Source organism: Corvus hawaiiensis, chromosome 7, assembly GCF_020740725.1.
Source record: "Corvus hawaiiensis isolate bCorHaw1 chromosome 7, bCorHaw1.pri.cur, whole genome shotgun sequence".
NCBI classification, from domain to species: Eukaryota; Metazoa; Chordata; class Aves; order Passeriformes; family Corvidae; genus Corvus; species Corvus hawaiiensis.
In genome coordinates this window covers 18,740,471-18,859,335 of record NC_063219.1, presented here as the reverse complement: position 1 = coordinate 18,859,335, position 118,865 = coordinate 18,740,471, and the positions used below count along the sequence as shown (strand labels likewise).

At 42.1% G+C, this 118,865-nt stretch overlaps 1 protein-coding gene and 1 long non-coding RNA gene across 3 annotated transcripts; one reads left to right on the top strand and one right to left on the bottom strand.

Annotated features, from left to right (window-relative positions):
* Positions 1–9,399: 9,399 nt before the first annotated feature.
* CHN1 (chimerin 1) lies at positions 9,400–112,779 on the bottom strand. 2 transcript variants are annotated; one of them, XM_048308826.1, is made up of 13 exons: positions 112,558–112,779; positions 90,929–90,967; positions 87,582–87,637; positions 80,175–80,206; positions 79,177–79,290; positions 65,438–65,726; positions 38,398–38,475; positions 25,558–25,642; positions 14,033–14,206; positions 13,251–13,328; positions 12,008–12,145; positions 10,903–11,008; positions 9,400–9,804 (listed from the first exon to the last, which is right to left on the bottom strand). In XM_048308826.1, exons 1-13 carry the CDS (start codon positions 112,676–112,678, stop codon positions 9,633–9,635), a joined length of 1,482 nt encoding a protein of 493 aa, XP_048164783.1. In that variant the 5' UTR covers positions 112,679–112,779; the 3' UTR covers positions 9,400–9,632. The 2 variants fall into 2 exon arrangements, with proteins under 2 accessions (XP_048164783.1, XP_048164784.1); XM_048308827.1 differs by lacking the exons at positions 87,582–87,637; positions 90,929–90,967; positions 112,558–112,779 and adding an exon at positions 79,953–80,059 and having other exon boundaries at positions 80,175–80,204.
* On the top strand, positions 64,382–68,602 carry LOC125328342. The gene is made up of 4 exons (XR_007204674.1): positions 64,382–64,492; positions 64,844–64,899; positions 67,846–67,971; positions 68,522–68,602. It is a non-coding gene; the product is annotated as an uncharacterized LOC125328342 (long non-coding RNA).
* Positions 112,780–118,865: the final 6,086 nt, after the last annotated feature.

Here is a 118,865-nt window from a genome sequence, read left to right as displayed (position 1 = left end):
TTCAGAGCTTTCCTATCATGGCAGAGACATGGTGCACAGTTACCTAGCCTGAAGGATGCTTCTGGAAAAAAGAAAGAATTTGAGTCTGGAAAGAAAGAGTAGAGCAAGGAAAAGGTCCCCAGTCAAACAGAGAAACCACAATCACAAAAGACATTGTTAGATCAGTAGCAGAAGTGTTAATCTAATGCAGGTGAGGAGACACTGCTCACCTTTAAACTGGCACTGGCCCTCATGGTCACACTTCTCAGACAGAAATGACACTGTTAGCAGAGACTCATTCTCCCACTCTGGGCAAGGCAGGCACAGCAGCAAGAATGGAGACAGGAATAATTGAAAACAGAATCAGGAGAGGTGACAGGCACAAGCTGAGCAGCCACAAAATGCCCAAGGAATCGGTAGGCAGGCTGCAGCTTCCCATTGCTTTTTGTTATGGACACGCCAGGAAACCAGTCCTGGAACTGAATAAAGCAGCTGAATAGAGCAGTGGCAAATTTAACTCCAGCTGACATCCCTGACATGGCTGCTTCTAGGGCTCCCATCCAAGTTCAAGGCTTATCTCTGGGGCCAAGGTGAGTCGTGCTGGAGAGCCAAACAAGAATCAGAAGAGGACAAGTCCATTAGCCATGAGGTTTGCTCTGCCCTGCTGCTGTGGGCCACCTTGTCAACACAGCAGCTTGTGTGAGCCATGCCAGAGTGGTGGGGACTGCAAAGGAGCAGCTTTGCTGGTCCATCCCCTCAGGAAGACCTTCCTGCAAAGCAGGACTCTTGAGCTACTCTGCTTCTGTGGTCAGGAAAATCTCATATTTCTCAGATGCAGCTAGGTGACACCTGTATTTATTAAAGGCTCTGCCCTTCCTCAGCAGCACAAGCTGAAAAATGCACTCATCTGGCACAGACCACTGCTGCTACCTGTTCTGAACTTTGTCTATAATCACCAGCCATGAGTTTTCTCTTTGCAGAGGAAAGAAACTCCACAAAACACAAAAGTCTGGCAGCTGATAGTAAAACTGGGCAGAAAGGGTGGGTGGTCTGGATCTCAAAGCTGGGAACGTGTTCTGCTGCCAGTTCTGCTGCATCCTGACGGTGGAGACATCCAAAGCAGTGTTTAAATGGTTGTTAGGTACCCAAGTGCTCTCCTAGGAGTGTCTGCCTCTGGATGTGACATTATTATATTTTAAGTGCATATTTAGATGCTATTTGTAAGTATATAATTGAGTTACTACCAGTGCAGAAAGTGGAGCTCAGCAGTACCTGGCTTCTGGAAATACATGTGTCATATCCCTACTGTATTCCATACAGTGGCTTTCATGAGTGGGCCCACAGGAGCATTTAGCCTGAAGTATTTGTCTGGATGCTCACATTTACCTGTTTAAATACTTCTATCTGTTTCTAAAGGCAGATGATTCTCCACTGGAGTAACTGCAGAGCAGACCGTTCAAGTTCAGCTTCACATAAAAGCTGCTTGTTCAGCTCCCATGAGGTCTGACATATTTTGGCCAGTATTCCATAGTTCACAGCTTTCCTGAAGGCATTTTGAGGGGGGCTCCACTAAACAGCCAGTGGAAAGAAGAGCTGGCAGTGCAGGGAGTATGTTTTAGTGCTTAAAGCTGCTGCACAGATTAACTGACACAGGCCCTTCTCTGACTGCTGCCACAGGGATATAATTGACTACAACCCTTCTGCAATGTCATCACTCCCAAATACAAAACAAATCCTGGAACACGGAGCACCTCATGGCACATTCCCCATATAACCCCAGCTATGGGATGAGAGCATAAATATCCATCTGGATGTCACCTGCTTCCCATGGGACTCCTGTGCTGTGGTGAACGGCAGACATGCTAAACCATCCCACGTCACATCTGCAGTGAGTGCAACTAAGATGAACTTTTGTGATCCTGAGAACACCTCTGTAACCCTGTGAGAGCCTCAGGGTGCAGGTTCTCTCATTGCTGGTATGATCTGGATAAATACATAGCAATAAGTTTGTTTAATTTTAAATTCTGCCAGTAGGCTGAGTGGCAAAGCCGTCTCCCTTCCCACATGGTGCTTCCCCTCCAAAAGCCCTCACTGATCCTAGAAAACACTTAGATATCTGCAAAGCATCCCTCTCACCTGGGGCTGCAGTGTTTGCCTTTAAAAAGTCAACATCTACCTCACTATGCTACCTGAGCCTTCAGAGTGTTTTAAAGCAGGAAATGTCACCCTCTAGCCATGCTGTCCATTAGCTCCCAGAGACAGATTTCTGCTCCTGCACATGACACACTTGGAATTGTTGATATGTGCTTTACCCGGGACTGACCTCATGCCAAATACTCACTTTTATTGCTTATGTTGGGATCTTTGCCAACACACACAGAATTTTCTTGGTAATTAGTGGAAAATACTGACTTCTGTGGCTCCTGGTGTGTAGCTCTCACCAGTCACACAAAGTTTATTTTGCCTCCTTGGCAGCCTGGAAGATCTTTGCCATGTTCCCCTTGTGTTGGACAACAGGGAACTTACAAACTTGTGTTGACAACTGATGGAACAGAAAATCAAAAATCTACCCTAAACTCCAGAAACACCTTCAGAGTGATAACTGGGTCCCTGCAGCAGGGTGGGGGCTGGCAGTGGCGAGGCACACATGGATGGGACACTGCACACTGGGCAGGAGTCAGAGGTGGCTCCCACTCCTCTGACAGCCCCACAGACTTTTACTCAGCATTTCACATGAAGCCAAATTCCAGATTTCCCTGCTCACCAATATTTGGGATCTGACAGGAGTTTAAAACACCATACTCAAGGCAGTTGGGGGAATATCTTGGTAAACACACTCCACAGCAAGGGGAGCAATGTGAGTGTAACCTAAGCTGTGCAGGAGCCAGAGAAGCAGCCTCAAAAGAGAAACTGGCACTGAAACAAAGAGTTCCAGTTTAATGATTCTTAACAAAGTCTAGTTTACAGATTAGCCTGATTGTGAAGTTCATCCTCCTAGCAAAGGCCACATCTACGCTGACTTGTCACACGGCCCTGGAGTTTGCACACAGCCTGTGTTCACACAGAAAAGGCTTCAGCACTGAAGTGCAGCACAGCAAGTGGCTTTGTGGTGTGAGCAGCTTAGCAGTGTCCAGATGATACACGTCATTCTGTGCACCATCCAGCCCAACCATACTGCCTTCACTAAAAAGAATATTCCATGTGACCAATTTCCTTGGTTACTTTTCCTGGCTACTTTAAGTAACCTGTTCTGAAAACTTTTTATCTTCCCTTTCTTCTCTTTCTGTGCCCCCTGCACTTATAGGTCACTGGTGGTGTACTGGGCTGGGTATGGGGAAGGCTGCTGTGCTGAGTGCTGGCTCTCCAGGAAGCCTATGGACAGCAGCAAGAGCCTCATCCTTAACTAACACCATCAGCAAACTGACCGTAGCTTAGGTGTGAGGCTAAACCTGACATCAGAGCTGCAGATGAAAAATGGAATATCAGCAGCAGTTTTCCTCCCACCCGTGCAAGAGAAAGAGAATGTCAGATCCCTCCTAATGCTGGGGGAGATTTCCAAACCAAGGATGGACACAGACCACTGAACAAGCCAGTCCACACTTTCCATGGCAGCACCTCTGACTCCTCCTTTAGCTTCCTCCTCTGCCAATACCCTCACCAGTCACTGCCAAGCTGCTTCTTTGCTGCAACTGCAGACCAACACTTCTTGATCTAGGCTGCAGAGAAAGAACTTCAGAGCAAGCTGTGGGCAGACCACAACTCTTCCTCCAGTGAGGGGGCATGAAGGAGCTGTAGAGACTCAGCATGGCACCGTATTTGAAATGATTGAGAAGAGTGAGCACTTGGATTGCTGAACATTGACTGCTGGGGTTTGGGATTTTTTTGAACAAAATTTAAACCCAGTGTATCCACTGTACTGTAACACCTTTGGAAATGATGCCTTTTCTCCAAATGACAAGGAGAAGTACTTCCAGGAGAAGCTCATCGTTTCCACGAGGAAGCGATTTGCAAATGTCAATGCAACTGACCTTGCAGCAGCTAGCAACAGATGTTCCACCTCCCCCACACGTATTTCATTATTGGCCTCAGCCTACTTTAAATAAAAGTGCTCAGTTGGATGTTAAACCTCCTTTTTTGTAAGGTATCTTGTCCTGCACCACACTGGTGGTGTCTAACTCACCTTGCAGCAATCTCAGTGTACCTGAATTCCAGTAGTTTACTGGAAGGTGTCATAGGAGAGTTACTACGTGGTATAAAAAACATATGTCCAGCATCATGATGCTGGAAAACATGAAAGGGGATAAAATAACAGATAACAAATTATAGAAATCTCTCCCCTTCCCTTTTTTGAGAGCAGAGCAGGTGTTGGAGATGAGCAGTGAGCAACAGCATCGTGCTAAATTCGTTTGAGTTTAGTGACTGATCCTTCAAGCAAGCTTTAGGATACACTACCTTATGAATATTATTCTACAAAATGAGTAATTTTAATAGTTTGTACAATCCTATTTGCATTAGTGATGCAGTTAGTAATGAGACATAGAAAAATAAGAGGCAAAGAGAAAAAGCTTAGCATTCAATCTTTAGGCTTGATAGCAAGAAAGAAAAATTACAGGCAACATAATGCTTGAAAATAAATCCTGGTTGGCTGCCAAATATGTATTTCAAAATAATGCCTAATTGCCTCAGGAAATACATTAATCAGAGGCTCCCAGAGGCCTATGAACCATTTGCTTCAATTGACCAAGGCAGAGTACTGATAAACACCTGAGTGATGTAAGGAGCTATACATGTCCTTGAGACAAAATACATGAGAAATAGAAAAGGACATCTAACTAAAAGCTCTTAAACAAGTTCCTTGAGCAGCTTACTGACATCACTCTTGGGGGAGATCAAAGTAAAATGTTGCTCTGACCATGAAATCAGCAACAGACATTAGACAATCACTGAATCACACTGTCCAAACTGAGATATAGAAGGAGGCATCAAGAAGAGTATCCCTGTGGTGTGGGCCAGATCATGGAGAGACACAATCAGGCCAGCATGAAGAAATGATCAGATTATGCAAGGGCTCTGGTGAGCATAGCTCCAATGTCCATGACCGAGGCACAGGAAGAATGTGCTGAAAAACTGAAGAAGAGCTGGACCCCTCAATGCACAGGTAAAACTTCCTCCTCTCAGTACATCAGCCTGGGATTCAGCTGGAGGCAGAGCTCAGGGTACCAACCAGTCCCATGCTGCAGGGAGGGCACCCTGGGGAAGTTTGCTGGAGGAGCAGTGGCAGCTCCAGCCCAGCTCCTCACACCCCACTGCCAGGCACAGGGCCCCTGCCCCTTGCTTGCAGTCCTGCCAGCACGTGGCCAGAGCACAAGGCTCTCTTCTTGCCTTACATGGTTTCTCAGCAATCCCTTTGATCCAGGACGGATGTCCTGGCCCTCCTCCTCGTGCATTACATAAGTTTTCTAGGGCTGAGGTGTAGTTGCTAAGCAGTAATTTTGCACGACTAAAAAAGAAACTCATGATTGCTAGGTTCACTAGATGTTTTTCTCCCCTATTGCAATATAATTATAGCTATAATAAAAACATCGCAGAACATTCACCAGCATGCAAAAATTAGGTCAGGAACAAAGTGAGTATATCATATATGCCTTTTAGAAGCCTTTTTTCCTTCCTTTACCATTGGAGGGGGAAGGACCAGAAAAGTTTGTTATTGCATCAAATCATAAATAACAGGTTTTTCCATCCTGTCAGCTAACCTGACATGAGCTTGTGTTCTTTTTTCAGAAGGCAGCTTGCTTCCCTCATGACAGAGCTCTCCTAAAGCCTCACCAGAGGTTTCCTGCCTACGGCCTCAGCACAGTGTTTTCCCTGAGCTCTGCAGCCTGAAATGGGGATGCCCACGCATCCCTCCAGTGGGGAGCTGCAGTTTAATCCCTTTTTTCCCATCCTTTTGTATGTCCAGCTGCCCTTTGATAAGGTGTTGCCAGTGTCTCTGCCGTGCTGTCCACGTGTACCCCACAGCACTGGAGACAACAAGATCAACTGAACTAGAGACAACACTTATGCCTCATGGAAATCAATTCCTTCAGAGAAGAAATCAACTTGGTTATAGCCCTTGCTTTTCATAGGCCTAGATTATTTATTCTATTGTCACTTAATACAAATATTAAAAATACCCACTTTCCATGTTTAATTTAAAAATTGAATAAATTAAACTTAAATCATGCAATTGCTTGTATGCCTATGCAAAACATCTTCCTGATTAGCAAAAAGAAGTATCAAATCCACTCCAAAGACATTTTTTCTGCACTACCTGTTTTAATGATTACCACTCAGGAAAGATAAGCATTTCATTACAATAGTAACAAAAGCAAGATTAAAATGGAGGCTTTTGCCTACACGCTTAATAAAAAATTGCAATTAGAGAGAATAAAGAAAAGTCACTGCATACAGATTCCTGGGATTCCAAGTCAAGAAAGCACTTCATCGACTGTTAGGGGCCTCCATCCCGCATTCCTGACCCTAATGCTACACGGGACCCACACACTTGAATCCAAGAGATATGCACTCTGTAGGGGCAGCTCTGTTCCCTGTAGGCTGAGCAGGGTGGCTAGCAGTCAGTGTCAGCCTTAATTAGTTGCATATCGGTATTATCTGGTGTTAAACACGTTCTGAAGCTGAATCATCCCTTGGCATGCAATTTCCTTCACAGCCCGTCAGAATGGGAGACTTGGGGAGAACAGTGTGTGTGAATGCCCGCAGGGCCGGGCTGGGCTGCCTGACCCCGAGCTCCTGTGCCTGCAGCTGCTGTCACTGCTCACTGGGGCAGTGGGCGTCAGGAAAAGCTGCGTTTCTCGACATGGCTTTTTGGGGGGTGGTTTTATTTACTTTCGGGTGTGTGGGGGTTGTAGAGCCTTTGCTTGCTCTGGTTTTGGGGTTTTGTATGTGTGTATGTTTGGGGTTTTTGTTTGGTTTTCTTTCAGCAGCCGGCCCCCATTTAGGTTTTTCTCGTTTCCTGCAGAAACTTTCATTACTACAATCACTTGTTAAACTCTGCCTGAGAGGGGGCATCTCCAGCAGGAGGCTGATGCTCACTAGTAGCTAACAAACCTTGTTTGCCCTGTGTGCATTGACCATCCGCAGAGCAAATTTAGGCTTACTATTTTTGGCGGTCTTCTCTCTCTGATCCACTTCTCAGTGGCCACCACTGCTTCCAAATGCAGCTGAAAGCACCTGTAGCAAAGCAAGGGGAGCAGCTGTGTCAGCAGCATCCGCCTGCTATTGCACCGAGACGGAGAAGCGGGATATTTCACACCGGAAGAAGATGTAATTATCCTAATTACTGCTATTTACTACGTCCTTCCTGCTGTAGGCTTTAGAAGGGGGAACTACAGCTTCCCGACTCACGTTTACTTGCACAGCGCTGGGGAACAACAGATGCCTTTTGCTCAGGTAAGCCGAGGGCTCCTCTGGCTCCCCAAGGCTGCCGAAGGACACGGGGTGCCACCGCCACAGCCCGGCCCTGTGTCACTCCCGCTGGGCGCTTTGGCAAGAGGATGCTGCTGCCACAGCCGCTGTGACGGCACCGGCTGCCAGGACAAGCACGGAACGGGCACTCAAACACCCCAGCAGCGCTACCTGGAAAAAACATCCCTTCTCCTGGCCACAGAGCCGGGGGCACTTGAGTGCTGCCACGGCAAGGGGCTGAGAGCTGAGCGCAGCCACAGGACACTGCCGAGGGCCAGCCACAGCAAGGGAGCCCGAAGGGAGGGCAGGAGTGAGGGATGGCCCGAGGAGCCATCCAAAACACGGGGCCGAGTGAGGAAACGCAGCACAAAGTGTCAGGGCAGCGGCAGGAGATACAGCACGTTTAGGAGTCAGCTTGGAGCAAGGTAGTGGTGAACACGTGCGGCTGCTGGAGCGCACGGCAGCTGTGACTGAGCAGCACATGGGCCACTCCTTTTGGGCTGGGGGGAGGCAAGGCTATGGTTGGAGACATAGAGCTTTCCATCTGTGGCAGTTCATTGCCATAAATAAAGTGACAATGTGCACTAATTAGTACAGGAGTTATAACAGCAAGCCACTTCTAGTACTACAGATGATTGAAAAAAACCTCAAACCAAACCATACTTCAGATTCTCTCAAAACTTCCCCCATTCTGCACCCCCCCAGCCCAGAGCACCACTCCCACACACTTACCAGTGTGCATCCCCAGCTTCACCCTTTCCTTCGTGGGATCCCTCAGTCCTCAGTTCAGGAGAGCTGCAGAAGAACCACCTTCTCACCTCTCCTCTCCTAGCCAGACAGGCAAGGCAGGGTGGGATGCAGGGAGGCACCTTACTGCTGACAGGAGTGAGCACAGCTGGTTGTGATCACTAGGGGATTATTCCTCCTTGTTCTCCTCCTGCTCCAGGTGGTGTTTGCAGGGCAGACCAAAGTGCTTGCACCAGAGCTGAACGTTTGAAGTGCAAAGCAAATGTTCTGGGATGTGTCTGCATTTGAAAGTCGGTGGTGTATCCACCTACTCTGGGCAGCTACAGTTGTGTGACTGTCAACTGCCATTCCAGTTCACATACAGGCCACTATAACAATAGATATATTTTATGAAGTAGTAGACGGCTTGACAACACTTTTCTTGGTTTATTTAAGAGTTCTGAAGCCTTCTTGAAAGGCATCTTGGACAAGGAAGAAAGGAATTTTCAAAGTAGACAGAAATTTGGGGGAACCTTAGCAAAGTGTCAGGACCCAAAATATTTAGATCAGAATGGTCTTGTCAAAACTGGTAAAACGAACTCACTTCTTTAAGTCAGAGGTTGTTCAGCGTTAAAGTGCCAATGTAAGAAACAAAACAAACAGTATTTTTGAAATAAGTTCCATACGTAAAAATAAAGAGCTTAATGTTAGAGTTCTAAAAGCAAAATTTAATAAATTAATATATGCATGCCAGATAAAAATACAAAATTACAATTGAAATAGCAATAATAATAAAGAAACACTGTTCAGTATTGCAGATTTCACTGCAACCACCATAAACATCATGGAGAATTACTTAAAGTAACATTTAAAGTACAATTTTGTTTCTGTTAAAAACAAATTACTATATGATGAAAAAATGGAAAGAAACCCAAGAAGAAATCAGCCCCAAAAGTGGAAGAGAATAATATGAAATGTCAATAAATGGCCAGAGGCTCCATTTCACATAAGTCTGCCTTCTTTTTAGTATCAGAAACCAATTACATAGAACAAAAAAGCAAATTCACAACAAGTTTACACGGAGAAACATGCTGAATTACAATCACAAACTATCCAGAACAAAGATGCTGCACCAGTTCAGTTGTTTTCTTCATGGAATGAGTCTCACCAGAACAGGGAGAACAGGGAGCAAATCATGCAATAGCTTTAGGCTTTTTGTTTTTTTTTTTGGACATGATAAACACCCAGGATTACTAGTACTGGAAAGTATGTGTTAACCTTTTTCAACATCAGCTGAATGGCACTACAGAAACGACAAAGAGTTCCTTCATTTTTATCCTGAATACATCAAAAGCTCTAGCAAATATGGAATTCAGTGACAAGAGCCATTAAATTACTTCAAAATATTCCTTCATCCATAGAACACTGTTGCTTCCTTTTTTATTACAAAACCCCCAAAATATTCAAAATAAAATGTCTTCATTTTTTATAAGCATCTCCACCACAAGTCTCTGATAGCGGATGTCGTTCAGTGCAGCCATCGCGTCCAGCTCCGGCGCTCTCATAAGAGTTGGTCCAAAAACTATGCCCAGGTTCTCTGCACTCATCAGGTTTTCCTTTTCATGGAGTGTTACTCTGTAAAGAAACCCCAGTGATTCTCACATTTCTTCTGTGCCAAACCATGCCCGTGTACGCTTGAAAATTAGGGAAAATGGACAGAAACGTGTTCCTTTCCCAAGGAGAGGCCACTGTTTCCAGCAGGTGACACGTGGGAGTGTCAGGTGAAACACTTGGGAGCAAGTGAAAGCAAATGCTGTGTGGGTTTGTGGTGAGTCAGTGTCTCTGTCCTCCTCAGAGCACACAGACTGTGCTCACTTGCACTGCATGAACAAGTCCTTTGATATACAAAAACTATGAACTCAAGATTTTTCTTCCACTTCTCTCTTTCTGCCTTAATTTTTATTTGAAAACAGGTCAGACTGATGTTACCAAGCTGCTGCGTCTCCAGTCTGTAAATATTCCAAATAAAGGAGCTGTGTCTGATTACCTGAATTCAGCAGTAAGACAACGGCCTGTTGAACAGCACAGCTCCTTCTAGTAAAAGTATTAAACAGAAGTTTAAAAATAGTGAATTTTGTCACCCTTCTACCTTATCATTCACCTATACCAGAAATACAATGTGCAAAAGCAACTTGCTAGGCAGAGCACCAACAGCTAATCTTGAACAGGGTGAGGGAAAATTCACTTCACACTTCACAAGCTGTAAGGTGGAATTTTTTGTTCCAATGTCTCTCATCCCTTTTTCCATTTTAAAACACCCACTAGAAATGTCACTGAAATAAAGGGACAAATCAGGCAGAAACTGTAGCTGAACTCTGCCTGAGGCACTCAGCAGTCAATGCAGTCCTCCTTGTAGAAGAACTACAAAATGAAAAAAGGCAGAAGAGAGCTTAAAATAAAGTATTTTTACTAAGGAAAGGGAATGATTCTTACATATTGACAGTAAACTTATGTTACTTGAGAAACTAAAATGGCCACCCTATCATGCCACCTTGGTTTTGCTTTGCAAGGAATAATCCAGTGTCTGAGTATTTGCTGTTGTGCACACTACCACTCCTGCCCCAGTCCCTCTCGAGATTTGGTGGGCCTTGACCAGACTTCTCTGGAGGTGCTAACATGGACTTTTGCTAAAAATGAGTGTGGCTGAGAGTTCTTTGCAGCTATTCCACCCACCTCTTCAGATGTGCCATGAGATACCGTAATGTTTCACAGTGTGCAGGTGGCAGCAGCTTCAGCGCCTCGTGGAGAATTTCCAGCTGTTCATCCGGATCCGTGGTTTCTGAAACACAGATGTTCAACTGTCGCCACACGGACAGCCAGAACTCACACACAGAAAGGCAACAACTGGTGGCCTGCACAGGAGGTGGGGTCTCACAGCTCTGCTGGATTGCTCATGGAGGATCTGTCTGTCCAAAGAGCTGCTCAGAGCAGCATAAGGACGTGACTGGTTTTGGACGAAGAAGACTCCCCAAAGCAAACTGCACTTCACTGAAAGATTCCCTGCAGCCTACTGAAACAATTCCTCTGGCAATCCTTGCTGACTGGACTAGTTTTACAAAAATAACCTACAGGTGCAACTCTGGGAGAGCAGAAGGTACTGGGAACTTTGCCATCAGTGCCTTTGGCTGTCTCCATATGACTTGGAAAAAGCCTTCTCCAGAGGAGTTGTAAGGCCAGCATGCAGTCCTTGTTTTCTACCCACAGCTACCTCACACCTTTCCAGGTGTGGCTGGTGTGAACACATCACAGAGATGCTTCAGGCAGCCAGGATGTTTGGGAGAGATGTTCCAGCTGGGCTTACTGTCGTGCTTGTAGACCCTCTTCGTGCAAGGCCAGCCCCAAAGGTGGCCTTAGGATGTTGAGTGGTTATCAGCTTATGAAAACACTCAAAATGGACAATTCCAGAAACAAACAACATCTTATTTCTAAACATTTCCATAAATCACCTTCTTTCTGGCAACATAAACCCAGCACACTTTAAATATCACTGTCAAGTACCCAGGACTCATGCAAGACACACAAGTGATGCAATCCATAATGTGAGATGAGAAGAAAACATTCCTGGTGACAAAGGCAAAGGAAAATGTGACCATGCTCACGTAGCATCACACGGTCAGGGCATAATGTGCACTGCATGTTTAGTCCTGCAATCCTTACTAAAATGGGCATGCAGGGTAAGAGCTGATGGGACAGCTGTAAAATGAATAGGACAGTCCTGCACAAAAAGAAGAAGAAAAGGCTAAGAATGAAAAGCAGATGAAAAATACGTTATACTTACTTGCAGACTCTATAAACTTTGGGTAGGCATCATACGTGATGAGTGGAATTGGCAAATCCCTGAAGTACAGTTTAAGTGCACCAGTGATAATATTGATATCTTCATACATATTCACAGAAATATCAGCTTTTTCCCCATCTGTGGAGAAGGCACTGACATTAAAGCCTTGGAAATGTAAACAGATGTAAAGCAGCATTCAAAAGAAAAATAATAACTTGCTTAAGCAAACATTATTGAAAAGGAAACAGCTACAGATTTTGGCTTTTGTAAGTAAAACAGAGTTACTGGACTGTGACATTCAAGGTTTCAGGGTGAAAACCTCAAGCATTTTATACATATCCTTTCTTTCAAATAATTACTAAAAAACACAGTTTGGGGTTTTTTTAAAACCTGCCTGCCTCACCTAGCAGTATCTGTCTTGTATTGATGTGTGGACGTTCAGTTATTTCTGAACACACTGGATTGCAAAACAACACATTCATCAGCACTGAATGAGAAATCAGGGAGTCTGGGAAAAAAGGAAAAGGCAGAAAAACCAGCTTTGTCCACAGCCCCTCTATTTTATAGGAAAAACATGTGTTCACCATTTAACTACAACATAGTACCTACTCTGAACTGCAGTGGACACAGATCCAGAACTTGGCTTCTCCAGCACATCCCCACCCTGCTAACACTGCAGATGTTGTCTGAACAGGTCCAGTCCTCCGGACAAACAGGAAAGAGAGTTTCCAGCACAGATTCTGGCCTTGATTTCTACTGGGATAGAGGGACTGCAGCTGGAAAGCCTTTAACTTTCCCACTGTCTTTTCTCAGAGAGAAGAGTTTGTTCTCAGTGACCTTCTTTTAGTCTGTAATAATTCAAACTTTGTTTGCACTAGTGCATTCATCTTATTATTTTGGAGCTTTCATCCAGAAAGATGGATTTAAGTTGCACAGCCTTCTTAAGGCACTTCACCACTTACCCTCTCTCCCTCCCCCACCCCTCCGAGCGTAGTTTGACTTGCAAACTAGGGCAGTAGTTCAGAAAGCTTTGTCCTTTCCAACACACATGGTTACTGGAGCAAAGTGAAGGCCAAAGTGAAGCTGATATGCTTTTCTGATGGGGAGTCTCCCCTCCTGCCAGCACAGCCGTCTGACTCCTTCAGACCACTGGTGCAGTGGAGCGTGAGACAGAAGCTCTGCAGAAAAACTGTGTATATTTAATACATCAGCACCAAGTTCCAGCATGCAGGAAAGACTGTACCTCTGTCAAATGCCATTTTGACATCTTCGATAAGATCGCTAAATCCTGAGACTCTGTACAGTCCCTCAGAATTAAGACCTGCAATGAACATTTTAACAAGATTAAAATTAGTCCTTATTTTTACAGTTGCCTTCCACCTGATTCTTCCCTTGGAAAGTTTTTAATTTAAGGCAGAAAAAGCAGACATGCTTTAAAAGCCTTATCAGGTTTTTCTTCCAGAATGAAACCTTATCCTGGGTTTTTAACCCTGACCATTGCAGCAGATGCCTTGTACTATCAGCACTGAACTGTATTTATGCAATGAGCTGAAAAAACATATTAAACCAATTACAACTCATTTAAAAATAACTCAGATTAACATACTTGATGATCAGTCAGTATTTCAGAATGAAAACAAATACCCTAATTCTAGAAAAGCATACTCAGTGTGGGCTAGGGGAACTAGCAAAAGTGAACACATTAGTATTAACCCCATTTGTTTTGCCACATTCACTTAATTTTTAAAATAAATATATTATTGGAAAGATAGGCACTAATATGTAACTACAAACCAGTAACTGCCCATTAAGCAATTTCTAGCAGAATCTATAAAAATTATAAATGGCATGAACCATGAAATAATGCAAAGTATAATACTAGCTGTGCAGGGTAATTGGCAGTCATAAAATGTCTTGTGCAAATCTGTTCTGAGCAACCATACATTCAACAGAAACCCAGATGACCCAGATCAATCTAAATGGATTATCAGTAAAGCAACAAAAAGTCCATTAATGATGCCTTACCTCTAGATTCAATTTCCCTAATGCACATATCTACTACCATTGGTCTCTTGGTGAAGTGTGCTTTTACGAGCGTGGTAAGGTCACAGCTGTACACTTTTTTGACATGCTTCAGGTCTGGCTTGCAGTCATTTGGGACCATCTTGGAACATTGCTTGTGCACATTTAAACCACAATCTGAGGGAAAAAATGAAAACACAATTAGGCTGGTGTTTGCTGAAAATGTATCCTGAGGTCAGTGCTGTGGAGTACAAATGGCTCCAGCAGGATCTGACCTCAGCTCACAACTGCTCCTTCTCTTGAGGGCCTTAACCATCAAATACCTGAGGTAGGGACAGCCCTGAAGTCAGAAGGATTTCCTACCCAAGACATTTCTGCTGTTTCTAGAAGGTCTAACATGGAGTGACAAGCTTTCCATATGTTTTTTGAATCAGGAGCTAAGAGTCAATTATGTTCCCAGAGTTCCAATTATGTTCACACTACTACATACACTGCTGTCACAATGTAGACTTTCCTCCCAAGTTATTGGGGATTTCCTAACACCACCATCTTCAGTGTACTCCTGGATATGGCACTTTAGATATTTCCCTAGGGGAGATAAAGGTAGGGACTGGGTTACAAGCAGCCTACGAGCCCTCTGCAGTGAGCTGGCAAGGCAGTGCCAAACTGAGCCACCATGGGGACCTCTAAGCTCTGGGCAGGTGTGGCAGCCCTGCCCTGCCTGGAGGGGAGCTCAGAAACAGACATGGTCACCAAGCTGGCTGGTGATTTCTTGCTACCAAGCAGCTGGCAAAAGACTTTGCTAAGTCAAAGTGACAGGCATTTTGATGCTATTTCACAGAGTGTTTCTGTAATAGTGTTGTAGGGCATCAAAAGGATTCTTTTTACTCTAAAATTACTTAGGAAAAGATTATATTTTTTTAAACAAAACCAAACAATTCCACAGCTTTATTGTAAAAACAGAGAACAAGATTTAGTTTAAGTGAAACTTAATTGAAATCAGTTCTGCCTAAAAACCACTAAGAACATAACATTCAGGGTTTGGGAAGGGAAAATCTGTGAAACCACCATTTATACAGAGATGGGAAGAGCAATACAGCACCCTTCAAGCTAAGCTGACACTGTGATCAGCACCATAAGGCAGCAGAGCTCTGGCGCTGAGCCCATGACTCTGCTTTCGGTGCCATCTCTCCTGTTCTGCCATGCAGACTCCCAGGTGCTTGTCAGGAAACAGCTGGACCCAGCAAGGACAGCACCACATCACAGTGAGGGCAGCTGCCACGCTCTGATGTGCACTTGGTACACCCAGGGACTCCTGTTCTGCAAGCATTTCTGCACCTTCCTGCACTGCCATCCAGAGAGCCCTAGACTGTCACAGGATTAAGGGATGTAGGAGCTTGAAGGATCAATGCCTTGATGAAAACCTGTACTTTCTTCTCTCACTGCAGGACTGGGAATCTATCTACTGAGAATCCCTTTGTATTTTGTTCCTGCTGATTTTGCCAATACTTGTACTTTCATTAAAGCTCCAAGTTATTTGACTTAGATAATTCCAAAACAGTAAACACCAGAATTCACGGCTAAGTTTCATTTTCACTAAGTCAGCTGCAGCCTGCTGCTAAAAGCACTTTGTTTATTTAAAAGGCCTATAAAGCAACCAGAATTGTCACTTAGGATCCTCTGGTAGCAATTAAAGTTTGGCATGTCACCTTCAATCAATCAAAACTTGCACAGATCCTGATCCAGATGAAATGGCTGATTGGAATTCTCTAGAGGTATTTCTGTGCAGGAGTGACCTCCCTTCCTCACAAGAGGTGGGGAATGCACGGGCAGGGAGCTGCAGATGCTGAGTTTCTCTCCTGGATGTGATTCTGTGCTGTGAACCCCACTGTGGGCAAAGCCACACAACCCAAAATGGTGCAAAGACACGCTGCCCCCGAGGGTCCTGGGGGCTGCTTTGCCCCCAGCCCTCCTGGGCTCTCCCCAGCAGCTGCCTGGTCACAGCTGGCTGTGCAGGACCCCGGGCAGGCACAGACCCCACTGCTGCCCCTCCCCTGTGGGGAAGTGGGGTTTGGTCACCCAGGTTCTTCAGTGTTTGCAAAGGCATCTTCTTCCTGACAGAGAGGGAGCAGTGACAGCCTTGCTTTCACCCGAGCACTTATTTCAATCCCACTTTTAGTCAAGCGCTCCAAGACCCCAAAGTGACCCCAAAGTGACCACATGCCCAGCATCTCCCTACCTGTAGTTTTTGGGCACAGAACAAAGAAACTCTGAGCTCGCCAGCCAGCACAGGCAAGGGGAGCTCCTCCTATGCTCTGAATATCTGTGTCCTGTGCCATACTTTGCCTGAACTTTGAAAAAGCCAGGTCTCTCTGTGCTTTAAACAGGGAACCCACATTCACTGAAACATGTGACCTGAGCCCTTTAGAGAGTCACTGCTTCAGCTGTAACATGGCAAGGAGAAGCTGTTCTTGCCTCCTCCGGGCCTTGTAGAAACCAATCAATAAATGTTTGTGGAAATGCAGAGGTAAAATTACTCTTCTTTGGTGTAAGGTTTGAATAGTGTGTTGTTAGTAAGACCAGCACTTTTAAAAACAAGAAGACAAAATACTGAATGGGTGCTATTACAGCAGGCTGCTATCAAAATAAAGACAAAATTGTGGAGTAAAAATAATAAATAGTCAAATAACTAGAGGCAACATCTTAACACACACACACAAGGGAAGCAAATTGAGACCACAGAGGAAATCTTAAGTCTTGACTTCCTTTATTTAGGAATAAACCGTAACATTGCAATAATAGTATTTACAAAAGCTAGTAAGATTATTGTACATACAATTCCTAAAACTGCCTCAAGAAGCACCTCTTCCAACAAGCAAGAAATATCTATCAAAAATGATGTCTACAAGACTGGAATGGCAGCACCTTACTCAGGAGAACTCATGAAGGATTCTGTGAGTGCAAATTAGCTGCTTCACACAGACAGCAACATAGCTCAGAGTTATGTTTCTGGAAACCCAAGGGTCATTAAGAATAAAATACACAAAAAATAGGAAAAAACCCCATACTCCCAAGTATCTTACACTTGACTTAAACCAATTATTGCCTTGACTGAGGTCATCTTAATTGTATTTATACACAAAAAAGTTTCAATTCATTAAAATCTCAACTTACAGAGATGTTTTCATTGTGAAAACCTTGCTTCTGACAGTAATTGTGTTATTGCTAATCCCATAGAGTTGGATGGGCTTTGAATCTGACCTCATTAATCCCAGAATAATAATTACAAACGCTGAAGTCAAATTTTCTCCTCTCTCTTTTGTTCTTCCTTTGCATTTGATTAGATTTTATGTACCAACCCACTGCTTAAGGGCTTATCAACACTCCTGAGAAACACTTAAAACCTTGAAATACTTCAGGTATTTCATGTTTAGAACATGTGTGAGCCTTATGTTCAGTACTACTGGGCTGTGTGGTGTCCTTCTAATAACTAAGGCTTCTTGCCTCTTGTGTAAGCACAGAAAATCACCTCACTTTAGCAATTTCGTATCAGTAAGTATATCAAGGTGATTTCAGTGAATTTGCATCAGAAAATGGTACTTTTTTCCAATCAAGAACCTGAAACTCATCATTGCTGTGCTTCCTGAACCAAGCAGGCTTCTAACCCCAGCTGACCCTCTAACCCTTCATAAAAGGCAGACCATCCATGTCTCAGTCACTCATCTCTGGTTCAGTTGGTAACGAAGGATGATGTCTCACTAACTCCAGCAAGGTAAGAAGCACCATGGCAGGAGGTCAGTCCTCCTCTCCACAGAGCACTGGGAATGTGCCGGTTTTGTACTTAACTATACTCCACTTACCTGTTAGTACTAAAGGACAGGAATTATACTGCTAACTGAATACTATAAAATAAATTTAAAAAAAAGCCCTTTGTTCTCATTGCAGATGCTTTGAAAGCTTCAAAAGCCATTATTTTAGAATCAAGTAGGCAAGAAGAGGAAAGCCAAGTCCTGAATGTCCCTGCATGCTGCTGCAGAGTGAAGTCTCAGGATTGCTTGCCTTGTTTGCACATGAGCTTCATAATTTGGCTGAATTCATTAAGACCAAGAGATTTACTTTCATTTCAAACTGAGGGTCTATTTACTTTTCATTATGTCAAAATAAATCCAGAATAGCAGCTTTACTCTGGATCTAAAGTAACCAGGAGCTTTATCTATTTCTTACAGAAATTCATCAGCACTTACCTGCTGGCTGGTGAGGAGCTTCAGAGAAATCCCCCTAAAGCTTTGTATCTGCTGAAAAATCCTATAATAATATAGGACAGATGTAAAAAATCCAGTCATGAGCTCTTGCAGGTCAATAGTAAAACTTCTGCTGACTGCAGTTAATCAGTTTCACCTTATAGAGATGATTTCTCTGAAGCAGAACTGTAAGTCACTCTTACTATTCCTTTTACAGCGCTATCAAACCGTGGCCACCTTTCAAATATACCACATGGACCAAAAACAATGCAGCCATAAATTCAAGAGTTTATAGGAAGTTTGGAAATTTAAGGAGGGTGGGCAGAAAGTAATTTTAGATGACAGGTTTGAAAGTCTGTGATAAGCTGCCCTGGCTTTAACAGCATATTGATCTAGGAGTTCAGATGGGCTGTGACATTACTTCTATGAGAAGTATTCAATTTAAAACCCGTCTGACAATAATTTCCTATGATGCCTAGAAGAAGGTTTGGCAATGTTATAGAAACAGCTAATACTGATGTTAGTCCACTGGGCTAAAAGAACAAATAACATGTTCATATTAAATGCATGAGCAGAGCCAAAAGATATATGTATGTTACTACTGCCCCATGAGCACACATAAATATTTGCAGAGACTAAAATATACTTAGTTGTCACTTTTTGTTGCACTGTTGATTTGACTTCAGTCAGTTTTAGATTTCCTTTGGTTTATGATTTACTGGCTAACATGGCTGCTGATCATGCTCCATCGGAACGATACCATGCGCTACATACATCACTCTAATTATATGTCCAAATTATGCCCCCCAAAATTGATGCATTCTATCACTCTGAAGAGCAGCTTTAAGAGCTAAAGGGTACATTTACATTATCTGAAGTCTTGAAGGACTCTTGGGAGGTTTGTGGTAAGTGCAGGACAATGGGAAGCGTGGAGCTGGAGTGCTGGCACCGAGCGTTGCCTTGGGCTGGTCCATTGCAGCACTGGCCAGACAGGGCAACACCCTCACACCTGAGCTGACACAGGAAGACAATGGCCTCTACACAAGCACCAAGTACTGGCATAGTTCCTTCTGCAAGGGTGAATAGGTTAGAAAGGAACTTGCTCTCATACATCACTCATGAGCTCGTAGCTTTTCTTTAAAAATTTAAATGCTCTTTCTGTAGCAGAGGGAGCAATGTTTTCTGTTTCGTGGGATGCAGCGTGTTCCAACAGGCAAGTGAAGGGAGCAGCCCCAGGGGCCCCACGTGCTGCACGCTGTGTTTCCGAGCACAATCCAGCGGGGTGCTGTGAATGTCTGCCCTCTTCCTCCTCCTCAGCTTGCAACTTGGGTGGTCACACTGGAGCCACCAGAGTGTCTCAAATATGTGCTATGTGTTCATGTGCAATGCACATCTGGAAGCAACCTTGGTCCCACCAGAGTCTTAAGCCACTTCACTAAGCAGTGCCATGGCAAAAATTGCTTCCAAATATGCGACTATGCTCCCTGAAACCTGCTTTCATCTGCAGCACTGTATCATGCACTACAGGATACATTACTTTAAGAAAGGAATTTCTAGAGGGTAGCTAGTTACTTGGCAACAAAATTACCTAATGCTACAGAAAAATTAGGGCTGATGAAAAAAACAGCCCATCAAACCAGCCAATATTCCCTCATCTCAAATCAAAAGAATACTTACATTTGTGCCTCCAAAATGCTTAGTGAGAATGGTTCAATTTTATGGAAGTTTTGAAAGATTAGACCAAGTCTGTTCAAGAACTTCCCTGGCTTTCTGCCATGATACCTGCCTACCTCCTCCACAGCTCCCTGGCTGGGCCATTGGCTTGCTCAAGGCTTCCAGGTCTGTGTGGGCTTGGAGATAAAGCTGCTTTTAGGACTTAGAGTTTCAAGAATATATAGCTCCAGAATAGCTTCCCCATGGGAACGGCTCTGAAGCAAGGCTCTGCTGACTGATTAGCATTTCAAAATTCTGGAGCTCATTCCTCACGGGAACACCACCAGATCCCGAGCTGGTGGAACAGCTTGTCAGGCAGCACACATCTCCAACAGCACAGCACCTGCTGCACTGGGCAGGGGCTGTTGTCCAGTCCCCTTCCCACAGCCCTGACCTCTGTAGCTTGGCTTTGCTCTTTGGATCTATACCGGGCTGACCGTCTGTGCCCTACACTGCGCAACCACCAGAATCTGGGTGCTCATCTCAGAAGGAGCTTGGATGTGTTTTTAAGGCACAGGCGTGGGCAGAAGGGAAGCTTTCCATGACTGAGACATGCAAAATACCTTGAGAGTGGGCAATGTGATGAGAACACCTTGCCTTTTCCTTTGCTGACTTTAGTCACAAGAGCATCAGCTGTTTTTCCAGGCAAGGAAAGTGTGAGCACTCTGCCTGCACAATTAATGCCTGAGGATGGACAGGCTCCTTTGTGCTCGCCTTCATCCTTACACACCAATGGAGCAACACAGGGCTGTCCAACACAAAGGATTTCATAGCAAGGCAAAACAAATAGCAAAGGAAACGGGGCAGCTGTACATCTTTCAATTGCTGGAGAAGGAAACAGATGACATGGGGAAATTAAATACTTAAGCAGCAATTCACAAAACAATCCTGCTTTGAGACTGTACTTCAGCTTTTTTGAAAATGAACTCCCAGGGCTTACTGTGGTCAGGGCTGGCAGCGATACTGCTTGGGCTCTGCCAGTGGCAGCTGGCTCTCTGCACACTGATAGTTCAACTGCAACTTAATTTCTATCAGTTCTTCAGAGAAGTTACCTGCTCCAAGGAATGCAGAAGATAGGAAGCACTACGTGGGTAGCAGGCTGAGATAGTCTGGAGCAAAACTGTGACAGGAGCAGAAATGCTGCTTCACATACAGCCTCAGAGGGTCATGCTGCCTGGTGTTCCTAGGAGCAGCCCAGAATACCATCAAAAGCATCCAGTGAAATAGATATATAAAAAATTATCTTCAAGATAAGCTAATTAATGCTTTGTAACCAGCCTGTTCCAAAAAAAATCTTCTGATTCAACTGCTTATTCATTAAGACACACAAGCAAAAGGGTACAGAGGAAGGAATTGGAGAGTTCTGATGGGCTGGATACATGTGGCAGCTTGACAAGTCTACTAATCTGCCTGTCCATCAGTCCACTTGGGCAGCACACAAACAGCATCATTAATGCTCTAGTCTCTGAAAACACACTATTCTCTTAATGCTACTGCTAGTTACGTGTTTGTATCATTCAAAAAAGAACTCTCTGGTGCATATCTGCAAATTTTCTTTTAATATTGTTACAGTTTCTCTTCTGAACACATTCTGGGCAGTGGGATGAGCCCTGTGAGCATGGGAGAGCTTTATACAGGAGGAATGTAACTAAGAATAAATTTTTCTAAGTTCATGCATTGAATTTTGATCTGGGTAAACTCACGTCTCCATTAACAACTTCTGAGCTTCAGTGTTTACACAAAGTGGTGGCATTATAATTTCAAATACCTCTTCAGTCATTTCTACTTATGGCAGAAGCCTGCAGGAAAGCATGCTAGAGATGGGGCATGCCATCAGAAAAGGCAGATTCCTTGCATACAGATGTGTCTTCATCTCAAAAAAATTTTAAGGGCCTGTGGCTTGGATGCAAAAGTTGGAAGTATGACCCTCTGAGGCAGTAGGGCAGATATTAATTACAAGGATTCACTCTAAGGAAGCAAATCTGTCTTTAAAGAAGCTGATGAAATAATGATGAAATTTGAAGGAATGACATTTAAGGAAAAAGAAACTATTTCTGCTTTGCTAGATACCTTAAGCGGAAGTCAGGCTACGTACTACGCCCACCAATTAATTTCCTACAGGATCCAAATCCCAGACACCACCCCAAGTTCTAATTTTGGAAGACAATGAAGTTCGTCTCATGTTTGGTCGTTTGTAACAATCCCCAAACCTCTGCAGTCCAGCTAACACCCAACATCTTATTTCAACCAACAACCATCCATCAGGTGTCCAATGTGGTGCCTATGTTTACCTCTCATCTTTAAGGAAGGAAAAGACATGGTCCTCCTTGTCTACCATAAAACCCAAACAAGGATAAGTTAGGGAGAATCCACCTTCCAGGGATAAATAATACAGGACTACACCTGACAAGATCCTGAATACACTCAAGTCTGTCTTTTGGCAGAGAGGGACACATTCAGCCATGCTGGACTGAAACAAAGCACAAATCAAGTTGAAGTTGCTAAGGCATCCTTGCTGGTTGCTATGGCATGTGTCCTGTTACAAATGTTTAGTTCTGGTTTATTATTTTTTAAAGGATTGGCTTAGTTTGTGTAGCATAAACTATCAGCCATTAGAAATAAGCTGTTTTTTCTACTGGCTCTTCCTCCTTTCTGAAATGGGTGACATTTATCTTTCCTGTCTGGTCTTGGACTGTCGCACTCTCCTCTTCTTGCATGTTTTTGTGCTTCTGCAGAGAGTAAGATTTTAAATGGTTGAGAGTAGCCCATGCAGTAATCCATTTCTATTTGTTAAACTTATCACTTCTGTACAGCAAATGAGTCCTCTTGAGATGTGTAACTGTCTGCTATAAAAAGCAAATGCTTTAAAAAGTGTAAATAGACGTATGATCCATGCAGTTTTGCTCATAGGTATTTTCAATAAAGTAATTGTACAGACCACCAAACAGATTTCCTGGATTTTCCTGGAGTGGCATTGAACCCCACTTGAATGCAAGTGGGCTGCATCCTGCTAAAAGTTGTAATTTTTTTTGAGTACAAACCCACTCTGAAAAGCAATGGCCTCATGTGGCTCCTGGTTTATTATGCCTCATTGTCTCCATATTAAAATGACTCAGTTCAGAAGCAAAATTATTACTTTTTTTTAAAAAAAAAGCACTGTAAGACCACATAAACTCAGCCAAACTTACAGCACTCAAGCCTGAGCTCCCCTACACTAGCACATTAACAGTGGCTATGCAGGCCCTGGTTCTGCATCTGTGCACCTCCAATGCTTCTCTGAAATGCCCAGATCTGTGCAGCTTCTGGCTTTGCTGGCTTGCACAGCCTCAGCTGTGGGAACAGGCTGACACTGCTGCAGGTGAGGCACAGACAAGGCAGAGTGGGGAACTGCTGAACCTGTCCTGCCGTCTCCACCTCCGGGGGGCTCTGCCCAGAATCCTTCTCCTCTGCCCAGCTGCTATTTCTATGAAAATTATGAGAATAAAACCCTCCAGGAAGCCCTGGGAAGCTATTGCTGAGGATGGCCAGTGGCTCAAAGCCAGCCCTGCAGTGAGGGGAGGACGAGCCAGGCGGGTGGGCTGCATCCCATGCCCCTGGGAAAGCCTGACCCTCCCGCTCCTCATCCGCAGGGGAGCCAGGCGGGACAGGGCACTCTGCAGCCACCCGAGCTGCCGGCCTGGGGAAGCACCCTGGGCAGCCCCGACCCCACACAGCTCCTCCTCACACCTCAGCTGATGGTGCTGCACATCAGCAGCTCAGCCAGCCTCACCCCAGCCCAAATCCTTGCCGACACTTCAACAAGCACAGTCGTACAACATGGGATTTTAAAACACAAATAAGATCATAGAAATTACTGGAAGCTACCAACACTGACGTGAAACCTCACACAAGACAGAAAGCCCTAATTATAGTTCCTGAACCTATGAAGTCATCTAATACACATATGTTCCTTACACTGCAAGGAGGAGAAAGGATACATGCAGTACTTACCACCATCCTCATAAGGAGGAAAGAAACAGATTTTCGAAGCTTTTGGAAACCCACAATTTAGAAAAATCTGCATAAATCCATAAAATCAGATCTACTTCAGTTAAAAAAAAAAAAAGGCAGTACAAAATAATAAGCACTTTGGGTTTATTTGTAAAAGCAATAATATTAATTCCACAGTGCCATGCAGCATTGCAAGCCTTCATACCATTTACTTTTATTGTTTTTCTGGATCAAAATTACCTAACATTGACCTGAAAAATACTTGATATCTCTCCTAAATGCCCAAACTGAGGAATCTAAAGAAAGGAATAAAGATGGTACACTTACTAATTCAAGTGTCATCAAAAACTTACTAATCAGAAAACGAAAATCAAGCTTTCTCTTCCTCTCCTAGCACTGTACACCCTGTGTAAAGTCAACAGCAATAAAAAGTACTAACAATCTTAATTCACAAGTGGAGGACATGGCTGCAATCCTATATTCTTAGCAGAGGCAAAATACTGAGAAAGGAAATGCCACTTCTACACAATCATGTCTTAAAACAGAGCTGCACTCTCTAATGCATCCTGGACAGTGCAGACTCTAATGGTAACAACAAAATACTGCATTCAAATAATTATGGGTGAAGAATTTAAAAAAATTTCAATCCTATGTGGCTAGAAATGACTTTACATTATTTTGCAGTTCTGTGATAAAAAGCCTTCTTATTGGCTTGAGACAAGACTTCAGAAAGCTTTAGACAGAGCAGATTTTCTTAAATTAGCTTGAAAATTCAGTTTCCAGGGCAACGTAAGCAGGTCTCCATACATCAACATCTCTTTGCACCATTTTTATAAATGCGGTTTGCTAGAATGTCATAAAACCCTTTTTAAATACAGCAAACTATTTTGATCACTTTGATCCTTTTCTTTGCCTTTGAAAGAAGGCCGACTGTCCTTTCCTTTCAGAAGAACCTTATCAATAAAACTGTCAAACTGTTTTCCTTTGGAGAGGCTTTATCCCAGAAACGCCTGCAGTGACACCAATGTGTGTAATACATTTCTACCAGCACCTGAATGTTTATGTAACATTTCAGTAGGCACCCCTTATTCATCATCCCTTTTCTTACTTTCCTTTCAGTTTGCAAGTATGAGACATGACTTAAGGTCTATGGCACTCTGGGAGTCTGCTGGTTTATATATAAAATTAACCTGAATGTCTGTTTCACAGAAACAACACGAAATTTGCTGATGCCCACCTTGCACATCAAGATCCTCAATGACTTTCTCACACCTACCAATACATGGAATGGTATAAAAGAAATGAAGCTAACTATGCATCTATTTTCTCCTCCCTTCCAAGAGGGTGGGAAAAAACAATCTCTTAATGATGATTATTGTCTCTTCTCTGTGAGCACTCGAGGGGGGCTCTGCAGTTACTGTTTCAGTGAGTTACTGAAACAGGTACCTGAAACCATCAGCAGCAGAGTGGCTATGCTTCCTCCTTCCATTGAACAAGGAGCAGACTGGCCCCGCGGCAGAGCAGGCTGCACATGAGTTACAACATGAGGACTGACTTAGGAAAAGAACACTGAATGACTGTTACCTGCACATTTTACTCCCTGAGCAATGAGGCCCCACATGAAGTTGGCACAGTATTCACACCAGTGAGGGCCCCTGAACGTGTGCACCTGGAAGACAGTAGCAGAAAGGAAAATTACAGAAAGTTACCCAACCATTTCACAGGCATCAGTATCACAGACATAAGTATCAATGCATTTAAACAGTGCAGAATTCCTCTTCTTTGAAGGTACCACGTGCAGTTTCTGGAAGCTTCCCTATACCATGGCAGGAAAGGAAGAAAGGAACTAAGTCAGATTTAATAACCTAGACTCTTGCAGACCTGTGGAAAACTGGAGTCCTCCATCCTGAGCCATCCAGAGCAGAAGAACTGGGTCTGTGGGGGTCTGCTCCAAGACCAGGTCAGGCAGAGAAGCAGGCACAGCCCTTCTCCCAATTCTTGGCATCCCTCTGTCTGGGCAGGATTCTGGCCACAAGGCAAGGCTTTTGCAGCAACTGTGCAAGAGTTGGCTTTTCAATTTCAAATGCCTTGTGCTATGGCCTTGCCTTCATAAAGCACTGTGTGAAATGGGTAGGGGACTGCAAGATTTCACCTCGCATGGAATGAGTCCTGCCAGGCAAAAATACCAGTGCCACACAGAAATACTGTAAATCTGCCTAGAGACTTTCCAGTTTAGAATAACTCCAAAAGGAAATTAATTTTCTTCAGACTAATGCTACATATTGAAAATCCAAAATCCAAAATAAAAAAAGAATCCACTGAACCAGGAAAAAATTCAAAGCTAAAGAAGAGAAAAACCCCAATGCCGCTTTCATTCCTGGCTCACATGCTTGTTACAAATCCTGCAGCCACCATTAACTGCTTTTGATTTTATTCTGATAAAGCTCCTGCTGTAGGAAACCACAGGATTCTTTACAGAAAAAATCACTACTTCCTTAGCCAGCGTAAAAGGCTTTGAGCTGCTATTTAGAATAGACAGGCTGAAAATAGAATCAGTAGCTGATGATCACAAAGAAATGAAATTTGCAGTGAAATATAGTAAAAATGCTTTAGGCTGAAGTCACTCTGTCCCTCAGAGGTGCTGAGCGGGTGTGGGAGCAGGCAGTAACCTCACGCGTGTGCAGCGCCCAGTCGGATCAGTGCTGAGCAGAAGAGAGGAGGAGCCGGTGGAAATGTGTGCTCCTGACATCTGCACAGAGCTCTGGCTATGAACACTGAAAGGCAAAGTGGCCTGACTGAGGTGGCAAGTGTCCCCCATGCCACTGATGTAAGAGGCATCTGGATTCAGCTGACACTGACCCCCACAAGTGGCAACCCAGAGCAGCACCCTGAAATTCAGACCACAGTTGTTCTGGCTAAACGAAGGTCTGCAACCTCCTGGGCTTGTGGTACCATCAGAGCAGCAGTGAGATAGATTGCTGAGACACTCTGGAAAGTTACTCTTGAACTCACCAAGTAATTCACATGCACATCTATGCTAAGGGAGACCCCTGACTGCCTGTGAGCACAGGCTGCCTGGCCCAGCCCTGCCTGCCCCCAGCATCCCCACCCATCCCACACGCCTTTGGAAGGTGAGATGTGCTCCACGAGGCCTCTTCTCCCTGCAGCTCTGGCTGACTTCCAGAAAGCAAACGATGACAAGGCTGTCAGCACCGGTACTCTCCATTTTCTTTTTTCCTCTCACCACAAAGAGATTTTTCACACCGTTTGTTCCATTACCCACCTGCACTACCCACATCCTTTTGGCTTTCTTCCTCAGCCTGGTGGTTTTTATCCAAGTTTTTGGCAGTGCTCCCTTCCCAGAATAAGAACATTCTAATATCCTCAAGCAAAGCACTATGCTTTAATGCCCGCAGGACTAACAGAACTTCTTCAGGGAAAAAGGAAGGCATCATTTCAGTCATCTTTTTTTTTTTAGGGGGGGTCAAATTCTCCCCAAAACATACTTCTTTAAAATACTTCTCAAAAAATTCTCTTGAGGAAAATTGAAACAAAAAATGAGATTTCAAAAGTCTGGACAATAAAGAATTTCTTTTCAAAATACTTTTCAGTTTTGTAAGTTGTTTTGTTTTTAGTATCTCTGATTGAAAAGGAGGGGGAATTTTGTTTTGTTCCTTAAAATGCTGACACATTATTAGTTCTTTCTAAATAAAAAGAATTATACTATCCTACCTTGTGTCTCTGTAGATGTTGATTTCAATTCATCAAACATCAAATCACCAAATGTGGTATTTGCTGAAGCATTTCTAATGCTGTCCTTAGGTGCTGGAGACCCAACTTAGCTTCTCCAGAGCTGTCCCCAATGCTGATACACACTAAACCTCAGATGTCCAATCTCTAACTGGCTGCTTTAGCAGTGAACATCTTTCCTTCTTGGGATCTTGCTCCCCACCATGGTCTGAATATTTTCATCTCCTCCTGAGTCTCCCTAGAAACTGTTCTGCAGGGTCTATCACATCCCAAATCTGCCGCTCCAACCTTTTGCCTCCATTTTTAATGTTATGAACTTTTTTTAGGAGCTCAGTTTCTCTTACGTGTGGTAACTATGATTAACCTGGATTCTACCACAGCCAGTTCCCCTGACATCACCCTGGCTCTCAGCTTGCCCCATCATCATGACTCATCATCAACCTAAAAATGACAAGGACAAGGTGGACTCTCTTCCTCCCTGCCAACACTGCATGTACTGGTCACCTTTCACAAGCCCAGGATTGAGTTTGTCCTTCAGAACCACTGTCTCAGCAGCACTGGCACTGTTGTCTCATCCCATGCAGCCAGGCTTCCTCCAAATACTGAAATGCCTTTCCATATCATCAGTTAGATTTACCCAGAGCCCGCTATGCTTTATGCTGCCTCATCCAAATTACTATTCCTTATCCATTATTCTGATTGCAAACTCAAAACAGATTAAAAGGTGAGCGTAGGTTTTTCTGTGTCCCATGATGCTCTGCCTTGCTTCATCCTTTATATGAGATGCAACGCGGAGAGTCTCTGGCAGTATTAATTAGGAGGCCCAAAGGTCATCATGTCCTTCCAGTCCTGCTGTATTTAACCCCACAAGATCACCTCTGAAGCCTCTGTTTCTGAGGGGTTTCTGAGCAGTGCTGTCTTTTCCCAGAGCTCAGTAGTGCCAGAGCATCAATCTTCCCGCTGCCGTGGAGTGGAACTGGACACCTAACCCTGCACTGGTCTGAGTACACACCCTCTCTGGGAATTAAATCAGACACAGTAAAAGATGCCAGAAAATACTGAAAAATTGGTCTTCTGAGGTAGGTCAGAACAGCCTCTAATCCTAGCTCATCCTGGAGGGTGGGGTCTGGCAGCTAAAAAGAAACACCTTAGCATCCCTTTGATACTTCAAGGGCCAGCACCTGCAAACAATACTGCATTTATTACATGACACTGTTTAATACAGCATTCTGATTTTTATATTTAATTCCCCATTCTAAAAATCTGCCAAGCAACTTTTTGTTTTCAAAACTGAAAAGATGCTTTCCAGAAAAATTTCTAAAAACACACCCAGCAGAGTCCCAGAGATCCTGACTTAAATTACAAGGGGTTTCTTTCCCCTTGTAAAAAGACCATCTGCCATATGCAGATTTTACTGTCTTATAAAATGTGAGAGAGCAGGATTGCCAACTGTGGTTTTATATCTCCCAATCCTTCCATTCTCATTCCCACCCAAAAATCTTCTTCTCTCTCTTTCCAAATGGGAGTAATTTTTTAAAATAGTCTGGAAAATGAGTAAGTGGGAGAAGAAATTAAATTCGTTTTAATTGTAATTTGTAAAATTCCGGGAGAAAAAAATAATTTTAAAAGAAAAGTCTAGATAATTTTCAAGGACAATAGCTTCAGAAACTATATAAAATACTATTAATCTAAGCTGTCCTGCAAGTCTGAAGTAAGAGGAGAGCCTCATGTTAGGTTTACACGCTAGGCATTTCTATTTTGAACTCTCCTGCACTATCAACAAAGTATAATAAACATTTAACTACTGTGATCTACGTAGGAGAACAGTTTTTTGCTCAGGCTTGAAAGGCATTTTCTTATACACAAGGAAAAAAAACTTAATTCTTGTGATTAACCACTCTGAGTGTTAGAAAATTTCACTTGTTTTTGTTTTGCATTTAATTAAAATTTTTTTAGAAAAGACAAATTTTTAGGAGAACCAAGTAAAAAATGACCCAGTGGCTCTGACAGCAGATTATACCACAAGCTGTGAACTCCTCAAGCAGATCTCTCCCCATTATTTCTCAGGCTCTATAAAGGTCACTGTTGAAGTTAGTTACCCGTGCATCTTGTAACTCCACTTATTTTTTATGCTTTTGGTTTTTCCGAGGCAGTTATTCAGCTACCCTTGATTGCTACCTGAAGACCAGGAATGAGCCAGCAGATAATTTGTATTCTTAACTGGGAGGCTTAGATTTTATCACTTGTCAAGGCAGGGAGGAAGAGAATGAGAAAATATCAGTGAAGTGCTGTGCAAATGTGATATGAGGGAAGATGGTGGATCAGCAGAGCTTTAGTGAAGCCACTGACAGGAAGAAGACAGGACTGGATTTGAAAAACTATGGTTATAGAAAACCAACACCAAGCACATAAACCAGAAGTGGTTTGGGACAGTATCCAAAAAAGGCTTCCTTTATTGAGAGGCTGCTTCAACAGTCTCAGTGAATGCTTGTTCCATCAGACCCCGCTCCCTACAGAGCACCTCTTCCACAGCCCTCCACACCAAACTGCTGGTCAGAGTAATGGGGTTTGGAAAATCCAGGCATTACCATCTGTTGTGGGGTGGGATACATGACCTTGAAAAAGGAAAAAAATACTGTTCATCTATACTCTTGGGCTACCGGAGCCCAACACTTCAGGCAGAAGTCTTGTTGGTACTCAGAGAGGAGACCAAGTCTGCCAGGGACTGAACACGTGGCACACCCCCAGCATTGGCACCACATGGTGCTCCAAAGGTTCAGGTCTGCTGGCTATACTGTTCTTCAAACAAATTCCCAAGGATGATGAGACACTGCTGGACGGAGACTGGCAGCTCAGTGGTCCTAGCTGATTTGCAATTCCATCGGCGGAATTCTGCCTGCTGGGACTTTACCAAGCTTTTAATTGAATACGGGAGACACTGTAAATCTCAATCAAACGATGAACTCAGCCCGTATTATTAACGTCTGTTTTCCCTGTCACAGTTGATTTTATCAGGCACTGAGCGCACCCATGCTAGCATCCAATAGGCATGTCCTTTTCATCCATCCCTGGTCCAGACAGACTGCCTGGATGTGAAGAGTAGACAAGAGATACAAGTGAGAAACTCAACCATCAGTTTGGGCAATGCTTCAATTTATCCCTGTATATATTATGATGATTAGATAGTGCCTCTAAAACAAGGGTCTCAAAGCACTCTGAATATTCCAGCACACAACAATTCTCCTGTGAGGAAAATATTGCTGCTGACAAGTAATCTGAGAAGCAAAGAGACTGCCACGACAACCCACACGGCAGAGCAGTATCTGCAAGATAATTGCTTTCATGTGAAGGTGTAACAGAAATGAACGTAACTGAGGCCAGTGGAACAGACCTTCTCCGGAAATAGAGCTGGCTCTGCCTAGCCCAGCTGGGGTGTTAACCATGGGGAGCCAGCCTGGGACCTCCCCAATGACTGTGCAGCAGCTCTGGAGAGGAGAGATGCTGTCAGAGCGCTGCCTTGCCCAGAGCGTGGAGTATAAATAGCATCGCTATCGCCGGTGGGGGCACGGAGAATGTGGAGCAGGACAACCTCCCTCCATGTCCTCACCCACTTGGAGCCAGAAGCGCTGTCAGATCTTGTTTACTCTCTGGTTTGCACTGACTGTGTCACCAGAGATGGGAACAACTGGAAATTGAGGTTAGTCTGTGCTCTACAAGAGCCAAGGCGGAAAATGAAAATTGCAGGTTGTTGGCTTTTTTGCTTGTAAATTGAGTGAAAATGGCCACCTTTCTTTCAGGATGGAACAGCAGATTTTCTTTAAACTGACAACTGGAAACGGGAACATTTTGCATTTTATTCCAGGTCCAACTTACTTGATACATGCCTCCATACAGAAAATTCTGAAACTAGAGGTGAAAATTGAATAAAATCCATAGAATTAAAATTGTATATACATACGTACTTTATGCGCTATATGTAATGATGTAAATAGAATACAAACCCCTGAGAGATTCCTAAATAAATGCTTTTGTCAAGATACTAAGGCTAATTTGGAGGAAAAGCTGTTGATGATGAGAGAGCATAACATGCACTACAAATTTCTAGAGGCAAAGTCCCAGTCCTCCCCAGAAGAGCGCTTCCTAGCCTTATCACAGAAACGAGCTGGTCTGGCTTTGGGCTGTGCACAAGGCAAACTCACAGGATCCACACATGGGGACTAATAAAACTGTTGGTGTGGTGGGAAGAAATTACAGACTAAATAGATTAAGGATCTTGAAAAAAGGCTTTCTCTCCCTTTCTTATTTTTTTTAACAGTGGCAAATCCTGAATTCAGGGACTAGCACTAGGAAACCAGAAACATTTAAGTAATATTGTGCTATTTGCAATCCGCTTTGGAAAAGCCCTGGCTTTCCTCAAAAAAGTAAAAAAAATGCAAGTAACATTAAATAAATACTTAGGAGACTAAAATCCATCCGTGGCTAAAAGCTTTTCTGGATTGAACTGTCTTACAATGTAAGTTTCAGAAGGAAGAACATAGAGCTGATGAAGTCTCCTCAGAAGTTTTGTGGAAGTTTTTTCCAGGTATGTTCTCCAGGTATTTTCCCTGCCTTTCAACAAATTTTTTCCCCTCAAGTCCTAGGAGTCTAATAGAAACATCAAATTTCCTGAGGTCTTCTTATCTGTGGGAACACAAACTGACTCTCCCCAGGGACTATACTAGAGGCACCCAGCTCTCTCTCTGAATATTCATATTACTGCAGTAGCTCAATTAAAGATATTTTGAAAATAAGTCCAGTGCCAGTTCTGCTCCCAATAAAAAATCCAGCATCCTCTTTTCAGTGGAACTAGATCAATTTACCCCAAATTGACATCTGCCCCAGTTTTTAGAACATCAGAAATAGAAATGAGTTCCTGTCAGAAATCAGAAAAATGGCTCTGCTTAATATAGTAAGAGTTTGTTATAGTTTCTGGTCTTTTTGCAGCACTTCTGCATTTTCCATCTCCCAGTTTCCCAGTGTTTAGGCATGGCTCTACTGAGCAGCTCTTGTTAGAATAACATGTGGCATGGAAGTAATTTGCTATGATTTTTTTACACTAGCAAAGCACCCAGCACAGATGCAATTACTCCAGTAAAATTTGGGCCTGTGCCAGGGCCAGGTGGGTTTATTTGTGTCTAAGATGTGGTCAAAGTTTCACTGCCAGAGTAACTCTTGTTAAAATCAGTAGTGTCTCCATTAAGGTGATGCTTGAGTCTGTCTATACTAGCAAAGTCTTTCCAGCAGGGACTGGTCCTCACCTGAGCCTTCACTCCTTGTGCATATTTAAGGTTATGTTCTACCTCCAGTTACTTCTGGACAAAGCATGCTGTCTCCTCTGGAGCTCCCCATGTGGCCTTTCAAGTGGGTCATCCTCAAAGACAAAGCCAGGATACTGCTTCAGTCGAGGAGGGAGATGAGGAATCTCAACAAACAAGGCTCATCATCATCTTGGCTGACTTAGTTTAAGCAACCGTGGAAAAACATCTCTCTGGAAGAAGTGTTGGCTTGAAAGGGAATTATGCTGTGAATATTGACTCATTTAGCAAGCTGCTATTTATTAAACTGTTATTTATTAAAATTAATTGACTGTGCCGGCAGCACTAGTAAGATAGTGACTAGGAAACAGCGTGACAGTACCATGCACTGCACAGAGAGATAGCAAAAAAAAAAGTCTTCTGGAGATAGATCTATTTTGTGAAGCTCAAGAGAGGAACAAGACAATATCCTGGGGAAAATAATGCATGGAAGCACAGGTTTCAGTCCAGCCCAGACAGGCACGGACAACTTCTTGCTTCAGTGAAGCACCATGGCACTAATCTAGGCAGAAGAGTGGGTTTGTGCCTTGGACTACTGAAAGTAAGAGAACACCTGCAGGGTGTTCTGTTGGCTCAGGTCATCAGGAGCCAGAGATGTCCGAAGGAATACCTGTAACCAACCAAGGGAGCTAAAACTGCCCCAGGGCCCATGAGTCAGAAAAGCTGGAGGGGAGTGAAGACCTTTAAGGTGTTTTGTCCAGGCTTATTTTAAATTTGCCAAGTGATGAGAAGGTGATTGCTCTGACTAACAAGCGTCACTACCCAGGAGATTTCTTGCTGTTAATCTCAGATTTTCACCTTCCTCTTCCTTCTAAGATATCACCCCATAAATCCCAGCTCCTCTTCCAAAACTGCCCTCCTTACCATGAACATTTTTCAAGCATAGTTTTATCTCCTTCCCCAGCCCCATGCAAACAGCAGGCAAAGGAGTGAGGTCAGTGCCCAAGTCCAAAAGCACAGCACCAGGTGGTGAGGAGATGCAGAAGATATTCCATGTCAAATAGGGTGGACTCACGGCAGAAAGTACCTCATTAGATGTATCTTTTTTATCAGCAAAAACTATGGGATGTAGACAGAAGTGGAGAGATGAGGAGATGAAGAATGGGAAAATGCAGAAGACCGAGCAAGGGGAATCCTATGTGTTCACCACCCCAATAAACTGCCTCACTAGAGAGGGAAGATGGAGAAAACCTTAAACCCAACTTGGATTACCCTGCTGTCTAACTCTTTTGGCCTAGAGCCCACTACACCTCCTAACCCAGAGCTTCTCCTGGTCCTCCTCTCATTTTCAATCCACATGGCACCTTGCCACAGGCCCCTTTTCACCTCAGATTTGTGGTTCCTCTATTTCCTCAAGCTCCTCCTTCATCTGCCTGCCCAGGAGGTGCCCAGCTGCTTCCTACCCTTAAACTTATTGAATAGATTAAATATCAGCTGGGTAAGAAATTTTATTTTAATTTATCACAGTTAATTGCCTTTTGGGGACAATATAAACAACTACGAGAATTGTAAGGGACAGTAAAAAGCATTCTTATTAGTAGGGTCCAGGGGTAGAATAAATTTATGGGAATGACTAGGTATGAACCTATTCTGTCCACTTCTATGAAGTTACTGAACTTTGTAGCTCTTCTGTTACAGAACTTTCCCCTATGATTAAGTTCTTTTCCTAAGAAAATAACACCACTGGCTTCAGCTATGCTCCTTGTCAGCACTTCAAAGAGCACAGGTCTCCCAGACCTTCCAAATAGAAGATGCTCTTGCTCATCTACACTGAGTGGAAGAATGAGCTTGATATCCATCACACACACACACACACCCCCCTGTCCATATGGATACGTTTGTGGGACACTGTGGGATTTATTCCCCATAATGGGTAAGCGAATGGAAAGAAAGAAAAAGCCTTTCTGTGAGAAAAGGTGGGGCTGAAACTTTGAGGATGGTGAAGTGACTGTCCTGATTTGGTCTAATGATTCATTTTACAAGAGATCTCATTCAGTGTGCTGGATTTCAAAAAAGCATGGTAAACAGAGGGAAAGCAAAAGTAATCCAAATATGCAAAAAGATAGACCCAATCAAGTCACACTCTCCTTCAAATTCATTATTCAATTAGAGCTAAATAAAATGCTGTATCAAACAATGTAAGTCTCTTTTGTCTGATATATTTGAATTACTAGAAAATGGATCTTTTGTATTAGATTTATAGAGAAGAACACAGAAATATTAATTTTTTTTTTATAAATTAGAAAAGGCAAAAATATACTTAAAATACTTCTCATACCTAGCTTTCATCCTGAAGGACATGCATTTAAAACTCAGTCAGAACTAACATTTATAAATAATCATCCCTTTCTTTACTTATGGAGATTAATTTAAGAGAATTCAGGCACTCTATATTTGCATTTGACATGTGCTCATGAGAGACCACACTTCCCCAAGCAGGAGAACATTACAGAGTTGGAGATCATTACCGACCAGCTCTGCTTGCAGAGCTCCCTGTCACCCTGGCTACACAGCCTGTTCCCTTCAGGCAGGAGACAACTCACATTCCAGGAGATTTAAGTAAGATTAAATCCCCTCAAAACCCCTGCCATGTCAGCACTCCTAGTAAAACTGTCTTTACATTCTTCTTTCAAACAACCCTTGGAGCAAAACATAGGTTAACGGATTTATTCAGGAGACCTCTTGATGATTTAAAAGCAGCTTTCATGTTCACTCGTCCCCACGGCACTGCACTCCTGTAATGACGATGTACTTACGCTGCTCCTCTGCCACCGCATTCCTCTACCTGAGCTTTGCTGCAGGCAACAGTCTGAGGGTTCAAACGGCACCTGTGTCCCCACCTACCCATCCCACAGAGACAGGAGGTGCAGGGGGGAGGGAGAACTGAGGTCCCCTAGCCTGGAGTCAAGTCTCTGGGATGTTTGCTAACCCCAGCCTGCCTCTGGAGTGGCTGCTGCTGACGCCTTCCCTTCTCCAAGAAAACATTGCTGCTTGTTGTGAATTTGCAATTCTCCATTTCTCCCCTCTCTGCTAGGATGCTGCAGCATTTGCAGTATAAAAGGATTTTTGAGACCCCTTCATTTCTGTGAGCAGTGATGTGACTGATCCAAGAAACAGCTGGGAGAGGGTTAGGGGTCCCTATCTGGTGCCTTGTGCCTGCAGCACAAAAAGCAGATTAGCCACAGAGGTACAAAGCAGCGGACACCCTCCTGTTTGCTGTGGAGCCTCTGGGGACAGCAGTCACTGTTGATTAGCTGAACTGGATAAATTTATTTAATTTCTAAGTTGTTTTTTCTTGTTTTGTCTCAAAAGTCTAGGTTGAAGACTCTGGACCTGACATTCCCTTCCTCTCCGCATGGGTGACAGATTTGCTACTTGGCAGGCAACCTGGGAGACTCGTGCAGACATTTTAAATTATGACATCTATACATGTGAGGAAAAAAATTTGACAGATGCAAAGAAATTATAAAGGAGAGAAGCACACGAGCTAATGATGGCCACCATTTTAAAGCCATAACACAGAAATTACTAAGAGCTTATGTTTTTGCTTTTTATTCTGATGGGAGAGTGGCCACATTTAGAGTTTATGAATGCCAGCAGCATTCCTTCAGTGGGAAGGTTGGTAGAAGCATGCCCTGTAAGGGGTTTGTCCCCTGCTAGTTTTTTATAGCAAAAATTATCTGGGCTGGGGTCGCCTTTCACAGTGACTTGAGAATAGAGTTACTTCTCAAGGTATATTTTTCTGGCAACAGTATGTATAAAGGAACTACAGTACAACTATTATAAAGAAAACAATCCATGTGGAAAGTCTGGGCCATGGCTATGACCTTGGAGCAGACACACAGTCTGTTTTTGGAAAAGACTGGAAAATTCACAGCTCCTAAGCTTTCCATAAACAGTTTATGGAAGAAAAAGATATAAACAAACCCAAATGAATGAAAATCAGGTTATCGGATTATTTTCAAAACAGATGTGTTTCAGGCTGTTAAAGAAAAGCAACTAGGGAACACAGATGTGCAAAATTAAATACTTATTATCCTACATACACTGTAGTACATGGAAAATCATGATCTGCTGGCATCTGCAGGAATTATCTTCAAACTCTAAGGAACAAATGAAAATTGCAAGACGTTGCAGATATTTAGGACACCTCAGGAGCCTGTGAAAAAATGCTCTGCATTGAACTGACAGCCAGCACAATTATGTTATGCCAAGCATTCATATGAAACACTTCTTACAAACCATTTTCTACATGGTTTTCAAATTCGTGCTTTATGGAAGAACTCAGATGAAACAAAACATCCTGGTCACATAACGTTTCCGCTTTTGGTGATTATCTGCACTCAAAAGCCAGAAAGTGGTTTAAATAAAATCAGATGGAGGACAGGTAAATTAATGTATGGGCATGCATATGGACATTCCCACATTCCAACATGTGTGTGTGTGTGATAGAAATCAAACCTGAAAATAGGAGACATTTAGCAGATGTTTATATTATCAGATGCCCATATTATATTAACAATCTCCCCTTCTCTTAAAAGAAATAAAAATTCAGACTGCCTATCATCAAATGTTTTGACCGCCAAAAGGTTACATGACTGAGTCCTTAGTGGACACTTATTACAAAACACGAATATGTTGTATTGACATGTATCTCTCTTACCAAAGAATACTGGTTATTTAAAGCAATTAATAATTAGAACCTACACAGAAGACACAGTAAATTTTATTAAAACACAAGGTAGCTGCCGATGCCAGCATGTCCAACAGCCCCATGGTATAAGCCATGCCGGTTTCACACTCAATTCATTGACACAGGAGAAAAGCCAGGAACTAAGGGAAATGCAGACCATCTGCTCAATCCAGATGCAGCAGAACACACTTCGTACCTCCAAAGCTATTTGCCAGCGACAAACTGAGATAAGATCAATTTAATATTCTAACTATAGATCTAAGACATTTTTTGGCATTAATAGTAAAACTGGACTACATTCATTTGAGTTGAAAGAAAACTTTACCTGTTTTTCTCACTTTTAGCATCTCAGTACAAACCGATTCTAAATAAGAGATAGCCTACATATGGCAAATATTATCAAAACAAATGTGTGCACACAAGCAGCCAACAACAAAATCCCAGTTCTGCCGTATGTTCTAACGCGCCTAATTGATGCAACCGGCAATCAGGTTTACTTGCAGCTTTTAAGTTCCTAGAAAGTCACAATCTGCATACATATCATTTCCTTGCAATACCTGACCCATTTCAAAACACGAGATAAAGTCCCTGCATCTAAAAACGAAAACAGGTAGGAAAACGCCTTACCTTGAAATTATGAACCTTCTCGTATTTTGGAACATGTTCATTTTCCTTCAGAGTTGCTCTTCGGACGAGCGACGTCAACTGCGAATAAGCAAAGAGTTTAAGAGGTTGCCAGATTGTCACAGACGCCTTGCGAGCGCCCAGTTTCATGCCCAAGGCTGCGAGCAGCAGATCGCGCTGCCGGCCCTCGTGCCCGGCGCGGTGCCCCGCGTTGCCGCCGCCTCGGTGCGCTGCCCAGGGCTCCCTGGCCGGCATGCTGCCGTGGAGGCGACGGCCCGCCCGCGCCCGGCTGTGTCACACTCAGGCTGGCGGGGCGGCGCGGACCATGCCGCAGCCTAGGCTGCTGGGGCGGGCGGCGCGGCCATGGAGGGCACGGGCTCGGCGGGGCGCGGGGCTCGGCGCTGCCGGCAGGCGGCCGGCGGGCCGGGGGCGGGCGGCAGCCAGCGGCGGGGACGCGCAGCCCGCGGCCGCCCCCTCCATCGGCGGCGGCCGGCTCGGGGGGCGCGGGGACGCGCACGCCTCGCACCCTGCTCCCGCCCGCTGCCCGGCGCGGGGGCGTCGCGGCCTCGCGCGGAGCGGAGCGGCCCCGCCCCGGGGCGGCCGCAGCCAATGGGGCCCCGGCGGGGCGGGCGGCGCGGCCCCTCCCGGCCCGGCCCGGCACCGCCCGGAGCGCCGCTCCCGGCACGGCCCCCGGCACGGCGGGCTCTGGGAGGGGCAGCCGCCGCACGAGCCACGCACCGCTAGAAAATGGCCCCGCTGCGCTCTGGGGGGTTGCCGCGGGAGGTGGGGCAGCGACCAGCAGCCCCAGGGCACGCGGCGGGAAGCGGCTCACCCCGAGCTCCCCGTCTGACATGGCCTGTCCACCAGGAGGTACGGCCAGGAGCGGGTGATGTGACCGCTGATAGGCACCACTCTTCCCTTAAAAGTACGGTTTTCAGTGCTTTTCGTGTGAAAACAAGCTCACCAGTCTAACATCTTGTACAGCTGTGAACACAAATGTCACCCCAAGTTCATTTCACCACTCCATCCAGCAAAGACCTGAACCCCGAACTGCTGGTGACGCCTCTCTTTAGGAATTTACAGATCCTAGCAGAAGGTGAATGACCACAGTCTCCCACTGAACCAAAACCTGAAGTTGGACGGATGCAATTGACGATGAAATGTGCACAGGGCAGTCGGGTCCTGGCCAGCCCTCACACAAACCAAAGGAAACTATTTCGCACAACCATAAAAGCCTTGAACTTACTGCCACAGGAGCCAAAATCAAGGGGCTCACAGAGGAGCAGGGCAGACTGTCACATCCACCCGGAGCTGCCCACCAGGGCAGCCCAGCTCAGGCGGCTCCCTCAGCTGAGCACTGACAGCCGGGAGGATTCACCTCGGTGGCCACTCGACTCTGCCCCTTTCCTTCTGGTGCTCTCCAAGCATGTGTGAACAGTCTTTGTCAGAGACAGCAAAAACGGACCCTTGATCTGACTACAGCAAAGCTTTACACCGTGGGGCTGACCACCCTGCTGAGATGTAGGGTGCCACAGGACCTTCCCTTGTGCACAGCCTGCCTGTGCAGGCAGCCAGCGCGCAGCCCTCCCTCCCCTGGCACAGGCTGCCGCACTGCAACCGCTCTCCCTGCTGCAGCAGAGGTATTTTTATCTCTCCTGAGTCAGAAACCAAAGAGAAGCACAGTTTGTCACAAGCTTCTGGGTGGAATTGGTATGTGCTTTGCAGCTGGATCACAGTGTTCCAATTTAGCTCAGTCCTGCCAATACAGCTGAGAACAGTGCTCACTGAGAGCCCCTCTTCTGTTCTCCAGTGTGGCCACCCGTACCTTCTCAACAGGTTTTAAAAATTTGCTGGGTTTTAGCATAGGGTCATGGTGCAGAGATTAAGGATCAAGGCTGGTGCTTCACCAAACACTAATGTGCAATAAAACTAATAATTGAAACACTGGCTACAGATTACACAGAATGATGTTGTCAGGCATTATTGGCTCATACAGGGGTCTGACTCAGTTCCCAGTTTCAATGCAGGCAGGGGGGTGCTTGATCAAGAAATACTTTTCCAATGACTACCTCAATCTGCCTATCTTGCTTTTAACCACTCCCTTCTGCTGCAGGTGAATGCTCCTTAAGCATTTTTCTGTCCATCCTTGCAAGTGTGTTAACTCTCCATGGCAATAGGAGATCAAGAAAACTGGATGATGACAAAAGAGATGACAAAAACTGACTACTTCATCTACATGAAGTGTGAAAATAGTATGGACTTGGGAGGAGGAAGCAGGCAGGCTTGAGCTCATTCTTTCCTTTCCTTCTAGCTAAAGTCACTTCACAATTTAATTCCCAAGAACTATATCACATGAAAGTCCTCATGGAACAAGGTGGACCTATACCTGCCCCAGAGGAGTCATCCTCTCCAAACAACTTTGAATGACAACAGGCTAGGAAGTAAGTAATGAATTCTAAAAAACATTTCATGACACTTTTCTCTGGAACCCAAAATCCCTCTTATTTTTTAAAGGGAAAAAATGCATCACCAAAACTTCATATTGGAAATAAAATCTTTGAAAATGGAATTTGTTGGAAATAAATAATGCAGTGATTTTCAACAATACGTTTACTATCAGAATCAACTCTTATTATTTTGTGTAATTCCACTTAAGAAGCAAGATAAAGCAGGCTGAATTTCCCTTTCAATTGCTAGTAGAGCACATATCTGGTTTTTGGCATACTTACTCCTTAATTGTCAGCTTCCTTTTTCCTAATTCTGAAGAACTGAGTTATTTTCAATGGCACTTTAGAGTCATGATAGTAGAAACAGATCTCTGGATCCTTGTTGGGGTTTTAGTTTAGTCTTAGGTTTTCCTGTTAAAGGAATTTTCTCCCATATGCATGTTGCTAGGGGACAAATAGCTGTACTTAAGAAAGACAAAAAGGGGAGTGGGGCGGGCCTGGCTACTCTTTTGTCTACACCTGGGTGTGGGGACAGTTCGCTCTGAGCGTCCGGAGAGAGAAGCTGCAGAGAAAGGAGCTGCTGCTGCTTTCTTTTTGGCCGTTCTTTCTTCCTGCTGGAAGCAACGCCGGGACCCCAAAAGCCGCTTTTCCCTGCCCTGCTGGAGACCGAGCTGTGGCTGCCCTGCCCCGCTGCTGCTTCGAGCTTTCGCTACGCTGTAGCCCTGCTCACCCTGCCTGCCTGGGCCTCCGTGGGTTTTTTCCCATCTGGATACATCTCGTCTGCCACCCGGGATTTGCGTTCGTCCCTGCCATTCCAGCCTGCTCTTCCTGAGAGCCCGGGATCAGCTGCCCAGGGGTTTGTGAAGCCTTTGTTCCATCCCTTCCCGGGATCCCAGGGCACCAGAGCCGCGGGTTTCCCGAGCTCGCTCCGGAGCGCCCCCTGCAGCCGCGGGGGAACCATCGCACCTGCCCTGCTCACCGGGAGCCGCCAGCGCCCCTGCCGGCTGCGAGCGGAACTGCACCCGAGGGGAAAGGGCCTGACAGCCGAGAGGGCTGGGACTGGGTTTGTGATTGCTGTTACTGCCATAGTTGTTGTTGTTTTGTTTGACTGGTTATATATATATATATATATATAGTAAAGAACTGTTATTCCTATTTCCCACATCTTCGCCTAAAGGCTCTTGATTTCAAAATATAATAACTTGGAGGGAAAAGGGGTTATATCTGCCACTTCAAGGGGGGCCTCTGCCTTCCTTAGCAGACACCTGTCTTTCAAAACCGAGACAGATCTTGGCGCCCAACGTGGGGCCTGAGGGCATTAAGAGATAGAGGTGAAAAAGGAATAACAGTTCCTCGATAACTTTATTTTGTGTGCTGGATATTGGAACCTTGTTAGGCAGCACTATGTGGTCTAGTTTACCCTGGTTTGGGTGGCATGTAGCCGTGGCTATATTCTTCCCCTTTGCAGCTCCTTACTTGAGTATGGGTCCTCTGACTAAGGCTACCATTGCTGTTATCCAGCTTGCGTTATGGGTCGAGAAGGTGAGGAATTCATGGGTTTTTAACTTCCTCCGGAATGTGGGCACATGGATAAACAGCTATCACACACTGAGCACATGTTTTTGGGGTTATGTTAACAATGGTACCTTCTGTGAGGAAATGACACCAGGGGAAGTTTTCTCCCAACCCCTCAACCAGTTCTTTGGGCCCACCCCATCAATTTTCGAAGGGTTTAAATTCCCTCTGAATACTAACCATCTGCTGCTGATAGGCCTACTCTATTTAGCATTCAAGGATAAGTTGAGATTGGCTTGGATATCTACCCGGACACCAGCCCCAGAGACTAGAGATCCTGCCCCAGAACCTGACATGGCCCCAGAGAGTAGAGTTCCTACCCCAGAGCCTGATCCTGCTCCAGAGCCTGACACGGCCCCAGACACTAGAGATCCTACCCCAGAACCTGACACGGCCCCAGACACTAGAGATCCTACCCCAGAGCCAGAGCCTGCCACAGCCCCAGACACTAGAGATCCCGCCCCACAGACTGATACTGCCCAACAGTCCACCTCAGAAATGGACTACCCAAACTGGGTGGGGGTACTGGCAAAAGGGATGCAGGAGATGTGCCAAGAGATGGGTCAGGTGCGCCAGGGGATATGCCAGGAGATGGGTCAGGTGCGCCAGGAGATATGCCAGGAGATGGGCCAGGTGCGCAAGGAGATGTGCCAGGAGATGGGCCAGGTGCGCCAGGAGATATGCCAATTGCTAAGGGAATACACCTCCTCAGCTAGTGAAAAACCCTCTCCCTGCCCCAAAGAGGGTGAGTCCGATGGTGCAGCAGTGGAACCCACGGATGTTACAACCGTCCAGGCTTCAGCTGAACCACAAGGACAACCACAGCCAGCAGCAGTCGCCCCTGTGCAAAGGAGGAAGTATAAGACCAAATCAGTACGACCAGTTAATGATGATGGGCAACCAGGGCCCTCACAACCAGCAGGAGAGCCAGAGCCAGAAATCATTACTGAGTCCCTGTCGCACGACAGTCTCCGTGCTATGCGAAACGACATTGTGCGAAGGGGGCGTGAGCCTTATACCACCTGGCTGCTTCGGGTTTGGGACCTTATGGGCACAAGTGTGCAACTGGATAGTGGTGAGGCAAGGTATCTGGGATCGTTGACCCAGGACCCAGGTGTGGACCAGATATTTGTGAGGGAGCCAGGGCCTCTCTCTCTCTGGGAGCGGCTCTTAATGAGTGTGAGAGAAAGGTTCATTCACAAAGAAAGACTGCAGGAGTATCATCATAGAATGCAGTGGAAGACACTCGAGCAAGGGATCCAACAGCTAAGAGAGGTGGCAATATTAGAGGTACTCTTTGGGAAGGATGGACAGCATGATAATGACCCCGATAAGGTCAGGTGCACAGGACAGATGATGTGGAACCTGGCAAGGCTAGGGCCATCGCAATACACCACCTTCATTGCAACGATTGATGCTGACAATACCCGAGAAACAGTGGGCTCTGTTGCCAACAGGCTCAGGCATTATGACAGCATGATCAATGGCCCGCTGAAAGCTCATGTCTCTGCTGTGGTCCAGGACCTCAAAGAGGAGATGAAGGAGAAGATGGAGGAGATGAGGGAGGAGATGAGGAGGGTCAGTGTGGCACCAGTGCGAGTCACAGGCCCCCAAGTCAGAGCCCGTCGTCCCCCTGCTAGAGAGAGAGGGTACACCCCACGAGCTGAGCTGTGGTTTTTCCTGTGTGAGCATGGGGAAGACATGAGAAGGTGGGATGGGAAACCCACCTCTGCCCTGGCAGCGCGGGTGCGTGAACTCAAGGAGGGAGGCACTAACCGAGGGGGTTCCGCTAAGGTGAAGGTAGCCTCAGCCTCCCGTGACCGAGCTGCCAGGCATTACAGAAGGGAGGATGATATGTCGGATCCCCTTGAAGGTACCTCGAGCATGTACGCCCAGGGAAAGAATGATAACCAGGGCTAGAGGGGCCCTGCCTCTAGCCAGGAAGAGGCACGGGAGAACCGAGTTTTCTGGACGGTGTGGATCCGATGGCCTGGCACATCAGAGCCACAAAAATATGATGCATTGGTTGATACTGGGGCACAGTGTACTTTAATGCCATCGGGACATGTGGGGGCAGAACCTGTATCCATCGCTGGGGTGACCGGGGGATCACAGCAGTTGACCCTTTTGGAAGCTGAGGTGAGCCTGACTGGGAAGGAGTGGCAAAAGCATCCGATTGTGACCGGCCCAGAGGCCCCGTGTATTCTGGGCATAGACTTCCTCCGGAATGGCTACTACAAAGACCCAAAAGGACTCAGGTGGGCATTTGGGATTGCTGCTGTGGAGGCAGAGGGCATTAGGCAATTGAACACCCTGCCTGGACTATCTGAGAATCCTTCTGCAGTTGGGCTCCTGAAAGTGGAAGAGCAACGAGTGCCAATTGCCACCTCGACAGTGCACCGCCGGCAGTATCGGACAAATCGAGATGCTGTGATCCCCATCCACAAGATGATCCGCGAGCTGGAGAGTCAAGGGGTGGTCAGCAAGACCCACTCACCCTTCAACAGCCCCATCTGGCCTGTGCGCAAGTCTGACGGGGAATGGAGATTGACTGTGGACTATCGTGCCCTGAATGAAGTGACTCCACCGCTGAGCGCTGCCGTGCCAGACATGTTGGAGCTCCAGTACGAGCTGGAGTCCAAAGCAGCAAAGTGGTACGCCACTATTGACATTGCCAATGCATTCTTCTCCATTCCTCTGGCAGCAGAGTGCAGGCCTCAGTTTGCCTTCACCTGGAGGGGCGTGCAGTACACCTGGAACCGACTGCCCCAGGGGTGGAAGCACAGTCCCACCATCTGTCATGGACTGATCCAGACTGCACTAGAAAAGAGTGAGGCTCCAGAACATCTGCAGTACATTGATGACATCATTGTGTGGGGGAACACCGCAACCGAAGTGTTTGAGAAAGGAGAGAGAATAATTCAAATTCTCCTGCAAGCTGGTTTTGCCATCAAGAAGAGCAAGGTCAAGGGACCTGCCCGAGAGATCCAGTTCCTGGGAGTAAAGTGGCAAGATGGACGACGTCAGATTCCCACTGAGGTCATCAATAAGATCACAGCAATGTCTCCGCCGACCAACAAGAAGGAAACACAAGCTTTCCTAGGTGCTATAGGTTTCTGGAGGATGCACATTCCCGAGTACAGCCAGATCGTGAGTCCTCTCTACCTGGTTACCCGCAAGAAGAATGATTTCCACTGGGGCCCTGAACAGCAGCAAGCCTTCACTCAGATCAAACAGGAAATTGCTCACGCCGTAGCCCTTGGCCCAGTCAGGACAGGACCAGAGGTGAAGAACGTGCTCTACTCTGCAGCCGGGAACAATGGTCTGTCCTGGAGCCTCTGGCAGAAGATGCCTGGTGAGACTCGGGGCCGACCACTGGGATTCTGGAGCCGAAGCTACAGAGGGTCTGAAGCCAACTACACTCCCACAGAGAAGGAAATCCTGGCAGCTTATGAAGGAGTCCAGGCTGCCTCAGAAGTAATCGGCACAGAGGCACAACTCCTCCTGGCACCCCGACTACCGGTGCTGGGGTGGATGTTCAAAGGAAAGGTTCCCTCCACGCATCACGCCACCGACGCTACTTGGAGCAAATGGATTGCCCTCATCACGCAGCGCGCCCGAATTGGAAACCCAAGTCGCCCTGGGATCTTGGAAATAATTACAAACTGGCCGGAAGGTGAGACTTTTGGGTTATCTTCTGAAGAAGAAGAGGAGCAGGTGACACGTGCCGAAGAAGCCCCACCATATAACGAGCTACCAGAGAGTGAAAGACAATACGCCCTCTTCACTGATGGTTCCTGCCGAATTGTAGGCGCTAGCCGGAAATGGAAAGCCGCTGTATGGAGCCCCACACGACAAGTTGCACAGGCCACTGAAGGAGAAGGTGGATCGAGCCAATTTGCTGAGCTCAAAGCTGTCCAATTAGCTCTGGACATAGCTGAAAGAGAGAAGTGGCCAAAGCTCTACCTCTACACTGATTCATGGATGGTAGCCAATGCTCTGTGGGGTTGGCTGGAAAGGTGGAATAAGGCAAACTGGCAGCGCAGAGGAAAACCAATCTGGGCTGCTGAAGAGTGGAAAGACATTGCCACTCGGGTAGAGAAGCTATCCGTGAAAGTCCGTCATGTAGATGCTCACATCCCCAAGAGCCGGGCTAATGAAGAACATCATAACAACAAACAGGTAGATCAGGCTGCGAAAATAGAGGTGTCCCAGATAGACTTGGATTGGCAACATAAAGGAGAACTGTTCCTAGCTCGATGGGCCCATGATGCCTCAGGCCATCAGGGCAGAGATGCCACCTATAAGTGGGCACGAGACCGAGGGGTGGATCTAACCATGGACAGTATCTCCCAGGTTATCCATGACTGTGAGACATGCGCTGCGATCAAGCAGGCCAAGCGGGTGAAGCCTCTGTGGTATGGCGGGCGATGGTCCAAATACAAGTATGGGGAGGCCTGGCAGATTGATTACATCACGCTGCCTCAAACCCGCCAAGGCAAGCGCTATGTGCTCACAATGGTAGAAGCCACCACTGGGTGGCTGGAGACCTACCCTGTGCCTCATGCTACTGCCCGGAACACCATCCTGGGCCTGGAAAAGCAAGTCCTTTGGAGGCATGGCACCCCTGAGAGAATCGAGTCTGACAATGGGACTCATTTCAAGAACAGCCTTATAAACACCTGGGCTAGAGAACATGGCATTGAGTGGGTGTACCACATCCCTTACCATGCACCAGCAGCTGGGAAGGTTGAGCGGTGTAATGGACTGCTTAAAACCACCTTGAAGGCACTGGGTGGGGGGACTTTCAAAAACTGGGAGATGCATTTAGCAAGAGCCACCTGGTTAGTTAACACTCGAGGTTCCACCAGCCGAGCAGGCCCTGCCCAATCCGAACCCCTACAAACAACAGACGGGGATAAGGTTCCAGTGGTGCACATGAGAGGTATGCTTGGAAAAACTGTTTGGGTAAAGTCTGCCTTGAGCAAAGACAAACCCATCCGTGGGGTTGTTTTTGCTCAGGGACCAGGCTGCACCTGGTGGGTGATGCAAAAGGATGGAGAGACCCGATGCTTACCTCAAGAGGACCTTGTTTTAGGGTGAACTACCCATGGCTCTGTATTTGTATCAGTATCAGCATGTATATTTGTATATAATTTGGGTAATGCATAGATTTATATGGTTAAAAAAAAAAAAAAGTTAAGTTTCATGTAACATGTTAGTATGGGAAAAAATTCGGGGTGGATAATGTTGGGGTTTTAGTTTAGTCTTAGGTTTTCCTGTTAAAGGAATTTTCTCCCATATGCATGTTGCTAGGGGACAAATAGCTGTACTTAAGAAAGACAAAAAGGGGAGTGGGGCGGGCCTGGCTACTCTTTTGTCTACACCTGGGTGTGGGGACAGTTCGCTCTGAGCGTCCGGAGAGAGAAGCTGCAGAGAAAGGAGCTGCTGCTGCTTTCTTTTTGGCCGTTCTTTCTTCCTGCTGGAAGCAACGCCGGGACCCCAAAAGCCGCTTTTCCCTGCCCTGCTGGAGACCGGGCTGTGGCTGCCCTGCCCCGCTGCTGCTTCGAGCTTTCGCTACGCTGTAGCCCTGCTCACCCTGCCTGCCTGGGCCTCCGTGGGTTTTTTCCCATCTGGATACATCTCGTCTGCCACCCGGGATTTGCGTTCGTCCCTGCCATTCCAGCCTGCTCTTCCTGAGAGCCCGGGATCAGCTGCCCAGGGGTTTGTGAAGCCTTTGTTCCATCCCTTCCCGGGATCCCAGGGCACCAGAGCCGCGGGTTTCCCGAGCTCGCTCCGGAGCGCCCCCTGCAGCCGCGGGGGAACCATCGCACCTGCCCTGCTCACCGGGAGCCGCCAGCGCCCCTGCCGGCTGCGAGCGGAACTGCACCCGAGGGGAAAGGGCCTGACAGCCGAGAGGGCTGGGACTGGGTTTGTGATTGCTGTTACTGCCATAGTTGTTGTTGTTTTGTTTGACTGGTTATATATATATATATATATATAGTAAAGAACTGTTATTCCTATTTCCCACATCTTCGCCTAAAGGCTCTTGATTTCAAAATATAATAACTTGGAGGGAAAAGGGGTTATATCTGCCACTTCAAGGGGGGCCTCTGCCTTCCTTAGCAGACACCTGTCTTTCAAAACCGAGACATCCTGGAAAATTAAATCTAAGAATACCAATAAAAAGGTAAGCAAAACTACCCAACAGGGAAAGGTCGTATCTCATGGTTGTAATTATGAAAACGTGTTATAATCTGGAAAGTAGTTATACAATTATGAATTTTAATTTTAACACTGCTTTGTGCTACAGTACTCTAACAGAGACCGCTTATTGGTTTCACATAAATCAGCTTCCCGTTGTTCAATGCAAAGCATTTTCTGCTGTTTACAAATAAAGGAGTACTGGGCTCACCACCTACCCTTACAGCCATTCACCTCGGCTATATGCTCTACACTACTGTACACCAGAAACAGAGATTGAAAGAAAGTTAAAGTCATAAAGCTAGCAACTGAAAAATTAAAATTTATACAACTGCTTTCAGATGACACAATTTTATAATGTGTATGCTCATTCTTCTGCCATTGCCTAACTTTGGGAGTTTGGCTTTGCAAAGTAATGCTCACAGACCAAATCCCTTCTTTTGAAAACCAAACTGAAGAATGAAAGTTCTGTTGTACACACCTTCCTGACAACAGTTTGGGTTATCAGCCAGGTCCAGATCTTTAACTTTTTCGTATGTGAGGTAATAAAGTAAGAGAGAGTAAGCCACTGTCCTCAGGTAGCCCTAGTCACTGCAGAGATGAGTCATCATCCCTGAAAGCAGAGAAGTGAAGTCACAGTCTAGGGGCTTAACTCAAATCCTGCAGGAAGCTCTCCACTCCCAAGACACTCTCCTGCTCCAGGCTCTCTGTGCTGTCTCTACTGCCTGTAGCCTGCAGGTCCTGCCCCTCTTCTTACACCCTTGGCTGGCTTTTGATTCAATGCCTGCTCTCCACCAGTGGCTCCTGCACTCCCACCCGCCAGCAAAGTCTCCTCTCCAGAGCCCTTTCATTTTCCAACAAATTATCTTTATAACTCGCTCTGCCTGAAGATGCTGCCTGAAGATACTGTCTGCTATATACTGGATGAAAAAGAGGTAGAAATCTGAAGAGGAAAGTAATTTCCTTTCCACTTTCCTAAGTCTTAATTTTATTTTTTTCTTTTAGTAATTGTTTGTGACAAACATTTGCAATCACAATTGCACATGCAGGGAGCAAATATGCTGTGCAGACTCCATGGGGAAGAAAACTGCAAGGCTGTCATTCTTAAATTTAATTTCAGGACGTGATTTCACAGGACTGAGGTGAACTGAAAATGGAATGACTGGAGCAACAGCCAAGCAACTTCCCAGCAGAGCATGCAACCAGGGCAGCTGCAGTCCTGTACATTTCAGTGATTTAAGCACTTAAAAACCAAACCCACAACAGCCTTTAAACCACGACATCTGTTTAGAGGTTCTACATTGTACATATGGACTGAAGGGGAAAAAAAAAAAAAGGGAAAAAAGACTGTACCATGCTATTTCAAATGTTCCCATTAGTTATAAAACCTCAACCATAAGAGTGGTTCAGTCGAGCTCCTACTGGGACTCCACTTTCCTCACTTGTCCCTGGAGCAGTCCTTCAGGGTGCAGGAAAAACAGCTGTTCTCTGGAGCACTATTTGCTCTCAGTGCTAGCTGGATAATGTATGCATGTTTTCTGGTACTAATCTCCCAATCAGTAGGTCTTATTATGAAGCCTTCACAGAATTGATTTAAAAGTCATCCGCGACTTGCAGTAAATTCCAATTAGTCACTCTCTGAAAGACACATTATGTAAGTTTAATCCAGTCACACAGTTCAGTCAACATCGTACAAATTATCTTTCTAAAAAGGGAAATCAATGCGTTCCCATTTGTTGAGTAATAAAGTAAAATTACTTCAGGAAAAAAAAACCCCAAACCAAACCCAAACCAAAACAGAAAAATTCAAGTCAGGTTAAGATCACAAGTCCTAGAATAACCAGATTAGAGTTGGTCAGTTGATCCTGAAGCCCATGTGCATTTCCAATACAATGGAATGTTTAGTTTTCTGAGCACCTGGCTCCACTCTCAAACACATTATCATGTTTTCTTCAGAATGCATCTGTAGCACACTGCAGGCTTTTCATTCTCAAATGGTATTTTCATGTTGTTATGACTAAATATGCCTTTATTGCTTCAGAATTTATATATAATATGATCCCTTCCCTGTATTTTAAGAATAACCAGCAGTTATATTGCATACATTTTTTTAAAACATCAGTGATGATGCCCTATTGTACATATATCAAGAAACAAGACATTTGGTTTACTATGCAGTGAACCACTGTACATTTTGAGGTATTCTATTTCACTGTATAGCTAACTTAGCCAAATGCATATGTTTAGAAAATCCTTGCTTGTATGAACACTTTATGAGCGTATTTTATGGCTCCAGTACATGATTTTCAAAAGCTAATCAGTCAGATTGTGAAACTGAGACAAATTTCCTCAATGCTGCTCTTAGTGGAAGTTTGTTCCATGCTAAATATAACTTTCCCAGTCATATCTTTCATAGGATTGTTCTGAAGGGGAAAGAGGAGCCCAAAATTTTACTTTTTAAGTAAAAGTGGTGATAAGCTGCTTTCAGTGAATTTTCTTCACTTGTAGAATGCTAATGCCAGGCATAGCCTCTGCCCACATGGTGTGAGCAGAGGGTAGGAATGCTATTAAAAGAAAAGTTCATCCTGAAAGTTGACATCTCAGAAGCTGGGTGGGAAGGACCATCCCACAGTCTCAGCCACCAGGGACTTCTCTTGCTGCCATTCCAACACAGCCGCATTTACCTGGCACGTGGACACCTTCAGGCTCCCACAGGGCTCAAGCAGAACGGGATCCTCTGGCCACACAGAGCTCCGCTTTCAGTCCACAGTTACCCACAGGGGAGTTGGGTTTAAGTCATGGTTAAATGATGAAATAGTACTGCTAAGAAAAGTTCTGGGTTTTATAACAAAATTTTCCTAATGGACTGAGTTCTAGTTAAATCAGACCTTCCCCACTCCCTCCTGTGAAATACTTATAGCAAAATCTAAAGAAATGGCTATTTATATTTTTGATAAAAGCATATATGATTTCTATAGCTGGTAACAAACATTTTTATATCTAGAATTTTAAAAGAAGATTTAAAAAAAAGTTTAATTGAAAATTTAATTAAACAAATTCAGCCAAAATGTTAGTTTGACTTAAAGTAAGGCTGTTAAATTAAAATAAATAAATAAATAATCTAATCCAAATATTAAATTATGGAAAAATTGTTGCCCGATATTGCTGCTAGAAATTACTGCATCAAAAGTGAGTTCCTTCAGTACTGTATTGTGCAATACAATTAGAGTGTATTGGCATTATTTGGGAAGATTGTATGTTCCCACTGGTGGGCTTACCATGTGGAGCATACTCATGAAAAAGCAGAGAGACCTTAAGGGAAGCCAACAGAGAAGTTTCTCTGTAGCTTTACTCCTGTAACCTCCTGGTCACTGCAGCTGATTGGGATCTGGATTTATTTTGTTCCTAGTGGCTGACGGGTTGTAGATTTGCTCCTGGCAGTTACTGATATGGCCCTTTGGAAATGACAATTCCAAACTGTGTGCCAGCAAAAACCACCCATGTGCCTATTCCTCTCTTTCAGTAACTGGCAAGATAAAACTAATGAACATTTACTTTTTTGGATAGTGGCACAAAAGCAAGGCACTTTTCAGTGGGAAATACAACCCATTCTTTTCCTTGGGGTGTGGGAGATGTATTTTGGTGTATAACTATGGATCTAGACATGGCAAAAATAAAATAAAAATTTCTCAGTACCTTCAGGAAAAGAAGTTCTGCTTTTGGTCTAGTTCTGGAGGACTTTGTTAATATCAAGCGACTTAGCTTTCAGGGAGGTCAGCAACTGGCCCGCCATGTACAGGTAATTCCAGGGATTTCCTCCCCACTCCATTGGTACAAATCCCACTGCAGGGGTGTATGTGGGCACATGGGAACATGCACAGGTAGGGGTGTGACATTGCAATCAATAATGGTGCTAACTGGTTTTATAAGCTATAGCTACAACTTCCTTTATGCAGCATAGTGATACGCCTCCTGACAGAGTTGCATTGTGGATGAGAAAGTGTAGTCCTGCCCTTATCCTGGGACAAGCAGGAGCCACAGGGCTCTTCCCTGCACACACCAGTGCAAGATGGCCCCATGGCCCCAGCTGTCTCTGTTAAAATAACCCACTGCTCCAGCCCTTTCCTTACAGAGACTACCAGCCTGCTTGCAAGAGGCAGGCAGGATGTGACTGCTTGACAAAAGGAGAGCTGCCACCAAGCTGTGTGATACTGAGGCAGGAGCTGCCAATCAAACACCATGATAAAAGCTAAGAACTGAGCTCCTAACTCTGACTGTGGTGAAGAAAGCAGTTCCCATGACTATGAGTTCAAGCTGAGGCATCAGCCTCAGTGTCTCTTTGCTTTGTAGCAGCTCCTTATCACAGTCCCACTCTTCTGCCTGAAAACAAATTGCTTTAAAAGGGGGCCAACCCCAACCAAACTTGGAAAAGTACAGGAGACCAAGAACTGGTAGAGGACAAGAAGGTACCACCTCCCTGCCTCAGGGGGCTAGCAGCATCACTGTTCCCCAGGCAAACCACTCAAGATGATTTGTGAAAAAGAAGAGAAGCATCATTAAACACTGGAATTTGTCTCCAGTAAATCCTCCAGACAAAGACTGTCCTTTACAATTTTGCTTTCTGTCCTTCCCATCCACCCCTCCATCCTTCATAGTTTTGGTTCATCCTATCTTCCTCCCCTCCTGCCAGGAGCCTGGGTGGAGGTGGTATGCTAAATAGTGAGTTAAAGCATACACCTTGGTCAGGTACTGCTCTCCCTGGGCAAGGCAGGAGCAGAGAGACTTGGAGGACTACTCACACAGTTTAAGTTAATTATTACACCATGACACATCGCTAAATCGGAGCTAGAGAGATCTGTCTTGCAGCTACAAGGCCTTCAGGAAGGCGAGCTGATGAAACAAGGAGCTCTGTCTTAAGGGAGCAACCCTCAACCTCGTCAGCCACACAGAGCCTGTTCCTCAGCAGCTTCTCCATCTTGCTCTCGTTGAGTCAGCATTTCCTAGTTCAGCTGCCAGTGTTGCATTTTCTTCCCATCCCTTTGTCTGGGATATGTTTCCCTGCTGGTCTGCAGGGTCTGAGGCACGACTGGCATTCATTGCAGTGAAGGGTCACTCCAGCAAAAGCCTCTTGACTCATGACATGTCAAGGCAGACTATATTCCAAAAAGACCTTAAAAGTAATTTATAAATGCCATTTGCTCTTTAGGAATGATAGCAGTTAAAATGTAATGCAAATCAGCAGTGGTATGAATGCTCCTCTTTTGGCAAATGCTCTTTATTACTGATACACTAAATTAAAGTATCGTAAGAGAAAACAGGCTATTAAGACTAATCTTTCGAAACCACAAGGGACTGGTGGTTTTATTCCTCATCTGACCCATACTGTTATAAGGATATCTTCAAATAAAAGGAAAAATAAAAATAAAAGAGAAGTTTAGCCATACCCTTTGATGAGGAAATATAAAAGTTACATTTCCTTTATAATATCCATTTAACAATCTTATTGATAAAAGCAGTTTTTACAATCAACCTCTGTTATCTTTTGTAACTGAAAATGTATATACACTTAGGGATAATGAAAAACGTGTAATCCACAAGGTCTTTCTCTTTCTATATTTACTAGGTGTTTTTAAATTTTTTCCTTGTGGAATAGGAGTTTTACTGGTATGACATGGAGTTTTTACTGGTATAACATGGACAAATGGTACGGAAATTTCTTTTTATGTCTCCTCGATATTTTCTTATCTGATGTATAATACTCATTTCACGTTATTCTTGACTGACAGTCTAATGTATTTAATATTAGCCTTTTTTTGTTCTACACGGTAATTCAATTTAGATTAATTCAATGTATGTTATAATTGAAAACTGCAGCTCATTAATTTCTAAACACTCTTTGTATTTCAGACTACACCTGCTCCTTTGGCACAGCCTCTATTTTGAATCCATCCACTTCTTCCTGAATAAGCTGTGTTGCTATGATACATGTGCTGTCACAGTTTCTTTCTTAATCATACTTTCACTCCATAATCATACTTATTTAGCATAAATAAGAGTAAGAATGCAAAGTCTCCTAATCCTTCCTGAATTACCATTTGATTTGAACTGAGTCAAGGTGAAAACAATGTTTAACCTGAAGGAATACTAGAGTTGTCAAATGGATATATGCAATGTGCTTGCAAAATTTATAATGGTGAAAACCCGCTTATGGACCACCTCACTGCAGAAAATTAAACAATGGGGTAACCCCCAGTGTTCACTAACACTCCTCATGGACCCTGATTACCAGTTTTGAAGGTCCATGTGTGTCCATGGGCATAGCTGCACCAGTGGGTCAGGGTCTGTTCACTTTATACAGTGCAATTAGGCACACTTGGAGAATCAGATGGGCTGATCATCCTTCAAATGAGTATCCTGTGGACTCCCTTGCATAAATCTCTATTTAAATCAAGACTGCTTTGAAACCTGCAATGAATGAAAAACCAGAGTGGAATAGGCAGTGGAATTAGTCTGCTCCCAAAGGCATACTATAAGTTATTAATGAATTATCAGTTTATTTCCACCCATAAAGTCCTCTAATCCCTGACCACATTCTCAGAAAAGGCTCATTTCACTTCTGTTGACCAGTGTTCCAATTTTCTTTTCTCTTCTTTTACACATATGGTTCATCTTTCCCATTCATTCCCTCTAAATTTCCTAATTAACATTTTAAAATGCTTCTGTCAGGAAAATTTTTCATAAAAGGGCAGTAAACATCCCATTTCCCTACAGAAAGCTATGACTGTTAAAAATTCTTGAGACAGGCACTCAAGAAATCATCATCTCAAATGGTCAAACACAGCATCTTTGAAACAAATTTAAATAACCACTTGATTTGAAAATGGAATGATTTTGAATGATTCAAAATGGGGCTGGCAATGCAACTCCCCATCATAAATCTTGGCTATACAGAATATTTACCTTTCAAGGGAGAAGCACTGGCACATGGACAGATCATACAACCTCTGTTACACAGGAGAGACTCTAGGGGTTTTTATTTTTTTGCCCCCAGCAAGTCAGTGGTTTCTTACAACATAACATTTAGCAGATGACTATTTTCAGTTGAAATACTCTAGTCCCAGGTCACAATCTACACCTGGGATTTCAGATGTGTATGGTCTTTGACCAATGGCTTTTATTTTGAGTACATGTCACATCAAAGCTAAAAGACTGTTTAGGGTATATTTGCATTACTTAAACTCAGTGGAAATGAACAAAATGTTAAACCACCACAACTTCTTCCTTCTTTCTTAGCATGCTTTTTATCTTATCTTACAGGGCAATTTTTCATTTGTACTGCCACCATCAACTGGCACTTTGAAAATGACACTGTTTGTAAAATTTCTAGCACTGAAGTTGTGTGAATTTTCAACAATAAAAACAGCCCAAGAGAATTAATCCATAAGGTCCATAAAAATCATCCAGTAAGCTCTCAGCAAGATCAGCTTACTGACCAGTGAGTCTGCCTTGAGAACTTCATTGTGGCAGAGGTTATTGGAAGTTCCCAGGCACCAGCTGTGACCAGCGCTAGCAAGGATTTGGATGGAAGCTGGAGGGAATGAGAAGCTGTCACTTAAGAGACTGAGCACTTGAAATTCTGTGAAACATAAGAACACAGGATATTTTCTGCAATTTTTGTACATTTGCATTAAACATATTGCTACTCTAATCATCATCCAATTCACAGAAACGCCTGAATGCAAATGTAATTCACTATCATATTAACTTTGGGAAATGGCTTCAAGACTTTTCCAGCAATGTAAAATCATCAGAAATCTTCTACCAATAAACTATTTGACACATGATATAAAGCGTAGAGCTTTTAAAATGTTCCACCATTACATGCAAAATGGAAATTGGGAACAGAGCCTTTTCATATTTCCACAGAATTCCTCCAATCCCCTCTCAGGAAGGGTAAAAGATGCTTGCCTTTAAGCAAGATTACTAAATGAGATTAGATAATTTATCTAATTCACAAGTTGGAAAACATGAAAAAATTTATTGAATCACATACACAGATGACTAAGGCTTAATAAAGGACATTATACTCTCTGATACTAGCTCTAAGGTTCCTTAGGCAACTTATTTCTAACTGCTTAAGCTCTAAGAAAATGCAATAATAATCCTCACTACACAGCAATATAATCAAAGTGCATTATGATATGAACTTCACTATTAGAAACATGTCATCCTGTACTTATCTTGGAAGTTGTATGGAAGTTGAAACTGAGGAATATCAATACTAACACGATGATGATTAGAGCAACAACTAAGAACTGAGAACCAGATTTTCCAGCAGGGTGATTCTTACCTTACTGAAACAGTAAGACTGTAGGAACACTAAATGCCAGAAGCAACAGTGTTTCTAACTGCTGATGCTATGCAGAAGAAAGGTTAAATATGGAAAAGTTTAATGTTCTAAAAGTTAATGATCAAAGGAAAACTTTGCAAAACTGTCAAGAGTTGCTGTCTTTGCTGATGACAAGTGTGACAGGTTTGAAATAATAGGAGCAAGTAGTTTGTTGAGCTTAGTAATAAAACTGCTCTCCTTACTTTGTTCAAAGTCAGAAAACATTCAGCTAGAGACTAAAATTAAGCATGAGAAGTTTTAGCTGAAAATATCTTTTTTCTTGTGAAAGATTAAAAAGAAAGAAGGACCAGAACAGATCAGCTTCTGTGGCATTAACCGCAGGAAAAACGTTTTTTCTTTCACAGTCTAATACTTGTTTTACGAACACCTAACTACTTCTTTTTCTGCTATCACCTCTAAAACAAGCATTTCACTCTCCATGGGTCTTAAGCATTTGGTAACCACTTACGAATGGGCAATTATTAGTGGAGCAGATGTGTCTGCCTATCAGGGCATTCTCTAACTGGATGGGGGTGACGCATCAGACCACCACAGCTCCACATCCTTTCCATCTCTGTACAGAAGCCAAAAGACATGTATTTGCAGTTAGAAGCATGTAAACAGTGATCAATGTAAAATGCCTTCCCTGCTCCCATCTAGACATACACAGAGCAAACAGTAAGGAGAGAAAGGAGTTTATCTGAACAAAGAGAGAGGTAACTGGAGAAAATCCCTGGTAGTCAGACTCCTAACACAGGTTTGAACTGGCTACACAGAGCTGCAGAAGGCATAAAATGCAAGATATTTCAGATATTAGTTCACAGCCAAAAGTGCTACCAACTGCACTACCCCAGCTTCTCCTTGGGCCTCTCACATTCTACGAGTGACCAGACCTGACCCTGCCCAGTTTATGAGATTGGACACAATAGTAGCCCAAGGTGATTATCACCAGCTATACAGTGTCACATTATAAAGTTTAAGTGAGGTAAGAAACTTGTAAATAACAAAATTATCCCTTTATAGGGCTCTTAATTCAACAGTCCAGTCTGTTTCCTGTAGAAGTGATTAGTAATAGAAAATAATTAGGAGCTGCCAGATGGGAGGAGGAGTTAAAAAAAAAAAGACCCCAAACTCACACAGCTAAGAAATGAGAACAACAAACGAGGGAGCTGCCAGCTAGCAACCCACTGCAGTCCCTCACCATCCAGAAAGCCCTTTGCACAAGCAATAAATCAGAATGACACACCTGCTTTAGAGGCTGCTCTGAGAGAGACCCACCCTTTCCCTTCTGTGGCCACTACATGGAGTGAGAAGGCATAAAAAGTCAAGAGTAGCCACAGGGGTTTTTAAAAAAAAAGGGGGAGAGAAGATTGTAATTTACTTATATGTGTCTCTATGGCTTCCCCAGTGTACATCTAGGTGGCCTGTTTGGAAGCCTCAAGTGTAAGGCCCTAGGGAAGGTCAGCAGCAGACTCCTATGGTGTGCTGGGACTGAAGTCACGACAGCTCTCCATTGCTCATCCAGGGTTGAGCTGGACCTCTGTATTTCTATGTCCCAACTACTAAAGTGCACTAGGATGGGAAAACTCATTCTCACCCTGGAGAAAGCCCGAAGAAAGCTATCCTCTTTGGCTCTTCAAGAGGACAGTCCTCCCTCACTCCCTGTGTGTCTTCTTGCACTAGCCTATTCCAGTTACAAAGAAAGGAAATTTCTGCCAGTACATGTGAGAGAGACTAGTGCTATACAGTACTTTTTGAAGGGCATTAAAAATGTAGCCAGATCCAAACCACCAAGCATTAGAAATCCTGAAAAGAACCGAGGTGAGGGCTTCACACTGACTGACCTCATAAAAACAAGAAACACAGGAAAAGAGTAACAGTTTATTCACTACTAATGGTTTCATTTTATCAGTAACAACACAAGCACTATTCTTTAGAATTAATTGCACAGCAACTGTACTTCTTTACAGCCTTTTTAACAGTTCTGCACACTATTCATCTTACAAAGGCTCAATCAGGCACAGGGCATATGCTGAGGGTAATTACTCATCCCACTTCTGCTGAGGGTCTGATGTGTGAGTCTAAAAGACTAGCCCCACTCGATTTCACATGGCACCTGCCTGTCTCAGTATAATTTGACACCAAACTTTCTGAAGACTATCTTTGTGTATACATCTCACATGTCAGATCATAAAAGAGCCACGCTTAGCTGAAAAAGCAGAAAGTAACTTGAAAGGTCATCTCAGCAAGCAGTGAGGTGACTTGTATGCATGGCAAAAGGCTGAAGCAGGATACTGATCCTCAACTGTGTTTACCTTCAGAATACAGGGAACACCTCTACAGGAGAAGCATAGCAATGGGAGGTGCAGTCTCTGCTTGAAATGCAGGCTGACCCAAGGCACTCCTCACTGTCTGCAGGCTGTGGAGCCTTATTTGTTCTGACCCTTGGTAATACTACATCAGCAACATGCAATCGGGCTACCAACACGAGCACACAGCTCTTACTTCACATTAATCCCCCACATTATCGTGTGACCATTACATTAATGTGCTCTGGAAGTGCAGACACATACACAGAGGCAGGCAGGCAAGTCCTGCAGGGCTCAGTGGAATCAGCCAGGAGGCCATTTGTAACCTGCAGGAATTAACAGAGCACAGCTGAGCATGAACCAGAGCTGGCATCAACAGAAGAAGAAAGAATTTGGCCTGGGAGAAACAGGAGAACTATGGGACAGTGTTCAGCACTGGAGGTCCAGTCAGAGACCCTTAAAAAACAAGTTTTGCTTCCTAATTTGTCTTTTATAAGCATGAGATACTGATAAGCATAAACTAGATATTCTGTGTGTGACCTGGGGTTTAAATTAGCAAAGCGCACGCTTCATTTGGAAGCTCTGAATCTTAAAACAAAATCAGTTTATACAAGCTTTTTTAGTGAATCAATTTTACTGCCATAATGAACACAAATAAGGGCTTGGGTTACTCTTGGTGATTATAAGTAGAAAAAGGACTCTGCAGTTTGGAGAAAAGGATTTTCTTTGTGCTGATGTCTGTACACTGGGTAACATATGCACTTAACTCTCTTGGGTATTAATAAACAGAGGGTTAAGTTAAAAACATATATATTTTTAAAAAGGCATTGTAACAATTTGCAATCTTAGCTTGAACTGTACTTGCCATATACAATATCATACATGACATTGGTTCCCCACCAGCATAACTGCTAATGCACAGAAAGGAAAGATGAGGAAGACTGAGGCTGGGGCAATCTCTTCTGAGCACGATGTTGCTGATATGCTGGAGCAGCTACCTAAAAAGTAGGCTTGTCTTTCATCCTGCTAAGAACTTTCTCGGTAATGACAAAATTGTCTGTGCTTTGAAGTCTCTGCTGAAAGATGGGCTAAACCCAGAAGAAATAAATAGAAGTTTCTGCCTTCCACAGAGTTATGTTTTATTTATAAATTACATTAAAGTTACAGAGTGATTGTCATGGACACCCGCGCAGGGACTGGAAAGGAACATTTGTGAGAAAAGAGTTGACAATCTCTTCAAGTTAACCCATGGGATTCTTCAGTGCTCAGTCTCCTGCATCTTTAAATGCACTTTAAGGTAAACATTCATTAGTTGCACTTTTAAAAACATTACTGCTTCATCATTACCCTTGTTACAGCTATGGCTTGTTTAGATACACCCTCTTTTCTTATAAGTTAATTCAAGTAAATGGAAGTATTTCAAACAACTTCCAGCATGAAGATTGCTTCACCTCTCAAAGCACACTTTCCTTCCAGTTATTAAGACCGTATCTTCTCTTTAGCCCCTATCAGTTCCAGAATTGGCATTACTGGGCACCCAACAGTGCCGTTCAAAGCTGTCTTCCTCCATCACAGACCTCGATAAGGGTGCCTGTGCTTCTCTGACAGCTACTGCAACTTCCTCGGCTACAGCTTCTCGTGTACTGTCACTGAAGATAAAATAAGCTGTGGTGAAGGAAAGGTTTAAGCAGATCTTACTAGCAGATTTGACTGAGAGCAAAAGTAGAAAAGTAGTGGTGTCATTAATGAAAATACCAGTGTCAGTTTAAGGTTGGAAAGTAAGACTGGTCCCTCTGCAAACACCAATAAGTATCACCCTTGATTTTGTGTGTGGAGTCTATTATGGATTCATTACAAATGTACACAGATCACACTTAACTTTGTGATCTGGATTATCTTCAAAGGCAGGTGTAAAAGCATGTTTCCTACTAAAATGATACAGATTTACATTTCCAGATCTCCTTGCACAGAGCTGCAGAAAATCAGCCTTCTTTACTATGGAGGAAAAAATGGTATCACCGGCTAAGGTAATTGAAAACAGAAAAAAAGATTGCTTTTGTTGAGTGACTCCTGCCACAAACCTTCTCTCAGTTCTTTCCATCTACAGGAATTGAATGGAATGTAGTACAGTCTAGAAGGGGTCTTCAATTGATTTGCAGCCACTAAAGTTTCTTGAGGAAATAGCACATACCACCAAAGTAAACATGAATAAATGTGGTTCAGTTGCTATCCTAACATTAACCCCAGCATCTAATTTTGAAAGACAGGGTAACTCGTAACTAATTATTTCATTTTCTCATAACAAATACTAAATCTTGAATCAATCACTCATACAACTTCTTACACATATTATACATATAAAGAAATCAAAAACATGTCAGAATAAAAAAAAATGTTTTGCAGGGCTTTAAAGAAGGACTTTGATATGTTTCTAGGTATTTACTAATTTCTGAGAGCTACCACTTTTATAAGGTGTTTAACTGAATCAAGTCATCTGCTCTAAGGCCATAATTGCCTTTCAGAGTAGAGAATGCTCAGAGACCCATCAGTGTTCAAGGCACAGGAGGAAAACTAAATCTTATGATACTGGGTATTATTTCCACTTTCACACTAGGTCAAACAGATTGAATCCACATGGGAAGCCCTCTTTTAAATCATTCTTAGCCCTCTCTTAACACACAGACTGTGATGGCCCCACAATTGAGTGCCGAACAATTTGCAGACTGTTTTGGGAAGCAGCATCACTTTTTCAGCGCAGCAGCTAAAACGTCTATTTGGGACATTCAAGCAGGACAAGCACTCTCCTGTTTTCAGTCTCTCCTCCTCCCATTATCTCTGACTATTTAGTAATTCCTTCATAAGTTACAAAAAAGCATTAAGCCATTAGTCAAGAATTTTGACTTTTAATATATACTTGTACGTGGTATGCAGTCATATTCTTTCTCATAATCATTGAAGCACACGCTGTGCAGGGGATTATATTCTCATGCTTTTCCCATTAAAAACTGCATCTTAAATCACGCCACAATACGGTCTCTTGCACAGCTCAGGAGTATTGCAATTTGTGTCTTACAATCCTTGTCTAATGATTGCATAATTTTTGACTTTTCATCTCTTATAGTCTTTAAATCTTTCCCCTTTACTAGGGCTCATTTTTAATATATTGCATATGAAAAGTGTCACCCAACATATACTCAATTCTTCCACCATATGTTAATTGCAGAAAAGAGCAAGGAACAAATAAAGTATTACAAGTGCCTGATGGGAGGCATCTAACACAAAATGCAGCGTTTCCTGCTACTGCCCCACGCCAAACTGGAGACTGGGTGAGTGCCCTTTAATATTTCATTCTTAAGCTTAGGGTGTATTCTCTAGCTGCCATGGCAGTTTCCATGGCAGAAAGTGAAACTCCATTCCCACCAGCTGTTCCACAGGCTCTGTGTCTTTGTGTCTCTTCTTTCCTTGTTCTGAAGGGCTTATATTCCATACACCACCCACACATGACTGGGCAACAGTCACAGGCACAAAATTTAGATTTGTATCTGAACAGCCTCAGAGTCTACAAATCTGGGTATGTATTTTGGCTCAGGATCACGTTAAAGACCTGGACTTCTTTCTGCCTTTACAGAGGAGGAAGCACACTGTGCAGGGAGAAGCTGTGTGACTACATTATAAAACTGATAAAGATGCATTAATTGCCAAATGCTGTACACACCAAGGAAATTTTCATCCTCACCATGGGGCTAATGGGCATACAGATCTTGCTGCTTGGATCATAAGACAATGTTTTTTTCATGTTGAACTCTGAACAATTTTCTTTGGTTCATTGCAATTCAATGATACTCTCTTTACATTGGACAACAGGAATCAATCTGCCACCCCTGCCCCCAAAAAGAAAAAAAAACTACTTGACCTATTTATAAATGGCTGCTTGTTCCAAATGCTGAGGTTGCTAGTGAGATCAGATGTTGGTCATGGGGCTGAATACCTTACTCTCCTTGGAGATTTGCTGGGTGAAGTGACATGCAGGAAAATCTGTGCCATCTTCCCACCAAAATTCTGAGAGGTGCAAAGACAGCCAAGATGTCACCTCTACACCACTCTATGGTGAGAAAGATCACACTGTATTGTCCCCATGCAGCCACAGATAGCAATCCCAACTGGATAATGACTCAAAAAGTAAATTGAAATCCCCACATTTAATTATCCTGCAATGTCTGTGTGCCTCAGTATGTTCACATCAATGCAGTTACAAGACAAAAGAAAGAAGAGTATTAAAACCTGGGCTTCAGGGCTGAAAACACCACTACTGTTGAACCGTTTTGTGGCTGAAGTCCCTCTAGTCGCTCATAAGCTCCAGATGAAGAGGGTGGGATGCTGAGATTACATGACTAACCTGTCTAAGGGTTTTCCACATAAAATTTCAATCTTCGAGAAATATTCAATAGTCCTTGAGCTATTTAATGAAAAATGTGTCAAAACAGTATGTATACCTTGTTGAAGGTGAGTGACATAACACAATGTAATACACGGAAAAAACAGCATTCTTCAATACTAATCACTGAAATCCCTCTACTATGAACAATTTTTCATCAATCTAAAAAATGTAACAGAACAGAGTTCTGCTGTCACTTGAAAGTTTCTAAATGCAGGAAAAGTTAATTCTGCCAAAGAAACTCAAAGTGGTGACTTTCAGTAGACTTAGAGATTTTTACCCAGGCTTAGCATTATAATAAACTGTCTATGATACTATGCAAAAAACCACCTTTTGAACAGCACGCTGGAAGTAGCGGCTGTCAGGAACTGTAAGTGATAACTCACCCCTCTACTACTGGTACCTAACAGGCAAGAAATTGGATATTAAACATGGTCAGCCAGCTTCAATATCCCAGCAGTATTTCTTTTGTCAAAATGATCTGATAACAGTGAAGATTCATACTTTAAGCTAAGTTGGGTGCTTCATCTCTCAACAAATTCAGTGCAGAATGACAGATTCTGCTGAAGGAGGATTTGCAGGACCTCCTATGAGCCTCTCTCTCTGTGGACTCTGTATGGAGCTTAGTTTCACTACAATAGTCATGTATGTTGGAAATCGTCAGTCAGACCTTTCCTCCACATCCACAAAAATGAAAATCACGTATTTCTGATTGGAGAGACAAAAGATCCCAACTAAGGTGAGCAGTTCTTCTACGCGCTATAAGCATATTAGATAGTCCTAATGGATATAATTCTGAAGTTTGTGAAATAGGGAAACATATCAGACTATTATACATGCATTAACACCTACATGTATGTAAAAATGACTTTTAAGAAGACTTTCATTTGTCAGATTTTCAATAAACAAAGTATTTCATTTAACACAACAGAATTTACATTATGCTTTCCTTTTATGTTTAGTCTCTGAAACACAAATGAAATTTCAGGCAGCTGCTTTGTCTGCCCAGTACATTCCCAGCCTCCTTTAATATTTTTATGTTCACTGGTTCTAAGATTTCTTTCTTCTTTGTTTTTCTTTTATAATCCAGGATGCAATTACTTCTCAGCTGATACTACAACTCTCTGAAGAGAGCAATCCTTCTTTGTAAGTCTGGCTGAGGCCAAAAATAGCTCTGTCAGCTTCTGACAGGCTGAACTTAGCCAAGTGAAATGTTTTAACATTTTATCAACTTAATGAACAGTCTTATTTATAACGTGGACAACTTTACTGTCATTATATGCAGACTGCTGAATAGATTATGGAATGAATTTGTTTAGGGAAAGTTGAATATATTAAGAAATAAAATACAATTGTCTTATATACTGTAAACAATTTTAAGATTAAATATTCTTTGCCCATTTGAAATAAAGGAGTGGCTTAATGGTAACATCTATACTGTAGAAACAGCTGAAGAATCACAATGACAAATAACTAACCTCCAAATCATGAAAATTTGCAATGTGCAAAATTTACCATTACAAAACTCTATAACCAGTTTAAATATTGTTAATGTAACACTGGAAATAAATAAGTAGACTAAATAGCTGCAGAGACCTTTAATATTTTATAGTAGAGGGGAAAGGTTAAAAGTACAAAATAAAAAGTCTAACAGAAAAAAAAGTGTGGGTTAACAATTGCTTACCCTCTTTTCTGCTACCTCATCCTCTCCTGTAGACTCTTTGCCATCATGTTCATCTCTCAGGGTTGGCATATGCTTTTTGTGTGCTGGCTCTCTGTTTAAAGTTGTATATCCTATGTGTTCATAAATTGGATTAATTGTCATCTTGGAAATGTATTCAGCTGCCTTCGTTTCAATATAAAGAGTAATCAATCCATCTGTCACCAGGTCATGGATGGACTCAAAACGTTTCTCCCCAACAAAGTGTTTTCCATCGTAGTAGAGTCTGAAGTTTCTGGTTTGACTTCCAAATCTGCCTCAATGAAACGGGAAAGTTTTTTTTTTTAAAGAACAGTAAGCAGAATAAATAAGAGTAAGCAAGCCTTTGCAAACAATCAGAAACACTTTATCACTTAAAGCTGTGCCTATGCTCTGTGTCTGGTCCAGCTGAGCTGGGGAACCACTACTTAGCACAGATAGGAAGAAGAGATCAACAACAACTGCAGATAGATAGCCAAAACAGTTAGTGTCCGAGAAGGAGCTGTTTGCTCTTATATTCTTTTAGCCTTTCCATTATCTATGGAAAAACTGAAAAATTAATTCACACTCTTTATGGCTTTTTTTAGTACTTCACTACTATATCACTATAGTCAATTTGCTTGGCTCTGATATGAAGAGTTCTCATAATAGAGTCCTCTATTACAGCCGATCAATACGGAGTTTTGATGCTGTCTCGGACCTCTGCTCCCCTGCTTGCTTGCAGGAAGAGGCCATTCAAGGTTCAGCTGAGCTCCAGTGCCAACAATTACACTGAAGCAGAACTGCTGCCAGAACTGGAGCAGCACAGGACAAAATGGCACAAGGGCAAGCATTCTTTATTCCTGGCCAAAGGCCCAGGACTAACTCTTCAAGCTTTGTACAAAAGTCCTTCTGTGTTATGCTTGTTAAGTCCCAAGCTTCAAGCAAATCTTTGTAACATACAGGATATATAACACGAAAGCGATCCAACACCAGCCATTTTGCATCAGGACAGAACAGCATTTTGATACAGGCTCTCAGCAACCATAGGAATGCTGAATTTACCTGAACAGTAGCATATTTTAAAAAACCGTACTTAGAATCTGCAACCATTTTGTGCCTCAAAGCAGTCTAAACATGTGAAAATACAGCAGTGTTTGCACTTGGCAACATTTCCTGCAGAGAAGATGGAGGCAAGAAGCTGCTTTCACAGCTCACTCCAGTGTTGTTCCTTGGTCAGACAGCAGCAAGGGTACTGGGCCCCCTTATGAGGTCAGATCTGCCAAATAAGTATTAAGAACTAAATTTGAAAGGATGGATTGGTTTCACTTTACAAGCAAATGCTTCATTGGAGATGTTAAGGAACACAGTAAATAATGATACTTTGCTGAAGTGGCTCCTCATCTCAGCAGGGCCTCACCAAACAGGGGGAAGCATAATTACAGACCTTGCTTCAGGTGAAATATTGCATTCTTCTTACAAATACAGGCAAAAATACATGGTTCTGGAGTCTGTATTATTTTCTCTGTTCTACATCAAAATGCAAAGCCTTCCCATCACCCTATCAATAGTCTCACAGTGACAGCAACTTCAGAAGCTCCTATTTCTACATAACACTCAAATGTGAGGGGCCCTCAAGAATCTGCATCCTGCTCAGTAAGGAAAGAGGACACAGTGTGTAGGAACTATATGGGCATTTTCCTGCAAATTAACTGGTACTTCCATGCACATTTTTATGCCACACAAACTAAAGGTTCATTGAATCAAACATGAGAAATTACAAAATGACAGAAAGAAATACATTTTTACCCAACACTAATTTCATCACAAGATGCAGATCTGAGTGAATACAAGTCATTCAGAAGGTAGAAAGATAATGTCCTAAGTCATAGCAGAAGGGGTGGATGTATTCAGACTTACTCTTCAGGGCACCTTTATATTCAACACAGTGTATGGCAAACAAGCTTTGACCATGAGACATCCTCCTTGTACACCCTTGACTGTCAGAGAAGTCAACATGAGCCAAGAGCGCTCAGCACTCTGCAGTGCCAAAGTGAGCAACCTTCACTGTCATCTCTTCAAGTCAGTGGGAATAATGCACATTGAGCACATACAAGCACCTTGATGGTTCTCACTTCATTGGGAGAACCAAATAAGTTTGAAGGTGAAGAATAATGGGCCTTAAATGACAATATACATTAGAATTACTTATATTAAGAGAGGCAGGTAAACTGCTACTCTAATCAGTGATATCTGCTTTGACTACTTAAAGCAGTTTCAAGCAGGCTGGAGAACACTTACTGCTCTTAGCTTTCTAGAAGAAAAAGTATTACACTAATTTTATCAAGAGAGGATAAGGCACAGAAAAGCATGGTAAGGCCTATTACTAAGTACACGTAATGTCTTGATTTTAGCAACGTCCCTCAAAGTCGAAAACCAGGTCTGAAGAACAAGATGACCAAATGCAGAAAGCAAACAGAACTTCTTAAAAGATCAGCTGTCTTTCCATCAGGGTCAGAAAGTGTATCCTCCTATCGCAGGTATGTTTTACTGAGCAGCCTCTATGCTGTACTCATCTGTTGAGACTGATGCACGTGAAGTGTGTCTTTGAGAAATACTACAAGGAACAGAGTTTCCAAGAGATGAATGGTTTGCCTTCATCTAAATTCCCATTTGTTCCAAATCAAATTTTTTTCTCTATTCCTTTCTAATTGGATATTTTGTGGAGAAATGTACTGGTTTTCAAATAGAATCCTACCAGTAACAAGGAGATAAACCCCCAAAATTCCCACAGAGCAATGAAACACCAATCTTTTACAAAGACTGTACCATCAACAATGTGTCTCAGAATCCTGTTTTATTTCTTTCAAACTCATTTAAATTTTTTCCTGACCACACGATGACACTATTTTTATCAAATTACAATATAAAAAGAAACACAGATTTTCAATTAAAAATTATTGATAAAGATACTAAAGATTAAACAAAGATTTAATCATCAGTCCCTTCAGTCTTACTTTAAACTGTGGTTTAAATTTTTCCATTAGCAAGACTATTTCCTTATGTTTACTTTCTGTAACATTCCTGCAGCCTGGTTAATTATACATCACCGTGGCAACTAAGTAGAGCCAAGATTTGCTATTTCAACTTCCTGATGCTCTCCTCCTAAAGGCAAGTACTAGTACCAGCTGCTTTTTGTTTAATAAGTAGAAAGTGGGACACAGATAAACTATGTTCTCTTTTGGTTTAAACAGGGGAACATCAGATGTTTTTCCAAGAAAAATAATTAGACCTCTGACATGTCAAACAGTCTCATTGTGTCCACTGTGCATTTGTTTGCAAGCAGCAGGACTACAGATAAAAGACTTTTTTTATTCCAAGTTGTCTGAAAAGCAATCACTTTGTCCAGTTCCTTTGGTTGCCAGTGGGGCAGAGTAGATAATGTGGGAAAATGTATTAAACAGTAGAGCATATGTGTGCTAATAAAGGATAATAAAGGACTGAGGGGTTGAATTCGGTATCATACCATGAGAGAGACAGGCTTCAGAATCAGCCACCTACCTGCATGCAGCAGTCAGTGATAAAACAAAGGAAGAAGTGATGGATTGAGAGCCCAGACACACTCTCTTACCATCTGAGAAAGTGGATTTTATAGTCCATATACAGAATTGTACAGCAGCTTTTCACCACTTTTACAGGCTATTTTACGATGAGAAGAGTTTCTAGACAAAGGCATTGTTTAGAATGTGTAGCTGCAACCAAATGACAAATTTAATGCCCCTGAGGACTACTCGTGTCCTCCTTAGCTTCAAGCAACTTCATTCACTGAACAGGGAAAACTTAAGTCTGAGCCTAAGGGTCACTTGGACTTAATCTTCCCTTGGAGAAAGAGTCTTAATGTGCTTTGCAGCCAGAAGGCAGAAGTCTTGCTTAAAATTAGGTGCCAGAATTTCAGTTCTATCTTCTGAAAACTCTCAACCAACAGTTATGACTAGAGTCTTGACACTCCATAAAAAGCCACAGCAATATAAGCAATCTTGCACTCACGAATGTCTCTTAATCAAGCTGTGTTCTTGGGAGTGAAAACAAATTATTCCACAGATCCTCTTTTGGCCCATTTCCTTGTCAAAGAAGCACAAGCCTTGCATGCAGCCAAAACCTCTTCTACACAGTTATCCCTGAAGGTCTCCAGCTCCTGAGAGCAGCTATTTTTTTTTTTTTTTTAACTTTCATTGGCAACAACATTTCTGACGATGGCCAGGGAACTCTGGAACTTGCCAACTTCCCAGAATACCTGCCTGACAAATAACATCGTTTTCAAAACCTGAGCAGTATTTTACAGGAACACAGTGTGTATAAATGAAATCAAATGCATTAGGGGTTAATGCAAATGGAGACAAAAAATCCTCGCTGATATGGCTGGGAAGGGTGGCAGAGTACAGTCAGTACAGTCACTATGGATAGTTTTCCAGAGCCATTTGGAGGGGCAGTACTGGCTAGCTGACTGTTGCTTGATGAATATTAATTTAGTATAAACTTATCCCTAAAACCTGGTAAGACCCATGCACTGGCTGAATGCATGATACTTCAGCATGGAAAAAAGTATGGCATCCTTGAAAAAAGAAAACAAATTCTAGAGCTGGTACTGCAACATGTCTATCCCCTGCCAATGCAGACACAACCTTTGACTCCCTCTTTCTGACCTGGATCCTATAAAAAAGTTCAGAGCTTGTATATTATCCCTGATAACAGCTTCCCAGCAGACTCTCTCTACTGAGGCTGAAGACTATTTACCTGCATCACTGCCCAAACTTCCTTGTCCAAGAGGGAAAACAATACTGCGTAAATAGTGTGCTGCCAACAGCAGGCAGTGAGGACCAGAGCAATGGCACTTCCCTGTGGATCATAAGCACCGTCAGGGACAAACCAACTGCTCTAGGGCATCAGCAGTAGGCAACAGTTGCTGAAAACAATGAAGAAAAAGTGTTATCGGCCCTTGGTACCTGTAATGGAGATTTTCACAAATAAATCTAACAAAATAAGAAAATAATTCTTTCGCCTCAATGTATTATTTTACTATTAACAGCTGATTTTCACTATCTTAAAATTTTGAAAAAGTATCAGCTGATCAAGGACTATGTATGTTATTAATATGCACTAAGATCACTTAATACTTAAGGTAAATGTTACTGTTCTTGATCAGTGGTAAGACTTTGAAAATAATCTGTTTGGTTTGAACAGATGCATTACCTCTTCTTAGTACTGTGCTTGCATGGCTTATTCAATTTTAAACTTGATATAAATTGCTGGGATTGATTTGATGATTGAACCAGAATCAATACCAATGTTTTGGGCATTGTTTTCCTTCCTTTTCTACCTGATGAAAGTTCCATGCTTCCTGGAAATAGACTCACTGTGGTTAGTGGTTAAGACACCTTTGAATTCTACATGCACATGGGAACGTATTAAAAGCCTGGTATCTTCTCTTTACATGAAGGCAATATTTGGAGACCTATGCCAGCTTGCCTGGATAAAGATCATCAGGACATGTTACTAGCGGGAATGTTACTAACTTTCATAGTTTCCTACTAAGTAAATAATTATGTTTACCAAAATTTTTAAAGAAATGTTCTTCAAGAGTTAATTTTACCATGTGACTTCATGCTACAAAAAGCTTTCATATTACTTTAAAATAGAACTGTGTTTCAATTCATCTGAATTAAGGTATCAACCCTACCAGTGTCTACTCAGCAAACTTTAAAATGTGTATGTAAATTTTACTCTACATATAACATTTTAATTTTAGGTCATATATGATATTGTTTTTCTGGTATATTTTTGAAGTAGAACAACATCAGAAATGTAGCAGGAATTCCACTGCAGTTGTGTATTATGGAGAGAAAACTGCCACAGCATAATGTTCAGTCATGTTCGTTTTTGTTTCACTTAGAGGAGCTTTTCCTACAAGGGCTAAAGTTCATAGAGACAAAGAATGGTCTGGGTTGAAAGGCCACCTTTAAAGGTTGTCTAGTCCAATCCCCCTGCAATAAGCAGGGACATCTCAACCTAGACCAGGATGCTCAGAGCCTCATCCAGTGAATTTTTCCAGGGATGGAACATCTACTACTTCTCTGGGCAGCCTGTTCCAGTGTTTCACCACCCTCACCACAAAAAATTTTCTTTTTTATCTACTCTAAATCAACCCTCTTTCAGTTTAAAAGTTACTCATGGCTGCCCTATTTCTCTTTTGCTTCTAGGGATTTTCTCACACTGAAAGTAACTTGCTCTTAATTTATCCTACTAAAACAATATAGATATTTTAATTCAGTGTATCAAGGAAACCTGAGTGGAAGACATCAAGTGAAAAACCAAAGAAATGTTCTCATTGTAAAATAGCTTTGCAAGTCCAGAAAGGGTTCTTGGAGAGCAGAGTGGAACAACATTGTTTTAGTTGTTCCTGTTTGTTTGGGGTTTTTTTAAATGTATACGGCAGGTTGTTGTTCAAGGTCTCAAGAAAACCCAAATTTACTTAGACTAAAAAAATCTACAGTAGGATTTCTGTTCCAGAGAGATTTTGTCAAATCTGATTTGCCTTAAGCCACTGCTAATGCAAATCTTACAATGCAGGTTTACTTAACTTACTTAAAGGTATTACAGAATTTGCTATTCACTTAACTTGTTTTCTCAACATATTCTACCTCTAATCTTCCAGTACTCACTCATCACTTTTTTGCAAACAGTGAGAGATTCACTAATATACTCATCCTGCTCTCTAAATGGTTCTTCCTCAAAGCTACATTCCTTAACAATAAATAAGCATAATAACACAAAATGAAATGGTTCCTGCATACATAACATGCATTATTAGAATTCTTGGGGCTACTAACAGGTCATCAACGAAGATTAATAGCTTTTTTACTATTATATTCTGTTTTTCTAGAATAAAATTTCTTCTTTCATGCAAGTGCAGCAATAAATGGGGCAGATGTCAATTTATTACTGAGACTGTTAAGAGTTTGTCTACTCATCTCAAGATACAAAATAAAAAAAAATTAGCTTGATTCTCTTTCTAGCACCTATCAAATCAGGAGGAACCATACTCAACTCAGCTGAGCTTCACCAAGTATAAAGGAGGGAGAAGGAAAAGGAAAACTGGGCCAGATAACACTTACTGCTGTCAGTTGTTTTGGTGTTTGAATAATTAATAAATATTTTGATGAAAACAATAATGACATTAAACAACAATGTAAGGCTACTGTGTGTTATCTTGGAAACATGTCTATAAAGCATCCACAGTATCTACAGCTGATGAAGTACAGGAATAAAGGTGTTTCTCCAAATAAAAAAATTCCTAAATATGTATTTCAAAAATTACAAAAGAAGAGGCCAATCAAAAGGACTAACTTGAAGATAGATTTCTAACTAGCATTTTCTAAAAGCAGTAGAGAAAAAGAGGGATTCCAATAGAACTTGCAGAAGACAGAAAAGATATGTATGCTTTTGACAGGAGAGGAAAGCACTACGTACTTGCATATACAATTTAATTATCAACTGATTGCATTACAATTTGATTTTTTCAATTATTATTTCAACTCCGACACTGCTTAGAAGCTTTCAACCAGGCAGACATTATGCACCATAAAAACAGCAAAGTCCAACACATTCCTGCTCAGGAGCTGTGACAAGGGGTAGTCTGAGAGATGGGATGCAACTTTCAGTCTGTTTGGGCCATTTTTAAGATATCCTAGACTTTTGTACTGAACAAGCAATGTGAGACAATAGAGAAGAGAAAACATCTTCTCTAACTGAGAAATGAGGCCTTCAGAACTTAATGGCCTAAAGCCAAATCATATATGAAACCAAGAAGTGAGCCCAGACCTTCTGAGCTCCACCATGGTACCTCACCACAAGTGCAGTGCCTCTGCTGTTCACCAGATCACAGCAGACCTTTGTGGCACAGCAGGAACTACAGCCAGGGTGAAGGACATGGCATAAAATGAGCATGAGCTGTGTACACTGAGCACAGGCATCTCTTGGACAAGTTCTCCCAAAAAAGTTCACAACACGTTGAAGCAGAGAATATTCCTCTGAGAAGTGCTGAACTTAACACGAGCAGGAGAAAGACTGCAGCAAGCTGAATTGCCAAAGATAAATTAGACACTAGCCAAAAGAAAACAGAGCTGACAACAACAACAGATGGGAAGAGGAGGGAAGGAGAACAGGAACACAGCAAGAAGACGTGAACCATAAGGAAAAAAGCATTCTAGTCTGTGGGAGGACCTAGGTAGCCAGTTAATTACTCATTAAGGTTAGTAGCTATTTATTATTATACTAAATACTTAAGTGAAACCATCTCAGTAGTGCCCAGGTGCACTCACAAAATGCAGGTGACAAGCTGGATACTTAAGCTGTTCACTGGTAGCTGAACCTTTCATGTTATTGACAAACTAAGAGAGTAAATTATTTAGTGTGAAATTTTATGCAGGGAAAGAAACTTTTTACATGGAAGATCATTTAAATAGAGGGCCAATTGTTTTACTTGAGAGCAGAAAAGCAAGCTGCAGAATTTATCACCACCTTTTCCTCTGGTTTTCTTCATTTAGCAAACAAGGAATATTGTATGAATATTTTAGAAAGGTTTCTAGAAACTGAATTCAGCCTTTGCTACTGCCAATCACTGCATTTGCAAATCAGGTAAAAAAAATACACAGAAAGATATGCAAAGTTTAGTCTTTAAAACGGTCTTTATAATTTTTTCCTACCAACTAGCACGATGTCAGGATACTGTTACCATGGTAAAGTGAAGAGATGCAGTTAGCTACTGCTTTGCTGGGCTCCTTCTGACTACTTATAGATCAGCTATAGATGTAGGATAAACTATGATCAGATTTTGATGCATTCGTAATTCAAAAAACATAATTCAGCTATTATCATGTAGAAAGTAGTTTCAAACAATTCTTCTTTCTCCAATTGCTCTCCCTTGTCCCAGTATGTACAATGAGGCTTTTCAGCAGAATGCAGATCAACGGTTTTAATCTCTGAATTCAAGAAGCCTTTTGCAGATGTTGAATTCTACACATGTAAGTGATCCCACAGCAACCAACACATGTTCTGGAACAGCACTACACGTGTGTCCCAAAAGAGCCCACTGAAAATAAACAGCATCCAGCTACCAAAGCAGTCGTCCTCTGAAATTTAAAAGGTTCATTTGCAGCATTATGCTCTTATAGCCTAACAATTAGGTCTTCTTTTAAAATGCCAGTGGCTAGTTTCTTAACAAAATTTCATAATTTAGGGATAGAGAATATATGTATGAATTTGCACAATACATGTAATTTGTTGACTAAAATAAAGATTACTAATTTTTGACATTTATTTCACCTGAAGAATTCTTTCCTGGTGCTACATAATCTTCAATGTGTCCAAAACCCCAAACATAAAGAAAACATGACTCATAATCATGGCTCACATTATTACCTTTTTTTTCTAAAAAATCATGCTACAGAACCTTATTTCAATTCATTCTCAGTATCACAACAATAGAATTTGCAGGAAGGGAAACCATGGTAACCAATTAAATGTGCTACAGCAGCTATCTACTCAAAAGAACATGCAGTACCATCACACTTCAACGCCTACCACTAGTACAATCTCTACCCATTTCCTCTTTATCCTCATCCTAGTTATTAAACAAGCTCTCCACCACAAAAGGCTACATTGCAAACCATGTCTTACCGTTACTGTCATTTGCTATAGGTCTTAACATTAACCAGTGTACTACTTACTCTTTTGCCAATCTAAAAGCAGAAGTGAGTTAGGAACTTTCATTCTTTTAATCTGTTTGGACCATTGAATCCACATTACAATGTATTTTAAATATTTTTATTCTAACAGAGACTTGCTGATATGTGTGGACACACATATATATCTATGATAGTTTTCTCCCTTTAGCAATTTTTTTTAAACCTCAAGATTGCAAAACATTTTCAGTGGCATTCTCTGATTAATTAATTAGTAAAGATTGGTGAATGCATCCATAATTAAGTACAGGCATTATATATAGTAGGGTGCTGATTTGCTGCTCTCAGTTGTGTTTATGCTTCATTCTCCTTTATATGGTATCTGAGCTGACACAATTTTACAGGCCTTCTTAGGCTCTAAACATCAATTTTCTTTGAAGGACAGCTCTGAATATTTAGTTAAACTTACACACTTAAAACAACATTTAAATTATCATTTTCTTTTTCTTTAAGAACATACTTCTACCTCTGTTACAAATTCTGAGAAATTTATTTTCTGAAAAAACCTTACCATCTTTTGTTTCAAATTTAGATTTAAAAGGTAGTCTGCCTTTAAAAAAGTCCTGATGCAAATTAATTGCACAATAATGGATGAAAGTAGGCAAAAATAGCTCATCATAAGACGAGCAAAATGCAGCTTGTTATGTAAGTGGAAAGCAGATTTTACAGTAAGTCAACAGCAACTTTAAAAACGGAAAAGTTTTTTTGGATAAGACTCACTTTCCCTATCTTACTAAGAAAAAAAATTAAATATCTTCACTTTGAACTCAACTATTTCACAGTATTGCACAAAGAACAGTTGACCGCCTTGCTTAAGCTTGCAAAAAGCATTATTTTTCCTGTCCTATATTTGGTCATTTAAGTGGTGCTAGGCTATGTCTGTCGCTATTGCAGCTCAGGAACAAGATCTTTAAATCTACTAAAGCTAGTTCCATAAAAGTACCACAGCCTAATGCTTCATAGTGGTCAAAAACTCATTTAGAAAGGTTTGGGGAACAAAGAACTAAAACGTGGCACAGTTCATCTTGAACAGGATGTGCAGTCCTGGCTGGTATGAATACTGAGATTTTGGACATCAGCTACAATAGCTGGTGGACTCAAATGTAACACTGAAAGTGTTCCATGATGATTTGAGGAAATGTCTGGCTTGGGTCCTCAGGACAAATCACAAAATCTTGTTCTTCTCCGTTGCAGAAAAGATGACTGGAAACATTTCATTACAGAGACATCATACCTTGCCACAGGAAGGGATATGATCCTGTTTCACTAAACTGCTCTTCACGACTGGATGCACTGGGTTTTTCAGGATTCCCAGGCACGCTGACACAAACACAGGAAGAAGACATCTGCCAGAGCTGGACGTGCTGGGCCGTCTGTCTCACTGAATTGCCTGCCTCCCCAGCAGAACCATCGGCAGCTACAAGCCAGGAAACAAACCTGTCTCAGTCTCAACATCAGCTGCTCTACCCAGAGCTACCACAAGACTTTTATGTCTTGATGAACTGGGATTTCATGATGCAATCGCACTTCATAGCCAGTTTCCAATTTGCCCTAATCAGAACGGACAGGCCGTCAAAGACTGACACATCAGGCTACAAACAGTGAGAGAGAGATTGAGTAGAACACAGAAATACAGAGGGGACCAAGTATTTATGCCAAGAGTTGATGGTACCTTCAAGAATCTAAATTTTACTCAATTTTTTCCATTTTTTTTACCAAAATGTGCCTGAAAACCAATCAGAAAACAAGGATATTTCACTTTATGTTTGGCCACTATTGTTATTACAGAATTAGGGCACCTGTAGAGAATTGCTGTGTTAACTTAATAAAATTCTTTGAAACCTGTTCTGTGTCTGTTTTTCTATGTAACAGCTGACCAAGTTTTCTTTCCTCCCACAGCTTCCAAGGGGTAAAACAAAGGTAAAGAAGGAAAAGCAAAAATCATACCGAAGTGATCCTAAAGTTAGCACAACTGCTTAAGGGAGAGAGGGGCACTTAAACCTAGTATGAAAATGTCAAATTGGTTCATACAGCTAGAAGAGAAAGGGTGAAATTAGAGACCCTGAACTCAATCGAAGCCTTCTGTTGAACTTGGAAAAGTTTTGCTCATACATACCATCCTACTGACAAGCTCCGTTTTTGGCAGTGGAAATTACATTCTTAAATTCCTGCTGGGATTATCTAAACTGCAGACAGGGCTATCTTTGCCATCTGGCAGTGTAGTGACCCAAACACAAGTGATGCTCTCAAAAACTGATAAAATTACATAAACTTATCATGGCAATCACAGCAAACTTCTCACAGTCAGGATGCACAGAGAGACTGCAGAAAGGACCTAGTCTTTAAAGAGAGGCTACAATTTCAGAAACACAGTCAGTGGGAATTTTGGCTAATGGTTGTATTCTGCATCTATAATTCCAGGAAAAGGAAAAATAGAAACTGAGCAAAACTCTCCCTCCAGTCAATGGAAATGCAGACTCCTGCTACACTTCCTAGTAGTGATTAAGAAGAAATCCTAGTGGTAAAATTCCAATGTGTGAAAGACACAGCACTGCAGTTCACAGAGTTCCACCTAAGGTATGAGAGTAAACACCCTCATCCATACACTTTGAAGGCCAACAGTGAGACAACAGAGCATTATCTGCTGTGGGCAGGAAAGCAGCCACCTAGACCCACTGCCTTTGATACGTGAGTTATTCAGCACTTCATAATGAAATGGCTGCAAGATGCTGCCGTTTCAGATTCTGGTGTAATTTCCCAAACGCTGAATTTCATCAAAATAAATCAACGATAACAACTTTGCTATCATTTGAAACCTTTTCCCGAGCTGATTACGAACAACTATCCATTCTTCTTTCTATTTGGGATAAAATTGATTTTATTGCTTTCAAAGGGGTTACAGCATCATCTTAGTCTATAGGCCCTGTGCCTTCTGCTCCATTAGAAGCAAGGGCCAGGAGCTCTGCCTTCAAGCCAGGTGTTACAACTGATTTCTTTTTAGCTTTAAAAGAATATTGCAAGAGCAGATGATGAAACTGAGTATTATTTTAACAAGAAATACCAAATTTACACTGTTAATGCAAGTCAGTGTAAATGTCAACACTGTTTCTCTTTGAAATCTTATTACTACAGAAACAAATATCTCATTAAAATACACTCTTTTTTCCCCTGAAAAACTAATTCATCATTTTTATTCCAAGACATTATTATTTTAATTATAATCTTATTTTACCCATATAAAACTTTCAGTAACTGCATCTTCTCCTTCAATGTTTTTCTGTCCCACTTAGATTTAAAACATTGCTAATGATCACTATCTCCCATCTGGGTACTTAGGTGTACAGCACAGGCCAAAATAACCTCCAATACTTTAAAAGCAATTAAGCTATTTAAAACTTACAACTATTTTTTATTTGACTTTTTTATTTATAGCTAATCCACTTGTCAGAACTTTGCAGAATGAAGAAGTAGATCTGCAAACGTTGGTAGCTAACAAGTATTCCGGTGAAAAAGGCCTCCTGATTTGTTGCCATCCCATGGAGAGACAAGAGAGAACTAAGTCTTCTTCAGCAACAGCTACCTAGCCAGTACCCACACGGCAGACTAGTCAGGGGAACTCATGAGATGTCTTTTATTTCTTGATCACCTGCTCTCTCAACATCTGCATGGGGTCACATCTGTAACACAGTGGCAGAAGGGCAAAATGAAGCACCACCAGCAAAACCACAATTGCTGTTACCCTGATGGGGCAAACAATAAGGAGTGTTAGCACCTCAAGAAGGGACAGAGAAGGTTAAAGATACCAAATTTGTAACTAGGGTGAAAAAGTACAGTGATTAAAAAAAAATGAAAACAATCACAAGAGATTTTATGACCTGAGGTCAGCAACACAGTAAAATCTTCTGAATATTTTATAAATTTTAAAATGAAGTATTAATTACTGACCTTAATGCCAAAGTGTAGGTTCCAGGTTGCCTTTGGCTTTCACGAATGAGATAGCTTCCCTCTGCAACACTTAATAATTGGTCAGCTTCCTCCCTTGAGATCATCCCATGGAATCTAAGGAACAAACATTTTTTTGAAACACATGCCTCTTCTCTTTTAAATCACCTTTTGGTCTTCTTTAAAAAGCACCAACAAGAGTAATTAAAAAAGAAGCAAACATAAAAATGACTGATTTGCAGGAATCTACAGTTTAAATTAATCTCCCTTTCTGCCTGTATTTGAAGTCACTTTAAATGGTTTAGAAAGGCTTCTAGGAAAGAATATCTATGAAACAAGTATATTGTTTTTAAATCTGCATCTGTCAATTTAATATGTAGAAATAAATCTGTTTTCTCCTGCCGGCTTCACATGTTTTGTGCTAGTGGCATGCAATCAAACATTTTGAAGCATTCAAGGATATTTTATGCAATCCCTGAGATTTTAGCAAGTTGCCATAATCTCAGTAATTGCTGATGTAATAACCCAGCAACACTACACATCTTCTACCAAAATAAACATAAATAAGATATACTTTGTTTCCCCACTCTAGATCTAACCATCTTTACATTAGCAACCTGAAAGAGAAGACACATGTAGACTGAACATACCAATATATGTTTGGGATCCAAATATCTTTTTTCCCTAAACAGAACACCTTTTTTGCAAAGCCAGCTGGAGAGGGAGGTAAAAAACCACAATCCTTTCAAAGTACAGAAACATATGTATGTTTTTCTCAGTTAAAGTAGCACTCAGTGATATCCATATCCATCAGAAATTGCAGCTGTAATTTTAGGCAGGCAAAAGTGATGGCACTGTAATAATGATCTGATGGTAAGACACACTGCTGTAAAACACACAGAAGAAACAAAGGGCACAGAGTAAACACTTGCCACCTTTTCTGTAACTATTATCAACCAATATGTCAGGATAAACCACTTTCAGAGATGTTTGCTACTTACTCTCTTCCATAATATTTGGGTCTGTTCTCTACCTAGAAGAAACAACAGAAATTGTAATGTTTCATAACAAGCAAAGCTATACAGTAAGTGGACTGTTTACAATATAGTATCAAAAATAGAAAGGGATATAATCTGAAAGTGCAGGCAAAAATCATCTACTGCAGAACTTCTCCTGCAATTAGAACATAGGGAAACCAAAGGGAGACCTTCAGAAAACGTCACACTTGTGAATGGTTTAAAACGGAGTGAGAAAGGATGAGCCACTTGGACCATGTCATCCTCAGGACTGCATATACAAACTGATGGCATTCAATATTGCTCCTACAAAGTGCCAAAAAGGGGAAACGAGTTTGAATTTCATGCATGTAAGTGCACCACGCTGTTGAGTGCACTAGTGCAGTGAAACATCTACAAAACTCTTAAATGTATAGGTTACCTTCCATCACAGAGCTGTTGGTGCCACTGCTGAAATAAAGGCACTACTATACAGCCCCTCAGAGAGAGGGCAAATCATCAGGTGCCTAAGTCTTGTACTTCTCGACTTCATTAAACTGTGTGCTCTGCAATATCACCTAAAAGACTTCAAAAGCAGGTGTGCATGTGTTATGTAGTGTAACTCCACCTTGTCTGTGCTCTAGAGACCTTACAGTATAAATGCAAACAACATGCGGGGTGCCAGAGTACGATTTGCCTGATAATTATTTTAGATTAAGGAATGCGTCTGCATTTGTCCAGGAAGTCTAGAGCCAAGTGAGGAACAGCAGACCTCACAGAAATCAGCTAATAATCTAAACCACCAGATTATCCTTTCTTGCTAAATTTAAAAGAGGAAACCCTTTGGGGAGTAAAAGTCTACAGTTATACAACCTGAACTACAAAAGTATAAAACAATCCAGGTATGCTGAAACACAGAATGCCACTTTAGTTTCTTCTTTCCATGTTTTCAACAAAAAGCCTATTAATATTAGCACATCTTTCCAGTTATTTCAGTGGAGTATAAAGATATCAGATGTCCAAAACAACAAAAAACAACATGCATCCTGATGTATAGTCTAATAACAATTCTTCCACATTCCCAGCAAATAGAAAGCTATTGTAATAGTTCATCACTTTGGAAAAAACATTCCATCATTGGAAAGATTTATCATGTTCTAAAATATTTCCTTTTCCTTTATAACAGAAAACAAGAGTTGACTGGTGTGATAGCTGTTTTCAAAGGGCCTGAAGAGACTGGATCATTTCAAGAAAGAAGAAAGGTCTTAGATACTTTTTGTTAAATGTAGGCTATTTCTTCAATAAGAAGATATCAACATAAACAGAGAAAAAATGAAAGCATTTTATTGCTGTTGTTACAGAAACTTGAAACAATTCTTAACTAAAACCCTTATGCCAAAATACTAGTTTTAGGGCAGTTGTTAAAAGAAGAATCCTTGAATAAGATTTTGTTGTCTGTCTAGTGAGATTTTATATTTATCTCAGTGAATTTATAAGACAGAACTGGAAAATTTATATGAGCAAAACATTCCTTTTCGGAAATGGATTAGTAACTTGACAGGGCATCTTCAGAGTACTTGCAAATCCTAAGACAATTTATGATATACTCTGTGTGCAAACATTTGAAAATGTGAATGGGAAGATGACTGGAACAAAGCATCTGAAAAAACCTCCACAGGACTTTCAGGCATTTTTAACTGGGCTTGCAGTTCATTTGGTGGATGATGAGTTAAAGAGGAAAATAACCACTTCTGTTAACACTCTGTCTCTACTGATCAGTTTTACCAACTTGCAAAAACTTCAGTATAAATGTCAATATGCAACACTTTTTGCTTGCATAAGACTCAGTGCAGCTGGAACCTCAATTCACTGAATTTTACTGCCTGTTAGTGTTTTTTTCATAAGTTTTTACATTTATGATAATATTAGGGGGTTTTCACATCTATAATAACATATGTTAAGACTTTAAGAAAATTCCATCAGAACTCAGCAGGGGCCTTCTAATTCACTCAGAATAACTGGGCTACATACCCAGTGCAGTTTGTGTGTACTCAGAAAACCAGACAGACTGCCCATAAGCCAAATTTACCATGTAAGACAGTAAACACTGTTCTCAAGCCTTCTATAAAGCTTCTGACAGGTGTTGTTACACCAACTGTACCCCTTGCAACTTAAGACACAGTGTTTGTTCTTACTTTAGGCATCCTTAACTGCAGCAGAACCAGAAGCAACGTGCAGCTTTCTTGGTCTTTTGTGTTTGCTTGGACTTCAAAAAGTTCCTGCCAGACTGTATGCTACAAAATTAATTCTACAAATTACAATCACAGGCACCCATGTATCTTCCCTTTGCACATGAGCACTGAGAGCCAAAACAGTTTAGCTCAGAAGCTTCATTAGTCTAACTTTCACAGTCCGTCATCCTTAAGTTAAGGAGACAAAACCAAAACATCTGGACTGGAACTAAACCCACCTAAGAAAGGAAATACATTTTTAAATAAGATGATAGCAAGAAATCGGTCCTATTAGCTAAAGCTGATAGCTGAAAATACAGTGTGTAATTATCCTCTGCAGAGTTTCTTTCTGATTTGGCAATATTTTTGGACCAAAGCATTGCTAAGTCTAAGGGCAGCCTTAGCTGCTTCTTTTTCTCTGTATCCAGGAAAGATCAGCTGAATGCTGCCTTTTGACTTCTCAGGACTTTTATTTATGGGAAAAATTTCCTATTGCTGTTTCCTTGGCAAGGGTTTAAAAATTGCTTCTACCTAGGAAAAACAAAGGGGAAAAAAAGCATGAGATATTTGCTTTCAATGTGTTTATTTGTATATCACTAATGTAGAGGCCATGGGAAAAAATTAAGGTCTCCCTATGATACCTGCAAGAAACACAAAGGTCAACAAGATATCTACCATTGCTTAATTTCCCCTTTTTTTTTGAAATGGAGGTGTGAAGGCAATGAAACCAAATTTATGAACAGGCAAATCAGGCAGACTTGGCAAGTACCTTACAGTAGACATGCGTTTGGAAAGGAGCTTACCTACCATGAAATTTGGAAAGTCATCCTGATTGACTATCATGCTGATAAAGCCACCTTACAAACAGCTCTAAGAAGGCTGTGCATTATATATGCCCATCTATTCCGTGTTTCTTTACCATTTTCACAATACTACACAGAGATGCTGGTTAACAGGCTTGTTAACTATTAGCACTGAATTAGGATGAAGCCTCCTAAGAGGACAGAAAAGGCCAGTGATTTTAATTATCTCCACAATATGTATCCTTTCGTACAGTTATTTAAAATTTTTCGTGGAATGCTTTCATTCATTAATGCATTTCATTCATATAGCAGTCAAGGCTGTCCTAAATATGCCTGTACATGCACACATGTATGTAAGATTAGAAGCACAACAAATATGAATTTCATGGAGGAAATACAGTATTAATGGGACAAACAACATTATAATTTGCAGGCAAGCCTCATGCAGAAGTCAAATAACCTTAGAATGTTATGGAATCATCAACTTTAACCTCATGGAGTATTAACAGACTTGACTCTGCTACACCTTCACAATAAAAAATCCCAAATGAATGCAATGCTCTTTTTACTTCAGCATGTCTCCACTGATCTGTGTGTTGCTCTGATATGAAACTGGTGTAGCAGAGCAGAAACTTGAATTCTTTGTATTTGAGAAGCATTTCATGTTAAGTAGGTCATTCTGTTGAATACACCTCTCAGTATCAGCACATGTACAATGTGTGCCTTTGCACGTGAAATAAAGGGCTGGGGGTTTTTTATGACGTGATTTCCAATTATTCTTTAACAAGAGCTTTTCCCCCTAATCATCACTCTTGCTTTTGTCAACAGGTGGATTACAAAAAGGCAAGAAGAGCAATTTATGTGCTAATACCTCACCAAACTACATATTGTTCATTCTTACTGACCTCTTTGATGTTCTCAGGACCAAAATTCTCTTCCTAATATTTATGAATTTGTTTATACGGCTGAATAATTCAACCACTTAGGAAAAGATTCTGCTCCCCATTGACTCATGCATGGCTGCTAATAGAAACCCAGCTGAGAAAGAACAGATCACAAAGCTCAACACAAGCAGGAGAGGCTGAGACCAGAGAGAAAGGTTAAACAAGTTACTGCTTGCTGAATATATTTTCACTTCAAATCAGCTCAGCTGCATAGATTGTTCAACACTTATAATGAAAAACTGTTATCTGCATTATAAAGAATTAATGCAGAAGTACGAAAATGCACACTGATAATGTATTCTTTCAATTTTACCTTTACTACTTAAAAATAAGCTTCCAATAACTATTTTTCATAAAAAAATAAACTAATTCTTCAATGATAAAATGTGTATTTAATAAGCTCTGTTCTGCAGCTGAATACCTGACTAATTCTTTCATAGTTTTGTGTTACTTACTTCAATTCTCACTAGCTTCTAGATCTGCAGCTTTTATTTCTCAGTTTCTACAACAATGTTCACGGTACAGACACCAGTTTCCTCAGCAGAGTTCAAGAAGCTATTTTAAAATAACACAGAATGGATCATTTTTCTGTTCACTCTGACACAGGGATAGTTTTACACTTACTTAAAGTTTGTCATATGTCATAATCTTGTTTTGGAATAAATTCATAGAAATATGACATTAGAGACACCAATGTGTTGCATTTCTTTCTCCAATCATGACAGGACTTAGCAGAGTGTTTTGACTGTTTGTGGTACTTTTGCAAATCCCCCATTGACTGTAACAGGCTAGAGGACACCACTCACCCATAGCAAATTTTCCTTCATAAATCAGTCCGACTTTTCAATTACTATTCTATTACAGCTAATAAAACTTTCCAATTAACAGAATTTAAATTCAGTGAAAATGAGGATGACAAAGTTGTAGTAGTCACTGTGATTCGTATTTGAAGAAGCTTTACGCAGACGTTTTTATATTTGGCTGGCAAGTTTCTTGTTCTGTTCTAAAAAGAGGACAATTGTATCTGATCAATAGCTGAACAATTTCCATCACTCCAGAGGCAGGAAAAATTTTTAATTTTCAGATACTGAATACACATTTATGTCTCTGCTTATTTGACTGAATTAGCTAATAGTATTCTAAGAAATACTATGAAGAAGAACTTAGTATGAAATCTGCTAGTGAGGTCTTACCACTAGGGCAAAAGATCCCCAAGCCCTTCTCTGCAGTCAAACTAGCCTGGGATATAATGCCAACATTTCTTACTGAATATTCCAGACTACTTGATCAGTTTACAATATCTCCCTGACTACAGAGTACATATACTTTGTGCAGCCAAATAATTACAAAATAATTACAATTGTCATGTTAAGCATTGTATGATTTCCTTAACTGTGCTGGTACTTTCTATTATGGATTTGTTTGGGTTTTTTCCATTTCTTTGTTGGTTTTGGTTTTTTTCCTTTTAAAGAAATCAAAATATATACAAAAAATGAAGGTTCTAATTCTGTGGGAATTAAAACATTCACAGATGAGGTTCTCATAGCATCTAACTGAAGAAACAGAAAAATTTTCACCCCTTACCACAAGTCAGGCTACTTTATGAGCATTACACTTTCAGTCTGTCACTACAGGAGTAAACAAGAGCAGGACTCAGAGATAAGGCTCAGAAAAGAAAAGGCTACAGTGATCGTACGTGCGTAATGTCAGCACCTCAAGAAACAGGGTCAGAATGCTACCAAAAATCCCTTCAATGTTTTACAATATGCCTGTGTACCTATAACCACACACATACTACCAATTCTTCCACCAGTGAAATACTTCTGAGGAGAGGAAGGAAAAAGCAACTATGCAACAGCACTTTACAACAATAAGCACAATCCATTGGAGGCAAGGAATAAAATACTTTATCCTATCCAGGTGAGCACTCTGAATCATAAACCTGTATTGTAATACTAAGCTTTTACAAGACTTCAGACACTTCGTATATTAATGTAATGAAAATATGTACCATAGAGAACACTCAAAATAGAACAGAACCTTCTTAATAATGTTGCAATGGGAATAAAAAACTGGAAAAACTTCAATTTTTTCACAGCTTGGATCTTATCTTCTGTAGCTGTCTTTCCTTCAAATGTCCATCTGACCTTATTTGATGTACCTAAGGTACCTGCACAACAATTTTAACCAGAATACCTCTTCTTGGACGCTCATTAACAGTAGAAATCCTTGTCAAAACAAAAAATTTTGCTATCATTCTTGCAAAATTCATGTATTGTTCTTTCCTGTAGCTATATCTTGCTTAAGTGCAGTAAGTTATAGCTATACCTTTTTTCGAAACATCAAATTAACAGAGGAAAATGAGTGCTTCCATTAAACACAGTACTTCATTTCTGTTAAATCTCTACATTTTATTTTGAAAATTGCCAGACTACTTCATAGAATTATACTTGGACTTTTGAAAAAATGACAGAAAATTGCCTGCTTAATTCTATCAAGAATTCCTCCTTGTGATCTAAACTATAAGCTATTAATGTTCCCTCCAGACAGTGCTACATCCCTCTGTATTTAACACTACATTGAAGCAAATAACATATCTCAAAGATTAATTTCCTTTCTCTTGGCACATGACAAAAATACTCAAGTTTTATTGCAGCAATGTAATAACTTCCAGTTATTCAGTAAGAGCTGTGTTTTGTAATACTGCCTAACATTTCAGCATTTTTGAAATTGAAATTAATGTTTCCCAGGTTCTTCACTGAAGCTGCAAGATGGATGTAGTTATGACTAAATCTTGCTGGCACCAATGTTTGGTGTCAGTTAAACCCTCCAACACCACAACCCTGGAGAGGTGCTGCTCTGCTGCATGGCAGCTCAGGGCACAGTAGCAATGTGGGGTCTACCTCAACAGCTTATCCCATGAGCAGATGCTTCCGTATCACTGTCTATTGAGGGGATCCCATTGTTACCACTTCAGTCCGTAAAATCTGTGGCTCTGCATAGCTCAGCTCCTGCTATTAATGAGTCTGAAGTACTGTGACTCAAATAACAGCACCAGGGGAGGTTTTAGTCTTCCCTCTGCTGATTTATTTTACACACCTAGCAGTGATGTCTGTACGAACAGGTGCATAGTTCCCCTGTACAGCTCTGCTCTTGCTTCTGTGAATTTCTGATGCAAAAAGGAGGAGAAAAGGTGTGTTTCCATGTATCTAGGAATCGAAAAGTAGTAAATGATTCTCAGTAAATGATGATACACATCAAAATCCTTTAAATTTCATTTTTAGAATAAATGGATTTCCGAGTATCAGCACCCCCAAGGCTACTCACTCTAATCACAGCACAAAGTGTCCTAAGGAGCCACTCTTTGGGCTGGACACAATTAAGTACAGACATGGAATTGCTGGACTGTATAAAACTGAACTCTGTGATACCTACCTCACGAGTGCAGGTTATTCTTCTAGGATGGGGAGCTTCCTGTTGTAACTGATATACTGGGAGGAAGCAGAAGTTAAATTCTAATTAATACAGAATCACTGTGTAAGGTAAGCATTTAACATTAAACACTGCTGTTTATATAAAGGAGACATTCTGCAAAGTCTAATGCAAGGATACCAAGGATATAAAAATTGACTAACAAGTGGTCAGAAAAAAAGAATGTTGCAAGCCAAAACAGGATATTGATTTTCTTTACAATCAATTGATCAAGTAATATGGAATAACTAGGTGAGACCTGACAAGTTTCCAACAAACAGATTAGAAAAAGAATCATAATAAACACAAATTAAAGTTCATTATATGCCAAATCAGGCAGCTGTCAGACTTTCTTCAGCAAGCAGATGGAGCCCAATCCTACTATGCTGGGCACACATCCAGACACCTTCAATATGTCAAGACTTTACAAGAATCACTCAGAACTCTGTGGTATCAAACCCTCTGCCTTTGCCACTGCTCAGTGAGGACCCTTCTGAAGAAAGAGAAAGATAGCCTTTGCATTTGCAGATCTAAAGATCTGCAAAACATAACGAGTTGAGTAGCAGCATAAACTAGCTAAGGCCCAAATTATGACATACACTTACTTACATTTACATCTTCCCTCCTCCTTTTTCTCTATTTTTAAAATAAGCTCTATCAAGGCAGAACAGATTTTTGGAACCAGATGTAAATTTAATGCTACCAGTATGTGTGGACTTTTTAGTATAATACCAAAGGAATGACTTTCAAATTCCATCCCAACTGAATCTAGTTTGGCAAGCCACCTTCAAAATGAGGCTGTCAACACTAAGTTAGTATTTCAATAGTACATTATAACTGGCAAAATGGACATTTGGAATTGTAATCTTTCAAAATTAAATTATGCTTCAATCATTAGTACTAAAACCAAGGTCTAATAACATTTGCTATCACCTTCTTCACATAATAAGACCACACATTAATTCGACTGATACGATTTGACTTCATTACAATTCTCATTTGATCCCAAGTCTTTTCCACTGGCAAATGCTGTATTTATGTATCAAGCTACATGGGAATGGAGAAAATGGCAAGATGCCCAATGATCACAGAATCATAAGATAAACTGGAAAAAATACTCCCTTTGTTCCAAATAAAAAATCCTAATGGTTTTTCCTGTTGTTATTAAAATCAGTCATTTCCATACTGTACTGGTAATACGAAAATTATTTTTGCAAGTGATGAACAACACCACATTGGTACATAAAACTGCAAGTATCATTTTAAGCATAGCATGAGCATTTACACTGCCAGCACAGAGATTCCCTAGCTTCCATTGTAAAAGTTGTATTTGATGGCACTGGACCTCGTCCATATGGAACTCTGAGAACTGCAGCACCAAGTTCAAAGGAAAAAAAAAATAAAATCAAAGAGCAAGTAAAGACTTTTCTGAATTTCAAAAAAGAGCAGTGGAGACCCACAATCAGCATGCTCCACAGAAACTGGCTGAAAACTGTTTCCCACCTTACTTCAAGCCAGGATGAAAAGATTTTCTGAAAGGAAATTCTTTTTCACCAATGGCAATACCTTTCTTCTGTTCTAGTAAGAAGCACAGCAAGCTGACTAGCTAAGTTACAAAACAGGACTCCTATCCCTCCTCCTCTAATTGATGTATGCAATTCAGACTGTTCAACACCAGTTTCCTTGCTGTAATTATTGCCAGGGAAGTCAAACAAGACATTCCTCTTCATCTGCCATGAGACAGAAATCTAATCAAACCTTGGGATTCAAAGCTTACTTCTGAACCACAGGAAGGTTCACCATGGCAGGCAGACCATGATGTTGTAGGAGAGTGGGTGCACACAAACCATACATGCAAACCATGTTGGAAAGTGGGTGCACGTTCATTTGCACGTGCCCAGGCTTTCAGCTGCTGTCAAGCTGCCAATAAAGATCCGGAATTAGAGAGGTTGAACCTCTCTGTTATAGATTATGGCATGCAATAAACTGAACAAGGAAGCAGTGTTCCCTGAGTTCACAGAAGGTACAGAGCTGAAAAAATAGTTGAATCTGCCCTCTTACACTTGCTGTCTTTCTAACCATGGTTCTCACCAAGCCTTTAATTCCACATCTCTAATTGAAAAGTCTCCCACAGCAGGATGGAAATCTTTTGAAATAACTGCATTTTCTCAAGTACTAAATCTCCTCAACCTTTAGAGAGCAAACATTTTCTTGATGTGAAATGCTGCTTGAGTAAAAATCCCTTTATCCAGCCTGAAGACACCAAGCTGAATATATACAAAGTAATGCAAATGTAAGTCTGACATCCCTAAACTGTTAAGTGTGTTATACACACAAACATTCTGTTTTCAAAATCTGCTTTTCACAGAAGACTCTTCTGTCTTGCTGTGGTTCCTCAAGTCTCAAAATGCCTCACATTTTGGCTTTTCTGTCTATAAAGAACTAGAATTTAAAGGTGAGGCACTGTGGGAAGTTACGATGCTCTTTTACATTTTTCTCATGCTGTCTTTCATGTCACTAAACCTCCATTAGCACAGCCAAACAACAGGTCATTCCTTTACACGGAATTCCTTTGCATTTAAAAATGGCTGTTCGCTTTTTTGTGGGTGTGGTTTATTTGGTTTGGGTTTGTTTTTTGAAATGAAAACAGCAAGTTGTGAGGTTCCCAAGAGAGTGGCACTCTGATCCCAGGGCAAGGCACCTGGACTGCTGCCCTGCACACCTGACTAAGGCAGCCTGCAAAGCCAGCTCCCCCTGGGCTGGGGCACACACACCAAGACCTGCAGAGCACAGGCAGGTTAGTAGCAAACCAGGCCCTTCTAGTCAGGGCTTCAAAAAACCGGCCTGTGATTTGTCACACCACGCCAAACAAATGCTCTCATTTTAATACATCAGCAAATTCCTGAGGAAAGCAGTTTATTTTGAGGTTTTTTAACCAGCTCAAGCTTAGCTGTAGTGATGCAAGGTACAAGATCACAGGAGCCCTAGGAGTTTGCAAGGATACAAAATTTAAGGCATGAATGGAGCTTATGTAAGCTCTGGTCTAGACAGACAAACTACTATAAGTGAGACCAACCAGGAGTGGGACAACTTATGTTAATAAGGGGCAGAGAATCTACTCCTCCAAATAATCTATGCTGACTTGTCCTGGGGGGTAGTTTGGCTGCACCTATCTCTAAACAGAAATGAACCCCTTTGAGGCTTCTTAAACTCACTTTCTGATGAAAAGAGAAATGAGCCTTTTAAAGAATCAAACTGAAACTTTTCCAGCTCTGACTTGGAAAAAAACCCCAAAACGCTGAGATACTTACAGTAAGATTTCCAAACAGGTGGTCTGTATTCATCAGTATCTGAAAGAAAACAAAAAATCTTGATGTTTTGTTGGAAACACTTCAACACAGAAATAACTGCAGAAGCCCTTGCAGAATTATTAAGATAATATGGCACCTAGGTTCTAAACTTCCTTTTTACTATTAGAGTATAGAACAACTTGTTAAGATTTCCCCCTTTTTACTTAAACTAAAAATGTGAAAAGGTAATTTCTTTATCCAGCTAGAACTGAAACTATAGAAACACATTTGAAAAATGGCAAACATGCAGATCAGAAGCCAACATACTGTGAGGAGGAAGGAGAATATATATTATTTTGCTATGTATATATCTATAAATTCCATTTTAAACTACACCAGAAAGATTTTTTTCAATCTCAATTTAAATTCCAATAAATGAGTTTCCATGCAACTTATTCCTGCCATTAGGTTTTTCCTCTTCTGGATGGCAATTAACACTGCTAAAATAAAATCAGAGTATGCAAGGACTGCAAAATATTTTGGAAAAAAGGAGGTTGTTTTTTTTTAAACTGACTACAAGCTCTTTTTGGAAGTAATGAGTAAATATTAAAAGTACCAACATATTTCTAATCCCAAATTTTAATTCTCAAATCAATTTTTTAAGAAATAAAATCCCAACATCTTCTAAGTTCTGTCGCTCTTATGACTTGCTTTACAACTGATCTGACATTTTGAGCTCAGGGCTATGTTGCAAACTTCGACTCTGATCCACTGTTTTACTGCTCTGACCAGCTTCAGTTCTGATGCCACAAATCACTGAGGCTTTCTGCAAGATGCTGTGCTTATCTGCCTTGGAGCTGATGAGAGTTTTTCCATCCTCATCACACCACAGGGTCACAAGCTGAGCCACCCACACAGCCAGCATTGCTGTCTGAAGCCACTTCCGACTGCAGCGTTCCTGCCTTAGCTCTGTTTGCAATTGTCTGCTCACTGGAACTACCTGCTGCATCCAACAAAACACGAATTTCTAGCTTTTATTGTAAGGTTACATAAAGATCAAGCAATCTGGGAAACTGTTGCTTGACTTTTGGCCTGAGTGGCATCTCCACTTGAGAGTCCTTAAGGCCACCAAAATTGAGCCTGAAGCTGGGAAAGGATTTTGCTTTGCTTCCCCTTAGAGTACACAATCTGTCTTCAGATACTTGCTGTAGTCCATCTCTCACACATAGACTCATGTCAAAAATCTCTAAAATACAGCTTAGTGGAATAAGATATTTTCCAGTTTAATTGGCACAGACTTTGCCAGACCCTCCCAAAACACTCTCTGCCCTAACTGCACTGCAATTTTGTTCAATTTTTTACCCTGTATTTTAGCTCTACACATGAAGAGGGTGCAGTCCTTGCAGACCACCTCGGTGGCAGTGGGTTTTATAAATACAATTCATTATGACTTTATTATTAAGGCAGCACTCAGTTAAACTGCCATCCCCCTGAATATGATGGGGTTTGATCTTTGGAAGGTCCTGCAGATGCTCTACCACATCCTGCAGATCAGCAAGAACACCTTGAATCTGCAGAGAGACCTTAAGCAGCTTGTGCTTCACTGTGGCAGTAAAAGCAAATCAGCAGCAACAGATGCAGCCAGGGTTATTCATTCCTGCTTTGATACCTTTAATTAAGGCAGTGCAAGTCGATTCATTCCAGAAGCATTGTAACATGATCCCTTAGCAATGCAATGTCACATGGAAAAGGGGCCAAAATTGTAAGTAAAAAGCATTACTTTAGTCCCAGAAGACAACTCTTCTACTACCTGAATTTGCTTTTGATATACTCTGGGTTCTGGCAATATATGCACTAGTTGAATTTACAAATAAATAATTTAAGTAAAGGACAACACACACTGTATTTTTAAAATATGAGCTGACTGTTACGAAAATACAAACATCTTGGCAGTCTAATCTTGCTCACACTCAAGCCATGCAATTGTTACAACTAAGGGCAGTACGGTTATAAAGCTAAAAAGCGACAATATTTGTGCCAAACAAAATACCTCAAACCTTGTTAAAGTCAGGCAAGAACAGCAGTTACTTTCATACAACAAATATCTAACATTCAGAAATGGGAAGGAATGATTTATGTTACGCAGCTGTGCACAAAGATTTTGTTAGAAAAAAATCTGTCGGTGAGCTTTATTGCCTTTACAGTGTGAGAATACCCTCCAGCCATCCTACACGAGGTAATGAAAAAACAAAAGGTCATTTCTATTGTGATTTTAAAAAAAAGTTATCTAATATAAACCAGTGTAGTAGCAAGTACAAGCACAGTGAAACAGTGAAGCAGAGGGTCTGTAGTGTGTGTTTCTGAGCAAGAATGTTTCTATTACTAAAACTAACCTACTACACTGGATGAAATAGAATAAGCATAAACACCAACCCTGTCTATTAGTTACCTGTTTTTAAAGGTTAACTGATGTGGTCTCATCTGATACACAAAAAGTATTTGGAAATGCATTATTAGGAAAAGGGTTTGATTTTCAGGTAGTACAGGCTTCCACGTATGGCATCTCCAATTAGGCATCTGAAAAGCACTTACAGGCCTGATTAAAAAACCCACAGAAAATGTGGAATCCAAAATACATTTTCTCACTAATGCTGCAGCACTTCCTAATTAATGCAGTAAACTCTACACTGTCAGTTCTCAGATTTTTTCACAGTAACTCAGCTCTGCTAAATGTTTCCACGATAAAATAATTTTCTACAAGCTGTGTATCAGGTTCTATCTTAATGGTATTTTCTGGCCTAAGTGAGATGCAATTCAGCTTAAAGCTGCTCTTCTCCAAAGGCCCAGAGCACTACAGAAAACATAAATACATAAGCTGATGCAATCAGCTCTGTCCAGATGCGATCCTACCAGCATTGGTCAGATTTTTGTCAGTACAAAGGCACTCCCATCAGCAAGGACATTTTCGATCAGGGACACTGTCCATGTACATAAATTGCAATTTCAAACTGAGACCAGTTTCAAGCTGACAGATACTTTCACTCAGAATTAGCTGGGTTACATACACAGCGCAGATCATATGCACTTAAAAACCACACAGATTTCCCACAAGCCAAATTTACCATGTTAAGACAGTAAACACTTTTCTTCAGCTTTCTATAAAGCTTCTGACAAGTACTGTTATACCAACTTTACTCAGAGCAACTCAGACACAGTGTTTGTTCTTACTTTGGCAGTTTATACAAGCAGTATTTAATGCTGTCAGTTCACATAGGTCGAATCCTGAGGATGATGTGATCCAAGTAGCTCATCCTTTCTCACTTTGTTTCAAGCCATTCAGAAGTGCAATGTTTCCTGAAGATCTACCTTTCCTTTCCTTATATTCTAAGCACAGGAGAAATTCGGGATACTCAGCACTTTCTTGCCATCATCTTCTTTACTCACAAACACACTCCTCTCTTTTCCAGGACTTTGCCTTACCCCAGCCTTAGCAATCTCCATCTGCATGCAAGACCTCTCTCCTCATCCTTAAGCTGTGCTTTGGTTTGCTTCCCAGTGTTGTCCTGTTAGGACTCACCTATCCATCCCACTCTATCTGCTCAGCACCTCATTCTCAAGCCATCTTGTCTCATCTCATCTCTACTCAAAGGTTCCTTGCAATTTGCTTAAATGCAGAGAAAACAGAGACAGAAAGCCCAGAACAGCAGAACAGGCAGCTTCTGGCAACAGCCAGAAATGTCACAGTGGGCAGGAGCATTGCTCTCTGGGTCCAGCAGGCCCTGCTTTGAGCACACCAATTCATGAAGGGGAGGGGAAAAAAAAAAAAGGAACCTATGCCTCCTGAGCATGAATCACCTGCAATTAAGAATTGAAAAGCACAGACTGACCATCAGAAATGGGCTTCTGCCAAAAGACAATCATACAGCCATTTAGAAGTTCATATACAGACACAAACACTAGGAGAACATCTCAGATTTTCCATAAACACAAATGTGACTAATTGTGACATTACAATGTAGCATTTCCCTTCATTATTTTGCTTCTTTCTTACCCACTCCTACTTTATACACTATATAAATCTGGACAACTGCAGTACTTTCAGAGTGTACACTTTAACTGCAGATATGAAAACTGTTACTATTGCCTCAAATTGTTTAGAGTGCTTGTCTTTGTGTATTCCTTTTAAAGAAAGAATAAAAATGTTTACCTCTGCTTGAAATGGCTGTTTCTCTCCCTGTGGAGATTAGCCAGCTCTAGGGTAGAAGAGCAGCACCAGCTTAACTCTGCATGGTAACCCCATAAAGCAACACAGGACTTACAGAGAGATTACCTGTAGAGAATTCAGTTTTAGTTTTCTTTTACTGGCCATCAGTACCTGCAGCTTGGTCATCTCCAACATAAGAGGTTAATGCTGTCTGGGAAGAAATAATCATCTATCTGCTGACACAGCAGCTCTTACGCCAACCTTTGATTTTATTTGCTAATATCTCTATTGAACAGAGGTGAGGTCTCAGGTGGTGAACTTTGTGGAAGAGGCCAGTTCTCAGCCATGTGGACCAAATACCAACACGATCAGGAGAAAAAAAGTCTGATTTCATGCTCTGAACTGATCTAGGGCCAAAGACTGGTGTAAGTCACAAACATGAAAAGATGCAAGAAAGTATAAACATTCTCCTTTAAGCTGCAGCCTAGGCACTAACCAAAAAGCATGTGTCGTAAGATGCTAATCTTGCTTTGTTTGGCAGCAGCATGTGTCAAAAATTAACTCCTGGAGAGATTCACAACCAGCCCAGCAGATACGGCCAGTTGCTGACCCATACAACAGACTCCTTTTTGTGCCTGAAAAGCAACTTCTAGAAAATTCCTCTTCAGCCCCCAGATCTTCCTTATTAGCACCTTTTCTATGCCCAAAGGATGCACATTAAAAAATCACTTGACTTAGAGAAACAAAGCTGTAATTTATTTGCTGGTGAGATTCTCAAGCCACAAAAACCAGTGCAGTTGAACAGAAAATGTAATTTCTTCTCTGTCTTTCAGAGTACAAGTGCCAACAGCATTTCAGAAACTAAACTCAAGCCATCACAAAATGTTTTCAGCAGCAGCCAAGCAGGCCCTAGCAGTTAGGGCTTTTACACACTCCAACCAAAATAAAACTCAAACAGCACTGAGTTAATTGAAGGATGAATACAGCCACTGCCCTAGGCAGCAGCACTAAAACAGATGGGCTACAACTCCATGGTTTCAGGGTAAATATGAGAAGCTGATCCTTGGCTGCAGCAGCACTGGAAGTGTTTTGCAGAAGTCCCTGTGCAGCTGGCAGCAGGAGGGGAAGATGATGCCAGGTAGCTTCTGGAAAGGGGCAACAGGGTGGAGGGTGCAGAAAACACCAAACCATCCCTGTCTATACCATGTGTGCTGAAGAAGTAAGGGGCACACACCAAACATCCTTTGTCGCTCCTAGACAAGACCTTAGGATGCCCCTTTCTTTCCACAAAGCCTCTTTCCACCCCTCTGCTACCAGGAGCAGTAAGTTAAATGACAATCTGTAATGGGGTGGTGGGCAGGAGCAGGACCTTGATGCAAAGAGCAAGTGTCACATGTGTGGCTACTGCCCATTACATGAGGTCCTGTGGAAACCAACTCACCCCCCCTGGCTTCAGGGGGCCACACACAGCTGCCAAAGGCTGCAGAAAACTGCACTTCAGTCGGTGTCAATAAACAACACGGAAAGCTGTGGTCAGGCTTTCTTACCTGGCAAGGAATGTTTTCTTAGAAACAAATACTTTTTCAGCATTTAAGTCCTCCACATGAATACAAAAAGGGAAATGATCCTCTGGCTCAATCCTGTCCTGCCTTCACCTTCCCAAAGCAAAGGGGCAACAAACTATTTCTGACCAAAATATCTTGCACAGACTTACAGAACATTTTTAAAGATATGTCATACAACTTTTTGGAATATTCCTTTTCTCTTAAACAAAACCTCTTACACTGTTATTTTACAAAAAAAGCCGGGGTTTAAAAGTCACTGAATAAATAATGTTAACCCAAACGTAACGTTGCTCTGTTAGTGCCTTAAAACAAAGACATTAATGACAAGAACCTGATGGCACATATGGCCTGGGGCCGTGCAGAAAACACTTAGGGTTTCACAACCAGGGCATCACAGAGTTTCCTTTGTTTATGGGAAGATCCCCGCAGGGCTGAGAACACCCCAGGCAATAAGCACCACATTTCTGCCAATTCCTGAATGTACAATATACTGTATGACACTCAGCAATGATGACTAATACCTCTAGACTGTTATTGAGTCTTTGATGCTACTTTAATGTTATCTTTGGCATATGATTTCCTTTGAATTAAGAAAAAGAAAAATGCTTTGAAAACTTTTAGACATATCAAGGCTCTTCCTAAGACACCATTGCTGTAAGGAGCTTCAGTGCAAGTCTCCAAATAAACCACCACAGATTTTCTCCACCTTCTCCACGTAGGGAAAAGACATCAGACAGGCATCCAGTTTAACATGCTGGCAGATGTTAGAGCTCAGCATGCACCCCAGTGGTGCGCAGACAGCAAATCCTCCCAGCAGAACACCCCCTGCTCTGAACCCAACATGCTGCTGACACAACCCGCCGTGATGGGGAGCTGGAGTGAGGTAGCTGCTAAATGCCAACTAAATCCCAGTCTGACCACAGAGATGAATTACCTCTAGGTCTAAAAAGGAGCTATCGCCAGCTTACATGGTTCCTCTCCTCCAGGAGACGGCAATTTGCAGGCAGAGGTCACAGGCAGCCAGCTCAAGCACACCCAGCTGCTCCCAGGCCAGCCCTGGGAAAGCTGGCACACAAGAAAGGCACTCCACCGCTAAAGCCATCCACCCACAGGGATGTGCCCAAGCTTGTGGGTAGAGGCGACAGCCACCAGCGACAACTCTTCCTATACAAAGTCTTTTACTCCTTTGCCTTGCCCTTTGGCACAGGTAGCTACTACACTCCTCAGTGCCCATAAATTCCAATGCATGTGGTCTTTTAAATGCTTTGGACTTTTAAAATTAAATGATGTTTCAGTTATCTAAGCAAGATAACAGTTCAATGTATTTTCTTCTCTTTTTCAAAGGCATTCCCATCTGGGAGGAGAGCAAGAGCAAAATACAGTCTAAGGGAAAGATGCAAATCCCTGAGAACAGGCACCAATAATGAAAGCATCCCTTCAGTTGCAAGATGGCACCACATCACGCACACTGTGCTCCAGGAATTTTTAATAGGACATTTTATTTTTTATTTGCTCTTTTATCCTCTCATGCTTTTGCTTTTACCACTCCAACAAAGTACAATTAGTTTTCTAATTATTACTGGAGAAAAAATGATTAAGAGAAAGTCAGTGTGAACAATGCCCCAGAAAGCCACACAGGCTAATGGCATTTCTCTGATGTGACCAAGGGGGAGACAAGAAAGCACACTCAGCAAAAGTGAAGGGGGTTAAAGAAGGGCATGCTCTGATAATTACATCAGTCTTGAGGGGGAAAAAAACCGGATCACATTGCCATCCTGTTTCTACAAACGTCTGATCTGGCAACAATAAATTCTGTGGGAATGCTTCTAATGGGGTTGAATGAGAGACCCACTGAAAACAGCCAGAGTTCAATGCCTTTTATGAGCAGGTCTATTATTATTGCCTCTTTATGAATGATGGGAAATTTTAAGAAGTAATATCTTGCTCATCACAAGCACTGCTGCAGTGAAATGAACTCATCCTCTAAGTGATTAGACCAGGCTGCAAATCATTCCTTTCTAGATTTTCATTTAACCAAATCAAGGGAAGTAAGTATTCATTTTTTCTCCTCTTTGCTAGATAGATGGCATATGACTGCATGAGTAATGAGAAATAATTTTTTAAAAAATCCTTTACAGCAAAAAAATTAAAATTAATCTCAAATTTTAAGGTGAAATTTTCACAAATGCAATGACAACAAGCAAAACACAGCTGTTTTTCTCTAGACAGTAGTTTAATGGAGGAGTGGGGAAATACCCCCTGAAAGCACAGGTAGCTTACTGTTTAAGACAAATTTCCAAACATCTAGTATTATTTCTTAGTGTTGCTGAAAGTATAAAAATTTGGGTCTCAGAGAGATAAAAAGATGACAAGAGCCACCTTGTGGGCATTTAATAAAGACAGAATTTAATGTTGCTTTCTGTTTCCAGGGGGCTATCTCAGTCTCCAGACAACAGGCTGCTGCTGATTTTCAGTAGTACTGGGAACACCACCTTCGCTCTCTAAGAAAAGACAGACACGATGGGAATTGCTTCCTGACATGGCTCTGCAGGTCAGCTGCAGGTATAACAACTGAGTCAGGCCAAAGGCTGTCTTGTAACCCTCTGATTTACATCACCACCAGGAGTTATGATAGCTCACATATATCCTGAAATGTCTAATTTACACAGCAAACAACTTCCAACTGATGATGTTGTCAAAATCAAATATGCCCCTCTAATTATCTGTTTAAAAGAAAAACAGCCTGTCTTTTTTTTTTTTTTTAATTTATTGTGACAAAACTGTCTCTGACTGCAGGCCTGAAGTGCTGGATCAATGACTTTGGCAGTTTCCCATCCTCTCTATGGGTTATTTAAAAGGTCTATTGCAAACTAATTTTGCAAGGTCAAAATTTTCAGAAATAGGCCTTTTCTGGATGAATTACCTCTATTAGATTTAATAGAAAATTTTTCCAAGTATCTTTTAGATCAGTACAGCAAACTCTTGTTTACTGTAAATTCAGAGTAATGTCAGGTAACACAAGCTTGAATACTGTAATCAAATTTTGCTTTTAAATCCAGACTGGTTTTTTGTAGACACTGTTTTGGTCATGGCCAGTGAAGTTCACAAGGAAGGCTGGAGAAATATCTATTGAGGCTATTTGCTCTTATTCCAACCCTGACAAGGGACAATACAGGAGAAAACATCTACCCTTCGACATTTCCTTTCCTATTGTCTCTTCGGCAAATCCTTCTTTGTCTCCTATTTTAAAAGTCTGCCTGCACATAGACAAAGCTCATTTCCCACTGCTTGCTTCACTTCTTCCAAACATTAATAATACTAACAAGGGAACATCAGTTTTACCATTACTTCAAGCCAGTGACAATTGTTATAGTCACAGCCTCACAGCATTCACAAAATTAGTTTTTGTCTTCATTTCTCTAACACATCTAACAGGGAATATTGATTGGAGCTGGATTACACAAATATTCTGAACGGTTACCCTACTAGCGAAAAAGAACAACGTGATACAGCGTAAAAGTATCTTCTAGCTGTAAATTAATCTTCTCCCCTGAATACAATGTCTGTCAAAGTTGAGCAGAAGAGACCCTAAAAAAAGAACAAGCACTTTTGAAATACAACCCCTCCATCCACTGCATAATACCCTAATTTGCTGGATGGGGAGACATGCTTTATCACTGTTTGCTTGGTTGCTTTGAATTGTTTTTCCACACACAACACCAAGATAAGGAATATAAGTTCACTTTCCTGCTCTAAAATATACCTTTAAGTAGTGTTGTAGCTTTACCAAAAGCTAAACCTCAATAAAAGAGCACAAGACTGACTCTGCCACCCTACCCATTGGTAAAAACCTGCTGAGAACTTGTCTGCCCTTGCATTTTAGACCAAGATAGCTGCTGTGCATTCATCAGCCTCCTGGGGTAAGAAAAAACTAAGCCAAACCACCCATTAGCAGCCCAGGCAAAAATCAGAGCCTTCCACAGAAAATTAAGAGCAGATCTGATTTCTGACTGCTGTTATAACTGGCATCAAGACAGACTCACATGTTCCAAAGCATGTCTCTCTGTGGCAGATGGTCAAATAGATGTAGCCCCTCCATCCTCAAACTTGACCCATTTAAACTCTTAGACCATCAAGTTATAACGAACCTATTATGATTCCTATTACAAACAGATTTTTCATTTTCTAAAACAGTTGTCAATAACACACACAACTAGCTCAGGCAAAAATCTGGTTTGTATTTACGTCCTTATTTCCAGAACAGATGCAACTACCAAGTGAAGTACCCCTGCCCAGGATCATTATTGTTTTTCATAGTGTCATGAAGGAAAGTCCTAAAAAAAATTATTGGCAGGGTCTGAGACAGGAAATGGAAACAATGTGGAGGGATGCCTTTTCTTTTAATTTGAATTTAAGTTTTTATTCCAAAAGGCATTCTCCAATTGCTGTAAGCTTCTCCCCAGTCTGAAAGATGTACCACTCTTTTCCTACTCTCATATAGAACATCCAAGAGACCTCCAATGAAACGAATTAGGATGTTCCAGGGAGAAAAGCCAAAAACTTCACATTACTTTTGGCAATTCCATGACTCACTATTGTAACTGCAGTCAAAGAACTATGGTGAAAGGTAGTCACCCAACAGCACCTCCCCATTTATCGCATTACAACCATCTTTTTCATAATGTTTTCCTCCTTGGCAGGCTCATCTGCTGCACTAGGCAGGAACCAGACAAAGAAGAGAGAGCAGGACCAGTCCATGGAGAACCTGTGCTCTGGGTGCATTCCTGCACCACCCAGCACACTGTGGGGCTGGAGCAGCAGCCAAATGGTCTCAGAGGTGCTTTAGCAGCTCTGCAAGCACTGAGAGGTTTTCTGTGTGGGGTTCCCATTTGTCCTCAGTTCCTTCTGTGCTTGGGAGGAGAAAAGCAGGTCAGCAGAGCTGCGAACAGGCTGCTGAGATCATGGAAGCAGAGCTGAACAAAGGTTTGCTACTGCCCTGAAAGAATGGAAGAAATAGCTGGAAAGCTTGATGTGATCAATGTTCAGAGATAACCTCCAAGTCCTTTTTCAGGTAACTCCATATGTTTCTTTCCCCCTACAGGAGATTAATTCAGATGGTTTTCTTGTCTCTGTTTTGAAATTGTTTTCTTTCTCCTTTTTTCCCACTAATTAGAAGAAAGACGAATTGGTCCACAAATAATGGAAACCTGAGTTATTAGCTCTCATGTTATCATGGCAGTACATTAAACAGGTTTCCAACAATTATTAGCTACATTTCTAGGATATCAAAGCATCCTTACTGGAACTAAGATCCCATAGAATGTCCACAAGTGAAAAGCAGACTTAGTCTTACATAATAAGACATCTAAACAGAAAATAGTGGCTGGCGAGAGAAGCAGAGGCCCTCCTATAGATCAAAGAAAGATCAGTATCTCTATTCCCAAGTCTTGCTAACCCAGTATTCCCCCAGCCAGCATTGCCTCTCTGGATAACAGCTTTTTTGGTGCCTTCAGCTCCACTTTGGCTTTATAAAATGTACCCTATTGTGGCCATTGACAGCACAGGAAAACACATACAGACAGATGCAAGGATAGTGATAGGATGTGACAGACCAAAAATCCATTTTATAATTTAAAAATGGTCCTGGCCTGACTACATGGCTTGGTGAGAACTACTGTGAGGCAGAACGTTGCAAGCAATTGTCAAAGACTCTGATACACAGGATTTCTGTACAGAAAGAAGGGCAAATGCTAAGACAGCTCTAAGACACAGCAAGCCCTGCCTGTGTCTTCCTCAGCTGCTCTTGCACAGCAGTGGGAGAAGGAAGATGCCAGTTTTTTACATTTAAAAGTCATGACTACCAGCAGCACCCCACCAAAAAAGCAATAAAAAAAGATCTTTCTGCTTCTCACAGACCTTTCTAAGTGACAAGAAAGCTCAACAAGCAGAGTTAGCCAGAGTGAGCTCTCCCCCTGGCAGAGCAGTCTGCAACTCACCCATCTCAGAGGCTGCTTGGGAGGCATCTCCCAAGTTCCTGTCCCAGGAGTTCTGCGTGCTCTGTCCCACCCTGGGGTTCATCTCGCTTTGGGACAGCTGTGACACAGGGGCTACGGTTCAGCTCCTGCTAATTCTGAGCCTGCAAAAGCGCAAGTCGAGACAAAATCCTCGTCTTTGGTCTAATGCAGCTGGAGGTGGATTGGGGTGGGGTATCTTCTTATATGGTACAGCTTCAACAAAGGCTAAGGAATAAGAAATGCTCCATCGAGTTACTGCTGTGCTTGCTGCTCTGCCACCTTGGAGGGGCGCACAAGGATGCTGGGAGGGGACTGTGACCACATCTTGCTTTGACATGGCATTGGAGAGATACATAGGTCAGCCAGGAGCTCCTTGAGCACCACAACACAGCACCAGCACAGCTATGGGCATATGAGCTCACCACTGGAAACAAATGCTGTGACAAGCTTCCTCTCCTCCTGCTTCTATTAAACCAGTGAAGATTTTTGTCAACATTTGTTAAGTCCCATTTATAAATATACTAAAAAAAAAAACCCAAAAAACCAAACCAAACAAAAAACAAAAAAACAAAAAAAAAACCCAAAAGGAACCAGAAGAATTAATTGCTGTGTCAAAATCAACCTGTCTTTATTGGAAGGATATACCCATGTATACATGTTCTGCCTGTAAGGCAGAGGTGAGGAAGAAGTACATCCTGTATATGTGTTTTTTTGTAGGCTGCTTTTTTTAAATGAAAAACGATCCAAGATTGCACTGAAACATTGCATCCAGATTCACATGGAAACCATAAAGCACAGCTGAAAAACACTGGAAGACTGGCCCTACCAAATAATGATCAGTGACTTCTATAGTCTGTAGACTACTCTGTAGTCTATACTACTCTATAGTCTGTATACGGATCAGATACTAATTCAGCATTGAGGAGACTGACTTGTACCCTGCCAATGCGAGCACAAGGAATGGTCAGGTACTGTACTAATGCACTGGGGTTGTTTTTCAGAACTGTTCTGCTTTTTCCACAGTCCCCTATTTACACCACACAGTAAATAATTTAGTCTCTCCTTATCCATTGCTGCAGCAGTACTCTAAAATTTCCGACATTAAATACTTTACCGTGAGGGTGCTGAGGCACTGGAACATGTTGCCCAGAGAAGCTGTGACTGCCCCACCTCTGAAAGTGTTCAAGGCCAGGTAGGAGAGAGCTCTGATCTAGTGGCAGGTGTCCCTGCCCATAGCAAGGGGTGTAGGAACTAGATGACCTTTAAGGTCCCTTCCAACTGAAACCCCTCTGTGATTCTATGACGCTCTATTGTACTTGCTATGTAATTTAAATGGTTGCAGTTGTGGTTCTCTAGCTGTGGTAGCACACCACAATGCAGTGGGCAACAAAACGATTCTAGTGTTTAGGAAGCAGAGTTTTACCTTTACTTTTAGAGTGAAATTTCACACAAGCAAGCTGCCTTGGGAGATTCAGTTTTTGATCAAGATCAGAATACATGTATTTTTATTTCAGCTTCTTCAATGGCAAGACTTCTCTTGCAACAAAGGAAGCAAAAAGGAGATGGAGATGAGGACTGTAGCAGAGAGGAAATCACCACTTCCCATCAGCACCAGGAGTATCCAGACCCAACCATGTGATGTTTTCAGCAGAGCCAGATCCTGCCACCTGCTTCAAAGCTTGACGTGACAGTGGGCTTCCTTGCAGAACTGACAGAGGCCAAAAGGAAGTTACCTGCTCACTGTGAGCAGGAAGGTCTAGCCTGCAGCTTCTTCAGAGGCCCACAACCAGAGGATGCAGTTTTCCTAATGCATTCTCCCAAGGGACTAAGATTCAGTCACATGAAAAACAGACCACTTTATCACATCCTGTCAGCATTAACAATATTTTAACCAAAAGCAAACCAGCCTTCCATGATGCTTATCACAGAACTGCTAATAAAGTCACAAAAATAAATTCAGGTATGAATATATCAAAATAGATCATGGAAATTAGACTCACACAGGAATAAATAGAATTTTATGAGCACGATTTCCAGCAACTGTGAAATCATTTCATAGATACCATTTTCATTTTATATACCTTTTTCATTCAGAGTGCTGTAAAAGTCAAATGTCAGCCAATTTTTACACATTCACAGAGGCTGCTGCACACATAGCAATACTATTGGCTTCCCAGCTAGGTGTGACCAACATTCCTCCCTCCCCCGATTAGAATCAGGACATTGACCAATCACTCACTCTACACACAGCCAAACCCTCAGAACAGCATGGAGAACTGCAGGAACTCTTCCCAGCTTCTTCTTGGGCATGGCCAGCGAGGGTGCTTGAGGCCCAGATGTCATACAATTACAAAGTCCTAGCTATATTGTTAAATGCTTTAGAAGACCAAACATTTCAGAGACTTTAAATGGAATTTTTCCTTGTTTCAACACAGACTCAAAAAAGCAAAATCTAGAGGATTTTTAATTTTCCACTATCATTTGTGAAGAGTTACAAGACAGATACAATCCATGCCACTGAAAGAATAACCAAGCCAGTTTATGATTTTATCAGGGAGAAGGAAGCATCTCACATTCTGCTAATAACCACAAAAGTGCCCTTGGGCCAGGTCTCGGGTCTGTTTTGTTTCATTTGTGTGCAGAACTGTACAATCTCTGTCCACAGGGTGGAGCAGCTCAGTAGCCTGAGCTGTGGATGCTACACCCCACGTTCAGAAAACAAGAATTGTCCAACAATGCACATTCAGCTTAGACTGCACAGAGCAGTTACCTGTGTCTGCATCCCTGGGGAAACCTGATTAATCTGCCTTTATTCAACAAAAATAGCGTGAGTCTTCCTCAAGGCTTGTACTGGGTTTATGCTTTGAGCTTACTGATTAAAGCAGTATTTAAATTATGACTGTAGTACTGCCACTGAGAGTAAACACAATCTTTTCTTGACACTGAGATGTGCTTTCTATCAATGGAAAACTTTTCGTACACCTAAAAAACCAGTTAAGATCTCTTGGAGAGACTTAGTGAGGGAATAAAGTGACAAAGGAAAAAGCATCAGCTGAGCCCAAAACAAATAGAAGAAACCCCACATTTACACCTGAAACACCAGTCCTTGGCTGATGTGAAGCATGCATTAGGAAAGCTGGGGAACACTTCCTAGATCCTCACATCCAGAGTGTCTTTCACTCCAACATAATCAGAAGAGATTCTGTGTTACACAGACTGTCTTCATTCTTAGTGGATCTGGGGGCATCATGGAGGAAAGGGATGCGATTGTTCAAGGATGTCCCTGAGCTGATGATAGCACAAGAGAATCTCCTTTCTAAAATTTTTAAATTTTTAAATCTCCCCTTAATTCATTACTTGAGCACACAATTGGGCACATCCTTCCCAGATGCAGCAACAACCCTCAAACTTCTGATTTCTTTAGATTCTTATACAATACTCACAATTGAAAGGAAATACAATTTTATACTAGTCACTGTGTGAAGCACGCTTCCAAGCACTAAGCTGAGAAGTCATGACTCAAGTTTTTTCATCCTTGTCTATACTGTTAGTGTCACTTCTCTGATATTTTGATCAATTTGTACCAACTTACTAGTTAATAGATCCTATACAGGTTTTTATTTTGATTGCATTGCTGTCAAAACCTTTTCAAGCCTGCTCTCCTTATTTTTTTCATTAGGTCCTATAAATCATGAAAGATTAGCCCAGCACCTAGGAGAAGATATTTTTAGAACTCTCAGCACTTGAATACTTTTCCTTCCAGAGGCATGAATGGGAGTTGGAAGGTCTAGTTTCTCTCTAAAATGGTTTCAATTTTTAACAATTCACCTTCATTTTTAAATCCTGTTAAAAAAACCCCAAACCTAAACATTGTACTAATATTCCTAAATTGTTTCTTCTAATTAGACTACTTGTAGTTCCCATTGTGACTAGATGTTAAATTGCTTAAATGTCCTCTAAAATTAGCTTGGTATCAGTCAGTACTGAATGAAGCCCAAGTATTTTAAGCAAGGGCTAACCACTTCAAGAGAATCTATTGCCACCAGGTTAAAAAGATCACTTTGAATTCACTGCTTTTCTGGTGAAAAAGACCCAGCACAGGCAGTGCCACACAGGATATGTATTCACTTTGTTGCTTATCTTATGCTCTGAAAAGTTTTCAAAGTTCTTTACACTTTTTTTTTTTTTTTGGCCTAGAAGCATCTAGTACCTGCCTACAGGTACTGTTCCTATAGCATCCTACATTTATGTTCCCTGTAGTGACAAAAGCCCTATTATAAATGTCCCAATTCCATGAACAACCATTACCTACATCAGTTAAGGATCACATTCAGAGAACACTTTTCTGGTATGACTGGACTCTTTAGTTAAGGGGCTCTGTCAGTAAACTTTACCAACACAGGTAACCACAAGTTTTAAGCATAGTTCAGAGCCACATATATAAATATAGAGAAGAACTTGAATTGTAGGCAATCTGTTTATTTCCTGTTCTTAGAAGGCTCTGCACACAAGACAAGAAACAAGCAGATTAATTTTTGTGTATTCCTTATCCTACAGAGAATCTGCAGCATTACCTGTTGTGAGCCATTTTTAGAGGAACACTTACTTTTTATGTACCTGTGCTAACCAAGCACTCTAAAATTTAATGCCCTTTCCCAAGCAAACAAAAAATTTATTTAGAGGAAAATTTCTCTCTTTAAGACAGACACATTAGAAAATATGTGCTTGAACCAATATAAGCATATCTTACCTTTTGAAGCAGCCATGAGTCAGTAAGTACAGTTTGCATGGAGAACAGTAATCACAGATGCATAGAACTTGAAATAGTAATTTGTTAATTAGTATTTAAAGTATGGAACAACTTATTTTAAAAGGTTCACTTCATACCTGTAGTAGTAAATAGAGTCATAGAAAATTAATTCTGTTCAGTATGACATCAGAGCTCACAGCCATGGAAGCAATTATGTGAAGTGAGCAAATTAATATTTATGTGCTCTTTTAGAAATGTATGGACACCTGAAATGGAGGTATCATTGGCTTCTTTGTCCCTGCCCTTTCTGCCTGTAGCAGCGTGTTGCTCATTTCTTTCATTCTGGTATTTTCCCTATAGATTTCTCTAAAAACTGCCCTTGTTCATCATCTTGTAAAACCGTATCTGTCATGCTGACTACAGCTCTGTCTGTAATCCCATTCATCCGTAGCCACTCATCAGAGTGCAAGCACTTCGAAGATTAAAAGAGAATTGCTTCACTTCTCATTTCTTAACCACCAATACTCAGGGATGAGTTTTCATCCATTGGCAGGCTGTGAGCAAGAAGGCAAGAGCATGAATAACTAATGACAAATATGTCCATGAAGATCTCTCCTGGCTGTTTTGAAATGTCTTCCTTTGTTCACAGAAGAGAGTTGATGAGCAAATAAATGAACAGTAAGGGAATTCATAAAAGACAAGGACAACTCACAAGCACTAAACATAACAAAACTATTTTTCTTTCAAAGTACAGTGTTGACTTTCTTTAAGCACTTTTCAGGATATTCAAAGACATAAGCAAACAGTGGGATAACTTAATACTTCCCCTCCTTTTCCCTCTACATTGTTTGTTATATTTCCAATAGTTGAGTCATCCAAGTGGAATGACAGCACACACCTCAGCCGTGTCCCTGTGCAGTCTCACATCTTAGGGTATTAACAGATGGCTTTAGGAAGTCTAGCCATAGAAACGTGACTGATTGCTCTTCCTGTCACTAGGAAGCTGCTACCCTGCAGGGATTCAGCACAGCAGGACTGGTGGGTATCCCTGAGCCACCTCTCTGCTAAACCAGCAAGTGGCTTCAACCCAGCTCCCCAAAGGCTGGGCATGCAGCCACCGGACTTTGTGCTGAGATGGCAGAGAAGGACACTGGCTTCAACACCATTCCAGCTGCTGCACCAGGCAGGAAGAAATAGAGAGAAAAAGGAGGCTACACCTGTAACCACCACAACATGACTGTGCTGTAGGAGGAAAAACAGCACTAGAACTGGACATCTGCTCAAGTTCCAGACATTTACACACACTGTATGTGAAAATGTGCACTTTGTGTGGACTAAGATGTTTTTAAAATCCCCACCAACTCTTAATAAGCAATTCACATGGATATCAAACCTATTGCATCTGTTATTTGCAACAAACAAAAGGATCAGACAGCAATTTTTTTTTTTCCACTTCTCAGAGAAACTGACTGTCTTCCAGTCTTTTGCTGATGCAGTCCATGTGCAGAATCTGCTTTCCACTGTTAGATCAAACTTGTATTGCAAGTGCTTGGCCACTGGAACACAGACTGAATGTACTGGTGAAACCCTACTGCTCCTACTGTGGTACCCTACTGGTACCACAAAAGGCACAGCACATATGGGTGACCACCTGTGGTCACAACAGGCTGCTTCTGCCTCTGTAACTTTATCACATAATCACTGAATATCCTGAGTTGCAAGGGACCCAAAAGGATCATGGAGTCCAAGTTCTGGTCCTGCACAGGCCAAAATCACACCATATGTCTGTGAGTGTTAACTCTGTGTAACTATGAACCCTGCTGGTTTGCCTGAAGTAGCCCACATGATTGAGGTAACAGAGGTATGTTTCCAGCTAACAACTTCCAGGCTCTCCCCTTGCTGACCGCTTCCAACAGGGGCTGCTCTTCCTCTTCCCATCTGTGGCGCAGCTGAACTCCTCTTTCCCATAACCCACACCACAAACAGACTCATCATCTATACCACTGCACCAGGGGAACATGGGCAGCCCCCTATCTGTCTTCCATACAGCCAGCTGTCAGCACAGGATATCTTGGAAGGTCGTGAGTGAGAGGCAATGACAAGATGAATAAAAGAATTTCAAAATAACTAAAACTGAGAAAGTGAAGAGTCTTAATGTTTTTCTCCCTTGTACTTTATTGTTGCATCATAATCTTGCCAATAAGCTGTAACTGAAAAGGTTAGGTAAGTCAGGAGGTACATAAAGCCCAAGGGTAACAGCCTTGTTTTGTAGCAGAAAAATGCTGTTAATACTAAAAACTCTTTTCACAACTAACTTTCCCAAGAGTCTCAAGGTGCCACCTCAAAGGTGCAAACTGCAGACAGTACTCCTGTGGCAACCTGGGGCTGCTCTGAGGACAATGGCAAAGGGCAACCTCCAACAGGACCTGACTTTCAACTGCCTGGTAAGAGTGTGTCCCTGTTAATCCAGGATCTGCAACAATGTCACCCTGATCTCTAGGCCAGTCCTCTTCTAGTAGCATCTTTGGACTATGCACCAAGAGAGTCATAAAACACTCCCAAGAGTGTGGAGAAACCACATTATGACATTTCCCAACTCTCTCCTCTCCCTGGCTGTGCTCACAAAAGTACACGCTAATTGAAAGGGGCCCAGGAAACTTGGTGAATTTTCTCCCCCCCTCCTAAGTTGACATGGCAATTTATCTCAAATTTTACATGCTTTTGGAGCACAACTTATTAGAAAGCAACCTGAGAATGCTGAAATTTGGTTCAGTGTGATATATCATTATGGGCTAGGGAAAATAAAAATGCAATATTGCGCCTAGAATTTATGAGAGTGAGCAGAACCAAAGAAACCACTCCCCTGAGACCTGTCTGCTCAGGACAATTTTACCAGATTAAGATAGATGTGAATTTAAAATTGTAAAATTACAGCTGCTTAAGGCCTTAAAACAGATACATTAATTCAGACATTTATTTTGCCTTTCCTCAGATTCGCTGACATTGCTTTGGTAGGGGGTTGTGTTGAAACAAAAAAAAGCCCACTCTTTCGTATATTTTTAATGGTTTACTATGGGTCAGCTCTGGCACAGTAACTGAAAATGCAACTATCCACTGGCAGCCAAAATTCAAAATAAAGGCTGAACACTGTTCCTGAAGCTCAAAGCAAGCATGTTGTAGTCTGTCTTTGTTATGTGCTGAGACAAAGTGTGGCAAGCTACCTCAGCTCAGAGGACTCACAGCAACACAGTAAGCTGTGCTAGCTCAACCATAAATTAATCACAACCACATCTGCAAACATATTGCACTCCCATACATTTCTGCATTTACGCAACTCACACTCTCACATTCATAGTTTAAGACGTGCTCTAAAGCTTTTACATTTGTGAAAGGCACCACATTCATTTGTTGATGCACATGAGCCATATTTGTTGCATTGTTTTAGCGTTACTTTTTGTTTTCTTAAAAGGGTGCAACCCTGAGGTTTTACCATCAGCAAGATAATGTTTAAAAACTAGACAGACACAGCAGAGCGCCCCACTCTATCTTCTCTTGACTCATTAACATGTATCAATGTCATTTACTGTAACAACAGACGTGATAACACAAAAAACATCAAGTTACTTTGTAACACAAATTTGTATTAATAGAACATGTCATGCAGTCAATCAAACACACGCAAATTAGAAAAGAATCACATAAGTTTAAAAAAAAGGGTACCTGATATAGGAATGCCACTTCCTTTAAAAGCTAAAATGAAAATATTCTTAATTTTTGCAAAGACTGTAATGACACTCAGCATGGAGAATGTGTGTATTTCAGCCTAAAAGTTTTTTTCTGTTAGGGACAACTACAATATTTACCTCCCGTGCCAGCGCAACAAACTACATGTTTTCTAACAATCTAATTTAAAATGATACAATGTAACATGCACAGAGGTGGTTTTAAAACCACCGATCTGCCATTTGATTTCTGTGTTCACTTTCACTTCTCAGTTAAAGAGCTTGATCCTCACCCCTGCACCTGACAACCTGCAGGGCCCCCCCACCTGCACCTCCTGAAGTCCCGAGAACTCAGTGACAAGATCAGGCCTATAATGACAGAGACAGTTTACTGTGACCTATGAACCTTTTGCATCCTGAAAAACTCGAGCAGGAAATATAAATATGGGAGACAGCACTGTAGCTAAATCCAATACAGCATAGATTTTATTTGCAGAGAGCTATCTTGCAACATGTGCTAATCTCGTTTTTAGATGGGGCTCAATATGCCACAATAATATAGCAGGTGTCAATTTTTAAGAAAACCCAAAAAAACTGGTTTTATTCTTTTAAGAAATTGTACCAGTGCAGGAATCAGGAGATGAATGAAAGCAAGCCGTTTGTTTACATATGAAATAAAATCCACAGTCTAAACGCTATGAACAGACTTTGCATCCTCAGTTAAACCTATTCACTAGAAATCACTTGTGGTGCACGAGCTTCTTTCAAGAAGGGGTATCCCGATTATCCTGTTAACTCTGTACTGACCTTAGTTATACTAATTTCTGCTTTCCTTTGCATTGCTGCATTAACCTAATGTTGCCAAACACAATTTGAAGCCTTTTTTTTTATTGTTTGCCCGCTGTAAATTGCACGTGTTAAGCATAAGCAAGCCTTATTTAAAAACGTTACTTAAGAGAACCCACATGTTCAACAGTTTGAACTAGAGTTTTCTCAAGCCGGTTCCCACCACGCCGTCCCAGGCTGTGAAGCACGGCCAGAGCAGCACTCCCAAAACCTCCTTTCCCGGACCTGCCCGCGGCAGGAAGGCACCGGCTCACCGCGGGGAGCTGCGCCCGGTGTGCCCCGACGCTCCCGGGGGTCCCCCCGAGCCGGCCCGCGGCTCCGCCGCGCAGCCCCTCGGCTGCCGGGGCTTCCCGAGGCGCCCTAACTTTCCCCCGCCCGTGGCAGCCGAGCTCCGGCCGGGCCGGCGTGGGGCTGCCCCGGCGGGGCGTTATTCCCGCAGCCCCGGCCCGGCCCTGCGGGGCGGCGCCCACGCCCAGGCACTGCCGCGCCGCAGACAATGGGGGCGGCAGCCCCGCGCCCGCCGGGCCGAGGCGGCGGCGCTTTACTCACCGAACAAGGTCAGAGCCATCGCGGCGGCGGCGGCGGCGGCGGCGGGGCGGGCCCGGGGGGCGGCGGCGGGGGCTGGCCGGGCGGCGCGGCGCTGGCATTGGCGCGGCGGCAGCTCTCGCATCAGCGGCGGGGCGCGCCTGCAACACAAGTTGGGCGCGGGGCTGTCAGCGCGCCCCGCGGCACCGGCGGCCGCTGCCACTTGCTGCCGCGGGGCGGGGCGGGCCGAAGCCCGCAGGGGAGGGGAGGGCAGGGCCGGGCCGGGGGAAGGTGGCGGGGGAAGGTGGCCGGGGACGCGCGGCACCGGGGGCAGCCCGCGCCCGCCCCCCGCCCGCTACTCACGCTGCGTCCCGCCGCCTCGGGGAGCCATCTTGCGCCGCGCACAGCCCGCCTCCGCCCGCCGCGGCCGCCGGGACGGTTCCCATGGCAACGCGGCCGCCCCGCCGCCGGGCACAAAGGGAAGCGCGTCCGCTCCCGCGGGACGGCCGGCGGGGAGCCCCGGGCCCATCCCCGCGAGCGGCTCCGGCTCGGCCCTCGGGCACCGCTGGGGCCGTCCCGGGCACCGCTGCTCCTCTGAGGGGATGCCCTGTGGAAAGCAACGCTCCCCCGGCCAGTGTCTCCTCAGCCGTGACAGGACAGGGCTGCGCCTGCCTGGTCCGGCGGAGGAGCCAACGGTCCTGTGAAAAACATGACTCTTTTCAAAGCGAGGGGAAAAATTCCATTTAAATGCCAGCAAGCATGAAGAGAGCAAACCCACAGATTTCCCCTCAAAATATTTCCTGTGAGAAATTTCACTCAGCCCAGCTGTCATCGTTTTTCGCTGTCCAGGACTGTAAATTTCAGCGCTAAAAGCAATTGATTGAAAATACACCACCGCTCCTGGTGTAACTCTCTTGTGCAGCTTGCATTTTTAACCCGAAAGCAGACACCACAGAGGTTGGCGAGTACTCGGCAGCCCCCCGGCAGGGTGGCCAGCCCGTGTCTCCTGGCGGTAGAGCAGCTCCCCACCCGCAGGGATCGCTTCCCCTCTCAGGTGCGAGTTGTGCGCGTCGAGAATTCAAATCCAGCCCCAGCACAATCCCCGCAAATTTAATCCGCTACAGCTGTACGAATCCACCGCCTTCAGCAGAGGCTTCGGAGATCTCAGCCAGGGCAAGCAGGCTTTGCAGGTGTCGTGGTGGACGCCATGGAGCCTGTTTTACCTTCTCCTGGGGCACTGGGGTGGCGGGCGTGCAGTGGGAAGCCTGCCTTCAAGGGAAGGCTTTTGACAGAGAAGAGCCTGAAGGAAGAAAAGCATCTACATAGGCTGCAATTAGTGGTTCCAGTTCTGTGAACGCAGCTCAGGGTCAGCAATGACTGAAACACCTTTCCTTCTACAAGGCAACTAAAGCATAAAGGTCTGTCTTAAAAAATAGATGGTGTAGGCAGTTAGCTGCACTCAGGTTTTCATGCTCAAAATTCTACCTAATCTTTGTTGTAGAGAACCAAAGGAAAAGATTGTGAGAGTTTTTAGTATTTCTAAATATTCTTTAAGAAAAAAACATGTCATTTGTTATTTGTCAAATATTTCAAAACATAGGTTTTTTTGTTGATATACTTTACTTAGTGTGCAAAGTTAAAAAAAATAAATGGAGAGTGGTTGTTTCCTTCTTTTTATTCCTCCCAAAATTAATTCTAGCATGATGGACCGAATTTCACAAAACTTTTTCATTTTGCATGTATAAAGTGCAAAAGTTTACTGAGCAGATGGATTACCAAGAAACAATATTTTAATCACAGGGCTAGAAGAAGGTTAAAAATATATGAAAATGGGTTTGGAATAAAGCAACACAAAATACCTTTGCAATTCTGCCTACATGATTTGACCTTTGTGTGTACGGAGTGTTTTCCTTGGCTTTTTGGAAATAAGTTGGATCTTCAGATTTTTTTCCCCTTGCATTTCCTGGAATTAAATCTCAAGCTTTCATTCCAGCTTCCTTCAATTAAATGGTCAACTTTTACTCTTCCACTACTCCCAAAGCTTTTTTGCTAACTATTCAACTGGATGTTTACATTAAAAATGCTTTCCTGTTCAGAGTGTAAATCTATTTTTCATAATAGGCAGTATCAATACTACAGTTAAGATCAGCCTGAGTGATTTGATTAGTCATTTCAATTGTCTAATAATGCCTTTGCTAGTAGTGCAGTTATTGCTAAAACCTAGGGAAGCGTGTTGGTCATTTCGCAGTTAGTTACTGGAGCTGTATTTTACTGTGCCTGGAAGAGTAGCCCATCAGAGTTTTCAAAACAGAGCTCAATCGTTATTTCTGATTAGATTCTTTGCTTGGCTTAGGAGGATGTTTTGGCCCCAGCTCCAGCAGCTTTCAGGAACAGCAGCAGCTTTTGGAAGGACTTCACCGTCAGGCTCCTATCCAGAGCCCTCACAGGTGTTGGCAAGTGACGGGCCAGCATGGAGTGTGCCCGTACACAGTATGTGCCACGTAACCCAGGGCAGCTCTGGCTTTTACAGGGGCTGATAGCCTCATCACAGAGGGAGGAAATCAAGGGTGCAAAGCAGAAAAAAAATTAGCCCGAAATTCACCAGGCGGAGGCCCCTGCCACCATATCCTGCTTTTGAATGGACCTGAAATCCTCATGGAGATTTCTGTTTAACAACAATATTATCTTAAAATTACGTAATGCCTTATCAAGCCAGCACATCTCATGCTCAAGTGATAACAATGATTTAACTACAACTCTGGAAATTTCATTAGCAAAGAGCTGGAGCTCCCCAGGCACCAGCCCTGTCGCTGTGCACGGGGACCAAGGGAGGAAATGCAGATGCTCGGGAGCAGCCGGCACACAGCTCCCACCTGGCCCTCTTCGGCCAGAGGGGCTGCTCCTTCCGAGACACCCCAGCTCACAGGTTTGCTCTTTCGCAGGGGAGAGCACAAAAGAGAATCCCGGTGTGCACGACCTTGGTTTAAATGGCAGCAAGGATGAGCTTGGTGTTTTGTTCCCCTGGTTCTCTAGCCCTTGAAAAGCCCTCCCTTGCAAAACTGCCTTGTTAGCATTGCTTTGTGTAGCAAAGGTGCTATTATATTTGCCACCTGGTAGGAATATTTGAGGGTGATTTACAAAGTGCACCTCAAGGATAAAGGCTCCAGAAGAGAAATACGTGTGTGACATGCTATTTTCTGGCCTTCTCATTGTCCTTCAGAGGTTTCTTGCCTCATGTCTCAAACCTCAAAGTTCTTTAGAAACTGCAGTCAGTTACTACAGCTTCATTACTCATGTCAAATTTCATCACTAGGATTTGGGGTTGGTTTCTAGTGTTTAGGGTTTTTTTTTTTATTTTGGCCCCTCTGTTTTTGCTGTCTTGCTCTGGGTGCTGAGCACCATGGGACCAGTGGCCCATTTTCCAGTGGCTTTTCTGTGATCCATCACCTTGTCTGAGAGTCTGGTACAAAATTGATTCTAATTACTTGACATTTATTCTTCAAACCTTAACTAATTCACCAATCATATAGTGATAAATGAGATTCTAAAATTAATCACTGACATTTTTAAAGATTTATACACAACTGTAAAAACAGGTTCCCAGCTAGTAAATATAATGTTGTGTGAAGGAAAAGAAAACCCAACCCACCATAAATTAAAGCTGTCCTGTATTAATGGGAAGCAGTAAAAGTAAAGACATGGTGAGATGTCACCTGATGAATAGGGGTAGCATCTTATCACAGTTAGTGCCTCCCTGCTACAGATCCCCTTGACAGCAGGAAAAAAGGATTGGTAGAAGCCTTGTCATGTACAGAATTTAATTTAGCTTATAATATGTAATTGCTGGGAGTTCGTGGGGCAGGCAGGGAAGTGGCCAAGGGCTGCCTTACTGAGCAGATTTGGAGTTGTTTTTGCAATGGAACATTTACTCCTTGGAAAACAGCAAGGCAGATTTCTACCACTTGTTCAGTAAAGTAAATTCAATTATTTTAGCTAATTTAAAAGTAATCAATAAAAAGTTTGAAGGCTGACTACCAAGCTTGCTAGTTATAATTAATATTTATATAGATGACAGTTATTTCAACATAACATCCAGCCTATCACCAAACCCAGAACTACCATTGCACATTGCCAGCATTTTGGATAATCTTTCTCCCTTTGATGAGAGAAGTGCCATTTGAGCCTGCCTTTTGGATGCTGCTGTTGTTCATTATTAATGGCAAAGTCATTTAAAAAACCCAATATTACCAAACACTGTACAGGCATAGAGGGAGAGAGAATCCTGCATCAACTGCAGCAGCTATGAACAACCGTCGCAAATCAGACATAATCAGTGTTTTACTAGGATTTATGCTAGTCTGTAGATTTTGGAGATAATTTTTTTTCTTTTATCTACAGGGTACAGACTAGCAAAGTAACAGTTACTAGAAGGAGCTTGCACCTTGAATTTTATGATCATTGCTAAAGAAAGTGAGATATGCATAACATCTACCACAGCTCCTGTTTTAAATCACAGAATCACAGCTACCACATTAGAAACTCACATTTGGCATCCTATCATGATCTAGCACTATGTCCCATAACAACTTAGAGCAGTTTGGTGCACAGTGGATGGTGTACATCAGTGAAATGAAAAATGGGCTTAACACACCTGCTTTTGGTTCTCTGGGTCATGAAAAAATGTTTGACAGAAATAGGTGACAATGACAGCCTTTAGAGGTGGATTTTTTTCGGGTTACAGTAGAAGTGAATGCCACAAGATCTAAGGGGAAGAGCACACAAGAACAGTCTTATTTTTAAAACTAAACTAATGGTGTTTGCTTGAAGTCTAAAGAATGTGCTGTGTTTAGACTGATGTTACAAGACATCGTGCCATTTTTGAATGGAACTGCATCAGAGGAAAAAGCTCCCTCTTGCCTATGTTTCCTGAACAAAGTCCTCCGTGAAAGAACACTTAAGGAACTTTGCGTCATGACTCTGCTTAATTGGATTTCCAAGATGTGCATAAATGTGGTGAGAATTACATCATGAACAAGTACTATGGATAGGATATAGTTGATGCTACCTATATTATCTTGGCAAAATCATATGATCTTAAACTTTGATGCTGACATGCACGGCATTTCTCTTGCAGCAGGTTCCAGGTGATGTTTAGAGCTAATAATATCAAAACTATTTATAATTGCAAAAGGGCCTTTTTTTTTTTTTTTCATTTGCAGTTGCTCTGAATGCATTTTAACACTAGACTTTTTATGAGCTTTCTTATTGCTCATGTGCACACTTACTGGCATATCCCCTAAGCATAGACTCCTAATGTGAAATCAGCTAGTAACAAAATTATTAAAATACTAGGAAATTTCAAAATTGCTTGCACTTTTGCTCAGATATAAGAGCTACATACTCTTAAGTTACATTTTCTAAGAGTCCTGTGTAAGAAACACAATATGGTTTTAATTTCTTGTTTTATTAAGTGAAATGAACAGGCTAATTAAAGAAATTCCAGGAAGTTTCTGCTTTCTGTCTGCTAGGGACAAGCCTCAAGTGTCAAAGGAGATAATACTGATGGCTATAAAACACCCAAGTGTGTTTATACTGGCTGTAAAATGCAGCTTATACCTTCTATTTAATTTTCATAATATTTTGTTTTATACCATGCTTAGAAATTCATATTAAGCATTAGTTGAAGTGGTGCTTGTATGTATTTGGAAAAAAGCTTGGTAATTGCAAATTAAAAAACAGAAGGCAAGCCACTGGCAAAGCAGTCAGGAATAAACTGTTACGACTATAATTTCCTCCACAAACACTAAAAACCAAGAACAAGCTAGCCATCAAAAAAAAAAAATCTGCAAGATACTTCTAGTCCCATCTTTGAAAATGTCTTTAACCCTGAGTGATGATCTCCTACTTGAAGCCGTAGGCTGTGCCGCAGAACTGGCAGTGGCTCTGCATGCAAGTAGTTGAGGCTTCTAGAACTACTGGCTCCACTTCTAGATCCCCTGGATGGATGTGAGGAATTTTTAAAGAAATTGAACCTTCTCATAACAATTCAGCAATTCTGAAGTGCTGTATAGAACCGACATACTCTTGGTGCAGTTATTGGATATTCTGATATCAGTCCCTCCAAGTAATTTCTACATTCTTAGAGAAGCCAATGTATGTGTTACTGAAGCCAGTCAAAAATATAGTTTTTAATGAGGGTATTAGCCATCTTATGCAACCTGCTTCTCAGACAGAGTTGCACCTTCTAGAATATTTAGGGTTCTGGGAGCTAATGTCCATGATTTAGATCACATGAAACATCTAAGGGTATTTTAAGGCTCAGTAATGCACTT

What these genes read in the sequence shown, in the direction of transcription:
- CHN1 (XM_048308826.1), bottom strand. Translation starts at nt 112,678, where the DNA reads ATGCGAGAGCTGCCGCCGCGCCAATGCCAGCGCCGCGCCGCCCGGCCA. An exon ending in CCCAAATATTATGGAAGAGA is followed by an intron (nt 79,291 to 80,174) that starts GTAAGTAGCAAA and finishes TTTGTTCCTTAG; the next exon opens with ATTCCATGGGATGATCTCAA. An exon ending in CTCATGGCACATCTGAAGAG is followed by an intron (nt 9,805 to 10,902) that starts GTGGGTGGAATA and finishes GTTTCTTTACAG; the next exon opens with AGTAACACTCCATGAAAAGG.